Here is a 113,491-nt window from a genome sequence, read left to right on the forward strand (position 1 = left end):
ATCGAAAAATTGCGGGGGGGTTGGGGGGGTTGGCGCGTTATTGTAAAAAAGAAAGAAAGCTCAACAACTGTCCTCGTTTGTACTTTTAAAATTCAAATTAAGTGAGTAATTTAATTTATTACAACCACTTTATCATTTTAGCTATAAAAAAAAGTCCACAAACTTAGAAACAAACCTCAATAACACCATCTAAATACACTGGTACCTCGGGTTACAGACGCTTCAGGTTACAGATGCTTCAGGTTACAGACTCCGCTAACCCAGAAATAGTACCTTGGGTTAAGAACTTTGCTTCAGGATGAGAACAGAAATCGCATGGCGGCAGCAGGAGGCCTATTAGCTAAAGTGGTACCTCAGGTTAAGAACAGTTTCAGGTTAAGAACGGACCTCCAGAACAAATTAAGTTCTTAACCCGAGGTACCACTGTAAGCCAAATTATAAAAACTGCAAAGAAGCAGCAACATAATCTGTATAAGGGCCAGAAAAAGAACCAGTTAACAAGTGAAAGGAAAACGTTTTTGCTAAGTCTCATAAAATTTGCAGGAAGGAGTGGTGTTGATCCTTAGGAGAGAGTTCCAGAACTTAGGGGCTTCTAAGGCCTTGCTTCCAGTGAAAGCTTGGTCTCATTATCAGTTGGGGGGGGGGTTGCCACGGTGACAAGGACCTGCCCTCCTTTGTGACATCTCTTGCTTCTCCCTTAAAAGCCACTGACTTGCAGGCGGTCATTGTGGGTTAGCAGTGAGGCAAGTGGAGGAGAGGAGTTGGTGGTGGTTGGAGAAGAGAAGGAGAGGTGATCATTTGATTTATTACTTTTATTTGATTCATTTGATTTTATTAATTTTTGTTTTATTTATTATTTTACTTTTTATTTTAACACTTTATTTTTTGTTCTTTATTTTCATATTTTTTATTTTACATTTTTATTTTGTGCACATTTATGCACATATTTTTATATATTTATTTTGTTCATAGAGGAGTAGTTAGGGGTAAGTGTAGGGTTAGGGCAAGGGTTAGGGTTAGGCTTAGGGCTGGGTTTGGGGCCAGAGTTAGGCTTGGGTGGGCATTTTAGATAGCTAGTTTAGTGAGGAGGGTGGGAATTTTTTGTGAACAAAATGTGCAGACTGTATGTAGCATTCCTTTGCTTTCTCTTGGTCTCCTGGGGGCGGGGTGTGAGTCCTGGGGTCTGCTGCACAGCCTTAGCTTTCTGGAAATCGATCCGGCCAGTCTTCCCCAGAGAGCTCAGCTCCTCCACACTCTTTCCCTGCCTTCCCCTTTTCTCTCCCCTCTCATCATTTACATTTACTAAGACATTCCTAGCTCACTTTCCTCCCAGGAGCTCAAGGTGGCCTCCATGGTTTTCCCTGCCACCAATTGTTATCTTCACAGCAGCCCAGCAAAGTAGGCTAGGCTGGCCCAAGGTCCACCAGGGAGCTTCATGGCTGAGTGGGGATTCGAACCCTCCTCTCCCAGGTCCTCCCGGAAGGAACCGACTTTCCTCCTCTGCTCTCTTCCAGGAAATCCGTGGCCACTTCGAGCGCTTCAGGGATCGCCTCCTGAGCCTGGCCCTGGCCTTTGAGGCCCTCCTCCAGCTGATGTGAGTATGGTCTTTGGGGTGGGCATGGCGTGGGTGAGGAGCAGAACTCCAGGGGGCGCTCTGGGTGGTCAAGAGCAAGCAGGAGGGAAAAGGGAGCAAATGAGACTTGGAGGAGGCAGTGTCTACCCCTTCCCTTTCTCTCTCCAGTTTCATGAGACCCCATTTCAGCTGCGCTATGGTCAGTGCTATCCTGCGTAGGACAATGGAGGCTGTTCTTGGGGGCGCAGAAAAGGAGGAGGACAAAGAGGTATGTCCTCTGCTTTGACTTCCCTTTGCACAGCTCTTTCTTCTTCTTCTCACACCCTTGCAAGACTTAACCCAGCACTCAACCTCTCTTCTCTCTTTTCCCACAGGAACTGAAGCGGCCATTCCAGAGCCTGCTGGGGGGGGGCGGGCGGTCTCCTCATTTTGTGACATATTGTCACTCCCTCAGTGATGACACCCGGGGCGATTCGCACCCATCAAACCCCACTTCCTACGCCTCTGCTCCTTATAAAATGAAATTCAGAGCAGGACCTCATCAGACAAACTTAAGTGCTGTGGGGGGGGGTCATACAATATAAATTATATAAATATAAATTATTATGCAGAAGGCATTACCTGAGAAACTCTGCATCAAAGACTTTTAGGGCTTTAAATATCAGAATCAGCCTTTTAAATTTGGGCCCACAAATGAACTGGCAGTCAATACAGATACTTAAAACCATGAGATACTACTAAGCCTTTAAGTGCCACTCATCCCCAGCCCAAATAATATTTAAATTCTTATTGAGGATTTTAAAGAATACCAAAGCACAATGCCAAGGAAGATTAGTATCTCTGGGAAACACAGGAATTATTGCCTGCGCAATTGTGCTGGGGGACTATGGATTTCAAAGTAATAATAATAATAATAATATAAAGTAGGGTTGCAATATTTCAAAAAGTGAAAATATTTTTTTGAGTTTTTTTGAGTTTTTTATTTTTAAAAACTTTGTTGAGCTTTTTTCACCAAAAGATTGATGGTTTCTCCCTTTTTTTTTTGGGGGGGGGTGCAAAAAAAATCAACACTTCCAGTATGGGAGAATATGGCAGCCCTATTTCAAAGGCAATATCTCATTTCTTAATTTGCTTTAGATTTAATTCTAAGTTGCATAAATGAATATTCTAGCTTCTAACTATTCTCTCTTCCTTGCGTTTTAAAATTAGCATTATAATTCATAGACTTTTACACTTCCATTTTTCTTTCCCTCAACAATTACTATACTAACAATCTGAAGGCCTGAACATTCACTGCCTTACCTCCTGAGAAAAGAATACTGATTAAAAATATTTATTTGGGGAAGTCATTAGGAATGCAGTCATACAAAAATAGAAATCTATTGGGATGCTGGGTAAATAGCATAAGCAGTCAATTTTAGGAGGAAAAATTCATTCAATTTAAACTTGCTGCCAAGGCCAATAGGGCATGAGAAATGGAAATATACAGCATGTGGTAACAGTTTAAAAGCAATGATGGATAAAATTATATTACAGAGGAGATGAGCCTGCTTTTCATGCATGCCCAATAACAAAACTTGCTTAATAGAAAAAAGCAGTTTAAGGACCTGGTAGCAAAAACTGTGGTATTTTCTTTCGCAACAGAAGCAGCCCTGTATATAGAAAACATAACTTGATAAGTAATATTCAGGTCAACTCCATATTCACAGTATAACATATCATGCTCATACTTATGATATAGGATCAGAGGTTGCATTCATAAATTATAACACAGAAAGGAGGTAAATGGCAAGTTGGAAAGGCAACTTTGCTAAAACAGAAATGTGCAGCTAGACCTACATACATTTAAACTTGGGGTAGCTTAAGGGATGGCATGGTAGCAGCAACCTGAATTAGCTGGCTTTTCCTAACATAAATGCTAAAAATCACCTCCAAAGCAATTCTGAGTAACAGATATGGGAGCCACTACTACATCTTCTCGACCAGGTGCAGTTAACTTTTATTGGCCCAAGGGCCACATTCACTCTTGGCCAACCCTCCAGGGGCCACATTCCTATGCAGGGTGTGGGCACCCCACCTCACTTGCACAAGCACACACAGAGAGGAATTGTGCACACAGCCCCCCCTCCCACCCCGCTGATCCATACAGATCAGTTAAGATACGGGGTAATTGCCTTCTCTTCACTTCTCAAATGATCCATCTGATGAGTAGGAAGGAAACAATTTGCATCCTCATCAGGACTGGCCAGACAGGTTTTAAACACTCTGTCCACCCCAGTGCTGTGTCTACTTTAATATTTCCCCCACGTTTCTCCCCTGCTGCCAAAATGGATGGTGTGGGGGGCGGAGGCAGAAAAATTCGCTTGGGGAGCTACGTCAGGCCCAGAGGCTGCTCAAGCTTTCTGCTCAAGACTTTTAACATTGTGTTAACGACAAAAAACTGATTGTTATTGTAAAAAGGTAAAGGGACCCCTGACCATTAGGTCTAGTCGTGACCAACTCTGGGGTTGCAGCGCTCATCTCACTTTATTGGCCGAGGGAGCCGGTGTACAGCTTCCAGGTCATGTTGCCAGCATGACTAAGCCGCTTCTGCCGAACCAGAGCAGCGCACGGAAACGCTGTTTGCCTTCCCGCCGGAGCGGTACCTATTTATCTACTTGCACTTTGCTGTGCTTTCGAACTGCTAGGTTGGCAGCAGCAGGGACCGAGCAACGGGAGCTCACCCCGTTGCGGGGATTTGAACCGCCAACCTTCTGATCGGCAAGTCCTAGGCTATGTGGTTTAACCCCAGCGCCACCCACGTCCCTGATTGTTATTGTGGTACTAGCCACATTTTTCTTTGTTGGGAAGGAGCATCCCACAGCTGGTCCTACTCACTCCCCAATTGTGGTTCTACAGCCCATGAATAATCTTTTATTTGTTTTTCTCCTCATCCTCGCCTTAAAACCTTTGTTGCGTAGCATTCCTCCGGCATGTGAGAGCTTGTCCTCAGTTTCTTGTAGTCCATGTGGTTAAACAGATTCCACAATCTTTGCAGTTATTCTGATGTTATGTATTCAAGCCTATTTACTGCCTGGCATATATTGCATCATGTGTGTCATGCAGCCTAAATGTATCATCTTCAAGGGGAAAAAACTTTTTTATTCTTTGGGAGCATGTCATTTTAGACTAATTCTTCTTCCATCTTTCAGGGGCAAATGTTATGTGAACTAGATCATATGACAAATAATGTGCCATGATGACATTCCCAGGAATGTTAGTAACCTTTGCAGCAATTCAGTCCCATCTGACTCTTAGGAATGATGTATCTTTCTCATAATTCACCAGCAGCTGAATTACTGAGATAGCTTAATGCATCTGGGAATTTTAGCATATAATAATAATGAATCCTTATTTTAGTGGGTTTGGGTTGGATGAAAATAATATGGCCTTTTTGCTTGTAATTCAAAATATTTAGATCATATATATTTTAATAGTCACTCCATATAAACAGTGCTTAAGGAACTGGATTATGCTGCTCCTTTTAGGCCCTGTTATATAAAACGATAGAGGGATGCGGGTGGCGCTGTGGGTTAAACCACAGAGCCTAGGGCTTGGTGATCAGAAGGTCAGCGGTTCAAATCCCCGCGATGGGGTGAGCTCCCGTTGCTCGGTCCCTGCTCCTGCCAACCTAGCAGTTCGAAAATACGTCAAAGTGCAAGTAGATAAATAGGTACCGCTCCAGCGGGAAGGTAAACGGCGTTTCCGTGCGCTGCTCTGGTTTGCCAGAAGCAGCTTAGTCATGTTGGCCACATGACCCAGAAGCTGTATGCCGGCTCCCTCAGCCAGTAAAGCGAGATGAGCGTCGCAACCCCAGAGTCGGCCACAACTGGACCTAATGGTCAGGGTCCCTTTACCTTTTTATATAAACTGATAGCAGGTTCACACGGCTCAGACTTTGAATCTTGCCTGGCCACCACCAGAGTCTGACACAAAGGACTCCTGATTGTCTCATAAAAAGTTGTTAAGTTTCTATAGTTAACTATATGTAAATATATTTCTATTTTGGGCTACACTGGGTAGAGAAGTTATAAGCATCATTTACTGCATGACTGATGTACATGCATTTAATAAACCAGACATCACATTAAAAGAAATAAAATACTGCAGTCCTCTTGGCACACAGACAGAAAATAAAGCTCAGGTGTTCTTATTTATATTCATGGATGGAGACAGAGTGACTAATTGGCAAGGCCTTTCTTGTGTCACAGGATTTCCTGATTCCTCAGCTCCATGCACATTCTTCCATATCAAGCATCCTCCCAATTATACATGGTCACACCTTTGATAATTACAGTATTCAAATCAGCAATATTACAGCTGCAATATTGCGCTCAGAAAAACGAACATAGGAAATCAATTGGAGATTTGCAAGGCATGACTGGACTAGGGCCAGAATTTCTGCAGGGCATTGCTCATACAAAGGAAGTTGCCCAATGCCAAGGCTCCTTGGCAATTAAGCTGAACTGCTTATGATCTCTTTGTCCTATTTCTCTATTCCAATCATCCATTGCTTCCCAATAGGTAGCAGGAGACATCTATTTACTCAAGTTCCTGCCACAGCAAGCTATATCTTACATGTAGTCCCACATGAGGCTCCCAGCAGTCTCCTCTCCCAATTTCTGAACATATCCATGCCTGCTTTGCTTCAGCAATGTTGTGGCATCAGGTGCCAAAGATCCCAGCTTCAATTCCCGACTTCTTGAGGTAGGGCTGGAAAAGACCTCTGCCTGAGCTAAATGGACCAGTACCGTACTCTGAATTGGTATAAGGCAGCTTCCTAAATACGTCAGAACATTTACTTCTTGCCTGAGAATTATGAAGTGAATGTAGCTGAAAATATAGTTGATAACAACTCATATTAAAACCATGTCTCTTACAGATAACTCATATTAAAGCCATGTTTCTCTTACAAATAACATGGAGATGACAGTTTTCAGAAAGTTTGTGACCTTTTCTGGTACTATGCTTCTTAACATATGGGAATATAGGATGCAATCTTATACTTAGTCAGACCATTGGTCCATCAAGCTCAGTATTGTGATTCCAGGACCCGTCCCCTGCTTGGGAATAATAATGACACGTGGACACAGGATATAAGGTTAACGGGCTAGAAAAGGCCACAACTTTATTGATTACAGCATGTGAGAAGGTATTGGCTTAGGCATTGGACAACAGCAAATCTGACTCCATCCACTTGGAGAGGGGTGAGTCTGTTGAAGGGTTAACCACCAGTAGGGGGAGCCTGTTGATGCAAATACAACTATAAGCTCTCCCCTGATGTCACCGGGGGTCGTACCATGGCCCCCCGCCACACAGGGCATCGGACAGGATCCACGACCGCCGGATTCCTTTAACGGAATACACATAAGTGAAGGGTTAGGCGATGGCCACACCTTGCCCTTCCATACACCAACAACACATTCCAATGCCTAAACGCCAAATACCAAGAAAGTTGTGATGATCGCTACTAGGTAGGCGAAAGAAACCAAGAGGCCGGTGCCAATTTGCCAATTGGAAAAAACTCCTGCCAGGCCCCCTGGGCAACCAGGGCGACCAACCATGGGTCCATAGTAAGGTCCGGCGAGAAGCTACGCTCTAAAGGGAGTTGTGGGTGGGAGACTCGTGGAAATCGGTGGTGCAATGGCGGGGAGAGCTGGCGCGGCCGCATTTGAGCGGCTAGACCACGCCCCCACGGTGTCACCCAATTGGGTGCCGAACCGGGAGGCGTGGCGCAGCAGCGATGATGAAAGGGCAGGGGGCTGAGCCCCCTGCATGACGCGGGAATCGGCTCCCGCTCACAACCCCTCCCTTCCGGAAGGAGAGGCTTTGTCTACAGTGGCTGGCAGCAGCTTTCCAGGAAACAGTCCTAGCTCTACCTGGATATGCCAAAGATTGAATCTAGGACCTTCTGCATGCAAAGCAGATGCTCTACCACTGAACTATGGCTCTTTCCTTAACCCAGGGGATGAAGGGAATTGTAGTTCAGCAACACCTGGAGGGTCAGAGGTTCCCCACGCCTTCTGTTACCCATAAACCCATGTGATCACACCCATTTACTCAGAAGTAGGATCCAATGAATTCAATTAAGTTGGCCTAGGAATGCAGCCAAAGTGTTTTGTAGTCCTTCAAAAATTCTTTTTGTGCAGCCTGTTTTGTCCTGTCACTTTAATAATATACTAGCTATGTTTTACCACCAAGTCCACAGGGGAGCTTTCCATCCATGCGTTCCTGAAAGGTTGCTCCCAGAAAGGCTCTCATTCATTCCACTAAACTAAAACAGCAGAAGAATCGAGTGATATTAATAGAAGCGTGCTTGCTCCAGTGGACAAGTACAATGGAGAAATAATTTGAAATATGGCCATAATTATTAACATGGATAAACTTGTACACATTATTCATTCTCTGAGCCAAGAATAATAAATATAGTTCAACAAACTCACACCTATTATAAAAAAGGATCTATTTATATAAAGGGGTAAGTATTTATAGGTTTGGACTTGGAAGCAGGCCAGATTTCTGAGCTTATTTAAATTAGTACAGCTCTAATTAAGAAGTGATGCCACTTTAAATGAACTGAGCACCCTGAAACATGTTATCATTAAGCAGTTTTGAAGTTTCTGAGTGAGTGAGTTTAATGTCATTTTTATTGTAACTAAATTTGGTTTGCCATTCTGATTATTTTATTTTCTCTTTCCTTTTCTGTCAATAGGTCGAACACAATCTGTGGGAAAACACTTGGGATTTGATATGTCATCCTGGCCTTGAGCTGTTCATTAAGAAGCATTGATTAGATTAGATTAGCTCTGTAGGTACAAGCACATACACCTAGACTATGTAGTAAAATGTGAAAGCAAAACCCAGTGTGGTTATGACTTCCAGGCACGCTTGCAGTTTGGCATTATTGGCTGCTAGCTGGTAAGCTACTTCTGGAGATCCACCAGCCTGCAAAAATTGGGTGGAGCAAGCAATCTGGTTCTGTTTGCAGCAGGAACCCATAGGGCAAGATGGCAACACTTCAAGAAAGCAAGGCAGCTGGAGTCTTGGCACCATTCACAGCTTCAATAAAGGTAGAAATTGCCGGAGGCTTCATAATTCCCTCAATCCCTCAGCCCAGGTTAGTCCTCCTAGGCTCCACCTTTAGAGCATAGTTTCTTAAAGGGGCAACTCCCTGCCTTGCAGAAGAGCACTTCGTAGTCTCGCTGGCTTCTTGCCTAGTATGCTCCTTGTGTTTCTGGAAAGGTGTTGTGGAGCAGAAGGTGCTTGGCTCTTTGGGTGAATCACATATGGGGAGTGTCTGGGTCTGTCTCAGAATCCACAGGGCTCATGGCCATCAGCCTAAGGCTTGGTATCAATAACCCAGCTGTATTTTTCAGAAGATTGTACAGTGACCACAAACTCCTCTTTCTCCACCTCAGCCTTGGCTCTTTTTCAAGGGCAGGGCTGCCACACTCAGCAAACAGAAAGTCTACAGCTTTGAGTACTTTATTCTAAACGTCATGCCTATCTTGAACAGCAGGTTTTCCCAACTTTGTACATTGCCTTCTGATTTCATACTCAGTGATATGAAGGCCAGTCACCCTACTGGAATCAAAGGAATTCCTTCCGTGTTATAAATTGCATCAGTGTTTAGCTTAAATGTGAGGAAATAATCTCTCTCCCTCCAGTAAGATATAAATATTCATTCTGTGTGCATCGTATAATTGGCACTAGCTTATCACAGTGATCATCACCCACACATTTTTTTTGTAAACCAGCCTAGCTTTCTTCTGTTTTTTCAGTCTGATTTAAGGCACAGCAATTTGCGTAACTTCAGACTTGGCAATATCGCTCCCCTCATCTCCTCCTACACTCCCCCTCACACCTTGCCAACTCCCTACATTCCATCACCCTACGTTTCTCATGATTACGCCCTTTGTCTCTTTTCCCATTCTTTGCCTCATGCCTCATTTCATTTAACCGCTTTATATTCAGCACAAGCACAACAGCTTTCATAATCACTAAATATCATTTCCCCCTTCATTGAAAAAAAATCCTGCTAAATAAGCATCTGGTCCATGAATCATATGCCAGTTATAATAAGCCATCTCTCAACTGAGTTTGACAAGCAGTATAGTAATTTTGCATGCAGATAAATATCCAATACAAAAACAGTGCAGGCATCTTGAATCTCATCATTTGATGCCCTTTGCTTTTTTAGCACTTCCCCCTTGTGCGGTCCTTGAGCCTGCAGGACAGTTCAAAGGGAGTCTCACAAAACATGGTCGCCGGGCTCAATGTGGACTTAATGCCCTTACCCTTTAGATGGAAAAATGATACATCTTTACATACACCTGAAGCAATTGATGGTTGCTGCTTCATGTATGGCAGAGGGGAGAGAATTCCACAATACAAGCGCAATAGCTGGAAAGGCCTGTTTTCAGGGACATCGCCCAATGACATTCTGGAGAGTGCAGAATCATGAGACTATTCCGCAGATGATCTAAGTGAACTTACAGAGGGGAAGGTACTCCTCCAGGTAACATGGTCCCAAGTTGCTCATGGCTTTATGCGTTTACACAAGACCTTGCACATAGCCCAACAGCTGATCGGAAGCCAGTGCAGTTCCCTCAACACAGGTGCAATATGTGCATTTCCAGGTGTTCTGCTCAGCAGTCTGGCCACAGCACTCTGCTCCAACTATGGACGTAGGCCTGGCCAGGATGGCTTTCCTGTTATACCTTCTGGGCTCAATGAGGCATCTGACCTTGACCTGAGCCTACTCCAGCTGAGGCAGCCATTTCACTTCACTTCATGGGTGGGGTGGCCTTGCCTGAGGTTATTATGGGCATGCACACTGCTATCTGCTTACCTGTAAGCACACACTTAAAAAAAATATTAAATACAACTTTCTCAATCTACCAAATTTGCACAAAACAGCAGCCGTGTGTGTGTGTGTGTTTGTATTGCTCCAAGCCAGGAAAGTTGAGATCCATGGGTTTTTATTTAAATGTGCACATACACCTTTTGTTATCTACAATGCTTGCACAAAAGTGAAGTCCAAAAATAAAAATAAGCAATGCCTCACTCAAAACTTAGTAAGGATTTGCTAGTTCCTAGGAACAATCATTCTGTACACCATGCAGTGAGTAGATGGGTCTACTTTGTCTGAGCATCTGCACCCAGAATTTAAAGTACCAGACATTTAATAACAACCAAGAATTTCCTCTTAGGCCCACACAGCAGAACTGGTTTTACCAGAGCTCAGCCCCCAGAAAAATATATATCTCTGAGTGACAACAAACTGAGTGTGCCTTCCCCTTCCTGCACATCTGTATGCACCCTTAAGGTAATTGGAATGTTCCTATTAGGATGCAACTTGAAAACTACCTATTCCAAAAAAAGCGGTGTGGGTCCTTTTTATTCCAAGTACGGTAGTTTGCCTAGCCATAATCCCTGAAGGCAGAAAAGGAGCAGCTACTTCTGCATACACATATTATTAAAGGAATCCCAAACACATTTACTTGAGAGTAAACCCCACTGGAACTTGTTAATTGCTCCAAAAGCATAATAGGATTGGGCGGCAGGATTATCTTTTAATAAAGCAGCATAGATTTATTTATGTGTAATTTTAGTTTCCATATCCTAAAAACTGTTGGTAATTTGGCTTCTAGGTCAGTTCAGCAGGTTAGCGGGATCCTACCTCACAAATGAAATAAAATACATTCTTGCTAGCGGTGGTGGCTGGTGCCCATTGGTACTGGGAGAGTGGAAGACAGGGAAGTCAACAGTAGGTGGCGCCAGGGTCAACTAATTCCACCTTTGCTCCCATTCTCTTCCAGCTGAGTTCCAGAAGTCTAAGGAGGAGAAAGCTGACAGCACACTCCCCTGAGGGCTGACTGGTTCTCAAGGGAACCAATTAAAAAGTATGCTATGTTGTGTATAAAAAGAAGACTGGGCTCTGCTGCTAAGTTCTTCAACTGTCATACATATATTGTGCTTAGGTCTCTGCTCTTTTACAGATGGTTGTTAAAATATGCAGGATTCATGCAACACTCATTATTTAATTTGAGATCCACCTTACAAAAAATAATAATGACTTCATTCAAAGCTTATTTGTAATGCATTTATCATAAAATGCTTAAACTTTCTTAGGAGTCTGACACAGACATTATAGACTTGAATGTAGTTTCTTACTAGACTACTCCAACTATGTATTTTGAGAGGTATAAAGCTTATTTTAAGTTGTTCTACTATGTGGAGACTGAGAGGTGAGCGGAATTGTTTGTTGTTACTACTACTACTACTGAGTTGCCTTGCCCTTGCATGAAGTCTTGGGTTTACAATTTTGGGAGAGGGGAGACTGAGGCACTGGGGAGAGGGCAGGCTGGTGAGGCCCCCTAGACTTAGATGCCCAAGTTGCCCTGCCCTCACATGAAGTCTTGGGTTTGCAATTTTAGGGGGGGGGGACTGCCTGCTGGGGAGCGGGAGGACTGGCGAGGCCCCCTAGATTTAGAGGCCCTAGGCTTCAGCCTACTTAAAAAAAAAAAAAGGACCCCTGACCGTTCGGTCCAGTCATGGACGACTCTGGGGTTGCGGCGCTCATCTCGCTTTATTGGCCAAGGGAGCCGGCATACAGCTTCCGGGTCATGTGGCAAGCATGACTAAGCCGCTTCTGGTGAACCAGACCAGTGCATGGAAACGCCGTTTACCTTCCCCGCCAGAGCGGTACCTATTTACCTACTTGCACTTTGATGTGCTTTCGAACTGCTAGGTGGGCAGGAGCTGGGACTGAACAATGGGAGCTCACCCCGTCGTGGGGATTCAAACTGCCAACCTTCTGATCGGCAAGCTCTAGGCTCTGTGGTTTAGACCACAGTGCCACCCGCTTAGCCTACTTAGCCTATACATAAATCCGGCACTGTCCAAAACAGGCTTTCAGAATCAGCAGTGCTATCCTAGACTAAATGATTCAAGGACTGTAGTAGCCACAATCACATGGTGGCATTATGCAACCCTGTTAGAAACAAGCCACCCATTCAAATAGTGCAGTAAGACCTGCACCAGCAGTTGACAATTCTAGGAGGATGAACAGCCTTACCATCATTGCCTTCCTGAACATTTCCCTTTTTCTGTTGTCAGCTTTCTCTGGAGAGATGTGGGAGCCAGCTGTATATCATCTATCCCTCCCTTCTGAACCAGGCTCCTAAAAACCAGTACCAGAAACTTTATTGTTGGTTAACTCTTGTTTTGCTTTGTATTTTATGTTCTTAATAATAATATAACAATAATAATTTTATTATGTTATGTCCTGCCCATAAATAACGAAAGTCTTTAAGGAGTGAAATTTGCTTCTTGACTCTCTGTGTAACACAATTACCATGAGCAGAACCGGATCTTCACTGCTGCAATTATACAAGTGTCAAAAGCAGGGCAAGAGGCCACTGTGAAGCCTCATCCGCTTGGTCCATTGTACTGAGAAGTACCAGCTTTTGTTTCCAGAATGCCTCTGAACAGCTATTCACGAACATCTGCAGCCGTGTCATGAAACTGCCAGTTGATTGTGTCACTGGACCGGGGAATTGTTTTGATGCTATACTCAGCAGCAGACATCAATTGTTAACAATAATTGTATTAAAGCTTAGGGCTGCTTCCCTTTGGTATCCCAACAATAAACAAAAACTTTTGTATGCCTTATGCACCTCCAAGAACAGCCTCTAGAGGGAGATATTTGTGATACTAGAGTGTGTTCTGGAAGCCAGGGGATCATGGGTTGGTGAGGAGTTATTTTGGAGGCAGGGCATGTGATTGTAATAGAGTTGCCTTCTCTCTTGTTGATCAGTAAAAGTTGTTTTCATAAACTGGATCACTGTCGTATGTATGGAATAATGTGGCTGCCTATAACTGGAGTATGCCGTAAAGCAGGGTGGCAAGATAAAAGTCAGAGCTCAGCACTTTTAAATCAGACCCTCCAAGTGTACTTATTTTCCAGGGATGTCCCTGATTTAGAGAAGCCATCCTGGTTTCTGATTTGATCCCAGAATGTCCCACTTTTTATTAGGCTGTCCCTATTTAAATTGGAAAAATGTTAGAGGGTATGACGTTATCCAACCCCCAAGCCGTCTGAAGGCAATCCTTCAATCCTTTTTTTTAATGTTTGATGTTTTATTGTGTTTTTATATATGTTGGAAGTTGCTCAGAGTGGCTGGGGCAACCCAGTAAGATGTGTGGGATATAAATAGTAAAATTATTGTTATGGAATTGTTGTTGTTGTTTAGTCGTGTCCAGGGACGCGGACTTAGAAAAAATATTGGGGGGGCCCGGGAAAGCTCATGAATAATAAATAAGCTCATGAATATGCAAATAAAGTGGCTCCGGCCCTAAATAGGGCAAGCCACGCCCCCCCAGCCAGCCGATTGGCTGGCTGGGAGGTGTGGCCAGTCGGGATTCCCCTGTTCTCGTGGGATTTCCGGCCGGGGCTCTCCGATTAGGGCGCGCGGCTGGCTGGCTGGCGAAGGAGGAGGCGGGGGACGGCGGCGGTGCTCTGCTGGAAGGGCGCCCGCCTGAGATTATTGGGGGGGCTGAGCCCCCCAAAAATTTTTTTTGAGGGGGCTCGAGCCCCCTCAAGCCCCATGGAGTCGGCGCCTATGGTCGTGTCCGGCTCTTCATGACCCCATGGACCAGAGCATGCCAGGCATTTCTGTCTTCCACTGCCCCTCTCATGGAATAGGATGTCCCTATTTTCATCAGAGAAATGTTAGAGGGTATGTTAATATTTGTGCAGAAGAGGAATCTGAGGTGTGGCTTGCATGACAAGCTACACCTGCTGACATTTTTCTACACAGCTATTGCACTCTTTTTCACCCAGCTACAATATTTTAATATTATATTTTATTGGAAGTATGCCCAGCTCACCTCTTTAGAAGCACTTCTGGGTTAAGACTGCAATTCTTTGTATACCTCCTACAAAGTATGAGCCACAAATTTCAAGAGTAGCAAATCTGGAAACATTTATATTGAAAAGCATCTTTTTGTACTTTGTCCTGCTGTCCATGTGGAGGGAATTCCATAATTTAACTAGATCCTAAGAAAAACCCTGCTGGGTAACACCAAAGTCTCACCTAGCTCAGCATCCTCTTATCAGTGGCTAACCAGATGCCTATGGGATGCCCCCAAGCATGAATTCCCATTCATCATGAGGGAAATAAAATAAAAAGGCTTCTTCACACTAGTTCCAGGAAGTTCAGAAAACATTCAGCACTTTGCTGCTATTATGGCTAATGACAGGGCCTCATTTATGCAGCAGCTCCATGTTTTAAGGCTTTAAGGGAAAGCAGTAGGAGGCAGTGGATTATGGGAGCTGGAGGGAAGGTATGACGAGTTAGGTTTAGAACATTCAGGAAGATTATTAGCTCAGAATATGCTCTCCCACTGTTAAAACACCCATCAAAACTCAAGTATATCCTTACTGTTATTTATGATAAACTAGCTATTACACCCCAACCCATGGCCTTATTGTGTGGGAGTAGAAATACGCTGGAATTGTGTGGGAAATACGTTTGGAGGTTACTAAGCACCATTACTTTTTTTTTAGATCTTCTGAAAATATGGTACCTACCTCCACCCAAGTCCAAAGGTTACTGCTTTGACAAATAAATGCAGCCATATCCTCTTAATGCGTACCTAGAAGAAAATATTTAAGAGCTTAATGTGCTTTCTTGCAATTAAATGTGCATAGGATCACTGCTTTTGTTATTTTACTCAGTCCAAACAGTAAATTGCTACTATAATGCATACTCTGCATTTATACAGCACATTTCTGAAGTAGGTAATCCTTACAACCATCCTGCAAAGTGGTCAGTATCATTAACCCCTTTTTAATCATTACATGGTATTTGGCCTCAGTCCTGAGATGCAAGCTTAGCTACACCTTCACTGTATAATTCATCCAGGCTGCCATTTTCAGTGATCTATTGTTCATAAATGCAAATTAGAATCCATACTTCAGCTATAAGCAAACATCAGAAGAGTGGAGGGGATTTCATTTTTTATTTTTTGCTTTACCATTCCTTAACTATGTAGACTGTCAATGCAACAGGTTGGTTAAAGATATTAAGGCATTTAAAGAGATCTTTTGCATGCTCCAGTGTGTGCATGCACTAACTCCGTGTTAGTGTTTGGTATGTAGAACAGGTAATTATCAGGAGAGAAAGCGACCGTGTAGAACAAACATATGCGGCAAATGGAGATTTGTTCGCTATAAAGGCTTTGTGGCTGGCATCCTACACTCTTGATACTGAACTCATTCTTTAAGTGTGGATCCTTTTATCAGGAAGCTTGAGGAACCCAAAGATTTGCAGAAGTACAAAAACTCTTGCAGTCGGGTGGGGGGAAATCTGACAGGGAGAGATCCCCCAAAACAGACCAACGAGGAATATTGAGGAATGAGGAATACATATACTCAGCTGCCATGGCATGCTGGCTGAAGGAGGAGGAGGGAAATGGAGTGGAGTATTGTGAAAAATGATGGGACATGGGTGGCACTGTGGGTTAAACCACAGAGCCAAGGACTTGCTGATCAGTAGGTCGACATTTAACTCAGTGGGACTCGCAGCCCAAACTATTGAAGATTCAGAAGCGAGTACTATTGACTGCAACGGATGACAGTATTCAGCTAACCTTTACTCACTGGGAGACCCATTGACTTAAGTTAGGGGCCATGATTTCCAATGGAAAAGTTGGTTGAAGACCACCCCATTGAAACTTCCTACAATCGCAGCCTTAATAGCCAAAGTAAACATGACTGGATCACCAGTTTTAAAAGCCTTTTATATCAAACACAACTTTTTTTTCCTGGCAGGTGCTTATGGAGGTCTCTTGGGCGGTGGTGCCCCTGGAACTGGACTTCAAAAGGAGCATGCAGCCCCCCCCCCAAAAAAAACCCCGCAGCAGAGCTTCCTTCTTCTGAGGTGAAGCGTGGCAATATCCTTCGACTTCTAACGCGTGCTCAGAGTCCAAAATGACCGTGCGGACATCCCAATTTTGGGTTGGGATTATAACCCTAACCCCACCCGAGCAAACCACAGCGTCGCCTACTCCCCACCCCACGAAACTCTGTGGGACATTTACCGAACTAGGGCCGGGGTAGCGTAGAAAAGCCCCCCAAAAAACAATGTGTGTGGTGGGGAGGGGGCATTCTGTAGCCGAGAGGCCGCCTGCCCGTCGCGCCTCAGGCCAGGGCGCTTCCCCTCGGGCCGGGGCCGCTTTCTGCTGCCGGGATGCCGCCGCGGCTCCGGCAGGGGGCGCTGCCATGGGGGGGGGCGCCTTTCCCGGCCGCCTCTGACCCATCCCGGCCGCCTTAGCTCTCCTCAGGCTCCGGGCCCGGCCGCCGCTGGAGGCTCCTGGGCCTCCTGAGGGAGCAGCGGGCCAGCGAAGGCGTCGCGGCGGCGAGGCCTGCGGCCCGGGACCATGTTCACCAGCACCGGCTCCAGCGGGCTGTGTAAGTAGCGCTGCCCTTGGTTGGGAGACGGAGGGAAGGGGCGAGGCAGGCGGCCGCCCTCCGGAACCCGGCTCTCCCTTTCCCCTTCCCCGGCTCCTCTCTCCGGGCGCCCTCGCGGAGTCTCCTCCCTCTTCCGCTCTCCTCGGCCCTCCCCAACCCCGAAACCCTCTGGCCGCCACCCGGCGGGGGGACGTTTCCAAGAGCCGCGCAGGCCCGGCCCGACGCTTCGTTAACAGGATCGCTCCCCCCCCCCCCGTGTCGCAGTTTTTGCGCGTGTGCACGGCGCCCGCTCGGAACGCGCGTTAGCCGGATTGCGAGTCCGCCCTTAGTGGGTTATCTAGAGTCCCAGGAAGTTCGCATTGCAGAAATAATAATAATAATAATAGAAGAAGAAGAACAACTTTTTTCTAGAAAAATAGGTTCAGGTACTTACCATGAAGTTGTTATAGTGTCACAATTTTTAACCAAAGAAAGAGAGGGGCCTGTACTCACCATGAAGTTGTTACAGTAAGTGTCACAATTTTTAACCAAAAAAGTGTCACACTTTTTAACAACAACAAAAAGTACTGCATACCCTTGAGTATCCACTGGGGGGGGAAAGTGATGATGATATACCGTACTTTTATTATTTATACCCTGCCCATTGGGCTGGATTGCCCCAGCCACTCTTGGCGGCTTCCAACACATAAAACACCGTCAAACATAAAAAACTTCCCGATACAGGGCTGCCTTCACATGTCATCTCAAAGTTCTAAAAGAAAGATCTTGTCATTGAAAGATGCAACTCTTTGATTTTTGCTGCAATGGGCTTAACCCTCTGTAATGAGCATATTACTATTATTTATTTTGTTTATTAAATGGCTATACTGGCCTTCATTCGAGAAACGCAGGGAGATTTACAATATCAAAAAACACACAAAACAAAACACAAAAATACATGACATAGTAGTAAACGAAAACAGTAACTCCCCACAGTTTAAAAGGCTATAGATTCCCCAATTAAGCAAAGTTCAGAGAGACATGCTTCCAAATAAGTGTGCACAGGGTGGCAGCAACACATGTGATTGATTGATTGATTGATTGATTGACTGATTGATTGATTGCCCACCTTTCAACATAAGGTCCCAGGGCAGGTTACAGCATTAATAACAATTAATAACTTACAATAGCTATAAAAATAAATATGAAGTGGGTCCTAAAAACATACACTTCAAGTGTTAAAAGCCAGGGGTTAAAAAGTGTGTTATTCCACATTTCCTCCAAGGCAACGCTCATGGTTTCTTCCATCATACCTTCAACAGCAGTTCTGTGCAATAGGTTAGGCTGGGGAACAGCAATTGGCCTGAAGTAATTCAGTCAGTGTCATCATTCAGGGAATTTAACCTGAACCTTCCTGCACCTAAAGCTACAATCCTGAAACCTCTAGCACTTAACTTCTGAATAGACAGGGTTAGGATTGTGTTGCAATAATATAACCATCACAGTGCACTCCCTCCTCACCCTTGATTCACAATGGCCTTAGCAGGGAAATTGTTTCCCACCATGTGTTCATGTTAATAATATGTTGTAAATCTGTGTGTTTTATATATCTGACTGCATGCAAACGACAGTGCAGAGTGAAACTGTGGAATTCACTTCAACAAGACGTGATGGCCAACAATTTAGATGCCTTTAAAGTGAGATTGGATAATGCTGTCATAGCTGCTGGTCATGATAAGTGTATATAGTACTACAGCAATGTGCCCCTGGATATCATCTTCTGATGAACAACAGTGAGAAATGGCTGTTGCCCTCATGTCCTGTCTGTGGACTTCTCATAGGCATCTGGCGAGCTGCTGTCAAAAACAGCATGCTGGATTAAAAGGAGCTTTGGTCTTATCCAGGACGGCTGTTTCTAGCTGCACTCAGCTAGTTGAGTTACACACTTTTGTTCTTCTGTTGTAGTTATGGCACAACTGGAGTCTGGACTGTGTAAGAATGAGCTGTGTTGGCCAACTTAATATAGTATAGGGATGTTTTACCTGGTGAGCGGATGACTTGTAAGAATGTGGGAAGAGCATTAAACCATAATACGAACTTTCCCTTAACATTCTCCTCTGCCTCCTGTTGCATGAGTTCAAATTCCACCCCTTTACCAGTAGGATAAGCAGATAATACACGTTAAATAGCACCTGTGGTCGAGACTGCGTCAACTAGTTAGAGCAAGACCAAGTATTGTTGCAGAGCAGTTATTGTCCACTCTGAACCCTTGAGTTTAAATCGGGTGGGGAGCTATGGGCTTCATGATATTGTTGAACTCTAGCTCCCATAACTCCAGCCATCTTGGCCAATAGTCATGCAATATTATGTTTAGCCAGCTTGGCCTATAGCTGTTGAGTTGCATTGCAATATTATGTGGAGGGCCACAGTTTTCCCACCCCTTGTTTAGATAATTTGGAAAGAGTGCCATATACTCAATATTGTTGTTTTAAAAAGAAGATTCTGATTAGAAAGTAGATTTAAAATGCTTGCTATTTGTTCAAATTAGGATCCCCCCTTTAATCCTTTTCATTCGAGTGAAGCGTGGAGTGCTGAACTCTTTCAGTCTAGTATAGGTGGAGTTCTCTGTTTCTCTTCTGTACCCAACATAGAAAGAGGGCTATTGGAAGAGGCAAGCCCCCTTTTCCCCACCTAGCATAGGAATGCAGTTAGCTAAATAGTAGGTGAATAGGGCAGTGCATACAGGTGTTTTCAAGATTACAGCCTTTGTTTTAATTCCTGCATTTTGTTCAGCATGCAGAAAACTTCAGACTTTAAAATAAATATATCCAGTAACAGATAGATGGCAGGCAAGACCAATCTTTGAACTTTTTTTTAAAAAAGTGTATCATATGTGTCACAGTACTTGCAGTATCTCTGGATTTAACCAATTTTTCTGAAGGAATTGAAAAAGACAGATGCCTTAAATCAAGGTTAGCCAGATGTTGTTGGACTACAATACCTATCATCCTTGACCATTAGTAATGCTGGCTGGGGCTGATGGGACTTGTAACCAAAATATATTGAGTGACCAAAACCAGGGCCTTCGGGGGGGGGTCTACCTGATGCTTAATTAAAGTAAATTTTACAGTTATTTGGCTTAAAAAATGCTCTGAGGGTATAGGAGACACTAAATTAGGTCTCCAGTTAGTTTCATGGCCAACCATGCCTCCTGCCTGATGCTTATAATGTGATTATAATGTGATTTTTTGGGCTTTGATAGCTAATTTCTCCCTTTCCCAAAAATATTTTTGGTAGTGAAGGGAGAATGAGCTGACAATTTATGCTGTCAAAAAATCCTCATTGACCCCTAGTATTCTTAGGAAGGTCCTTTTTATGAAGACTTGAATGTTTGCCTTTCTTGAGTTGTGGACTCCTAATGCCAAATCATTGTTGCTATAAACGAGTTCAGGATTTTATAAACTTATTAGGCAATTTGAATATTTTTTAAATCCAGGTAATGTGAACAGGCACTGTTTTAGTAGCAGTATTTTTGCTGCTGATAAGTAAAGGTTTTATACTGATCTACTGAACAATTTCATAGAGCCACACAACTTTATTATACCTTTAAAACTGACATGCGTTCTTATTTTAAAACATTTTCCTGACGACATTTTGCTTGCAAAGACATCTGATGATTGAACAGACAGCTGTACTTTCCACTGTGGGTAACTGTCACGTTTAGGTGTTGGTTACAGCTGTGGCTACTCTACCTTGTGATAAAAATAAAAATAGCCAAATACTCACTTCCTGTATGCTAAAGTTTTAGATGTCTAAAAGAAACACAGATGACCAAGTACGGGTGAAAGGTTTGCATCTATATACTGTATACTGCAGGGTCTGAGTCTGTGTAATGAGATCTTGGGGCGCAAGCCTGAGCAATGTGTATGGAGGTCCTGTTCTGCCCAGATAACACGAGTTTCCTCTTGGCCTTGCTGATATGGCCCAAAAGAAAGCAGAGAAATATGTTTGGCACCAGCTTGCTTACAGGAGTTGCCAGAAGGAACTTACAAGGCGCTATCCAACCACCTTATGAAATCCACTACGGATTTGTGTAGGGTTTACTCTTTAGCCTTTTCTTCTCCCGAAGATATCCTGCAAGGTAGCGAAGGTTTAACATCAGAGTTTTCCTTCTCCTAGATGGGCTACCTTCTCAGGTTGACAAGCCCCACCTGCCCCTCGCTTCTCTCTACAGCATGTGTGTGGTAGAGCCAGTGTGGGGTAGTGGTTAAGAGTGGCAGACTCGTAATCTGGTGAACCGGGTTCGCGTCCCTGCTCCTCCACATGCAGCTGCTGGGTGACACTTCTCTGAAGTCTCTCAGCCCCACTCATCTCACAGAGTGTTTGTTGTGGGGGAGGAAGGGAAAGGAGATTGTTAGCTGCTCTGAGACCCCTTCGGGTAGTGATATAGCGGGATATCAAATCCAAACTCCTCCTCCTCTTCTTCTTCTTCTTCTTCTTCTTCTTCATGTTTAGAAGCCATCTTCTGGACCATTGGACCCAATATTGGTCTTGTCCGCTCAATGTGCCAGAGTCTGTCTTCACATGCAGGGGAAGTCCCTAACTCACTGAGGGTTTGAGACCCATCGGCAACCTTCGCCTGGTTTATCTAGTCAGCTGAAACTGTTTTCCAGGGTGTGGCTGCTGTCGCATGCTGACAACTTCTAGCAGCCACTGGTGAGAGCTGAGTGCAGGGTAGGGACCAAAGTTAAACAAACGACCCCAGAAGGAGCACAATGTGTCCCCCACCAGAGGTCCTATCCCCCCCAGCACCCCATCCACCCCAATCCACAAACAAATTAAAAACAAACATACATAAAACCACCATTAAAAACAAAGATAAACTCAATCAAATTAAAGCTTATGTTCGTAGTCCTCTCAATCAAAATAACAGATCTGGCGCACCGGCACCACAAACACATTGATCCAGGTCATAGTCACAATTTTTACATTGGATTACAACAAGCTGCTAACAAATCACAGAATGCATCTATGGACACGGAGATGACCTATGATTTGGTGGTGGTTTTGATGGAATACCTTGTAAAATAAAATTATGAGACTACATAAGGATCTGTGTCTTGGGTGTACGTTCTTGTGCCATGGTATTGTTGGAATGCACCAGAGCTGTGATTTTTATGTCATCGGTCAGTGAAGACAGATGTAGTCTGTGATGTGATAGCGGTGAGGGGGCAGGATGAGAGAAAATTGTGCAATTTTAAAAGGGTCCAGTTTACTGCCTTTTGTGTGTGTGCACATGTGTACATGCACACCTTCTCTGGCACCCCATTCCCCCCGACTCCTGTGGCCCAACATTTTCTCCCCCAGGTGCACCATTTCTTTGCTCCCATCTCCCATATCATTCCCCTTTCCCTCCTACCCTTTCAGTCACTTTCTCTTTAGTTGTTCGGAGCCTTGGAAAGCACCTAGAAATGAAAGAAGAAGTAGGAAAGAGCATTGCTCTTCCAACTTCTTCCATCAGCTGTACATATTTTTTTTGGGGGGGGGGGAGTGTGGAGGTAAGCACTCTCACTATCTGATCACAAAGGGGGCAACGAGCAAGAAGCGAGGGTGCTCAGAGGCTCTTGGGCACCAGGGGAAGTCCTCAAGGAAGCGCACTGCTGTTCCCACGGGTACCACATTGTCGACCCTGGATCTAATGCACATGTAGGTAAATGAGTGTGCATTAACACACTCGGTGGCGGCAGCCTGCTACTTCATATTGCCTGCCCCACAGCCAGCAGATCTTGGGATATGTTTCAACACATAAAGTATACAGAGTGAAGTAAGAGCCTGTTGGTAAAATCTTCAAAAAGTAGTATAAGCACACATAGCATAACATGCTAGAGCTCCATTGGGTCTCCTCTCCCTCACCCATCATCTGATTTAACAGCTGACTGCCTCGGGAACATGTGAGAAACAATGCTTATTCCATCAGCTCTGCTGAAGACAAGCCCCATCAGGCACCTCCTGTTCCTGAACCTTCTCTGTTCTAGCTGGTCGAAAGAATTAAGAAATTGGTGCCTGCATTTGCTTTCCCCCTTCTCCCGGTCCCTCTTCCCTGATGTGATTGTAAGCCTGCAGACAGGGTCTCCTCTTGTTTTGATTAGAATCACAGAATTGTAGAGTTGGGTCATCTAGTCCAACTCCCTGCAATGCTCCCCTGGATGGGCTCGAACCAACAACCATCTGCTATGCTCTATTGTATGTAATTTCATTGTATGTAAGCTGCTCTTGTAGGGACATGGGTGGCGCTGTGGGTTAAACCACAGAGCCTAGGACTTGCCGATCAGAAGGTCGGTGGTTTGAATCCCCGCGACGGGGTGAGCTCCCATTGTTTGGTCCCTGCTCCGGCCAACCTAGCAGTTCGAAAGCACGTCAAAGTGCAAGTAGATAAACAGGTACTGCTCTGCCGGGAAGGTAAACTGCGTTTCCGTGTGCTGCTCTGGTTCTCCAGAAGTGGCTTGGTCATGCTGGCCCCGTGACCTGGAAGCTGTACGCCGGCTCCCTCAGCCAATAAAGCGAGATGAGCACCACAACCCCAGAGTTGGCCACGACTGGACCTAATGGTCAGGGGTCCCTGGACCTTCACCTTTAAGCTGCTCTGGTAGTCCTTTTGGCCGAAGAGCCTGTACAAATGCTATAATATGAATAAAGAATAGCATGCTCATGAAATAAGTAAGAGCTGTTAGACAGTGGAGTGGACTTCCTTGGGAGGTGGTGGACTCTCCTTCATTGGGAGTTTTTAAGCAGAGGTTGGGTCTCTGTCATGGATGCTTTAGTTGAGATTCCTGCATTGCAGGGGTTTGGACTAAATGACCCTTGGGACCCCTTCCAACTCTACAATTCTATGATTCTGTGATTCTAAGAAATCAATAAAATAAAATTACTGCGGATGTTTCTGTTTAGTTGGTTTTTTCACGTTCGTTTTCATAAGAGAGTCACATTCCTACAGACTCAAAGTGGGGAAAATATTGAAGATGAGTATTACGGTCTTGGACCGAACTTGGATGAAATAAGGTTTCATTTGTTATGTTTCATTTGAATCATAAATCAGTTTTATGTGGTGAGAGCCAGTGTGGTGTAGTGGTTAAGAGCGGTAGTCTCGTAATCTGGGGAACCGGGTTCAAGTCTCCGCTCCTCCACATGCAACTGCTGGGTGACCTTGGGCCAGTCACACTTCTTTGAAATCTCTCAGCCCCACTCACCTCACAGAGTGTTTGTTGTGGGGGAGGAAGGGAAAGGAGAATGTTAGCCGCTTTGAGACTCCTTAAAGGGAGTGAAAGGCGGGATATCAAATCCAAACTCTTCTTCTTTTATAAGTAATGGGAATTAATATCATTTAATTTGGATTGGGAAGCATTCTTGTTCTTTAATCTGTTTTCAGAAATATTATTGTAACTGGAACATTTTATTATCTATTTTTGTTTTGTTTTAAAGATAAAGCACCTCTGTCAAAAGGCCTCTTAATAATACCGAGCACTCTCTCACTTCTGTTGGCTCTGCTCTTTCAACATTATCAGAAGTTCTTCACATACAATCTGCAAGCAGTAAAAGAGGAATTTCAGGTAAGCAATAAGTCATTTGTAAGAATGCATATGTATAACTTTAAAGGTCAGGAATTCTGCAACCTGGATGTGTGTGTGAATGTATTCTAAGCCAAATGGAATAGTAACACACAACACTTGGGAAACATAACTAATAGGAAAGCTGGTCTCTCATGTCAAATGTTTAGCAGTGGCTGCAACAGAGGACCCACACTGGGGGAAAGGCTTTTTGCTCTGCCCATTTCATTCATCCATGAGTTAAGTGCATTCTCGCATAATTGTTCTTCCTTCAGTGATGTCAATCCAGTCCTGTATGTCTCAGTTTAAAGGTCCAAAGGTCATATTAAATTAGAGATGCAGCAATAGCTTTGTTGCTGGGGGATTATGTCACTGGGGTGGAGGGAATCCCCATGTTGCCTCAAGCATGCATTCCAGAGGATGCTTTTGGCCTGCTGTAGGGATACTGGCTAGTATCAAGGCAAAGTGAGTGCAGCCTCAAAACACTGAACGCAGTCTGCCAGGCTTGCTACAAAAACTGAGTTGTGGTGATGAAGGAGGTAAAGTGCTAGAGCCCAGCTGCTGAGAACTCCAGTTGCTCTGACTTACTTGGGTGGGTGCATACATACTGATCATGTATGTATGCATATCTCTGCTTCTCATGCATATTTTTATGAAAACGCAGTTATGGGGGCTGTTGACCACAGCAGCAATGTGGGAGGTGATTAATTGCTTTCTCACCCGTGAGGGGAAAAGAGAGAGTTATTGGAGGTGGATTGTTGCTGCTGGAACACTTGAATGTCAAAATCTCAGATCCTTTTTGCTCAAAGAGAAAGAGAGAGGGAGAGGAAATGATGGCTGTTTGTTCTGTGCTGATAGCATTGCTATTATTGGGAGGTATGATCAACGACTGAGTAACCACAATAAATGTTATTGGAATACACTGCTTGCTTTTTTAAAAAAATACTCCAATCATGAGTATCTGAACCCTGATCACTATAAATCTAAAATATCTTTTGACACACACCCTAAATTTGAAATGCCATGTCTGATTTTGCACTCAGTGTATTATTGCCAGTCTAAATCAATTTGACAAAAGACCTATATTAAGACGATTGGTTTACAGCTCATGAAACTTGAATTCTTTGCATGGTTTAGGATTTTCATTGAGTAAAAGAGGATTCTTGTATTTTTAATAGTTGTGTGGCAAGCAGAAAATCATCAGGTGAGGGGTTTCCTACTATAGAAATAATTTATAGGAAAATTCACCTGTTGACTTCTGCCTCCTGGGCATTTCTTGCTTGTGTGTGAGCCTGATTTCTTTTGGGGCCCTCCATCGCACCTTTGAAAGAGGATACATATTTGCACATGGCACACAATGCATACAAATTTGATGAAAATTGTCCTTTTTAAAATGAAGGGGGTGAAGGATGCAATCTATAGCATATTCAGCCCAGAAAATCCTGTTGGGCATGCACAGTCTTCTACCGTCCACATTCTTACATAACACCAAACCATGATTTAGGATGAAAATGCTGGCTTCCAGAGAGAAATTACAGCCACTTTTTTCCTCTCTTATTGTTGGCATGACAGCTAAACCAATGTTTGTCTTAATGTGTCATCTGAGCACAAGATTATGGTTAAGCTCTCTCCTTCTTAACTACAAACTTCGATTGAGCTACATTTGGACGCTTCCAGTAAGCCAGTGCTTGGCTTTCCATGATATGCTAACCAGGCCACTGTCAGTATGCATCCTAGTATCTGAGTCTGGAGAAAGGAAAATAATGTTTGGGGGAAGAATGTAGAGAGATGAGCACCAGGCAGGTGGAGGGAAGTGTTTCTCTACCAGCATGACATTTTTGCTCTTTAAATAAGACGCTAATCCCCACCCCCTGCGGAACCACAAGACACAGCCTTGCAGCTGTACCGTGTCATGTGGACCGTAATCTGAAATGGGTATATGATGTTTAATCTTGTTGGAACAAGAAAAAAAGTTGATGAAATAATAATAATAATAATAATAATAATAATAATAATAATAATAATGATGATGATGATGATGATAATGATAATAATTTATTATTTATACCCTGCCCATCTGGCTGGGTTTCCCCAGCCACTCTGAGCGGCTTCCAACCAAATATTAAAAACAATGCAGAGTCAGACATTAAAAACTTCCCTAAACAGGGCCGCCTTCAGTTGTCTTTTAAAAGTAAATAGTTGTTTATTGCCTTGACATCTGCTGGGAGGGCTTTCCACAGGGCAGGCGCCACTACTGAGAAGGCCCCCCTGCCTGGTTCCCTGTAACCTCACTTCTTGCAGTGAGGGAACCGCCACAAGGCCCTCGGCGCTGGATCTCAGTGAACGATGGGGGTGGAGACGCTCCTTCAGGTATACTGGGCCAAGGCCATTTAGGGCTTTAAAGGTCAGCACCAACACTTTGAATTGTGCTCGGAAACGTACTGGGAGCCAATGTAGGTCTTTCAGGACCAGTGTTCTATGGATAGAAATATTTGTAGCAAACCCCTGTGGGTACAGAGTGCGGACACAGTCATTTATTTCCTTTTGTGATATGTCTTTAAAAGGGGATCCAGGATAATAACTTGTTCCAGCAATAGCAGTGTCCTTGCTAGAAGGTTTTCTTTTGCTCTCTATTAACATTTTATGGCCTTGTACGTATTATGGCTTTATAGTGCTATGGACCATTGGTTCTCAAAAGTACAGAGCAAGCTACGTTAGGTACGTGCACTGGAACTGTATCTAGTGTGACTTGAGTTGACATGCAGTTTATAAGACGAAGGTTGAAAATGTGTTCATATAAGCAACTTGTTCTTTTAAATTATCTTACCAAAAGAGCAATTGGCATTTGGGACATATTCATGCATATTCATGTGTTTTCTGCTACTTTCAGGTTTGGAGACTTGTATGTGGGAGAACAGTATGTCTTGATCTCAAAGACACATTCTGTAGCAGCTTGCTCATCTACAACTTCAGGATATTTGAAAGAAGATATGGCAGCAGAAAATTTTCTGTAAGTTCCAGTTCTGTTTCCTCTCACGTTTTTACATCTTCATGCTTTGTATCTTCCTCCCTGTCGGCAAACTTAGTGCAAAACATGTTAAGGGTGCTGGGAATTGTATCACTGTGTTTAGGTAGACCAAAGTTGGGAGCTGAAGTATTTGCTCTCCGGATTATGATCTCTTTCGCCACCTTCTTCTCTTCTGTCTAAAATCCAGAAAACTAAAAATCATCTTTAGGCCTTAGAAAAGTCTTTTAAAGACGGTGTGCATCTCAAGCCTGTGGGAAGATGTATTAAGTTTGTGATTCTGAGCATTTGTGTTCCTCTTTTTCAGTCATTTTTGCTGGGCTCCTGGATGCTGTCAGTATTGTTTGATCTTCTCCTTGTAGAAGCTGTTGAATATTCTTTTGGCCTCACCATCAATAGTTTGCCGTCGGGATTGTAAGTACCGCAGCTTGTTAAGGGGTTTGCTGAACTCTGGGTACCTTAAATATGGTTTTAAGGGATGTAGTTAGTACAGTTTTAAGTCTTATAAGGAAATGCATTTCTTTTATTCGTTACTTCTCAGCATCCTGATCCACACTCTACTAACTGATCATGCATACCGACACAAAACTGAAACGTGTTAAGATTATATGTATTAATATTTTGTGAGGGAAAGTTTATAACTAGCCAACATCGCAGATACCTGTTCTGATGTTCCTTTCTTGATCATGAGCTATATATACTAGTATGAATGTACACAGAAGGCCTGATTGGCCAATGAGCAATAAACTTTGCTACTTACAACTGAAATTGTTTTGAGGGGGAAACCTTGTATTGTAAGATAAGAAGTGTTAGCTTGGTCATCTGGGCACTGGGTGTGTGTTTGCTTTCCTCTTGCTATTAAGAGTGAAGCAATGGGAATTCTTTGTTTGCCCTCAGTGATACCCTCGCATAGCCAAATTTTGTTGGCTATATGTCACTTTGTTGCCATAACTTTTATTATACAGCACCCAATTGGCTGGGATCCTGCACTGAATAAATTGGGGTCATTGAATAAATTATTTTGAGTTGGGGAAAAAGAGAGAGAAGGAAGCCCAGGCGGCAGCAGGTGATGGATAATGGCTGCTAACATATATGAAAAAGAGGAATTGTTTTCATGAACATGGCCACTTTTGAAATGGAAATGAAATTTCATCAAAAAGTCCATTCAAAGTTTCTTGAAAAGTTGTCTTTCTTTATTTGTGTGTATGTATGTGTGTGTGACTTTAGACACATAAAATTGATAGCATGTGCCTTATTTTGTGTAAGTTTGTAAGTACAGTGGAACCTCGGGTAACAGATGCTTCAGGTTACAGACTCCGCTAACCCAGAAATAGTACCTTGGGTTAAGAACTTTGCTTCAGGATGAGAACAGAAATCGTGCTCCAGCGGCACAGCAGCAGTGGGAGGCCCCATTAGCTAAAGTGGCACCTCAAGTTAAGAACAGTTTCAGGTTAAGAACAGACCTACAGAACGAATTAAGTTCTTAACCTGAGGTACCACTGTACTTTTATTCAATTCAAAAACAGCTGGGAGTATAAACTACACATATTAAGTACAGTGGAACCTCGGTTTTCGAACATAATCCGTTCTGGAAGACTGTTCATCTTCCAAAATGTTCAATAACCGAGTATCACTGGGCTGGTTGCAAAGTCATGGGGGGGGGGGAATGAAAAATGTGCCTCAGAAGCCCTTCGACTTCTGAGGAACATTTGGAAACCGGAGCACTTCCGGGTTTTTGGCGTTCAGGAGCAAAACGTTCGAGATCAGAACCATTCGAGTTCCGAGGTTTGACTGTATACTGAAATTTTTATTTATATTTCTCAGAAGGCCACAACTTGGGGGGTTGGGAGGGCTGATAAGTGCTGCATCAGGAATATAAAACAGCAGAACCCTTGTAAATTTTTTTGCCAATGAGCTGTAAAGTGCAGTAGGTTCAAAGAGAGCACTGATATGTTTTGTGTAGTAGTAGCAGCGAAATCTGGGACGAGGGTGGCGCTGTGGTCTAAACCACAGAGCCTAGGGCTTGCCAATCAGAAGGTTGGTGGTTCGAATCCCCACGATGGGGTGAGCTCCCATTGCTCGGTCCCTGCTCCTGCCAACCTAGCAGTTCAAAAGCACGTCAAAGTGCAAGTAGATAAATAGGTACCGCTCTGGTGGGAAGGTAAACGCCGTTTCCATGTGCTGCTCTAGTTCGCCAGAAGCAGCTTAGTTATGCTGGCCACATGACCCAGAAGCTGTCTGCGGACAAACGCCGGCTCCCTCGGCCTATAGAGCGAGATGAGCACCACAATCCCAGAGTTGTCCGCGACTGGACCTAATGGTCAGGGGTCCCTTTACCTTTACTTTTAGCTGCGAAATCTTCCTTTTTGATGATAAGCTGATAATACCTATACCAGATTTGGAAGTAAAGGCTATTACATTGCACTAACAGAAAGCAATAGAAAGCCTCAAAGATTTGTTATGATACTTAAAAGTTCCTTTCAGGTTTGCCGTAAAGATTGGCATTTTAAATTCAGATACTATCATGTTACTATACTTTGTTGTTATTTTTATAATTAGCAAAAGGCCCTTCAATTTGACAGGCTGGACTGTTTTCGTTTTCGTTTGGGAGGGTTCCACCCTGTCCATATCAGAACCGCTGCAGAAACAAAATGCTTTTTGTCCAAGGTTGTTGTTGTTAAATAAATTTGTATACCGCCCTTCATCCGAAGATCTCAGCGCAGTTCACAGCATGCAAATACAAAATAAAACACAAAATACACAGTGAAAACAAAACCAAAACCATTTAAACAAACACATCTAAAAAGACATAGAATGTGAATCAGCCAAAGGCGTGGTTGGAGAGGAATGTTTTCACCAGGAACCTAAAGGTGTATAATGAAGGCACCAGGCGAGTCTCCCTGGGGAGAGCATTCCACAAATGGGGAGCCACTGCAGAAAAGACCCGTTCTCGTGTTTCCACCCTCTGGACCTATCATGAAGGAGGTACACACAGAAGGGCCCCAGATATTGATCGCAGTTCCAAGTTGATTCATATGGGGAAAGGTGAACCTTGAAGTGTTGCGGTCCTGAGCTGTTTAAGGTTCTTCTCAATGCATTGCAAGAATGAAGCCTTCAGCATTACAAACTTTGTTACAGCCATTGGCACAGTGCTGGCTTCCATGCTTGTTTGCTTGTGTGGAAGTCTTTGCATCTTGCTCTTATTTTGGCAGGCGCAAATAACAGATTAGGCAGTATCAGTTGTTATTACTTAAATGTTTATTGCTGGTGAAAACTTGATTTCGAAATACAGAATTCTACAGCGCTTTTATTTCAAAATAAGGAATTCTACAGTTTCCCCCTTTCCACGCCTCCCCCCTCTTGCATGTGTGTGGCAATCCTATAAACACTGAAATAATACAGTTTTCAACCAAGTTTCAGATTTTGTAATTCCAGAAAGGTAACATAATCTTTACACCCAAGCAGCAAAGATAATAAAATTATAAGGAAACAGGTATAAAATTGAATTTATTAAATAAGCAGGAGTCTCATTGCATGTCCACATAGGCTAACCTCTTTGTTCAGAGTGGATACCATTTGAGAGAGGAATAATAGTTATTTCTTTCTTCTTTGACATTTTCCATTTGCTCTTAAAGTTTTGCTATACTTTCTTGTGCTCTGTTGAATACTATTCAAGTCTTTATTGACAGTTTTTTATATCATCTCACTGTTGATATTACTTAATGACCTCATGCTTCCAGATCGTATACTTTTCCTTCGTACGCTTCGAAGATAATTACGATAAAGCATGACACTGATCACTCGGGCCTGAAATTGTTTAGAAACAAGATAGTACAAAATTACGTCTAGACATGTGCTGAGATTCATGAGAAAGGTGGTAAACGCTCCCCATGGGTTGTAACTTACAGGTCCATGCTGGAGCATCAGAAATGCAAAACAGATATGAAAAGGCACAAAACACACAAGCACTTGGACGATCAGTGTCACAATAATTCTGATGGACCTCTCTTTAGCCTTTGGTTTCAGCTTGGAAGTTCTTCCACGAACGAGACTGTGAATGATGACTAGGTAACAACCAAGCATGATAAATAGAGGGATCAATAAGAAAAGAATCAGTCGAGAAAAATTTAATACATTGACTTCCTTTAGGTAGATAATATCCATCATCTTAATGCAAGTGGTGAAGTTTGATGTTCTGTCTGGATCAGAATCTAAGAACAGCAGTGGAGAAGATGTCGCTAGAGTCGTTATCCAAAGGCCTATGCAGGCTATCAGAGCTTTGGTTGTGTTCTTGAGTCCCTTAGCATGTTTGGGCTGCACTACAGCCAGATATCTATCCACGCTTATAAAAGCTAGCAGCCATAGAGCGATGCTGGGGTAAAAAATTGTAAATGCACTAAGAACCTGGCAGAAGACATCTCCAAAGATCCAAGACCGTTTGCCATAGTAAAGCATCCGAAAAGGCAAGGAAAATATAAAAAGCAAGTCAAGCAATGCAACGTTCATCATGTATATAGTTATCGTTGTTCTCTTCTTGGTGGTACAGCTGAAGACCCAGAGAGCCGTGACGTTAACAAATAAGCCAATTGCGAAAATAAAGCTGTAGAAGACAAGCGATGAAATTCTGTACTCTTCAGGATGGTCACTTCCAGACATTGCAATTAGATTTTGATTGTAGTTATTCACAACTTACAACATGATACCTAAAAACAAAACAGATCAATGATAAATTAAGTCGCACAATCAGTCAGGTTAGTTTGCAATGGGGAAGATGCATTTGGAACCGGGCAGCCCCAAGCTTGCATTTCACTGGGGAGAAAGTGATTTCTCTTAAAATGCTGCATGTTAAACTTCGGCTGAACATAACCTCTGATGTGCTAGCTTAGTTTATAGACCCATGAGATCTTTATAAGTTACAAATGACCCCTTGAAGTTCTGTAAAATGCTGATGCTAATGCAAAATGGGCAGGTGGGTGGAGCGTGGCAGAGAAATCAGCCACAGCAAAGCAGTTCTTCATAGAATTGTAGGGTTGAAAGGGATCCCGAGGGTCATCGAGTCCATATCCCTGAAATGTAGAAGGTTTGAGAGAAGGAACATGGTCTGTAGTAAGTTTCTACCTCCATTCAGCAACTCTAGGTTAACTGCTTTTATTTAAAAAAATTAAAATGTCATTTTCTCCACTCTGTGATCTGTGCAAGGTTTGCACAGAAAGTAATGATTGTTAGCCTGAAGAATTAGCACATAATTTTATATCAGAAGGTAGCTCATTCTTTTTTTATATAGTTATAAAGGTGATTTAGAGAACTAAATATATATATCTTTGAAAAAAATAAACATGAACGTACTATGTTGAGCCTCTACAAGGGAGCCCAGTGGAGAACAATTATTTATCTAACCATCCTTTTGCGCATTTTATGTATACACATAATTTTCTTCGGGGTTTGGCTTTTACCTAGAGATCAGTGAGACCCAAACATGCTGAAAAAGGCAGATCATGACTTCATTCCTGGTAGTGCAACAGGAGTGGGAGAGGAGTGAAGTATCTGCATGTGCATCAGCTGTGTGTCCACATTTAAACCATAGTTTAAACTATGGTTTAAAGTGATGTGAAATCATGCGAGTGAATATTGTTTAGAAAAAAACCACAAACAAGCTTTTAGAGAAGCAACTTTATAATAGCTATATTGTAGAGCATGGGTAGGCAAACTAAGGCCTGGGGGCCAGATCCAGCCCAGTTGCCTTCTAAATCTGGCCTGCGGACGGTCCGAGAATCAGCGTGTTTTTACATGAGTAGAATGTGCCCTTTTATTTAAATGCATCTCTGGGTGATTTGTGGGGCCTGCCTGGTGTTTTTACATGAGTAGAATGTGTGCTTTTATTTAAAAGGCATCTCTGGGTTATTTCTGGGGCATAGGAATTTGTTCATTCCCCCCTTCCCCCCCAAAAAATATAGTCCGGCCCCCCACAACGTCTGAAGGACAGTGGACTGGCCCCCTGCTGATAAATTTTGCTGACGAAGGGGACTAGAGGAAGGGTGGACTAACTTCAGTTTTGTAGACTCTGCTTGAATCCTATTAGAATCTCCCAGTACATGCTGGAATCTACAAAGCAGGAATGCATTTTCATGGTTTCTGTATTGGCTCTGACATAGTGATTCCTGTGGTGAGTCTAAGCATTCTTTCTTGATTAAGAACTTAAGAATGCATTGAATTGAATCAGACCAGGGCTGGCCTAGTTTAGCATTATTATTATTATTATTATTATTATTATTATTATTATTATTATTATTTGCAGAAATTCCAGGCACCAACAGGGGATTCATCATTAGTCCATGATCCCGCACCCTCGTTACAGAGAAATGCTGAGCATTTCACAAATTATTGACTGTGTTGTTGTTGCCATAAAGAGTAGGTTGTCGTGCAAGAGCAATTGTTTGGTATTTACTAATATTGCAGAATTATCAACAGACAAAAATATTTCCTGAATATTCAGTGGATTTTCTCATACGCAATATGTTAATGCAAACTCCTTTTATTTGCTGTAAGTGGCAAACTCTGAACCACGTATTTATGCATCGTTACTCATGTCAAAGAATGACCATATCTCCCTCCTCCTCCAGTATGCTCATATCTGAAATAAGAAGATGTGGTGAAAGTAGAGGGAAGTAGACTGAAAAACTCTGCAGTCTTTTGCAGCAGATAATTTTAATAGAGGAAGTTCTGAACACGGTAAAAGAGAGTCTTTTTACTTTCTTTCAGTCTCTTGGGTGGGTTGCCAGCGCCTGTTGCTTTGCAGCTCCCCACACCCTCCCTGTTTTTGTGGCTGAATGAGAAAACCTTTGGTCTTGCTTCGTCTTCTGAGCAGCTGTGCTTTTGAGCTGCCTCTGCTGTGTGTTTTTTCATGTGCAGAAGTGGCGGGTGCCACTGGTTTTGACACTTGCACATTTCTTGCAAAGATTGCTGTCTTTGCTACTACTGCAGTAGCTGATCATTGTTAGCATTGAAATCTGTGGTTCCAGAAAGACCAGATGAAGCACAGCAGCTGTATGCAAAAGCATTACATAGGACAGAGAGATAAGATGGGTTGGGGACATAATTGCATGCGGCAACCTAGTCTCTTAAGGAGCCTTTAGCTACCACAAAGTTAGTTATGGCAATGCAGTCCTAACCACTAGATATTTTGTAGTAGCTTGCTGCAATGCAGTCTTGCAAATACGTCTGCAAGTTACCAACCTACTCAGCTTTTACTAACGTTCCTACCCTCCCCCCACCTATGAAAGTAACTTGTGCTGCCCTTTAAAAGGTGACATTTTGTTAAGCTTCCTGCCTAGTACGCTGGAGGAGATTCTTACTCATCACAGGTGAATGAGCAATTGATTATTTACAAACCTGCTATAATGGAATTTAGACCACCAGTCAGTTAGCTTAGCATCACATACATGAGGCTGTTGCAGTGACGTTGGCTTAAGCCACCACGAGTAGCTGACATGGAGACCACATAATACTGTCAAGAAGCTGCTGTATTCTTTGTTTAGTACAGTTTGGATGGGATCCTCAACTTAGATCAGAAAGCAGGGAAAATAGCTAATTGGCGTTAACACAGCATATCTAACATGATCTAGATCACAGCATATTCTAGATCCAAATTTGTTACTGAGGTCCCACTACCATTTTGAATGTTCATTCGCACCATGACTTTAGAAATCTCAATTTTTGTTTGAGAAACGAAACTTAGCTTTGGCTAAGAGCACCAGGATAATATTATTCTTTAGCAACCGGAATGACTCTCACTTGTTATGCAAAGAAGTGTGTGAGACCTCCGGAATATGCAAGTGTCTTCCTCCCAGCCTGTTTCCTACAGCGATCAAACTATTACAGAACACCTCTTGATTGGTTTTAGAGGCCTGGCTAGGTAAAGCACCATGCATGAAGCATTATGCCAGGAACTGGTAAACACATCAGTACCCATCAAGGTTAGAGACCATCACCCAATTTATGCTAACATAATACTGCACCCCACAGACTACCTACTCATGACTGCTTTAGATACCCTTCCCATTCTTCAGTCTAGGAAAATCCCTCTTTCATATGACCAAACCCTTAAGACGGGATCCAGATGGAAAAACTGTGCTTGGTTCTTCAGGGATATAGTCAGGTTCTGCTCCTCCCCCCCTCCATCTTTATAATTTGTACGTGATTTTAGTCAGGGTTCCAAGAGCCTCGTGTTCCTCCCCCAAGTCTTCACCCCAAAAGCCTCATAACATGCAAGGCTCAAGGGGCCTGGAAGGGCATTGTTTTCCCCAAGTCTTGATCCACAGCCCCTTTCCCCCTTACATGACTAATATTTCATCCCTAAGACCCATCACCAAGAGACCTAGTTTACCCTAGTACACCAAAATCCTTGGTTAAAGACCCAAACACATGTTCCTCCTGTTCATCTGTAATCGGTGGCATGTGTAGACTAGGACACATGATAACCAATTTATCTTGCCATTGTCCACTGGATGATTTAGGTTTCCTAGGTCAATAGAACCTTGGGAATGAAAGCAAACTAAAGTTTGCAGCTGTGTGTTAAGGCTTTCTAGTTCCCTTTAGCCTATGAGCCTTAGTGTAGACTAAACAACAGAAGTGGTTTTGGTAATTTAGGGTTGGAGTCTTTTATGCGCTTAGCTTGAAACAAGCCCTTATTGAACACCGATGAACTTCTGAATGAAAATTTTCATGATGGTGTTGTAAATTTGTGAGAATAAAAGCAAGCTGGGAAATGATATAACATTTCGACATCTAGTTATTTATATGAATAGCAAGAAAGGGTTAAATACTGTGTTAGAAATGAAAGAAAAAACATGCCCAACTAAAAAAAACTAGTTTGCTTAGATGAAATTTGGAATATATTTGTTACCACAACATGTTACAAGTACATGCTCAGAACTGATTGCTTAGCCCAGATGTAGTTAGAAAGCAACACTGGCTTCCAACCTCAGAAACATTGCTTTCATGTTGGAGGGGACCACTTCCTTGTTTCTCAGTATAAAACTTAAATTTAACGAAGGAGTGGCTAAACTGTGGCCCTCAAGGCATTGTTGGACTACAGTTTCCATCATCCCTGACCCATTAAAATCTAGAGAGCCACAGGTTCCCCATCCATGGGAATCAAACCATTGGCGCATCATGCTCAGTAGCATCTATACCAAGTGGCAATGGCTCTCTAGGGCAGTGTTTCCCAACCTTTTTTGGGCAAAGGCACACTTGTTTGATGAAAAAAATCTCGAGGCACAAGACCATTACAGCCCCGTGACGTCAGCGCGCAGCGTCACACCGAGAGGGACGCACGAAAGTGTAAGTTTCATTTTTTTCCCCTCTCCCTTGCCAGGGAACCTCCAAGCTTTGGGGGTGGGGGGGGAGGAGGCAGCAAAGCGAGGCAGGAAGGAGAGCGCGGCTTGGCTGGGTGAGCTTTGGCAGGGGCAGGGAATGAGAGCCGCGAGGCGGGCGCTGCGGACGGAGGCGCTGCCCGCCGAGCTCGCAGGCAGCCAGGCAGGCAGACGGCGAAAGCCCCACGCTGGGCGGCCTCTCCTCGCCGCCGCCGCCCCGCCTCTTGCCGCCCAACTTGCCCGCCTCCCTCCAGGCAACATCTCGCGGCACACCAGGCAACATCTCGCGGCACACTAGTGTGCCGCGGAACAGTGGTTGGGAAACACTGCTCTAGGGATTCAGAGAGAAGTGTCTCCCAGCCCTACCTGGAGATGCCGGAAATTGAAGCTGGAACGTTGAAGGCATTTGGCAACCAGAGCATGCGCTCTGCCACTGAACTATGGCTAAACCTGTTCACTTTAGTAAGAGAAGACTTTGCCAGCCATGAACTACTGCTGCTTATCTCTCAGTACTTTACCTTTGCATGTATACCATACCTCTGGAATTTTAGATAGATCATATAGCACAGTCTGGCCAGATTCGCAATGCACAGTAAGCCAAACCATGGCTTACTGGGCCGTGTGAATGTGTGGGCTCCCAGAAAAGTGCTCCCATCTGCTTTGCTCTTCCTTGGTTCCTTTTGTTCCCATCCCACACTGAGCCAGGCTGAGGTTTGGCTTTGAGTATCACCCAACCCCAAGTTTGTGGTTCACCAACAGAATTGTAGCCAAGGTTTATTCTTGGCTGGTCGATTTGTCACCATTTTGGTGCGTGAAGTCGAGAAAATGTAAGGAAGAAGTCTGGAAAGGGCAGCTGTTGGGCAAATTTAACATTTTTAGTGATCTACTTGATCGGAGATACATGGGGTAGTTTGTGGCACACTGGTTGACTGAACGACAACAAAAAAAATGGATTTCTCATCAGGCAGATCTTGTTTACGAGGGCTACCAGGCAAGTGACTTTAAAAAAACAAACCCCAAAAGGGCTGCACGTTTAGAATTGTATTTTGGGCACAGAGGACCTCAGAATTTGGACCCATTTGCTATGTTTAGTGGTAAAAACATTTAGCTGCTGTAACTGAATAATTAGCTCCATCAAAAAACCTCTTTCCCAGTGGCTTATTTTAATTTGCTTATTTATAAATCTAACCTTAAAGATAATGTGAAAATGGTCACAACATTAATGTTTAGTAGTTTAAAGTTAGGCTGGTATAAGTACTTTTAGTAACAATTCTGTTATAATACAACATAACACAACATGGGTTTGGATCTAAATAACCTTGCAACAGGGGGTGCGAGGCTTGTATTTTTTTAAAAGTAGCTTGCCCCTATGAAATGTGGCTGGTAATGTTTGGAGTTGAGTTGACTTTCAAAGGCGGATTACATGGAAATCTGTCCAACGATAAGAAAGTAGAAACCCCACAGAGTGTGTGCAGTGCCTTAGGTGTGCCTAAAGTAGGTCTTTGGATCATAAATATGGCGTATATATATATCCTGAGTTTGCTTTGGTTTATCCTTTGGTTTGTTTAATTCTACAGGAAAAACTCAATTTTTCAGCAATTCTTTGTATTTCTCAATGCCTCTGAATTTAAATTAACTGAGGATATTGTAAGTATAGCGTATTCATTATTTCAGAAATGTGGGAACAGTCCTCCCTTTGTTATAGAGGTGGTCTTTATGTTGTCAGTCTTTCATTCTAGTTATTTGATAAAAAACTGCAGGGATTTTGAAAAATTGCATTTAGTTCAGAAAGTTAAAAATCACTTACATTACAATACTGAAGTATTAGTGTTAAAAGCTTTAAACAGTGGTGGCATTCAATTTTATTTTGCTGCTTTAGAATCTGTATATTTGTATATGTCGATATTTTAAAATGGTTGATAGCACAAACGGAGATGGACAATTAATCACATTTCCTACCTGTTTGCACTTTGCTCTTCTTTTAGAGATGCCTTCTTTGTACTCTCTGATCTGCAAAAGATTTGGAGCTCTTGTCTTTGTAATAACTTCCGTTTACTAAAATAGAAGCCCTCATTTACAGTCAGGAAATGAAATAATGCAACTAGTTCCCTGATTGGTCATATAGATTTTCTCCAATAAAAAAAATATTGTGAATAATCTATAGGTGTATAAACAAGGCGCGTTTCGTTCTTGTTACATATGTCAGCTGACCAAATATTTCCTCCTGTCTGCTAGAGTGTGGTTTTTCTGCTTTCCTACCCTTAAATTGTTCATTTTCATAGCATAAACATAAAGCATTCATATGGCTGAAGTACTGTAAAGAAATAAACATGTTCACATTTATTGTTGTAATGGCTGTATATTATAAGCATACATTTTATTTATTTTCATAGGGCAGGGAGTTTCTGATAAATCATTATGCTTTAACTCTGTGCTCCTGTGGAAATCCCCTTGCGCATGTCATTTGTAACCCTTCTTTTCAAAATCGAAAGCACGTTGTGAATCCATAGGTTAGGTTTTTAGCACTTCCCTTTCATTCCTAGTAAATCCTAATGATAACTAATTCTCCTACTGGTGATTACTATGAAAGTTGTAACTAACAGGATTGAGGACTACATTTCATCACATAATAGCAACATTAAACTCTTCATGAAGATTTGCTGTCAGTTGACCTAATACAATACAGTGGTACCTCGGGTTAAGTACTTAATTCGTTCCGGAGGTCCGTTCTTAACCTGAAACTGTTCTTAACCTGAAGCACCTCTTTAGCTAAGGAGGCCTCCTGCTGCCGCTGCGCTGCCGGAGCACAATTTCTGTTCTCATCCTGAAGCAAAGTTCTTAACCTGAAGCACTATTTCTGGGTTAGCGGAGTCTGTAACCTGAAGCGTATGTAACCCAAGGTACTACTGTACAGTGAAATGCATGGCACATATACAGTGGACGCTCAGGCTGCGAAAGTGATCTGTGTGGGATGCATGTTCGCAAACCGCAGCGGCGCATCTGCGCACGTGCGGGTTGCGATTCAGCACTTCTGTGCATGCGCAAAGAGTGAGTTAGCGCTTCTGCACATGTGTGACCGCTGAAACCCGGAAGTAATCCGTTCCGGTACTTCTGGGTTTTGGCAGTCCATAATCCAAAAAAACACAACCTGAAGCATCTGTAACCCGAGGTATGACTGTATATGAAAGAAGGAAAGAGAATGCCATGGGCTGCACAGCGTTGGTTGAGAGAAAATGAGGGAGAATTATTAATGGCATTCAGATGTCCTACCCTCAGAGACGGATGGAACCTGATGTGGTCCTGTGTATTCTGGGGAATTTTCCAGCGGAGAAAGAAGACAATCCTTTTGTAACAACAACAACAACAACAATTTATTATTTATACCCCGCCCATCTGGCTGGTCTTCCCCAGCCACTCTTTCGAAGCCCTAGTTCCGCTATAGAACAGTGGTATGAAATGGGATGTTGACACAATCACTCCCAGTTGTAAATTACTGTAAAATAAGTTGCTGTTTTGCCAGCATAGTGAAACGACATTTCCCGAAATGCCCTAGTTGTCATTAGAAATCTGCCTTGAGCGATGGCCAGGGGTGCCTGCCGCAGACAACACTGGCCTCTGTCCCTCTTTCCTTCCCTCCCTTTTCTGATGTCCTCTCACATCTCTGCTTCCCAAAGGTTTGCACAGCTGTTTGTTGCAGCAGAAGCTGCCCCGAGGACTCCCAAGGAGAGGAGAGGAGGCTGAGGGAACACTCCACAAGGGGATGGTGTTTGGAAAAAGGCGAGAGGCTGCCAGCCCTGCAGGCAAGGGGTGACATAACTGGGCCCCTGAGCCCCTCAGGGGTGCCGCAGAAAGAATGTACTTGGTTAGGGGAGCAGGGGACTCAAAAAAGTTGGAAACCATTGACTGCTAGGCTGTTGGCTTATCTAGCTTAGCATGGTCAACACTGAATGGGGGGCAGTAAGCAAGTAAGAGCAGGCAGATTTTAGAAATCCTGCAGATAAATTGGTATGTGAACTTTTTGTACTCGGCTCTTCTGTGCTTTGGGCTCACTCTTAACTTCGAATTTTCATGCAAGCGCTCATGTGTGGCATACCCTCAAATGTCCCTATTTTCCAGGGACAGTCCCGGAATTTCAAAAGCCAAACCGGCTTCTGATTTGATCCCATAATGTCCCAGTTTCTCCCCCGCCCCCAGCACTGCCAGTGCTGAGCTCAGGAAAGAGGAAAAGCCAGTGCTTGTCCTGAGCAGCTGCCACAGCGGTGGCGACTGCGACAGAGCATCCTGTTTCCTCACCATGGTCTCTCCCTTGGGTAGTGGCTGCAGGAGAGTGGGTGAGAAGGAGAGGAGAGAAAATTGTTTTAGGTAACTTTATGGCACTGTTCCAAGATAGCCTTTTTAAAAAAATGTTTACATGCATAGGTGAATAAATACATGAGTACACTGGTACCTCAGTGTTAAGGGTATCGGGTGGTTGCTCGAGAGTAATCAGGCAAGATGCCTCACTAGTCTGTTCTAAAGCTTTCTTATTGGTGCTAAAAAAAACCTTTAGAATGCAGAGCGCCTCTATTCCATGTCTTGCTCATTCACTGGCAGAATCTGAGAGTGGGCGGTGCTTAAATCTTCCCCAGCAGAGTAGTTTCTTGACCCCCAGTCTGCGCCTCCCCTCTCTGCGCAGAAGCCTACTGCGCAAGGAAGGCTTGGGTAACGGGGGACCTCTCTCCTCCCCGCTTTGCTCAGGCAAGGTGTCCTGGCACCGCCTTGCCTCCTCCAAGCCCTGCATCTCCTCCCCACTAGAGGCGTGGCTTCCTTCCTCCGCTGAGGAGGTGCTGCTTCCCACGATCTTTGGGGGCTCTCTGTAATCCATCCGCCTTTTCCCCTCTTGCCCCTGAGCCGAAGGCAGTTCCCTGACACTCAGGTTACAGACTCCGCTAACCCAGAAATAGTACCTCGGGTTAAGAACTTTGCTTCAGGATGAGAACAGAAATCGTGCGGCGGCAACGTGGCGACAGAGGGAGGCCCCATTAGCTAAAGTGGTACCTCAGGTTGAGAACAGTTTCAGCTTAAGAACAGACCTCCAGAACGAATTAAGTTCTTCACCCGAGGTACCACTGTACATGTCCACACAGGTCCACAACAGACTTCAGTTTTCTGGAACTTTCAGAGGACGAGGAAGTAATAATTGAGGGGAAAACAACACAAAGCCCAAATATATCCCCTCAAGCACTAAGCACTAGTGTAGAGGTTTGGACTTTGGCTCCAGTGTGACACAAATGCATACTTTTTTAGGCTGCTGAGATTTCAGAAAGATGACAATCGGTTCTTACAAAGCTGCGAGACCTTAGGGGCTTTTCTTAAAATTAAGAAATCAAGAAGCAGAATTATTGTTAGTGCTTGGGCAATGCTTAGTATTGGTTTGAGACTGAAAGTATTTATGGTGGATGTGGCAAGTTCCCTAATAATTCCATGTGAAATTGTTGATTCTATATAGAACGCTAGGTCATCTTTGTGAGGGACCATGAGTATAGCATTCATGTGCTGTTGTTATGTTTGGATATTAGCAACACTCCGAATGATTCATTCCATTGAATTTAGCCTGTTTCCTTAAATATCGTTCTGTATGCCCATGCTTTATCTTCGTTGTATTTATTCGTCTTGCCTTCAAAAGGCTAGAGTTATTGATGTAACTGTATTGCCCTCTACTGTTCAGTATCTATTATTGCTACAGAGCAGTCATGGAATACAGTAGTTTGACTTGCTGGTGGCATATGTGACTGTCTTAACTCTGACATAAGAGATCAGACCTTACAATATGTGATCCATCAAGCCAAATGTAGCCCACAAACTTCATTAACATATTGGTTTTTGCTGCATACTTAGGATTGTAAAAACTGCCATGGTCATGTGTGAGTATCAACCTCCTGGCATGCCAAATAAATAGCTGGTGGCTTGTGTTTCGCTTGTTCAGCCATAAGTTGTGCAGGCTTCCTACTATATCTAGGGACTAGCTTGTTTTTACATAGCCTGCATAACTTGTGACCCACCAAGCCAGATCCAGCCTATACCCCTGAATATTGTGGTATGTCAGATCCTTGAAAATTCTCTTTGTTTTTGCAGCCTTGCACAGATAGTAAATACAGGAGATTTATTTATTTGATTTATCTATCACCCTTTAGCCAAATATCCCACAATATTAAGAACATAATTTACGCAGCATAATTTTTTAAAAATACAGAGCATAATAATACACAGCATAATTTTAAAAATTATCATAATAACAGCCCCCCTCCCGACATTGAACAGGCCATAGCTTATTTAATGGCCAAAGGCCTGAGTAAAGAGGAATGTTTTCGCCTGGCGCCAGAAGACATGTAATGAAGTTGCCAGGCAAGCCTGTCTGGAGAGAGCACTCCACAGACTGGGAACCATCACAGAAAAATCTGGTTCTCGTTTTGTCACCCTCCAAACCTTTTGGGGTTGTGGACATAGAGAAGGGCCTCAAATGACAAGCACGGGGTCCAGGTCAGTTTGTATGGGAAGAGGCAGTCCTTAAAGTATTGAGGTCTTGAACCATGTAAGACTGCACAGGTCAGCACCAGCACTTTGAATTGGGCTAGGAAACTAATTGGCACATGGTGTAGTTGGGCCAGGGTCGATGTTATATGCTCAAACCGTCTTGGTCAGTTTATTGGCTCTCATCCAGTCCATTACCGAGGCAAGACACCGGTCCAGCACATCCACTGCTACGCCTGCAGATGTAAAGGAAAATAGAGCTGTGTGTCATCAGCAGACTGCTGACATCACCTCCCAAAACTTTATCAACCACTTGGTTGACTGTCTACACAGCTGTTGACCTGCATTCGACTTTATGGGTTGCAAACTGTTGTGTGACTTTGGCATAGCTGTTGAAACTGTTGATATCCATGAAACTATTCATAAAACTACTCCTAGCTGTAGGCTTACAAAAGGCTTTTCTTTTTAAAAATCACAAGTTCTTTTCTTTCCACCACCCTCGCAAATGTCTACATGGATGATGCAATATCTTGCAAAAGTACCTTGATGCCTTACTCTGATATGGTAGGGCTTCAAGAAAGTGATATTTCATCAGCTAGACAAAACTTGGGGCTTAGACATGGGAACCCAGGTTCAAATACCATTTGAACCCTGGATTTTGTGGACTGGTTCACATGTCATGGCAGCTTATGGTTTATGACTTACAGTGAATGAGCAGCATACTGGAACGGACCTTGGCTTCCGTTTGTGGTTTGTTTGGAGAGAAACAGACCTGTATGTGACAGTTTATTATCTCCCAAGGCTGCTTCACAGTATCTAGTCTTCTCTTTGCCATAATGAGTAAAACACTTTTGCTAGTGCCATCCAACATAGCATTGATACAGGCCCCGTTCCAGTGAGCAGATTTGACCACGTGAAGAGGACATGTGTGCATCATTAGTATTTCAACTTTTTGCATGTTTTAAACTATTGTTGTATTTTTTTATTGATTTGTTTTATCCTTTTGTAAACTGCTTTGTGGTGTGTTGTTGTTTTTACAATCAAGCAGTGCATACATTTTATTAAATAAATGAATAAAACCAATAAGATCACCTTGCATCCTAGGGTAATTGCCAGAGCCCCGGCATCTGAGCAAACCCACTTACATTTGTTTGTTTTTCCACTCCAAGCAGCAACATCAAGGAAGATAAGGGCAAACTTCCTCTTAACTGCAAGGCTCTTTTGAAAGGCACTTGTGTGAGTCCTGCCTATTTTTTGCAGTAAAACTATGATTATTTCCCCTTTTCTTTGTGCAGAGAATGGCTTTCTTGAATTGGTTGCAGACGTAAAACCATGACAGCTGCTCACGGAAATAAGGGAGGTTTTTTGTCTTAGAAAAGCTTTGACTTCATTCTCTTTTTAAAATTTCGTATAATACAGTGGTACCTCGCAAGACGAATGCCTCGCAAGACAAAAAACTCGCTAGACGAAAGGTTTTTCCATTTTCGATTTGCCTCGCAAGACGAAATTTCCCTCTGGGCTTGCTTCGCAAGACGAAAACGTATCGCGGCTTTGTTTCCTTTGTCTAAAAACAAAGACATGTTTTGTTTATAAAGTTAATTTATTTTCCCTTCAATTTTTGAACTGCTCTTTACAGTATGTGTGACTTTAAAGAGCAGTTAATAAACTGTTGTTGTACCAAATTTGGCTTTGTTTCGACTTTTTTTGACCATAGGAACGCATTAATTGATTTTCAATGCATTCCTATGGGATTTCGTGATTCGCAAGACGAAAAATTCGCTAGACGACAAAAATTGCGGAACGAATTAATTTCGTCTTGCGGGGCACCACTGTACTTGGTGATGTATTTTCTTGCCATTGCCTTAGGAGAAATGCTTTTCAAAATGAAAAAGTTCATACAAAATTTGGCAATTGCAACAAGTAGCTGCATGGCAGGACTGGTTCAGCACCTTGAAAAACCTCAATTTCACTTCCAATCAATATTGTCACCACACAAAAAGTGCTTAATGCGGTTAGAAGCGGCAAGGTATAATGAGGTGGCAAATCAAATGAGAAAGGTGTCTTGCCAGCAGTACCTTCGCTTCCTTTTCTTGTTTGTTACTGATGGATATCATGTTGTGAAACATTCTTGGGAGGAAGTTTTCGGGCTATTCTGAGAAAGCATTTCAAAACATAAACCGCATGTTGTGTCTCTGCCTTGGTAACTTCTATAAGCACATACAGATGTGCGTTGACCTTAATCTATTCGTTTTCTAAAAAAGTTTGCTTAGAGGAAGGTATAGAAATTTCATCAGCTTTGCAATTGAAACATTGGTTTGTTTTTATCCGAGTGGGAAATATATATACAAATAACTTTTCCAAAAGTGTGCTGTTTGGGCTGGAGTTTGTACTGCAGGTTATTCTTAAATGTATTTCAAGATAATAGGTTGACTCCAAAGAGTGAGAACTTGCATTTTTTTCTTTCTTCCTAAACACGATTCCGTGTCTCAAAATACTTAGAAAAAAGTCAAACTAAACAATAGGTTCCATTGAGGTCACAGACCTAGTTGTACAGATATTGTGAAATCGTATTTCACAATATGTGAGTTCTGCCTACTCACTTTTATAAATCCCAAATGTAGTGTTATGTATAACACAGCTAAAGCTAGAACTAATACGTGTTTACACATTGTTCTTTGGAGCTCAGAAAAAGACTGAAAAGACCTATAGAGTGCAGTACAAGGGGCCTGTATGGAATTCTGCGACTATCTCTGCCATTGTCAGTGTCAGGTACCAACTCTCCAGTACAGTAGCAGAACTGGCTCTTTTGCTGCTGACACTAATATCATGTCTGGTCATGGAAGATATGAGAACCATTTTTTTAGAAGAGAAGCGAGAGAGATGGTGTTCCTGTGCTGGTTTCTCATCTCCTGTATGAGAGAACTTGATTCATGGGATAACACACCAGTAATTACTAGGGCTATGACATTTTCAACTAGATGGCAGATTTTTTTTAAAAAAAAATGCTTTATTTTTATACAAATAAAAGCTGCATGTGGCAACGGCATACTTAGAACAGGCATTCCCTCCAGTATAAAAGTGAAGGGAAGATCCCTTCTTCTAAGAATATATCTGCAGCACCTAAAGATTTAGGTACACCCAATGAAATCAATCAGATTTTATAAAGGTAAAGGCACCCCTGACAATTAGGTCCAGTCGTGGCCGACTCTGGGGTTGCGGCGCTCATCTCGCTTAGTCAGTCATAATTAACCTCCATTGATTTCAGTGAGTGTGTTAGCTCTAGGTCTGGGTACCACCTTCTTCGTCATAGCCAGATATATTCGTCATAGCCAGTATATCTGAAGGAGCGTCTCCACCCCCATCGTTCTACCCGGACACTGAGGTCCAGCACCGAGGGCCTTCTGGCAGTTCCCTCACTGCGAGAAGCCAAGTTACAGGGAACCAGGCAGAGGGCCTTCTCGGTAGTGGCGCCTTCCCTGTGGAACACCCTCCCACCAGATGTCAAAGAGAACAACAACTACCAGGCTTTTAGAAGACATCTGAAGGCAGCCCTGTTTCGGGAAGCTTTTAATGTTTGATGTATTATAGTATTTTAATATTCTTTTGGAAGCCGCCCAGAGTGGCTGGGGAAGCCCAGCCAGATGGGCGGGGTATAAATAATAATGTATTATTTATTATTATTATTATTATTATTATTATTATTCAGATTACATACATGAATTTTTCTACAATTCAAAGGATTAACTAGTGACAACACTGATAATTATCATTGCTAATTACCAGCTTGTCTGCAGCATTTTGCTCAATAATCACATTTGAAAATACTGTCAATATCTTTTTGCCTTGTGAGACCACATTTATAAAGGGAAGAGTACCTTTGGCCAGACTTAAGTCACCAGACTTCCTTCCTCTTCATTGCCAAGGATGAAGCCACAATGGGAGATCATGAGATACTGCTCTGAAATGTCAGGACTTTGCAGATAACTTGTGACTCTTTGCGGCATTGACAGTACCCCAGCCTAAATATACGTATGTCTTTTCCAGAGGGCTAATGACAGGCTGATGGCTGAATCTTAAGCTACTGTACATTGCATTTACCATCTCTGTGCAATGGAAGGGACATTGCTGGACAGTAATAGTAATATCTGAAAGTACCTGCAATGAAATATAAAGAGTTTGTCTGCACCAACTAATTTTCATGCCCTTTGTATTTGCAGATACTTAAGTAGCTTGTCCCATTACCCACACATCTCATGATCCTTGATAGCTGGCACTTCTACTTATAGTGTCTCAGCAGGAAAGTTAGTAACTCACCAGATACTAACTGCAGAAAGTTTGGTGCCTGGTTTGTCTTGCTTAAAAGGACAGAATTCTATATTATCCTTTAGCATGAGCCACCAAGAACATTGCAAAAGGTGGAGAAGAGCTTGTATCGTGTAGTAATAAAGAGGGTGGGATACAATTGATGGTCCAAAACTCAACTCAGTACAGTGGTACCTCGGGTAAAGTACTTAATTCGTTCCGGAGGTCCGTTCATAACCTGAAACTGTTCTTAACCTGAAGCACCACTTTAGCTAATGGGGCCTCCTGCTGCTGCCGCGCCGCCGGATCACGATTTCTGTTCTCATCCTGAAGCAAAGTTCTTAACCCGAGGTACTATTTCTGGGTTAGCGGAGTCTGTAACCTGAAGCGTATGTAACCTGAAGCGTATGTAACCCAAGGTACCACTGTAATAGCTTCAGTCAAGACACTATCTCAGCATCAACAGTAATACAGAAGTAATAGAACTGTGTTATCATCCAGGTTTGTTTGTTTGTTTTTGGTTTTTTTTAATATTATATACTCTCTGCACTGTGTGTGTATGTTTGTACAAGTTTTTTATGTTGACTATTATGTATTGTTTAATGTACAGATGGGGCACCAGTGGCCCACCAGATGCTGTTAGACTCTAACTCTCTTAACCCCCAGCAAGCATGGGAAGATGGTCAGGGATGATGGGAGTTGCAGTCCAACAGCATCACAAGGGCCATAGTTTCCCCATCCCTGGTTTAATACATACTGTATTGGGTTCATGATGGCGAAACTTCGGGCACTGAGGGAAGACGTTATTTCCCACCTCCTTCTTCCCCCAGTTTCTCCATCTCGTGACCACCTTTGTTCAGCATGCAAGGAGTTGGTCCAACCAAAAGGCTATGGTATGGCTAGTGGGTGAGACAGGCAAGCAAACAAGGTGCTGGGCAGGCAGCTGCAAGGAGGCCCACCTGAAAGTGGCTCCAGGCTAACTGCTCCATCTCAGCCCACTGTGAGGAACAGTGCTTTAGGGCACCATTCCTCACTAGCTCTACATTAAAGGGTGTTGAGTTAATATGAGCCAGTTCTTTAAGCCTTTATCGTGTAAAACTCTTAGTTTTTTCGGCTTGACTTCAAATTTGCTATTACAACAATGTTTATAATAGGCATATGTGGCATTGGTACCTTTTTGTAGACCCAGCTTTTCTTGCTCTTAGACTAAAAATAAAGCGTCCAGGAAAATAGCAGGAATATAAATAAGTGAAATGAACATAGGTTGGATATTGCAAGTAGATGGTTTTAATTTGCTTTGACTATATTTGTATATGTTCCTAAAGAATAGATATTGTGTTACATTTCTTCTTCAGACAAATAACAACGTTGCTGATTGCCATGAGTCTCAAACCAATTAACATGTCAAACACGTGATTTTTAGAAGAAGAAAAATACCACCCTTAAAAGTCTAAAAATCAGGCTGTTTTTCATCTGTCACTTCATGCTACCTAGTACTAGGCTCACATGGGAATGCTCCTCTAACTCATTTCTGATGTTTTAAAATCTATCAATCCTTAAATGGAAGGAAGGACACTGCAAGAGAACTGGTAGTGGTGTTAACTCCTGTTCTTTTGCTAGCTTGAGCTCTGCCACGTTCCGCACCTGCACGGGCAGCTGTCACGCGCCACGTGTTCACTGCTTGTTTTACTACAGAGCAACTGCTTTTAGGTCCCAGTCCACAACTATTTATAACATCAGGAGGTATCAGAACTCCCACAATGAAACATACCACCTAATTTTCACTTGATATGTCTCTAAAAATACTACAGGTAGCTTGTGCCATCCAAACCTCAAGTTCCAATCACTGTTCCTGCTTCTGGGTTTCATACTTGGGAGAGTTATTGCCTTATAAAACTAGGTACTGCCTTTTACCACAATATCTCTAATTTTATAGACACATCTTTCATAACAGCCAGTTTTTAAGCTATTGCTTTACTTTTCCTACTGGAGAGTTTTTTTAGCTGAATTTATAAAATATATGTTTTTGTACATATCTACCCATTCTTCAGTCTCTTATTCCATGAATGACTTCCCTTGCATGCTTACTAATTTATCATAGTTCACCCTTAATCCAAGCAAGGTTATTAAAGGTAAAGGTAAAGGGACCCCTGACCATTAGGTCCAGTCGTGGCCGACTCCAGTTGCGGCGCTCATCTCGCTTTATTGGCTGAGGGAGCTGGCATACAGCTTCCGGGTCATGTGGCCAGCATGACTAAGCCGCTTCTGGTGAACCAGAGGAGCGCACGGAAATGCCATTTACCTTCCCGCCAGAGCGGTACCTATTTCTCTACTTGCACTTTGACGTGCTTTCGAACTGCTAGGTTGGCAGGAGCAGGGACCGAGCAAGGTTATTGGTTTCTGCCAAAACACAGCTGCCTATATGTATGCTTGGGATTTTAAAAAAGCAAGCCCATCGTGATCCAACGACCCCCAGATTCTGAGAAAGGAAAGCACGTAGGTACAAAAACACAAACAAAAAGTCCCAGGATCAGGATGCAAAAGAACTCACTAATGGAAAACAAAACAGTATGAAAAGTAAACCAGAAGAATTGCAACAAAGGGTTTTTAGGATGCAGATGTTGCTGATGGTGGATAGCAACCCCTCCCTCCTTCCTCTTGTACAACATGCTATTTTCTTCTTTGTTTTTTAGAAGCTAAGAGACAGGGTGTTTTTTTGCTTAAATCACTGACTGGCTTCCTACTGAACAGAAGTGCCATTCTTAGCCGCACCCTGCATCTGACCTCCTCCCTATCTTGGTTGCTTACCATCTGCCCAGCTGTGGTAGTTTCATACTCTACTGTTTGCCAGCATACTGCATATTCTTGGAGATGTATTATGTGAGCCACATGGTATATTGGAAAGTCACACTGGTAGATTAGGCAAATCACCCCCTTCTTGTGACAGGAGGCTTTTATATATAAACAATGATTTTATATAGTTCATTACCTATGAAAAAGCAAAGATGATTACATGCTCCCTTCCAGGTATATCCCTTGTGCCAGTCATAGGTCTTAAGGGTGAATGAACTGGAGTTAAACATTCAGTTTAATTTTATCTTGCTTCTCTGTCTAAGTCCTAAATCACAAAGTGATTCACTCTCCTGCCTGGGCTCCTGAGATTCAGAAAAAGAAATATACATAACTGCACCCCATGATAAAGCAACATGGACAAACAAAGACATGAAACCAAATTTTAAAAGCAAATACAATGCCAGTTTTTCTCTTTCTTGTGGCTACATGTGCTACATCACCACTCCAATCCATGCCACTCCTGGAAGAATAAAAATATTAGCTCCTTTAAAAAAAAGAAATAGTTCATGGTTTTTACTGTTACCAATGTTTTCTGAAATAGAAACTCTAAGCACGTTTCAAATGTTAATTTGTGTTCACCTTTTTCCATTTAGAGATGTTGAAAGGGGAGACAGCTGTGTGTCTCCTATATCACGAGAGCTTTCCTCAGGAGCTGTTTTGACAGCGCTCGATAGTGATATGCTTCCTTGACGTCTCAATATTTTCATGATTGTTCTTTTGTATCCTCTACATGCAAAGAAATAGATAAAAGGATCCAAGCAGCAGTTTAAATTCATCAGGAAAACAGTGTAATGGAGGGTCTTTTGGAAGATTTGCCGACTGCTGCATGGAATGATATCTTTAAGCACAATCTTCTTAATCATGTATACAATAATGGCAACATGATACGGAGTAAGACAGATGACAAAGACAACGATGATAAAAATAATTGTATTAAAAGCCTTCTTGTTGGTTCCGGACTTTTCAGCTAGCGGGTTTTCTCTTGCAATATGGCAGAGCTTGCAACTAATTTTAGAGTAACAGACTAGTATAATCCCAAGGGGGAATGCATACCCCAGAAGGCAGGCTCCAAGAAGTATCCAAGGGAGATTTGCAATTCGTTCAAAGTTTGGGTATTCCATGCATGTTATTCTTTCTCCTTCCTCGTATGACATTTTTTGTAAAAGCAATGGAATGGTTTGGGCAAGTACAAGACACCACACAAAGCAACAGATATACGTGGCACATTTAACTCTTCTGATCTTTGTGCGTAAAGGATGAACCACGGCGACAAACCTGTCAATGCTCAGGCATGTCATGAAGTTCACAGCGGCATAAATGTTGATGTAAAAGACAAGTGCTGAGAGTCTGCAGAGTGCTTCTCCAAATGGCCAGTGAAAGCCCAGTGCGTAGTATGTTATTCTTCCAGGCAACGCCGTAGTGAAAAGAATGTCTGATACAACAAGATTCGTTGAGTAAATAGTAGTAGAATTCATCTTCTTTCTGTTCTTAACGATTACAGCCAAAGCAAGTGCGTTTCCAAGCATTCCAATTAAGAAAATAACACTGTAGAACATGGGCAACAAGATATGTGCCGTATCGCTGTGCTCATATAGGTCGCAAGTTGAATTATTAGTCTGATTGGCTGTCGAGGCAGCGGTGGCCCAGGCTGTTGCCATAGCTGGTATATCCAGGAAGTTTAGGAGACCTAGAAAAACAGAAGAAAGGGGGTGGGGGTGTTGTGTTTAATATTGGCAATCATATTTTTCATTGCAAGTGGTCAATAGGTTAGCCTTGTGTAAAACAAAGTAGTTAAATTAGTAGTTAAATTATTTCTTCTTCTTCTTCTTTTAAAAAATATAATTCCAACTCTTTAAGTTTGGATTTCAAAACAGCAATCTATAGAAGATCAGAAGTTTGAAATGAGATAAAGCAAGTTAATAACTTGAAAGGAAGGGCCAAAAGCCATGCCTCTGGTTTCTTCGGGATTAACCTAAATGCTCACTGGCAGTATTAATAAATGGAGAAATCTGCTTTCTGAAACTGACACCATGACACTAGACTTGGAACAGTATGACAGAACGAACTTTCTGTCTCAAAGGATTGTTGGCAGACCAGGTCAACTAAATCCTTGCCATGCTGCAAAATACACTGTCAAATCTTCTGATATGGCTATTTTTTTTCACCCTGTGAAATATTGCCCATGCACTCTCCCTGGGAATGGAAATTCCAAAGACCACCCATCCCAATGGCCTGCTGTCTCTGGTAACTACCTAACTAACTTCTGTCTGTAATCCTCACATCAGTCTTAAGAACGGAAGCAGTTGTGTGCTATTAAAGGGAAAGTGATAAGCAAACAGAGGTGGGAGCTCAAAGGCCAAGGAAGCAGCCAATAATATATTTATTTATTTATTTATTCATTTACTTTTTTAAAAAAAACAAAAGCAGTCAAAGCTTTGACTGCAGCTCTCTAGCATTTTAGAAGTAGGTCCTGAAGATTTACTTTTCCAAAAACGAGTACAGTATTTTGTATGTGAACTTCTTTCATGTGAATTGAGCCTTTGCATTGTTTAAAGAGTTTCTATCCTCTCCCCAAACACCTCCAACATGCTCAGACTCACTTCTTCACACCCATGCACACCCTTTGTTTCATGGTGTGTCGAAGGGGGAAATAAGTTTGTGATATTATTTTATGATTGCACGCCCATTAAGAACCCTCCCCCCGCCCCGGTACACAAACCCACCTCTCACTTTCAGCACAGTAGCTCCTTATTTACCAAAGGAAACTTTGCACGTACTTCATAAACCTTTTCACTAGTCCAACAATTTTTCCATCCTCCATGGCTACGGTTGTATGAGGGGAAAGAAATGAAGTCTAGGTTCATTCATCTACACTCCACAGTGGTTAGAAAGCTTACAATGGTTGGTTGTGGCAGCAGAAGTGGTTGTGTGGCTTTCAGCTCCCAAACTTACATGGAGTTTCACTCTGCTCAGTCTAGTGTGTTGTATAGTTAGCAACCCTCAGCCACACCGATTGCTTCACGACTGTGTTACAAAGCTGTCTTGTGGCACAGTTAATAAAAACAGGACATTAGTTCAGTTTGTAGTAACATTATTTCTGCACCTCACTAGCTGTCTTGGATGATGAGGGTATATTCTTCGATTTGTAGTATATCTGCAGCAGCAGCAACTTAGAGCTCAGTCCATAGTGTGTTTATTGAGAATAACGTTTTGTGCAAGTACAAAAACTAACCTAGCTTGGGGGGGAGGGCGGGGGGAGACAACAGATGTAGAAAAGAGGAAGGAAGAGACTTTGCTGGCACAACTCCTAATGATTTTTTGTTTCAAGTGCAAGGGAGCTTTTAATAGGAGACATGAATAGATAGAACTGCTCCTCCCAACTTCTGTGTATTTCAGAATATTATTTATATGTGATTCCTAATTTTGGGGTTTCCAGTAGTTGCAATGTTAACAGCAGTTTGCTTCAAGTGGTTTTGAATTTGTTGTGCTTAGAGAAATAGCAGTGCCCTGAACTAACCTGGGGCTTTATGTGCTGAGAAGCTAGCATCTGTATTTGTATCCCTAGACAGAAATGCATGAAATAGGAGCTATAGATGTGATCCCCCTATCTCACAGCCAGCAGAGCATTTGCACAGCTCTTTAAGGGAAGCTGGAATCCTCATTATCTGTTTTGATGGGCTGTGGGAATTGGTGGGCTGAAACGCTCCTCCATTTCAATAATTTCTGCATGGTTATAGTTGTGTATGGAAGATGTATTGGACAGTGAGAACTCCACAAATAGGCTGGGTTATTTGAACAGGACAAAGTTAAGTATGCGCTTGATTAAACTGTGGAAAGTCCCCCTCCATCCCTCTTCTCACTCTGTGGCTGATTGGTGCAATTCTAGCCTTCTTTAAGGGTTGTTGTACACACACACAATGTCAAATCAGAGCTCACAACTGCAGAATAAAGAAGATTTTGTAACATTTTAGTATGTTTTTATGCTTAAGTATATCGGTTCTGTTACATATTCTGTTCAAACTCAGTACATTAATCAAATGTCCTTTTCCAGATTTTTGTGTCCTGGGGGAAAATTGTGATAGATAAAAAAAAAGCTTTGTAAATTTATCTAGTTCATAAAGAAGAAAGCCTATCCAAATATCAAGAGAGGATGAGTGAAGTAAATGCAGGTGTCCATACACAAAATGATACTGAATTATTACCAATGTGAGGGTAGGATGACCAGTATCTAATGGGGACATAGCAAATGGATATAGTTGTGTGCAGTTTTGAAATGTGATTGCCTGTGAAAAGTGAAAAACTCTTCGTGCCATATCTATTAATGTCTTGAATTGGCAGAGAACCCTAGAGATGTCAAAATGAGTTGCTGAATGCATTAAACATACATTCTGCAGTGATACAAACCAGCATGTATATAACCTTTCACTCTAATGAAGTGGTTAAAAGATACACAACCATAACCCTCAGCTTGTCAGATTTGGTACATTAAAATAAGATTTAACTGTCAAATATACATAAAGTGCAATGATCATTATCACAATGAAAGCAATGACAACACTTTTTGAAAGTGTATGATTTGCAGTTGTTCTTAAATAAAAAGTCTGAGGCTGCAATCGTATGCACATTTATCTTAATGAGTGCCGCTGAATACAGTGTAACTGAGTTTTGAATATAAATATAAGAGCGTACTGTTATTTTGAGGGGGGTTCAAACTTACTGTGGGATAAAATAGATATGAGAAAATGCATTGTGAATATTACTTTTCTGCCCCACTTAAAAAGCCAAAGTATATTACAAGGTCACTGTTCATTTAACATAAACAACAAAACATTGTGAAGCCTATTAATACACCACTTGGAGTGAAATCCAATGTTGTGTATGGAGTGAGATCCAATGTTGTGTATGGAGTGAGATCCAATGTTGTATGAGCGTTCACACACATAACAGAGCTTCTCTTTCCTTTCCTTCCCCCTGTAGCCCACTGTGTGTGCCAAAAATCTGCTCCAGAGGGTCGGGTGACACACAGGGGAACCACGTGTTGAGATTCCTGCATATCAGGGGGTTGGACTAGATGATGCTCAAGGTCCCTTCCAGGTCTACAATTCTGTGATTCTAAGAGAAACCAGGGATCCTGTTGTTCCACTAGCTTCCGTTGCATGAGTGAGCAGGCAGCATTGGATGTTATCTGAGGACTGAAGCCCCCTGTCAATGCTTACTTGGAAGTAAGCTCCAGTGGGCGCAGTGTCCATATAAATGTGGACAGGTTTGTATCATTTGGGGACAATGCTATGCATACCTCTTTGGGACTAAATCTAATCAGTGGGGGGTAAGAACAAAAGAGGAGCCATGCTGATCAGAACAGGTAGCTAAAAAAAAAGGTAAAGGACCTCTGGATGGTTAAGTTGGCAGGGGGTTGGACTCGATGGCCCTTGTGGTCTATTCCAACTCTATGATTCTATGATTCTAAGTTGCTGTTGCTGCTCTTGTGAGTGCTAGGAAGACCGCTCCCTCTCCAGCCAACTCCATTAGGCCTAAGGGACGGGGCCTGCACTCACCACCACAGCTTAAGAGGCCTGAGACTGGGAGTGGCCGCTGGGACCACATAACACCGGTCTTGAGAGATCTGCATTGGCTCCCAGTACGTTTCCGAGCACAATTCAAAGTGTTGGTGCTGACCTTTAAAGCCCTAAATGGCCTCGGTCCTGTATACCTGAAGGAGCGTATAGAGAAACCAGTAGGAGAACACTTCAATCTCCCAGGACATTCTATACAAGATCTCAAAGTAGCTGTTTTACTACAAAGGAATTTCAGAAATAGACTGGAAAGAGAAGCTGCTGAATTGCAACTCATTACCAAACTTAAAACAATGGAGAGACCTGGTCTGAACAGAGACATTGGATTCTTATCTCATTATACATGACTAAGCCATTTCTCACCTTCTCACCCCTTGCCTTTTCCTGTAAGACCTATTACAGTCTACAGACTCATCTCAGCTATCTGCCAATCTCCAATTCCCACCACCCTTCTGAGTGATACCCCTCCCCACCTTCTCACTATATAGAAGGATCTGGCAACTTCTGTTTCAGTGTATCTGAAGAAGTGTGCATGCACACGAAAGCTTATACCAAGAACTAACTTAGTTGGTCTTTAAGGTGCTACAGGAAGGATTTTTTTTATTTTGTCCATCCCCATCGTTCAGCCCGGACACTGAGATGCAGCGCCGAGGGCCTTCTGGAGATTCCCTCACTACAAGAAGTGAGGTTACAGGGAACCAGGCAGAGGGCCTTCTCAGTAGTGGTGCCCACCCTGTGGAACACCTTCCCTTCTGATGTGAAGGAAATAAGCAGCTATCCTATTTTTAAAAGACAACTTCAGGGAAGTTTTTAATATTTAATGCTGTACTGTTTTTAACACTTGATTGGGAGCCGCCCAGAGTGGCTGGGGAAACTCAGCCAGGTGGGCGGGGTATAAATAATAAATTATTATTATTATTATTATTATTATTATATTAAGTCCAGTCAAAGGCGACTATGGAGTTGCGGTGCTCATCTCGCTTTTCAGGCCGAGGGAGCTGGCGTTTGTCCACAAACAGCTTTCCAGGGTCGCGTAGCCAACATGACTAAACTTCTTCTGGCGCAGCAGGACACCATGACGAGTGCCAGAGCACACAGAGATGCTGTTTACCTTCCTGGCCACAGCTATTTATCTACTTGCGCTGGCATGCTTTCAAACTGCTAGGTTGGCCGAAGCTGGGACAGAGCAATGGTGGGAGGTCACGCTGTTGTGCAGATTCGAACCGCCAACCTTCTGGTCGGCAAGCCCAAGAGGCTCAGTGGTTTTTGACTGCAGCGCCATGCGCATCCCTCTGTGATCAGAACAAAGCCCATCTTGTTTGGCATCCTTTACTCATAGTGGCCAAGCAGATGTTTATAGGAAGCCCAAAAGCAGGACACGAGTCCAACAGCACTTTCTCCGTTTATGTTCACCTGCAACTGGTATTCACAGGTATACCATTTCCATTACTTGAGATAGCACTCCACCATCATGAATAGGCTAGCCTTATCTTCCACACAGTCGTCTAAGTCCCTTCTAAAGTCATTGTGTGGCGCCCATCACAACATGTCAGCAAATTCTGTTTTCTCATGTGCTGTGTGAAAACACACTTCTTTTTGTGTCTCCTGAAATTTGCAGCTTCATTGGGTGACTCTGAGTTCTAGTATTAGAAGAGAACGAGGAAAAAGTCTCTCTGCCTACTTTCTCCACACTGTGTAGTATTTTTCACACCTCTGTATGTCCCTTCTTGATTGCCTTTTTTTCTAATCTAAAAAGCACCAGATATTGTAAAACATGCATAGGGCTGGACTACTTTAGAACAATTTTCCCAGGGAAGACATTTTAATGCATCCTAAAAATAAAAAGTTTTAAAGAAAAAATCCATTTTTAAAAGGGAACTGTAAAGTCATTATCGCATTCTTTAAACATGAATAGTGATTAAACTAGTTTGTAAATAACAGCTTAATATTACTTCATATCCTATAAGTACCTATCCTTTATTCTTTAAAAACTTGTACTGAACCAGTTGTTTTTTTCTAGTACTCTTTTAATATAAGGCTTAATTCCCGGTTCTAACTCCCACCCCAATACCTATATTGGAAACATTAACAATGTTGCAATTGAAATTAAAGTTATTTGTACTCCTGCAACAGATGTTAACTACAGTCCTACTACTACATGCTTCTTATTTTTCAACTTATAGAAACATTTTAGCAAGAAAAGCAAACTCTTTACAAATTTAATTTACCTTCCCCTCGACTTCCCTCCCCTCCTTTCTGCAGTTATTTCTTTCATATCTTTTTGTTACTGCATATCTAATTCAAATATATTTATAAATTTTCCTTTATCCACCCCTTAGTTATCTCTTACTGCACGTGTTTATGTCAATTCTGCTAATGTTTTAATTTGTTTACAATATGTCCTGAAATAATCAATAAATTTCCCCCCATTTAAAAAAGTCTCTCTTCTTGATTTCTTATTCTTCTGAGAGGCTCTCCAGCCCTACATATTCCCTTAAGTTTAATTGCCAATTTGCTCTGCTACATCCTTCTATGAACATTGCTGTATCATAAATATTCTCCACAAATTGCTTCTCTCTCCTGTCTAAAGAAGTGCCTGCTTCATAGTCACATCAGAAAATTTGACTCCCACAGCTGTTTAAATGCCTTATTTTGAAAAAGAACGGAACATAGTATTCCCTCTACTCACTTTATCAGTAGTTTAAGTCCTCTGTTAAGTCCTCTGTGTGGTGCTTGCACTTGCTACACATTTCAGATGCAACTGTTTCCCCTTTGCGTGTTGTTCTTACGAGTGATTAGGTCAGACTACCCTTTTAAGGAGTTGATGGCATTTCCCCTCCCTATGGCTGAAGTATACCTAAAAAAACAGTATGGGAAGTGACAGCATCTATTCACCTCATGTTTTTCATGCTTCGTTCCCCCCACCCACCCAAGAGTGTTAACGGCATTTAAAAAAGAAACCGACAGATTGTGGCTTTCATAGACCAAACCTTACTTCATCAGTTCCCCCCAAAAAAAGAAAGTCAGAAAAGCAGAGGGGAAAGTTAAAATTGCTAGATATGATATCTACCGTAAGATGAAGGCGTTTATATTTTAGCCTGATGGGCTATGGTGTGGATGCTCAGCACTGTTGCAGATATCCTAATCTCAGCACAAGCGGTTCTTGAAACCAAGGTCCAGACTTCATATCATGATGGCAGAAAGGTATCATACTTTTCCGGGTATAAGACAAGGATATTTTTTTTACTGCGGCAAGGCCTTTTTTTGATTGGGTGTTGCAGCGGCATTTGGGCAGGCAATAGGCAGTAGCTGGCGGTGAACGGTTTCTTTGTTGCTCAACAACTCTGGACAATCTCCCCCCATTTTCTAAATTTTGAGTCCCCCAAAATACACGGGGGCTTGTTCTCCTCATTCAAATATAAAATAGGAATGAGAGTGTGGCCTTCCTTTAGCAGTAAGAGAACACCTAGGGCAAGCAAAGGCGCACACCCACAAATAAAATCTAATTAGCTAGACAAGAAAGCCAACTCAAAACAGAAGCTGCCACACTAAAAAGGGAAGAACTGTGACGTCTACTTGACATTTAGCCAATGTTTTGTTTACCTAGAAACAAGTATCAGGTTTTGGTGAAAAGTGAGGTTTTGTGGGGTAGATAGGTTTTGTATATCATGGTCTGACTAAAGAACTTAAAGCATCTCATGAGTTTCTGTGACAAAAAATGGAAAATGTTTTGAAAGGGCCGTGGTGCTGTATTCTGTATTGTCTGTTTTGTGGGGTTTTCAGGACCTCCCCGACTTAAAAAAGAAGAAGTTGTGTTACATAATGAATGGGATGATACAAGCCTAAACTAAAAAGCAGTCATTCCATAGGAAATTACCTGGGGTATCTATGTATGTCAATTCCCTGAAGCATCTCTTGATTTTAGTGTGGGGGATTTTGTACAAGTAAATTCCATACCAGTTAATGCAAATCAGTCCATGAGTTGTAAATGTAATCAAGTCTGCAGTCATATTTGTTCAGTTACTGACAGTTAACTGGTGTTAAGAGGCAAGCTATTAACATGCTGTGTGATGTGCCATTTTTAATAAGCTGTCACCTGCTTAAGTATTTTATAGTGTAGTCTTTCCAAAAAGCAATGAAATGCTCAGGTGTTTGTTTGTTTTTTAATGTAGGCATGTGATCAAAATACTGTAGTACTTAGTGTGACTTCAATGATGCATTAAACATGATTTGTGGTGCTCTTGTTTGTACGTAAGAAACATGTTTCCAAAGTTCACTGCCATTAAGCAATATGGCAGCTGCCTCAGGTTGGGGCTGCAACAACCCCCAAAGCTAGCTTGCTAACAACAGTGGTGTAACTTGGGGTCTCAAATTTTAGCCCTGTGCAATGCCAAAATTTGGTGCCCCCTCCTGGCCCCTCACCTTCCATTCTACATAATAGTTGCAGAGCCCCCTGCAGTGCCACTGACGTTCTGCACCCAGTGTGACTGAACTGGTTGCTCTCCTCAAATCCATCTCTGCTCCTGATCTACCCTCAGGTACAGCAGAAGAGGTTGTTCCACTGTGAGTCCACTCAGTTTCTGTGTCTGAAATTACTGTAATTCCAGGCTGCAAAATGTCTTAGGCCAGGCCTGAGCATCACACATGCTGACAATTGCAAATTTGGTTAAATATACAGAGGAAGCTGCTTTTAAATCCAAGTTACGTAATCCACAGTGCCATGACATTTATTTGCAGCTGGATTCTGTCAAATGCCAAATATCTGAATGCTTTTCCATACAGTTTTACCCTTTCCCCTGATATGTTCAGTTTTGACGTGCATTCAACATTTGCCTCCCCACCATTGATACATATACCATGTGATCAGGGATGATGGGGAAGTCTGCTGATCATGGGAAAGTCTCTTTTGCACTGTCTGTTGGAAAGAATTATAGTCTCAATCTGGCACGGTGGCGATCACGCCCGGACAGGGGGTGCGATCGGCATGGCTGCGCTCACGCCCAGCTGGGATTTTGTCACCCCGCCCTTTTTATTTTTATTACTACACGACACAAGCTCTTCTCCACCTTTTGCAATGTTCTTGGTGGCTCATGCTAAAGGATAATACAGAATTCTCTCCTTTTAAGCAAGACAAACCAGGCACCAAACTTTCTGCAGTTAGTATCTGGTGAGTTACTAACTTTCCTGCTGAGACACTATAAGTAGAAGTGCCATAATAGATATTCTGGAATTGCTAGAGGTGAAAATCAATACTAAAGCAGTCCTGATTTTTGTGGACGCGGAGAAAGCCTTTGACAATATTTCTTGGAGTTTTATGAAAAAGAATCTTCACGGGATGGGGGTAGGCCAAGGATTTGAGAATGGTTTGGGTGCGATATACTCTGAACAAAAAGCCAAGTTAATTGTAAATAATGTGGTAACTGAGGAACTTAAGATAGAAAAAGGAACACGACAGGGATGCCCAATTTCCCCATTGCTTTTTATTTCGGTTCTGGAGGTGTTGCTGAATATGATTAGAAATGACCAGCAGGTTAAAGGTGTACAGGTCGGAGATAAACATTATAAGTTAAGGGCATTTGCAGATGACTTAGTATTGACTCTACAAGAGCCTGACACTAGTACGAAAAGGGTGTTGGAGATAATCCAACAATTTGGCCAGGTAGCTGGATTTAAACTGAACGAACAAAAAACTAAAGTCTTAGAAAAAAATTTAACAGCCACGGAGAAGGAGAAATTTCAAGAAGAGACAGGACTGACACTGGTTAAGAAGGTGAAATACCTAGGGGTTTATTTGACATCAAAAAATTTGAATTTATATAAGGACAACTATGAAAAATGCTGGTCAGAAATTAAAAAAGATCTAGAAATATGGTCAAGTTTGAAATTGTCAATGTTAGGCCGAATTGCAGTGATTAAGATGAATGTATTGCCTAGAATGTTATTTTTGTTTCAAACCTTGCAGATTCTTGACAAGATGGAATGTTTTAAGAGGTGGCAGAAAGATATCTCGAAATTTGTCTGGCAGGGCAAAAAGCCCAGGATCAAATTTAAAATATTGACAGATGCTAAAGAAAGAGGGGGTTTTGCCCTGCCGGACTTAAAATTGTACTATGAAGCAGCAGCGTTTTGCTGGCTGAAAGAGTGGATGCTCCTCGAGAACACAGACATTTTGGATTTGGAAGGTTTCAACAATGCATTTGGTTGGCACGCATATCTATGGTATGATAAAATTAAGCTGCATAGGGCCTTTAAAAATCATATTGTTAGAAAAGCATTGTTTAATGTTTGGATAAGATATAAAGATCTGTTGGAAAATAAAACCCCCAGATGGGTGTCTCCAGTGGAGGCTAAGGCAGTGAAGAAACTCAATATGGAGGTCGGATGGCCGAAGTATTGGGAAATTTTGGAACAGGAGGGAGGTAAATTGAAATTACAAAGTTATGAGAAAATGAAACATAAAGTACAAAATTGGTTTCAATATCATCAAATAATGGAGTTTTTCAAACAGGATAGGAAAATTGGCTTTCAGGTGGAAAAATCAAAATTAGAGATTGAATTGTTAGAGCCCAATACTAAGAATTTATCAAGAATGTATAACTTGCTGCTGAAATGGAATACACAGGACGAAACAGTTAAATCAGCTATGATTAAGTGGGCACAGGACATTGGTCATAACATTATGTTTGCTGACTGGGAATGGTTGTGGAACACCGGTATTACATTCACGGCATGTAACGCCTTAAAGGAAAATATTATGAAAATGGTTTACAGGTGGTACATGACCCCAGTAAAGCTAGCAAAAATTTATCACTTGCATGATAATAAGTGTTGGAAATGTAAAGAGACTGAAGGTACCTTCTATCACCTTTGGTGGACATGCCCGAAGATCAAGGCCTTCTGGGAAATGATTTATAATGAAATGAAAAAGGTACTTAAATGTACTTTCCCTAAAAAACCAGAGGCCTTTCTCTTGGGCATTGTCGGCCAATTGGTGTCAAAGAGGGATAGAACTTTTTTTATGTATGCTACTACAGCAGCAAGAATACTCATCGCAAAGTATTGGAAGACACAAGATCTACCCACTCTGGAAGAATGGCAGATGAAGGTGATGGACTATATGACATTGGCTGAGATGACAGGCAGAATCCGTGATCAGGGAAAAGAGACGGCGGAAGAAGAATGGAGAAAATTTAAAAGCTACCTTAAGGACTATTATAAACTTGATGAATGCTAGAATGTCGAGGTTTTCAGGAAAAAAGGGGATACAGTGATATAAGATCAGATTATAGAAAAGATTAAGATGACAGAGGTTGGAAAGGAATATGTAGAAGTTGCTAAAAAAAAAATTATGGACATTGGGATGCAGAAAGGGGGGGTATGGGGGAGTCCCGGAAAAGAGGTTTATGAAAAATGTTATGAAATTATACGTGTTTGTATGTCTTTTTAGGTGTTTGTTTGTCTTTAAAAAATTCTGTAAAACCAATAAAAATTTTATAAAAAAAATATATATATAAGTAGAAGTGCCAGCTATCAAGGATCATGAGATGTGTGGGTAATGGGACAAGCTACTTAAGTATCTGCAAATACAAAGGGCATGAAAATTAGTTGGTGCAGACAAACTCTTTATATTTCATTGCAGGTACTTTCAGATATTACTATTACTGTCCAGCAATGTCCCTTCCATTGCACAGAGATGGTAAATGCAATGTACAGTGGCTTAAGATTCAGCCATCAGCCTGTCATTAGCCCTCTGGAAAAGACATACATATGTTTAGGCTGGGGTACTGTCAATGCTGCTAAGAGTCACAAGTTATCTGCAAAGTCCTGACATTTCAGAGCTCACGCCCAGCCGGGATTTTGTCACACACACCCCAGGGATGACACCCGGGGCGACCCCCCCCTTCCTACACCCATGACAGAGGTTTATAGAGATTTATAGTATGGAAAAGAGGATAGAGAGAGATTCTTCTTTGCTGAACTCAGTACTAGAACATTGTACTAGAACTCAGCTTTTCACAGTAAGATCAGGACAGACCAAAGAAAGTGCTTATTCACACAGTGCATAAATAACCTCAGGAATCTGCTGCCATTAGATGCTTCGTGGGATAATAGATCTATCAGTGGTTATTCACCATGACTTGTAAATATAGGCTCTTTGTTCAGAGGTAATGTTAATACTAATGACTGAGGGAAGGGGCAAACAACAGGGAGGAGCTGTTGCCTTCATGCTTGCTTGTAGCCTTCCCAAATGCTTGAAGCTGCCACTGTAAAACAGGGTGCTCGGTGAGATAGACCATTAATCTGATCCAGCAGAACCTTATAGTCTTATTTTGGTGCACGTGGAGACAAGGCTGAACTTTTATTATAGACAGCATCACACACTTTGGCTGGGTTTTTTCAGTCTCGTGAAACCTCTTCTGTAAGTAAACATATTACTTAACAAGAAATGGGCATTGTGATAGAGAGTTGCAAAACCTCAAAAGCCCAGAGAATAAGGAACTACATGGTTAGGATGCTTCTGGAGAATTTTTTGCCTGTGCATCTTTGTTATCAAAGACCTGTCCACACATGGCTTTATACAGATGGAATTATAGGGGGGAAATACAGCTGGCATTCGATTTCTTGTCTGCCATAGGAGAACCCTTGCACTACCAGAACCTTGGTTGCGATTAGTTGTTGCCATGTTACAGACAGAATACATACTGGGCTCTCTTATCGTTTTCAAACGTATTAGATAGGACTGCATTTTCAGTTTATACTGGTATTTTCCATATTAAAAACCTGTTTAAATGCAAGGGCGTCACACTGACTTGCATTACGCATGTCAGAATTTTAATTTTTTTAATGTCCTTAGAAATATAGCTCCCCAACAATTTTCTGATGTGAGGATCTTATGCCTCCCCAGGCCAATGCTCTGTTGATTTATAGCAAAACAGATTACCAGTAATGTACATCTGTTGGGAGCTTTAGTTCCTGAGACCTGATGCTGACTTTAGAAGACCACTGGCTACCTCCTTCAAATGAGGTAGCAGCTCTCTGAGGGCTCTTGTTGTAACTGAAGGAGGAAGCCAAGATGAGGGTTGTCTCAAGCCAGCATTGACTGGCTTTTGAGGAAATGTTGGTGTTCTGTTCAATGGTTTGTTTGTTTGTTTGTTTGTTTACATTTAGAAAGCTAGTAATACTTCTGTAAATAGTGACTTGCCTAAGACCACACAAAACGTTCATGAGCACTTCAGTTTCCTGGATCATATTATTTTATGCGTTGCACCACAGTCTTGGCCTCAAGCCCCATCAGCAAAGGAACGTACACAAGCATGGCTGCCTGTCTCAAAGGGGTTTCCCACAAAACCAGTATGGCAGTAGCACTATTCTCACAGAGCCATTGCTCCCAAGCATGGGCAGTCACTAAAGATAAAATCAGTGAGAGAGCACAGCAGAGGAGAAAATGCATATCACCAGGTTTGTGAAAAGCAGCACAAGAAGCAATGACATTTGGCTCCTTGCTCACCCAGCTGCAGTTTCCTCCTCAGTATTGCTCTCTATCCTTTGAGGGAAATGATGCTAAGAGAATGTATGAGGCAAGAGAACATTTGGTCATTGTGGGAGAAGGTGCTTAAGAGAGAACAAAATAACTAAAAGTAACTTGTGTATGTGCAACAAAGTGGGAGAGCCAGAGAAATGCTACGGGAAAAAATAACTGGGTGTGACCTTGCTGCAATAAAAAACTTCTGTGTTTTGGTCTTGCACCTCTAAGCACATGGTTTCATGTTATTATTCACAGAGACACTAAATAGGTGGTGATGTGTCGTGAAGAGGGCTGTGAATCAGAGTTTTCAAATTCCTGTTTTCTTGCTTTTCTTCTACTTGAATTTGATAAACTGCTCCCTCCCCACCGCCCGGAAATTTTATGTGTATTATGCTCTTTTGCTCTTTGTTCTTTAAGTAAAAGTAGCTACTCAAGATAAGCTACCATCGTTATACTGAAATATATTCCTACTGCTTTTATGGAGCACAGTTTTCTAAGCAAGTCTTTCTGTGAAAGCCAGTTCCTACTTTCTGTCTCTTGGTTGTTCTTCAAAATAACCAAGTATGATGAAGAAAAATGGATCATGCAGAGAAGAGGCAGGTGAAATCCCTCACCTCTGACGTGCTAGATAGGGGCTAAGATGAGAGTGGGCCTGGTTCATCATTCTTCATCCAGCAATAGCAGTTTTAATGATGGACTACAGGGTTGGGTAGATGGGAAGCAGGCAAGGGTCTTTCAGCCTTCTGGGTTGTTGTCATCATATGCTAATCTGGGGAGGGGAAAGCCTCTGGTCATTCGTAGAATTTTTGCTCTAAATAAGATAGGCACAGCATTTAACATTTTTAATAGACCGAGAGACATGTTTTGACTTCAAAATCAGTCAAGGGAGAGAGGCTGAAGCCTTTTTTGTACAAATTCTATTGACCCCCCATTTTTGCACTGTATTTTGTCTCAACAGCTTGGGCCCTGTATTTGCTCTTTTTGTACCATTTTATTGCTCCATTCCAAGAGTGCAAGTGACACAAATTCTAGGCCAGTTTTCCATCACAAACAAGACACTGGTCTATATATTGGGTTTGCAGGTACAGTATGTATTGATTTGCTTGCTTTTCATTTACTTAGCAGTGCAGCAACTTTCATTTCCTTGCAGCGTTTTCCAGAACTCCCCCGTATTATATACTCTGCTTCCAAATATTTAGTCCGAAGACACAATAGAATTGTTTGAATTGGGAACTTTTCAATTAATGCTGCAGTGCATGGAGTTGCATGATGAACCTGAAGTGCTTGCTAATTTTGCAAATCTTAGTGACAGTAATCCAGACACTTTGTGGAAAATGGAATTCAGTGAGTGTCCATAGTTTCTCCCTTTTCCATAGCTGTTAGTGGATAACAGCCCACTTTCTGCATGTCTAGTATTTCCCATTGACAAAATTTTATTGATTAGGTAGGGTGAGATGGTTCTCCTTGGAGTTTAAAAATGAGTATTTTTAAAAAGTTAAGAAAACAGGAGGCTACTGGAGCCCCTGGGCAGGAACTGGGAGTCTTAGGGACCTAGGTTGGCCAGAAGTCTCTGTCTTCTGAATAGTTAACAGAGCAGTGCATTCTGCTTAATATAATAATAACTTCAGCTCAGATGCTGATGTTTGGAATCTTAAAGTAGAAATGCATCCCTTGAGTATAGCCTCAAACCTGGCTCTGCTGACAGAGCCATTTGTTATTCCTAATAACAGAGGAAAATAAAGTACATGCTCTGCAAAGTCTGTTATTTTGATCATTTTTAATCTTAAAAGTAAGGCGATAACTGCTAGCATCTAGTCTAGATGTTTATCTCAGCTTCAGTTATTCTTGGTCTGCTTTCCTTTCTTATCATGACAAACTGGTAGGTGTGCCGTTAAAAACTTCACCATGTGCAACAGAGATTTTGCTCGATTATGTGGTTTTGCAATCTGAATGTGCTTTTCTCGTGCCGACTAAATGCCTGTCCAACATATGGCACACATTCAAGCAGTTTGTCAGAATTCAGTGGCAAGACTTGTTAAAAAATTATTCTTGATCCAGAAAGAGCTACACACTGAAAGTTCTAAAAAGGTTTAAGAGCTGCACATAACAATAGCATAATTTATAAAATAAATACAATGGCCAGCGGAAATTGCCTGTTTTTTATTCATCTGTTCCGTGTTCATTTTGGGGTTGGTTTTTTTTAATTAACATTTTGCAGAAGAGGGGGAATGAATATGCCACTGTCAGGTTATTACTCATTTCTGCTTCTCCTGCACTATGTACAGAACCGTTTCCTTTTAAATACTTCTTTCTCTGGCTTCATCATCTTCTTGTGTCTCATCTTTCTGTAACTTTGTATCTCCTTTCCAACCCTTCTCTCCGTTTAAAGTATTTTGCCCATTGTTTTTAAATAGTAGAGATGGGGAGTCTAATGAAGAAAAGTCATTAAGTCCATCTTTGCCTGTAGAAGTAAATTCTGAAGAAAAAGGGTCAGATCCAGTTGCACTTTGCTGCACAACAATCGTCAGCAGATTGGTGCATGGTTTTTCAACTGTATTCTCCCTCTCCTTTTTATATATGCAATTGGACTCAACCCCTCACCCCCCCTCCACCAACCAGCCACCATTACTGAACCAGCATATTCCAAAAGATTTAATTGGCAAATTGTTTCCACCAAGGTGTTTTCATTGGTTGTGGTCTAGCTTTGTTTCTTGTTCTATCCCCTTTGGTTTCGATCACTTTCCTACTCACACAGATTTACTGTGACATCTGCTACATTATTTATTGGTAGCAATACTCAACCAAAGCATTGTGTAATAAAAGTTGCATTTTTAAACTGTGCTTTTTTGTCTTGTAGCTTTTAACTTCTGGGTCTTACATCTGGATTGTAGCTTTAAGTGGGCTGGTAAGTGTATTTCATTACTGTTTTCTTTACAACAAGTTAACAGTTTTCAGCACTCACATGCACTTTTCTGTTTTAATATTTACAGCCTTTACCAAATTCAATTCAGCTGAGGTTCTTAACAACAATAACAACAAAAAATTGTGGCCAAAATGGTTCAGCACATAAACTTTGCCTGTTATTTCCCTTCCAGCTTGCTCCGTTGCTCAGTACATAGGCTAGCTTTCACAGAGAGATGGCTGCTACATTACATGTACTCTACACTCCATTTAATTAAAAGAAATCCCAGTGGTAACTGATAGAGCCTTTGATACAGTTTATAAATCTATACATTGTCAGTACTTATCCATTACAAAGAGGACTGTCATGATAGGAATGAAAGAAGGGAGGAATGCTTTAGGGGGGTTTCTTCTTCAGGGTTTGCCAAGAGCTGCGGCATGGAGTGATGCCTTTTTAGGCAACACAAAGGGTTAGGCGCAGTTGTTGGATATTCACAGAGGAAGCTGGGGCAACAAACTGGGTTGTTTGAATAGCTCTGTGTTTGATGCTGGCTTGTTCAACAAACCACAGTTAAAAAAATTATTATTATTATTATTATTATTATTATTATTATTATTATTATTATTATTAATTTATACCCTGCCCATTGGCTGGGTTTCCCCAGCCACTCTGGGCAGCTTCCAACCAAATATTAAAAACAATACAGCATCAGACATGAAAAAATTCCCTAAACAGGGCTGCCTTCAGTTTTCTTTTAAAGTAAAATAGTTCTTTATTGCCTTGACATCTGCTGGGAGAGCGTTCCACAGGGCAGGCGCCACTACCGAGAAGGCCCTCTTCCTGGTTCCCTGTAACCCCACTTCTCGCAGTGAGGGAACCGCCAAAAGGCCCTCGGCGCTGGACCTAACTAAGACTTAGCACAGCGCTTTCTAGACTTGGTAACCTCCAGATGTTGCTGGATTATAGCTCTTACCACCCCATCAACCATTGGCCATGCTGGCTGGTGTTGATAGGAATTACAGTCCGAAACATCGGAAGGGCACCAGACTTGGGAAGGCTGGGTTAGCGCTATGTCCAAATGTGGCAAAAATGGCTTGCGTCACTTACTACCAGTTGTGTCATGGGCAGTGCCCATTAGATGACCATGGCAAACTCTAATCAAGAGTAACTAGGTACAGTACCTTTGATGTCCACATTTGAGCATTTTGCTTTGGTTTCGGGGGGGGGGCACAATTTTCCCTGGCGTGGATGTTGGCTTGATACATGGAAATGAAGTAAATTACAATGGAAGTTCCACTGAATGCTTCCAAGTAAGCTGCATAGGATTGGGATTTGGCCATTCAGGTTCACTCAGCACAAAAAGAATAATCTGGAAAGTCCCTTAGACTGTAGTGGTAGGAAACATTTTCTATCTCGTTTATATTTTTCCGTATCACATGAGTGAGGTTTTTTTTTTGTGACCAGTAAAGATTGGATCATAAGTTCAGTGTTGTGTTGTATTTTAAATTCTGTAGCCAGTTGCTTCCTTTTTGATAAGAGAAGTCTAATAATCACAACAGAAGAAGCGATAATATGGGAGGTTTGCGGATTTTTATTTGAGTAATTATATCCTACCCTTCATTGAGGTTTCCAGGCAGCTAACATGATCAAGTACACATTTTACTTGTGCACAATTTAGAATTTGCTGGCACCACTGGATAGCTCAGTTGTTAGAGCATGGTGCTGATAATGCCAAGGTTGTAGGTTTGAACCCCATACGAAACAGCTGCATATTCCTGCGTTGCAGGTGGTTGGCTTTGATGGTCCCTTCAAACTCTACAATTCTATGGTTGCCATACAGCTGTGAGATAAATTAAAACAGGAGGATACTGAATGTTTAAAACACCACTAACAAAAACGAAAGACATAAGAGCAGCCTAAAATCCCATAGAAAAAATTAAAACCAGGCAAAATAATTTTCACATACTTGTTTTTTCCGCGGCATTTCTGATGCTCTGTTCTCTATTTATAACACTAATTTTCAAATTAAAGTTGTTCTCTGCCCCCCCGCCAGGTTTGAATCAGAACAGAACAGTAATTGCCAAAGATGGCAATGACTGAAGTTATACTTACCTACTTTTTAATTGGACAATACAGGGTTGCATGAAGATGGAGGGTGATAGATCTGTAAGCTGTATCATATAATAGCTAGGTCAGTGCACTGTATGCTCAGATTTTTAAATCTATACATAAACATTTAGTTATGTAAATTCATGATTGCGGCCATCCGAGGACCTCGGGGTGATTTCCAATATAAATACACAAAAATACATAACATAGTAACAAACAAAAACAATAGCACACCCCCCCAACACACAGTTTAAAAGGCCATAGATTATTTAATTAGAACTTGGGTTCAAATCTCCACCATTACCTCAAAGACTGCATTTTGTGTACATTTTATTCCTAAACACACAACCACAGGGGATCATTTGTGTATATTGTGCATGAGCAAAAAGTGCTGCTTGTATCTACAAAATATGCACGGGCAAGTCAGTAAACAAGGAAGGATCCAGCCAACACACGACAACCACAAACAATTGGTAAGCTACAATAGGCACTTGCATTTCACACCAGGTAGTGCGGTTCTGACCTAAGAATGGAGCCTTGAGGTGTGTGAGTCCTCCAAGCCTCTTTCTGGATTAAAGTGAACTTCTTCAACATGGACCTTTGTGTACTCATGGAGTCTTCCTTCACTTTAATCCAGAAAGAGGCTTGGAGGACTCACACATTGCTCCCCCTGGAATATCTTGATAATTTGAAGGTGAATCAGATCATTTAGTGTTGGTGCGGAGGGCAGTTTTGCTGCAAATACTCACATTTTTTTCCTGTTCCCTGTTGAAGTACATGGAAACCAGTATGGTGAAAAGTGGTCTACAAGGGACGATTCCTAGTAAAATGCAAGCTTTTAACAGAATGGATGGGCTTATACTTTAGTCATTCTCCAGCTCTGTCATCATTACCTTGGAACTAGATTTAATTTCTTCCACTCTTTACTTCCCCTTTCAAGCTATATAAAGTGTTCTTTAAAATAATATACGTAAGTTGCATGCATCAATAAATGCAAAACTGTCCAAAAATAGAATCTATATTTGGGTTTCAGCTCACATGTCTACATTGAAATCTTGCAGCAGGTATTTTTATTTTTTTATTTTATTTCTGTGGGAGTGGGGTGGGGGCAGTCGCCTCACACCTGTAGTAAAACACTTCCACTTTGCAAACTGCACTGTGTTTCAGTGTTTGTAATTATCAGATCTTTTTCCATTCAAAGTGATCAGCACTAATGGGTCACGAAGAGTCGGACACGACTAAACAGCAACAAAAGGGAGTCATCACAAAATGTACACCTGTCTCTGGATAGATTGATTCGCTGTCCAGCAGTACTTTTGTCTTCTGGGTTATGTTTTAATGTATGCACCTTGATGCACCATAATGAGTACTGAGAATACTGGATCAAGCTGCCAGAATGCCCTTGAACATCTTGCCCATAAAATGAATTTTAAAGATTAGACAGGGCCTACCTCATGCTTGGCAAAACACTGAGCATAGGGCTAGCAAAGCTGCTTTCTGCAGGGCTCAAGAAACGCAGTCACACAGCCAATCTAGCAGGGTTGAAGTCGCCATTCGTCAACTGATTCCCCACACCACTTGTGGGGCAGGTTGGTGGGTGAGTTTGAGGGAAATTGCCTCACAGGCCAAATTGGGACCTGTGCTGTCAAAGAAAGGCTAGTGTTAAGAGGTACATCTTCAACATGCGACAGAGGTGGTACAATGAGGCTGCTATGTGACCTCTTTGGAGAGGGAGTTCCACAAGTTAGCTTCAATGGAGAAAGCCTTTGTCTGGGCTGCCATTCCCTGCACTTCTGAAAGTAGAGAGAGGCCCTTTGCAGATCTTAACATCCAAAAAGCTGGTAAGGGGTGTTCCATCTACAATTTCTGCAAATTTTCAATTTGGGATATTGTAGTTGAAGCTCTGTTTATCAGACATTTTGAACTCAAAGCCTTCTTCTAACCAGCAGCCCTTTCTGGACCTCGTAGCTCAGTGCTAGTTAACTGTTAGATGTATGATATAGCAATTCTTCCACATAGTTTCAGGCACACTCTTTTATATATGGCAGAAAATGTTCCCAAAGCACAGAGTAAGTCAGGCGTAGGCAAACTCTGCCCTCCAGATGTTTTGGAACTACAACTCCCATCATCCCTAGCTAACAGGACCAGTGGCCAGGGATGATGGGAACTGTAGTCTGAAAACATCTGGAGAGCTGAGTTTGCCTATGCCTGGAGTAAGTGATAGCTGCAATGTCAAGCCTCAGTTGCTAGGGGTTGGAGAAAAAGTTAGGGTATGATCCTCTCCTTGAAACTTCATCACCCTAACCCCATCTGTATTTTATGCCAAGTCTGTCTCCCTTAGAGACAGCAATGCCTAACCTTGATTAAGGTTTCCTCTCAGAAACCTTGCACACACTTTGTCTTGTCCCAAACACATGAATCCACGGGGTGTGCACCACAGTTTGTAAATTTGGAAGTTAAGAAGTCTGGTTAACACCTAGTTTTGCCAGATGATTCCTGCTCCCAAGTCCCATTGCCGCAGGTGTCATTCCTCCATGTTCCCCATTTTCCAGTGAACTTGCATCTGTGGGGAAAACACCTCTTAGCAAGCTGAATTTAGCCTAGCCAGCTGCTAGCTTTGTTCTGCTGTATGTAAAACTGTCATCATTCCACGTTTCCATTAAAAAGAAATACAAAACCCTGAAGTTGACTTTACCAACCCTGAAGCGTCTATGATTTGCAACATTCTGCCTCTAAGGTCATACCAAATTCACCTTACTTCAGGTCACAATATTGTAAAAGTTGACGGCTGACGTTAGTGGATAGGACCTGTGAATGCTACTACATCTCTTTCATCTTGTTTACAATGGAGTGGGACTGGGAAGTAGACTTACGCACACAATGGAGGCAAATCTAAATATATCCAGGAGCCTGGCTCGTGGTTCATAGGCATGAGCGCAAGCCAGTGGTAACAGGGTTGTCATTTTGCTTTTCAGACTTAGCTTTTCAGACGTAGTGTTTAATACAGTTTCCTTTGTTTAATTTAGCATTTGTATTCATCTCTGCATTAGACTACAAATAAAGCTTATGCTTTAAGAAGCTTATTTTTAGTCTCTTATAATTTAATCGTTTAGCCCATATTAGGCCAAGACGACTTGTTTTTCTTTGTGTGGCTGGTTGATAGCTGATATTTTTGGAATAATGGGCAGGAAAACTGAGGCTTTCATTTCTGTTTTCGAAACAAAGAAATGCTTACACTGATTATTTGGACAGATGAGGGGAAACAGTCTTCCTTGACATCCTTTGACAGATGTAGCTTCCTGTATGTGGAAGACAAAAGCACATGAATTGAATTGCACTGTGCCTTTGGCATGACTTCAAGCTATACTCTAATGTACACTTTGGCAAGAGTACATAAGTAGTTAGATGCTTGACAGTCTTCCCTTCTTGTACTGATATATTTCATAAAATCTTTGCAAGAGAATGAAAAATGCCTTTTCTAAAATACTTGTCCTTGCTAATCACCAATGCTACTCTAAATGCCCACCTGTTTGACCTATCCTGTGTATTCATTTCCAGGCTGCTTTAGATTCAACATCCTCTCTTTATAAAAGTGGCTGCATTTGAGAAATGCTTCTTGGGGTCAGGTTTTTTAAGGTTTCTTCTGATAATGGTTATTTTCTCATAGTGGAAATCAGTCCCAGGCTGCCCTAAGTCACAGCTGTAGGGACATTTTTATGTAGCATAAATAGGCAGCAAAATGGCATTTCAGTTGTGGATAACAGAAGAAGTGGACTTTTTAATGTTCAGAGCTGCCTATATTGCTGTGCAGATCCAACAGGTGCAAAGTGGTCTTAGAGCTGTCCTTCATTAGATGATCCTATGTTACTTTTTACCATGTGAAAATGTAGCATGATGAACAGAAATATTTTAAAATAAAAGTTGGCATTCTTTGGGTTCTTACAAAACTTCCAAATATTTAAAGTGGAATTTAAATACTTGCCTTCAACTTCCGTGACTGGTTTTTCTTTCAGTATCTCTTGTCTGTCACATTTATTTAGTTGGAAGTCTGTTTGAAAGCATAGGACTCTTGTTTTGTTCTCATGTTTTGTCAGCAAACCACAGAACAAGAAGTGCCAGCAATCAGAGGTGAGTAAGGTAGTGATTGCTTTATCAGTTGCCTAGACGTTCAAGTTGCTGTTTCTGCAGTTAGAATGGCAGACTTCGACAGACCTGACACTCATTTCCAAAATGCATTGTGTGATTTGCATTTTCAAAGGATAGTTGGTTATCATTTGAAAATTCATGGACCTCAAATTGATATTGTACCCTACCTGAAAGCTTGCAAAAAGCTAATGCTGCATAATCCTTAAGTGAATCATTGTCTGTGCTACTCATAGAGCTGAAGGGGATCTCAGAGGTCAACCAGTCAACCTCCTGCCAATGCAGAAAATGTGCTACAACATAAAATCTGAATCCCAGGTGGTAGGGTAAATTCCAGCACTCTGTAACATTTGTTCCGTGCTCTATCCCATAAGCATAGGCTGGTGACGTAATATGCAACTTTATTGAGTTTGGAGGAATGGATCCATGGGTAAAATGTCGTCCATTGATATTTGAATGAGCTTCCCTATATGGGGTCACCCTTGGGAGGCTGAGGAAGGATGAACTTAGTTGCTGTAAGCCACAGGGTAGCCTTTTAGGAACTGTGTTTGAAGCTTGAAGGTCTTGGAATCATAGAATTGTAGAGTTGGAAGGAACCATAAGAGTCATCTAGTCCAAACCACTGCAATGCAGGAATCTTTTGCCCAGTGCGGGGCTCTAACCAACAACCTTGAGATTGTAGTGTCTCATACCCTTCTGACTGAGCTATCTTGGGAGATCTGTCGTTGCTAAAGGACCTTTGGCCTCAGTGTGCAGTCTTACTTTTGTTAGAGCAGTGTTTCCCAACCTTTTTTGGGCAAAGGCACACTTGTTTGATGAAAAAAATCTCGAGGCACACCACCATTACAGCCCCGTGACGTCAGCGCGCAGCGTCACGCCGGGAGGGACGCACGAAAGTGTAAGTTTCAAATTTTTTCCCTCCCCCTTGCCGGGGAACCTCCAAGCTTTGGGGGTGGGGGGGGAGGAGGCAGCAAAGCGAGGCAGGAAGGAGAGCGCGGCTTGGCTGGGTGAGCTTTGGCAGGGGCGGGCGCTGCGGACGGAGGCGCTGCCCGCCGAGCTCGCAGGCAGCCAGGCAGGCAGACGGTGAGAGCCCCGCGCTGGGCGGCCTCTCCTCGCCGCCGCCGCCCCGCCTCTCGCCGCCCGACTCGCCCGCCTCCCTCCAGGCAACATCTCGCGGCACACCAGGCAACATCTCGCGGCACACTAGTGTGCCGCGGAACAGTGGTTGGGAAACACTGTGTTAGAGAGTGGGTAACTTCACTGGAGAATTTTAATTTATTTTCAAATGTTTATGAAACTTTTATTTGGTGCAGACTTGGCAAGTTTTAAGTTGCAGTCCAGCTGTGTTTCCTTTCAGTGTTTATTACCAATGCCAAAAATATGTCGTATCGGATACAAAGGTTCCCTTCTTTTGATTGAGGGACCTTTGGATCCAACTCATTATATTTACAAAAACTGGAAAGCTGCCTTCAAATAAGCTGGCTGCCTGGTTGCCGATGAGCTGTGAAGGACCTTTTCAGTGGTGGCTCCTCATTTGTGGAATATCCTCCCTAGTAAGGTGCATCTGTCTCCCTCATGATTAACTTTCAAGAGAAATTTAAAAACATTCCTTTTACTAAGGCATTTTACTAAGGCAGTACACTGTAACCCTTTTTTTATAATATTTAAACGGTTTTTACCTGTTGTGTTTTTAATGTTTTATCATTACTGTGTCTGATGCTCTGGGCTTTTCTCCCACCTCAGGGGGGGGGGGAGGTGGGATGCAAATTGAGTGAATGAATGAATGAATGAATGAATACCATGTCAATGTTAATGTTGACATTGTTATGCACATGGCACTCCTTTGACAAAACCATAGAATATAGAAAAAAATGAATCTATTTGCCATTCTGCACTCCTTTTTCAAGCTACCCTTGGCAGCCTCTGTTAGTGACTACAGCTATTAACTGTCATAGAGTAAAAGTTTCCCTCTTTTTTTAAGCCACGAGAACTATCTACAACATAGTTTGGTTTTTTGTTTTGGTTTTTTTACCTGTTCTGGGCTTGAAAAATGTGACACATGCAGCTTCTGAGATAGGAAGGACATGTTGTATTGTGAACTTTAATTCATTATTTATTGCACGTTAAACTGAATGATGTCTTTTACCCCACTCCCTTTATATTTCCATTTCCTCATTATTTTGTTGCATGTGTGTATGTAATGTATTCTAAAATAAAAAGTTTAAAAAAAGAAAGTCGGATTGCATTTTTGATTGTGCTGTGTTCTGTGCAAAGATTACTAGGTAGTGGAAAGATTAGTCTTTTGTCCAACATTGAGATCTAGATTTCAGAAATGCTGCCAGATCATGCCAAAGCCTTTCTAGTTCACCATTCTGTTTCCTACAGTGGTCAAACTGGTGACTGTGGGGGAAACCCTTGATCTGGCAATTGCCTTCTAATGTTGTGCTAGAGTGACTGGTATTCAGAGACATACTGTTTCTGGTCCTGGAGCTAGACTATAGCAATCATAACTAGTAGCCATTGATATCCTTATTCTCCATTAAAAAATCTTGCTAATTTAGCAAGATTTAGGAGAACTGTGTTTTGTAGGCGTTGTGATCATTTGTTGTCAAGTTATTCCATTTCAAATGTTATCTTTGGACATTTCTGACCATAAGATCTGTGATGTAATTTTTGCTGAAGTTTCCAAAATGAGCTTTGACTATATGAAAGATTCTTAGCCTTCAGTTTGGAATATTAAAATTAAATCTGGCCATAAATGAACTGTTTATCTGCAGAAATTATCGGTAACTCCCCCACCCCTTGTTAGGGCATGCATTTACTCAGCTTATATTTCAAACTATGCCCACAAAATATCTGACGGAACCACCTTTCTGTAGGCAGATCAGGCCAGACTGAAGATACTGTGTAATACATTCTTCATTACTCTTCCTGTAATCAACTATGGATAGATTGATCTGTCCATTTCATAATAATTTAGGAGGTCAAATGCTTTGGGAATTAAATAGCCGCTGGGTGACATAGACAAGGCTCTCTTTATATGCACTAGCTGCATCAAGATAGTTATGAACTACTTCTAAAATCTTAAACAGTGTCAACTGCCATGGGACTTTTTAACCTAAATGATTTGGGGAACTTGACATTTTGAAGTTCTGAGAACTTGGCTTTTCTGAACATTTATATTTAACTTGCTCTTGAATTGTCCGGGGGTTTTGAGGAGTGGAGAGTGAGTGATATTGTACTGCAAACAATAAAAATATGACTGACAAACTGATGGTGCACCGGGTGGAGGGTTAAGCCCCCCTCCCTACCTGTGACACCCCTGAAAGATCCACCCCAGCTGCAGTGAGACTTTTAATAATCCTGCCATTGGCAGCAATGGAAGCTTTTTTAAAAGCTTAATTTAGTTGTGGGGAGGGGGCAAGGGGAAGAGACTACAAGCCAGATGTTGGGCAGGGCTGCAGGATACATCTGGCCCTTAGGCCAGAGGTTTGCCACTCCTGGTATAAAGGCATTGTGGTATTGGGAGTTTCATTTTTAGTCGCTTTGCTAATGCTAGGGTGGGATTCACATTTTTCGCAGCTGCTGTGATTTGATTTGATTGGCTCCCCACCCAGGACAACCAAGGTCGGTTTCCTTGTTCGTCACCATCAGCTCAAACTCCATTAGTGTACATACGAAGTTAGGAGATTTTGCCTCACTGTATTTCGTTGTACTCTCACTTTGAACTGTGTTTGTCATTTTGTTGCCTGCTCCCCAAGTTCGGAGAAATCATTTTGGGAATCTCGGCAGTCGCCTTTTTCTTTTCACCTTGAATCATTTGAGGTCATCAGCAAACCACACTGCTCACCCCAGCGTAACTCAACAACGTTTTATAAGCAAGTTAAACGGGCCAGTCCCAATACAAATCCTTTTTACATGTTTCCATTGTGACTACTGCTGATTTATTCCTGCTCTCTGTTTCCTGTTCAGCTACAGATTCATAAGAGGACCTGTACCCTTAGCCCAGGCATAGGGCTTTTTACTTTTATCTCCTGCCAGCAAATGGTTAAAGAACGGCAGCCTCTGATTGGCTGTGGTTCCAGGAGGAAGAGTTTAAAAGGAAAGGCTTTGGAGGGAGAGAGTGAGTTAAGTCGAGTGGGAGGTGTTGGTTGGAACTGAGATTGGGAGTTAGGTAGGGAGTCATGTTAAAATGTAAAGTGTGAGGAGGTTTTGTTCTGGAGGAGGCAGAGGCAACCTCAGCCCTCCAGATGTGTTGGGACTACAATTCCCATCATCCCTGACCGCTGGTCCTGTTAGCTAGGGATGATGGGAGTTGTAGTCCCAAAACATCTGGAGTCCACCTGCCCCTTGAGCCATATGCCGGCCTTTGATTTCACATCGGTAGCCAGTATTTCAAAACAGCACTTGTTTTCAAATCAGCTGTACTGCAGAACTTTTGTTGGGGCCAATATGGTGTTGCTTAAGTACTATCCTAAACTGGAAAGGGTTTGTGAGTCATGATGAATGTGCTGGAAACTTAGAGTAATGAAATTGTCCCTTGGCTTCCTGACGTTTGCTCACAGAAGGCCAAGGGAAGAAGGCTGAACAAAATGATGGGACAGTCTTGTTTCACATGCCTAGCAACGGGCTTTGGCTGTCATTCATTACTTCTTCCCTTTTTCATGCTCAGTGGAATGTGGATGATTCTAGCTGAATTGTTAAATCTTCCATTTAAGCAAAAGGAGTGCAAAAGGACATCTCTGTCCTATAGCATGTCAGCACAGAATGTCTGTTTGATTTATCGGAAGTGAAAACAAAGCCACAGCCACTTCCTTTTTTCTTTGTGGTTTAGTGTTGCGATGGGAGGGTGCAGACCACTAGACAGCGATGTGTATTTCAAATGAGGACATTTGACAATGCTAATCCAAAGGAAAAAGAAGAGGCTTGTTAAAATCATGTGCCAGATTTTATGCACAATGCGAAGGGTCCTCTGCTTACACCATAACAATATTGATCTCTGCTCTAGGACAGTTTAGCTACTCTTTAAAAACATAAGTAAACCCTGGAGAGAATACAAAATATGACTCCACCTCATTTAGCTTGCTGACTAATTAATTGGTTGGGCTCTTGCGTGAATATATATCCTTGCAACCTTTTTAGTTTGTGCATTAAGATTCCGGGATAATGCTGTAATAGAGTTCATTTAGAAAGCAATTGAACTGTACAAAGATCTTCATGCAGTCCATCTTATTTTTAAGTCAGAAGAAAAACAGTTTTTTTATAGAAAGAAAAACAGCTTGAATTTGCCTGTGTTTAGCTTCTCAGGTGATAACTTATAAACTAGCAGAAGAGGAAGTTCTGAGTGTCAAAGAAAGTAAAAAAACCAAGTCAAACACCACTAAACACACATAAATGCTTGATAGGGCAAATGGAAATAGGTATAATTCACCATCTCCTTTTGTGGTTTTAAGACATTTTACACCAGTATAGATAAATCAGTACTGATGTTGCACAGTATCAGCATATGTGACAGTTAAATATCTCTCTTAGTTTCCTACAGGGATAGCTAACTGGTGGATCTTAGGCAACATCAACACACACACACACACACACACACACACACACACACACACACACTGCGATTATGTTCTCTTTTCACCAAAGTAGAGTTGGGAGTGAATGTGGTGCATCTTCACCATGCCACATTAGACTCCAAGGAGGAAATGAACACTGTCTCAGACACGAGCTATGCCTCTCCCCACAATGTGTTATATGTGTAAGATCGTATCTCTTCTGAGAAAAGAAAAATGCATGCTGCTCTTGTGCTGGTTGCATCTTACACATGGACAAAATCTCTACTCTTATAGTATTTGTTCCAGGAGAAAACAGACTTTCCTGTCCTAAAGCAGGACTGTTAATGCACTTGCTTAACAAAAGATCCTGGCCCTTTTGCCAATACCAATGTTTCAATTTTCTTGAGGCAAATATCCACTCATCTGGCCAAGTGGGTAGCTTAGTTGCAGTTCCAAGCAGAAAAGAACTTATGCTGAATACCCATGACACATCGGCAATGGTGATATTGCCAAAGAGGGGCCTCTGAACTGCTTGAGGTTTCAGCAGGTAAATAAACCGTCACCCTGACTTGAAATTTCCCCATCTATATCTGCCATCTTCCATACCCTTTTCATCCCCCAAAAATATTCTTGAGGCATGTATTAGTTTCTAAAAACATCCGTCTGATTTAAGATAATAAAATAATGTAATTGTAGTAAAAATCAGGCATAAATTTATTAATTTGGACAAGCAATATTAACCTGTTGGATGCTGTAACTTCTTTCTTTGCTATGTTGTAATGATTAAACAGTTATGATTTAGATGGAGGAAAATTACCTTTTCTAGAGCAAGTGGGGGCTGTTGTTGTGTTTACATAGAGAAATGGGTGATTTGTGCCATTTGTAAACATTTTCCTTGTGAAGTTCCCAAGTAGAGTCTGCTGTGGAATAGATAACTAACTTCCCTCCTAATTTCTCATCTTGCCTGCTCACATTTAGTTGGACAGTTATTCAAAGAGTTGGTTCTTCTTTGTATTACTTGCCAGAACCATATTCTTTGTGATGTATTTGTGCTTCAGTAAAATCTGGAACCATGTGTGAGACAAGATTCGTCATCTTTGGAGTTTTACTTTCACATTAAAAGCAACCTTTTGAAATTCATATCCAGTTATGAGGTAATGATGTGTCATTAAATCTAATTGTTCAGATAAATGTTATCCAAATTTTGCTGGTCAATTGGCATTCTTAAAACTGCATATTAAGAATTGTTGATTATTTTTGCTTTCAGATTTCTGGAATGTGCTACAGCAGCAGCGTGCTAAAAGTGTACCATGTACTTTGTGTACCCAGTGGTGTGGCGAGAATATTTGCTTGGACTCTTGAACCAATTTTCTCATCTGTGGAGCCATCCAGTGAGATAAGCGTTGGAATGGGAGCAACTGTGGACATACAGAGGCAACAAAGAATGGAGCTGTTGGATAGGCAAATCTTGATGTCTCAGTTTGCCCAGATGAGGCATCAAAGACAGCAGCAGGTAAAGAAAATATCATATTGCCTGGGGGATTGAGCTTATTTGTAGAGCGTGATTTGTTTTATCTAGATTGAGGGGTGCTAAGCAGCCCCCAAAAGAGTCAAGGCTTTCTATGCATTTGAAACCATTACGAACCTTCAAGGATACTTGAGAAGTACCTCTCACAATGTCCCCTTTCCCTGCCCCAAGACTCCCCAGAAATGTGTGGTTTTTGTAGGGATGTGGCAGAGGGTGGTGGCAGTGGTAGCGTCTCCCAGACCTTGGCAGAGCATCTTTTCCTCCTAGAGGCTGGACTTGGGATTACAGGGCTATAGGTACTTAAAAGGTAAAGGGACCCCTGACCATTAGGTCCACTCGTGGCTGACTCTGGGGTTACGGCGCTCATCTCGCTTTATTGGCCGAGGGAGCCGGCGTACAGCTTCTGGGTCATGTGGCCAGCATGACTAAGCTGCTTCTGGTGAACCAGAGCAGCGCACGGAAACGCCGTTTACCTTCCCACCGGAGTGGTACCTATTTATCTACTTGCACTTTGACGTGCTTTCGAACTGCTAGGTTGGCAGGAGCAGGGACTGAGCAACAGGAGCTCACCCCGTCACGGGGATTCGAACCGCCAACCTTCTGATCGGCAAGTCCTAGGCTCTGTAGTTTAACCCACAGCGCCACCCACGTCCCTTATAGGTACTTAGATATATCTATATTTAGGGGTGAGCTGAAGGGCTGCTTTTCTAAGCTTTGGATTTGAAATTTGGCACGCCGGGTGCAAAAAGAGGTAGTGAAACTAGGGGTGATTATTTCAGGGGGCAAAGGTTTGTGGACATTTGGGGAGGGGGCTATATAGCAGAGCTCCTCTCAGTGGCTGGCCTCTAGTTGATACTGTGCACCCCACACCCGGTAGTCCCTCTGAAATGAATCCACCCTATGATGTAGCAAGGGGCATCGTTGGAGGAGAATAGCTAGGGGCCCCACCAAGCATTCTCCAAGTGGCCCTTGACCCTGCAGGAAGTGGTGGAGAGGACCCCCTAAGTGGACTTTCTCAGTTCTTTAATGATTCCCCCCCCCTTTCCCTCATTCAAAGAGGTAGAAGGATTAAGACTAGTTGAAACATATAAGAAACATATGATAAAAAGTTAATAAGTCTGAATACCTTATGCAAATATAAGTACACCCAAAAACATGACCAGCAACATACGTTCAACTTGATTGAATATGGCCTGCAGATGCCACAGTTGTAATATAAAATAGACCTCTCCGATATTCATTTCCATTTTATTGTGCACAATTCACATTGATGGTGCTTAATTTTTCTTTCCCCATTGCATGATATTAGGCCAATATGGAATGAGAACCCTCTCCTGTTATCTGTCATTTCTTGATATAAGTGGCATGACATTCAAAGAGGGGGCATGAGCAAGACCCACATCTTCTTGACTAGCCCAAACTTGGAGGGAAATTTGTGCCTTCAGTGGGTCAGTCTATATCCTAGAGAAGCTGCCAGAATGAATAGGTTTGCATAAACTTTTTTGAGGGCAGTGTCTTCTGCAACACTTGTTATCAAGGTGTTGAAACCGCCTACACACTTCCCCTTACAAATACATTTCCCGAAGCCCCTTCTTCTTTAATTTGCTCAATTTCCCAACATTCTCCTTCCCACTGACTGTCTTGAACAACAGTGTTCTTTCCAGTAGGAACCAAGATCTAAATGAAAGCAGGGATATGAAAAGTAAGATTGCCATAGCAACTGCACACAACCCCTTTAACATGAAGGAATATTTGTGAAACTCTGGCAGGGTGTTTAAATTGGTTGATTTATTTTCTCCCTCTATAAACATTGTCTGTATTCTTCCATTATTGGTTAACAATCTGTCTGCATTTCTATTGTGAGATATATAAGCTTTAAGTTAGGTTGGAAAAGCTGGTTTAAGAGTGTTTGTCTGTTTTTTAGACAAAGGTCATATGATCAATCTGTTCCCAAGCTTTGTGTTTGGTTTGAAATAAAAACAGTGATCAGACACTTTCCATCTTGGCTTTACCAGGTTGCTTTGTAAATATATAAATCCATGGCATGGCAGGATTTGGTATCATCCAATCTCAAAAGTATATCATAGAGTTTGAAAAAGCACAGAAAATGGGAACCAGAATGATAAAGAGATTGTTTTGGGAGCTTCTTTGTTTAGAAAACTGAAAAGAGGGCATAACAAGTGGTGATGAAGAGACAAAGTAGATGTTTGGAATTAAAAATTCAGGAGCTTTTCCTCTGATTTCCTGGACTTATATTTCTGCAGTTTGCCCAAGAAGAGCTACTATTATATCTGTAGGTTTCATCCAATTCTGCCTAACAGAAGAATGTTATAGCCATTTTGTTATTTCCTCATAATAGTGAATGGGGAAATGTGAAGTGTTGGATTTTTCAAACTGGGATTCAGACCCAATCAGTCCAAACCAAATTGGGCTGTTTTCTGAAGCACTGAATCAGTGCCTGAAGTGAATATTGTTGTCTGAGTATATCCCTATTTTTTTTCTTTGCTCGCTAAGGGATCCATGCTCCTATCTAATGCTAAAGCATATATTTGCCCTCATTTGTCAAATTTTCAAATAGAGGAGCAAATCCAGTTGCACAATGTCTCTTCCCCATTCCAGGCCTATGATGTGGGGACTGGCCATTATGCTACTCATGGTGAATTTGGGAAAGTGTGAGTAGCACACTTAAGAATAAAATCTGGCTGCCTTCATGATATAGGAAGGCTCTACAAAAGGTTAGTGACATGCAGACAGCTGTTCAAAGCTCCTGGTTGGAAGTCTGTTATTAGGGTTTTTCCCTGTTTTAATCTGAAGAAGAGATTTGAGGAGTTCTTTCCACAGACTGGAGACTTAAGGTTCATGAATATCTGTTGCCTTCTTCAGAGAGCCATCACCCTTTCCTTAGGAACCGATGTGTAATGGTCTGGTGCACATGACACATTAAACCATATTGAAAATAATAATACATGCTGCTCATTCATGCCCACTTTGCTCCCTCCTACCTTTCCCCAGCCAGGAGGAAACAAACTGCAGCACGGGCTTAGCATTACGTGTGAACAAGCTCTTGAGTTTTGTTTCCCTCCAAACAAAGCATGAGCAGAAACCGAGGGTGTTTCTTCACCTAGGACTTGTGGTTTCTTTGAGGGAAATGAACCGTGAGCACTTGTTCACATGTAATGCTAAGCCCATTACATGTGAACAAGTGTAGCTGCAGGAGCATCAAACCATTGTTTATTTTAAATGCGAGTTATCATGACGTGTGAACTTGCTCAACATCTTTTTGTGTCAACCTACTGTCGGTTGGAGGGACGCAGGTGGCGCTGTGGTCTTGCCTAGGGCTTGCCGATCAGAAGGTTCCGCAATGGGGTGAGCTCCCGTTGCTCGGTCCCTGCACCTACCAACCTAGCAGTTCGAAAGCACGTCAAAGTGCAAGTAGATAATAATAATAATAATAATAATAATAATAATAATAATAATAATAATAATAATAATTTTTTATTTATACCCCGCCCTCCCTAGCCAAGGCCGGGCTCAGAGCGGCTTACAAGCAATAATAAAAACAAGATGAGTGATTACAACTTAAAAACAAAAATAAAATACAACATTAAAATAATGGAACATTAAAATATTAAAATGGAGCCTCATTGCAGGAGAAGGAAAGAAAAAAGAAAAAGGGGGCGGAGGGAATCAAATTGGCTCCAATCCAAAGGCCAGGCGGAACAACTCTGTCTTACAGGCCCTGCGGAAAGAGATCAGATCCTGCAGGGCCCTGGTCTCATGAGACAGAGCGTTCCACCAAGTTGGGGCCAGTGCTGAAAAGGCCCTGGCTCTGGTTGAAGCCAATCTAACTTCCTTAGGGCCTGGGACCACTAGGGTGTTGTTATTTATGGACCTTGAGGCTCTCCGTGGGGCATACCAGGCGAGGCGGTCCCGTAGGTACGAGGGTCCTAGGCCGTGAAGGGCTTTAAAGGTCAAAAGCAGCACCTTAAATCTGACCCTGTACTCCACCGGGAGCCAGTGCAGCTTGAAAAGCACTGGATGAATATGCTCCCATGGCAGAGACCCTGTGAGGAGCCTCGCTGCAGCATTCTGTACCCGCTGGAGTTTCTGGGACAGCTTCAAGGGCAGCCCCGCGTAGAGCGAGTTACAGTAGTCAAGCCTGGAGATGACTGTTGCATGGATCACTGTGGCCAGGTCGGGGCGGGAAAGGTAAGGGACCAACTGCTTGGTGCGGCGAAGGTGGAAAAATGTCGCCTTGGCTGTTGCTGTGACTTGCGCCTCCATGGAAAGGGAGGCGTCAAGGATTACACCCAAACTCTTAACGGAAGGCAATGGCACTAATTGGGCCCCCGCAAGAGAAGGGAGTTGGTCCCTCATCCCCATGCTATCCCGACCTAGCCATAGGACCTCTGTCTTCGAAGGATTTAGTTTCAATCGGCTCCCACGAAACCATCCAGCCACAGCTTCCAAGCATCTGGTCAGTGTGTAAGGGGCCGAGTTGGTGTGGCCATCCATCAGTAGATAGAGCTGAGTGTCATCAGCATATTGATGACAGCCCAGCCCAAAGCTCCGGATAATCTGGGCAAGAGGGCGCATAAAGATGTTAAAAAGCATTGGGGAGAGAATTGCGCCCTGCGGCACGCCACACACCAAGGAGTGGCGTGACGACATTTCCCTCCCTAGTGCCACCCTCTGTCCCCGACCAGAGATAAAAGAGCACAACCAGTTACGGGCTATGCCCTGTATCCCCACGTCTGCAAGGCGATGGTCCAGAAGATCATGATCGACCATGTCAAAGGCTGCTGACAAATCTAAAAGGATCAGCAGTCCTGACCCGCCTCGATCCAGTTGTCTACGAATATCATCTGTTAGGGCAACCAGAGCCGTCTCCGTCCCAAAACCAGGACGGAAACCGGACTGAAATGGATCTAATGCCGATGTTTCCTCCAGAAACCTACCAAGCTGTTCAGCAACCGCTCTCTCAATTACCTTACCCAGGTATGGAAGATTTGAAACTGGGCGGTAATTGGATAGGTCTAAGGGATCTAATGAAGTTTTCTTTAAGAGTGGACGCACCACTGCTTCCTTCAGTTCCCCTGGGAATGTCCCCGTAAATAGGTAAATAGGTACCGCTCCGGTGGTTTCCGTGCGCTGCTCTGGTTTGCCAGAAGTGGCTTAGTCATGCTGGCCACAAGACCTGGAAGCTGTACGCCGGCTCCCTCGGCCAATAAAGCGAGATGAGCGCCACAACCCCAGAGTCGTCCGCGACTGGACCTAATGGTCAGGGGTCCCTTTACCTTTACTGTCGGTTGGAACAGTCATTTGACCAATTTTTGTTTTGTTTTGTTTTAACAATATTTTCTTCCATTATTAACTTATGTAGAAAAATAACAAGAACGAGTTAATGGCCACAAGTTTGTTCTTTTTTCTTTAGCACCGTTATCCCGTTTTTGTTCTTCTTTCCCATCGATATCATGCCCCTTTCTAGAGTCATTGCTAAGCCATCGTAGGGCAAGGGAGATGTGGGAAGTGTGTTTTTTTCTTAATGCCTGAGTTTAACAGCAGTACCACAGGCTGACAACTCTGTCACCTGAGGTGCCTTAGCTGAGCATGCCAGCGATAAAATCAGTTTCTCAAATATTCCTCCTACTCTTGTTTCCTTTATATTAACCGATCGTATGATGGTAAATGAAGGTCACAGTTTGGAGGATGTTTCACAGGCACAGGAAGGAGAGCATTTGATGTCTAAATAATAAGAACAAATGGTTTGGATTTGTATAGTATCCTGCTTAAACGGCATCTTGCACTGAGATGCGTCTTGCACAAACATGGTCCACCTTTAAGCAGTAGGTCAGCAAATACACCTTGTTGCCCAGGCTTTTGTGGGGTTGAGGTTTTAGTTGACTCTACCCGATGTACTGTATTGGTGCACTGCTGTCTTTCCGGTGATTTTAGGTTCTGTAGTTCTTATACTTTTTTAAATCTTTTACGTAATCCGCCCTATGTTCTTTGGGTAAAGGGCGTGCACTTGACATACATTATCTCAGGAAATCTTACACCAACCCTGTAAGAGGCTGAGAGATAGAGGCTTTCCAAAGAGTTCAAGGCAGAGGCAAGTTTAGAACTTCTGGGTTCAACTTGTTCCTTATTTGTTTTTAGACTCAAATAACTGTTTCCATGCACTGCTCTGGTTCGCCAGAAGCGGCTTAGTCATGCTGGCCACATGACCCGGAAGCTGTACGCCAGCTCCCTTAGCCATTAAAGCGAGATGAGCGCCGCAACCCCAGAGTCAGCCGCGACTGAACCTAATGGTCAGGGGTCCCTTTACCTTTAACCTGCAAAAATGGTAATATGGCATGACCTGCCTTCTCTTCTTTTGCAATTTGAGATTGTCTGTTCATAGACTATCTTAGCTGGGGCACACACATTTTGGAATTATTTGTCTGAAGAAACTCAATTGGCCATTTCCGCCTTCTTCCCCCCCTCCTCATTTTTACGATATTTGTAAAGCAAATTTTATTCTAGGGGGCTTTTTGCCTCTCAGAAGGTTAGACAGTTGAAGTGAAGTTAATATATGTTAGTCCTATATTATATTTTTAATTTTATTACTTATTATTATTTATTAAATTTATATACCACCCTTCATCAAGAGATGATTGATTCATTTGATTCCTACCCTGCTTTCTTGGAAAACACAAGCCCACAATGCAGAAATACATAAAATTAACCAATGCAATTAAAAACCTGGTGAGCTTAATAGAGTTCCTGAAATCAGTAATGCGCAGGATGAGGGGACAGTAATCTCCTTGGAAAGAAAGGCAACTGCTGTTCTTAACAGTTCTCTCTAAAAAAAACTATTTTAAAAAATCACCTGCTTACCAACTCATAAAAATCTTCATAGAGCTATAAAGAAGAAGGTGACAGAGGTAAGAACAGAATTAGTATATTTACAGCACAGGCCTATGCATCTTTCCTCAGAAGTAAGACTCCTTGTGTTCAGTGAGTCTTTTCCTCAGAGCAGTGTGTAGGATTGCAGCCTTTATGTAGTCTCTTTTTCTCACTGCTAAAGAAGAGGGATATTCGTCTTTCGTTAATTCTGCACAGCTGCAGAGAGCGATAGGAACTGATTTTGCTCATCTTTACTAATGACTTGTAATTTTACTCATCTCTGAAAGCTGCTGGAATTTTTGAAATGAGGCAGGCTATTAAAGCTCCAAATCAACCAGCTGTTCTTCACAGTAGAGAAAATAGAAAGGCACTAATTGAACTTAAGAGAACAGAGGTTTCTGTGCTGCTCATTTCCAAGTTATTTTCGGGCTATCTGAATGGGGTGGAGAGAGAGAGACAGACAGACACAAGAACACACACGGGGGGGGGGGGTTCAAGTCTTACTTACTTTGGGGGGAGGGAGCGTTCATTAAATTGTAATGTACGTAACACCCTCCAGTAACCTGGTGCTAATATACCACACTGTTAGCATGACTACTCCTAATTATTTTAGTGCCACTTCAGTAATATTTATCTCATATCCTCTCAAAGCTCCATGCATTAGGTCATTATTATCTCTGTTTCAAAGATGGAGAGCACTAAATGGCAATGGCTGTGTTTGCACATCCTACTAAACCATAGTTAACCGTTTACCATGTTCAGCCAATCACAGCTGAACTAGAGATTAGGGTGTATTTCACTTTAAGCACACTATTATTGGTGAGCCAAGAACAAACTTTGGGTTGTTGTTGTGGTTTGTTCCGAGTGAAACAAACTACAGTGGTACCTCGGGTTACATACACTTCAGGTTACATACGCTTCAGGTTACAGACACTTCAGGTTACAGACTCCACTAACCCAGAAATAGTACCTCCGGTTAAGAACTTTGCTTCAGGATGAGAACAGAAATCGTGTTCCAGCGGCGCGGCAGCAGCAAGAGGCCCCATTAGCTAAAGTGGTGCTTCAGGTTAAGAACAGTTTCAGGTTAAGAACAGACCTCCGGAACGAATTAAGTACTTAACCCGAGGTACCACTGTACAATCACTAGCTCGGACAGAACACCCAGCTGGGAATTGTGGGTCCCGTCCCCCCCCCCCCGTGTTAGTAAAAAGGAACAGAACAGCCCATTAATGGTAAGCAATTAACTCTGTGATGTGCAAAGTGGGCACTCTGAAACTTTACTTTGTCATATCTGCCAACCTAAGGCCCTGGTGATGCTGACATGATGGCAACCATGTTTTGTCCCCCTGTGGCATGTGCCATAGTTAGGATTATGTGAGCCTACAAATAAGGCGAAGCGAGTCTTAAGATTAGGCCATCCATTTTTAAAAAGGCTGAAAAGGAACATTAAGTTACTTTTTAATTCAGATAAGCCATTAGACAGCAGAGGGAAGAAAAATCACCACCCAAAGGAAAACAAAAACAATCAAAGTAGACAAAAATAGATTCCTTTTAAGAAGGAACCTTGCTGAGAAACACGACTGATAGGCTCAGCAGGAAGGAAACCACATTCCTATAGAAACAGGAAAGGAAGGAATCTTGTCACAAATCTGAGAGGAAGGGAGAATAAACCCAGTCTGCCTCTGAGATATACATACGCACACCATGGGGAATAATTAAAACTTAAGTTCTTCAAAATAATCAAATATTTTTCAAGGACCTTCTAACTAATGTAGACCAGAACTTGCCACTAGTGGAAGTCAGGTGACAGTTCAGTGATGCAGATGCTAAAAATAACAGGAAGAGTTAAGGTAAGAAAATGGTCGAATACGCCTGCTTGCTTGCAAATCTGGAAAAAAAATATGGACATAGCAACTTTGAATGAGGTCAGATTTGCTAAAGAAGGGAAAGGAATATTGCTGGTGCCACCTAGGTAGAAGTTGCTTCAGATTTATTTCTAGTAAATAGGCTCTTAAAAGAACCACAGTGCCCTTATTTGCACATAGTGCCCAATGAAATCGTGGTGTAGCATGAACAAGCAAATGCGTAGGCTCTCAGAGAGGAGGTTGTGACCATTTTGCTCCTCCTTGGTCATTTTGCTGCTGCAAAATCAAAGCCATGATTTTGCCTTAGCTTGCCATCTGAACCTGAGCTTGCTTGCTTATTTATGAATGAATGAATGAATGAATGAATGAATGAATTTCTAATCCACGCATTCATAAAAATATAGCAAGACAGAATACAATATACACCAATAAAAATCAACAAAGATATCTGTCAGGTGCTAGTGGTGGTTGTTCGTGAGTAACCAGGCAGGACTCCAACATGTCTTTTGCAGGTTTTATTGATGCAAACTGTACACAGTGCAAAAACATAAAGTTCATGTCCGTCTTAGTCGCTTGCAGATTCCTGGAGTGGCCCCTTCCGGTTTCTCCCCCAACATAAGAACTTAGACACCCCAAATCTCCACCTTCACTCCTTACGTTTCATCCCTCTGCGTAAGCTGGGCGACAGAAACGGCATGTCTGCCTCCTGGCCAGCCAGGCGAGCTCTACCGCCGGACGAGGCGCTGCTCCTCAGGAGCGCCGGAGGCTCTCTGTAGCCCCCTGGCTTCCTCCCCTGTTCCAATGGCAGTCCCCTGACAATATCCATAAACACATGTAAAACATCAAAAAACCTGAGTACATGAGTAGATGCATCTCTGGGTTATTTGTGGGGCCTCCTGGTGTTTTTACATGAGTAGAATGTGTGCTTTTATTTAAAAGGCATCTCTGGGTTATTTGTGGGCCATAGGAATTCGTTCTCCTCCCCCCCCCCCATAGTCCGACCCACCCACCAGGTCTGAGGGACAGTGTACTGGACCCCTGCTGAAAAAGTTTGCTGACCCCTGATCTAGTGGGACGCATAGTGGGGCCTCCAACGAAGATGACATGGTATAGACAGGTTGATATGGAAAGAGGCCGTCCTTTAATATCCTGGTCTCAAACCATGTAATGCTTCATTTTGTGTGGCAGAGATTGATTGCCTCTTCAGTCCTAACGGTCGTTTTGTCAGTTTTGTGTTTAAACAATAGCAATTTTGGGGATGTTTGTTTACAGGGTGGAATGATCAACTGGAATCGTCTCTTTCCTCCTTTACGCCATCGACGGAATGCAAACTATCAGGATAATCACCAGACAGAACATGAAGTGCTACCTCCGGCTGAAGTTTCTGAAGAACAGGTAAATATGTGTGATTTTGCTGGTGATGGGGAGAGCCAACATGGTTATGTGGCGTATTACACAATTCTGCTTAATTAAGGTCACTTCCATAGCGTTCCATGCTCCCTTCCTAGCACCATAGAGTACCCAATCAGAGAATAGAAAGTTGATCATGGGAATTTTGCATTGTCTGTTCCCACTGTGGTTCCCGTCATCCACATGGAGCAGGTTTTGCATATCAGGTGTAGGACACAGAAGTGCACACACACACACAGCTGAAAACAAAAGGTACAATGGTCTTTCTTTCCTTTCTTACAAGCATTATACTTGAAAGTGTACAGGCCAAAGATTGGAATTGCATGAGACAATTTTAGGAGGAGTGGGAGCCAAGTAGCACTTGGACCCAGCAGAGACCATGGATGGTGGGGTGGTGGATGGTGGGGTGGGGTGGGCGGGCTCACTGCTTGGTGGGTGACCATTGGTGGAAAGAAAATCAGGCCAGGAACCAAATGGCAGTTGATGAGCTGGTGTGGGGGTTCCCTGACTCACCTGTCTCTCTGATTCATTTCTATAACTGCGTAAGAAAAAATGAAAATCAGGACTGTGACAAATACTGATCATTCTCTGTTCTTTAAAAGTACTCATGCCATCAGTCTGGAAATGTTGATTCATTTAGAAATGTGTTTTCTGATTTAAACATGTCCATTCCACCATGCAAAGCAGCAGGCACATCTAGATCTTAACAGCAGCAGCACTCCCTGAATAACTGCAATTAAATGCACACGGTACATCAAAAGCCAATGGCCCTTCTTCCTTTTGTTATGAGCATTGGAGCTGGAACAGTGCGTGTTAGAATGACAACTTTGTTTACAGCGGGTTTAGTTAAGGGCCTCATTAAATGTTCTTTGGAAATACAGGTAGCACACCCATGACACATTTTTTAAAAGAGAAAAGGCATTCGGCGAGTCCTTATATAGTACCGTCCAACATGGTTTTACATTTGCTTCCACCTGAGAACTTGGATAATGACAGATTTATTGTGATAAGGAAGTAGATTCCAAGCTGTTGATAACCTTATTTTAAACAGTGTGTCAGGGAACTGCCATCAGAGGCAAGAGGAGAGGTAAGACGCTCCAATGATGCAGGGGAGGGAACTAGCAAGGAGAGAGAGAGAGCTTCCGCTGGGGAAGGAAATCCAGGGGACACCAGGGAGAAAGGGGAGGCTGAGAGTACTGCGGAGGGGAGGCTCCGAGACTCTTCCAGTGAGATCAGCGGAGAGAGCACAGGACCTCCGCTTGGCACGCCCACGCTGCGCAGAAAGCTTCCGCGCAGAGAATCTAGGAGGAGACTTGGAGTCAAGGAATTTTTATGTTGGAGGAAGTTTAGGAAACACCCACTGACGGATTCTGCCAGTTACTGAGACAGTCGCGTTGTAAGGGCTGTCAAACCAGGGAAAGCTTTAGCTATACAACCAGCTTGGAGCAGTTTGCAGTTTACGCACAAGCAACCCCAATTCCCATTACACAGTGTTTCCTCCAATTTCAAGATTTTCGTACAGTGCATTTCTGAAACCAAATTCACATGTTCCCTTTTTGAGGCAATACACTTCTCTGATAGGACCATAGCAGGGGTAGGCAACCTAAGGCCCGGGGGCCGAATCCAGCCCAAACGCCTTCTAAATCCGGCCTGCGGATGGTCCAGGAATGAGCATGTTTTTAGATGAGTAGAATGTGTCCTTTTATTTAAAATGCATCTCTGGGTTATTTGTGGGGCCTGCCTGGTGTTTTAACATGAGTACAACGTGTGCTTTTATTTAAAATGCATCTCTGGGTTATTTGTGGGGCCTGCCTGGTGTTTTAACATGAGTACAACGTGTGCTTTTATTAAAAATGCATCTCTGGGTTAATTGTGGGGCATAGGAATTCATTTATTTTTATTTTTTTCTTCAAAATATAGTCCGGCCCACCACATGGTCTGAGGGACGGTGGACCAGCCCCCTGCTGAAAAAGTTTGCTGACCCCTGAACTGTAGCTTCAGTTTAAACCAGGGTGGGTGGGGACAACCACTCCATGTGAAAATCTCATTGTCTCAGAACGTAGCATTTAAGACCTGAAAACTAAGGCTGGGTTCTCACACTTTTCTGGTGGTGTGGTAACCACCTCTGTGCCTCCCTTCCCTTGTTACTAACAGTGAAAAGCCCCAGATCACATTAGATAAGACCCCTCCTTTTCCCAGCATCAGCCTCCAGAAACTGGTTTAACACAGGCATGGACACTGGACAAGGAGCTACAGAGTGGTTTCTTCCCATGAGGCAGCCAAAGTCCTATCTTATACTATTTACCTATTCTTAACCATTTTTTAAAGCATGCAATTATCTTGGCTGCTTAGCCGAAATTCCAAATAAAGACCTCTTTTTGTCTCTCTCCTTTTCTGCAAGGTCGCACGGCTCATGGAAATGGGATTTTCCCGACTGGATGCTCTGGAAGCTTTGAGGGCTTCAAATAATGACCTTAACGTAGCCACCAACTTTCTGCTCCAGCACTGAGTAGTGCCTGCACAAAGGACTTGACTTTTCACGTTTGGTGTGCTGCCCAGAAGAAGACTTCAGCCATTGACTGGATAGACTTCTGAATGTCTAAATCCAGAAGAATAAGCTGACTCTTCACATGTGACATATCAGAGCAGAAATGATGGATGGCACTGGAATTACCTGACTCTTGAATGGTGATTTGTACTGGCCAGATTGCACTTGAAGAGTACTTTCAATCGTACAAATAGGTTGTATTCAATATTTATTTTGACAAATTCTGTGGTTTCTCCTCCCCCCCCCCAAAAAAAAACCCCACACCCAACAACAACACAAAATCAGCAGAAAATATTTCACCATTCCTAATAACTAGGAACAGGAGGAAACAAAAAAAAGTGTGTACTATGGCTCTTTTTGCAAAAAAATACAGGTTTTCCAATCTTTCATCACTTTCCTTTTTCTAATCTTTAACGTTTTTGAACATTTCTTTCATCTCCTTCATCACAGCTCTAAGAAATGTGAAGAATTACTTAGCCATGTGATTTCATTAAAGGGAGAAAGGACTGTGATGTTCTTGTTCAGAGGAGTCTGTTAATATTTCTGGAAAATGTTAATCTCCACTCTACCTTTCTCAACCTTTAAGTCATCCATGTAGCTAAACAGGGATACTAAAAAAATTAAGAGCAATATTGGCAAGTCACAGTAGATTGGCCATATACATCTAATAAAAAATGATTATAATTCACTCAAAATATGGGAATGGAGAAATAAAAATGAACTAGTTTGGTAACATTGCACTCACCACATTTTTTCCCCATAATATCTCAGGTTTCTAAGAAAACATGGATCAGGCATAGAACACTTGATAGAAATAATGTATCATTGGTATTCTGCTGGTGGGTTTTAACTGAAAATAGGTTGCACAGCAGACACAACTATTGTTGCCTCTTGTCACTTTTTAAAAGGGAAAGTAGAAGGGAGGGCATGTACTGGGTTAAAGATGAGTCCCTGTCTTAAAGGTTGAAGGCTACGCATGTTGGTATGTACTTTGCTCTATATCTTAACCAAGAAAGAAGTACCAGGGCTAAAGCCCACCTGTAGCTTATGCAGTTTAGGTGGAATCTTTGCATCCTAATGCCAGACAGATGTGAGCTACTTGGGATTACTCAGGAACTCTGTCCATGCTGCAAGGCATTGTTTTGTTTTCTGTGACTGAGTATTGGCATTCAGAGTATGTTCTGTATGAGTCGGAGCGAATCTTGGCTCAAATCAGTCCACACCTAGGCTACATATATGCACACTGTCTATGGGCTGGATCCAGATCAGATCGCCTTTATTGACCCGAAGGCTACATTCACCCTTAGCCAACCCTTGGCAGAAGTAGTTGTGACCACCCCGCGTTCCTGTGTGTCTGCGTGCTCACATATAAATAGGTACACATCGCCCATCTCCTCGGCTGACCTGCACAAATCAACTGCAGAGAGTCTTTGCTCTCTCCATGCTCGACAAACGATTGATCTGATTGCGAGGAAAGGGGCAAATTGAATCAAGGTGCTGGACTGGTTATAAATCTTTCTGCCCACTCAAGTGCTATGTCAACTTTTTTCCTTTTCTTTTCGAGTCTTGGGGGAGGGGGTGGGCAAAAAAATTGCTTGGGTGGCCTCATGCATTCACTGTGCCTGGGATTGATCACTCATGGCTTCAATCTCCAAGTGCTTTTTAAGTTGTTGACTTTAAGGTTCCATGCCACTTTGAAGACTAGCTTATGCCATAATAAATTTATTCGAATGCCATGGTGACTAATGCTGCTTCCCTTCTCAAATCTTTTTGAAATCATAATTTAAAAAATGCCTATAATAGCCACATCATATCAGGGTTGGATGCAGAACTTTGAGCCATAATTTATTAATATTTCTGTATCCCAGTCACAGTCACAGTTAAACAAAAATATGAATATTACAATTGTTAGCATAGAATGAAAACTGTGAAAACAGCAGCAAAGAATGCCCGTGCACCCTTCCTTTCAAATAAGCCTGCATGGTGTTTCTCTTGTTTTTCAAATACTGCGGTTTGTCGACTGTACATCGTTATCTTGGTGATCTTTCAGGTTTCAATGACTGCTGCTTGCAGTCTCCTGTGTAGTTATGGCATATCTAATTTCAGGATCACACTTTTTAGGGTGTGTGTTTTGCTGAAAAAGATTTATAGCAAAAGTAACATTTGTAAAAGCAAGTGAGAAAAAAAATCAAGTGTTCAGAAAACACCATCAACAATCTTACTTGTAATTTATTGTACAGCAATTGGTTTTAACGGACCACTATACGGATTTCTTGATTAAAATGTTTTTATTATTTTATTTGAAGATTTTTCAGTTACCAAAGAAGAATAAGCAATAAGAACAAAAAGCAATGTTTCATTTCTTTAACCCTTTGTTTCCAGTTTAACCCACATTTGCTTACGTTCTCTTTCTGAATGAGCAGAAATCAAATCAAATCTGATCTATAATATCGCTCACTCTTGCTGTGGGAGTGAGGAAAAGATTGTACACATATTTTCTAGAGCTGGTTTTCTTTCTGGGAAGAAGAAAAATAGAGACTGCAATAAAACAAATATGTTTCATATTTTTCATTTAACTTACCACACACATTCAAATTCCATAACTGTGAAATGCTTATGCTTAATGAAAAACAACAAGGGAAAAGAGTTTAAAAGCATGGTGATCACATACATCTACAATCATATATAGTTGAAGTAACTGTACACTGTTCACAGGAGGTTTTGTTTTGCCAAATCAGGAATAGTGAATTGTACCTTTATAGAGTAGCCATCTTCTGAGCCAGCCACAGATTTCTATGTAAGAATGTCATACTGAACAGCAGGTACTTACTTGTTTCCACTTATCAGGAATACCATATTGATGTATTGCTAGGCTGGACCAGAAGTCCATTGAAAGGGGAAAATTACAGCCCTCCCAAATCACTCTCTCGGCAAATAGGACTACTCACCTGAGCAAGTGACAGAGCCATTTGGGAAGTCCCAGTTACCTGGAGGGAGGCTGAAGGACAGTGCTAGTCAAATAGGGATAATGCAGACTGTGAGGCCACTGATGTCTGCTTGCTTTTGGCCTGGAATCAGGATACAATTGGGCAAGTTTGAATCCTATGAACCACCTGGGAAACTCTGGTGTTAAAAGGTGGTAGATGAATGCAGTAAATGAATGAAAATATTGGGCCACAGGACATTACAAGTAGGATTTCATGTGTTTTTCAATTTGTCATTAATGGGTCCAGTAAACATTTAGCAATATTCTTTCTTTGAGTTTCAAACTGGGTCTGATGAAGAAGTTTTAATTTGCCTTTTTCCCACAAGGCAGAAATCCCTAGGATTACCTTTTCCATTGCTAATTTATGGGGCCAAGAGCAAAAGTGGGAATTGCCAAAGCGGCAGAAGAGGCATCTAGACCCGCAATGGCACACGTCCAAATTGCAAAGCTACTGTTGCTGTCTGAATTATGCTTAGCTTCTGCATAGAACTCTTCCTCACCCATCATCTGAGCTGCTGAGCATTTTCAGAGATACTTGTGTTTGGTTTACTTAGAAGCATATGCCCAAATCACCTGTTCATACATACGTATCTAATATGTAAACATTATTTCCAGTACAAACCAAGGAATAAAATGGGTAAGTTGGCTTACTAACTAGGCATGTCTCATGGAGCAACCTATTTATTTTCCCAGGCCACATCTTCATAGGGATTAGTAGTGAAGCACAGAACGTTGAGCATGTATGAGAAGATCTAATGCCTTAAGTCGTATTACTGATGGGTGCCAATCAGCTGCCGGCTGCCATAAGCTTATAACCCATTATCTATATATTGGAGCAATCTGGCTGTAAATGGAAAAAGAATCCCATCTTCTCACCAGTTAAGTTTATTTAATTTTTAAATTCAAATTAAATAAACTACAGTGGTGCCCCGCAAGACGAATGCCTCGCAAGACGGAAAACCCGCTAGACGAAAGGGTTTTCCGTTTTGGAGGTGCTTCGCAAAACAAATTTCCTATGGGCTTGCTTCGCATGACGAAAATGTCTTGCGAGTTCCTGCGGGGTTTTTTTCCTCCCCTCCCCCTTTTTCCCAAGCTGCTAAGCCGCTTATCAGCTGATCCTAAGCCGCTAAGCCGCTTAACAGCTGATCCGCTAAGCCGCTTAACTGCTGATCCGCTAAGCCGCTTATCAGCTGATCCGCTAAGCCGCTTATCAGCTGATCCGCTAAGCCCGCTAATAGCGCTAAGCCGCTAAGCCGCTAATGGGCTTGCTTCGCAAGACGGAAAAAACCGCAAGACGAAGAGACTCGCAGAACGGATTCTTTTCGTCTTGCGAGGCACCACTGTACCAATGATGAGAAAACAAGATTACACAAAGAGACGATGTATACTGCAGTACCAACAGGAGATTCCACAAAATGAAGGGTACATTTTAGAGACTCGCAGTTGAAAATGTGAACAGACACCATGGAAGAATATTGTTTGAGTTAACTATGGATGATTGTCAAAGTTCTCCTTGTGGTGATTCGTCTGTGAGCTTATTCTTACATGCACTTGGCTACGTTGGTCTGTCATCAGCATACAACATTTCATAAAGGAACTCGCATTGCAATAATAGCATAGAATCCTGTTTTATTTTTCAGAATGTAACGCTCACTCCAAGATTGCCACTAAGAGGTATGTGACAGTGAAAGAAATACAGTGGTACCTCAGGTTACGTACGCTTCAGGTTACAGACTCCGCTAACCCAGAAATAGTGCTTCAGGTTAAGAACTTTGCTTCAGGATGAGAACAGAAATTGTGCTCTGGCGGCGCAGCGGCAGCGGGAGGCCCCATTGGCTAAAGTGGTGCTTCAGGTTAAGAACAGTTTCAGGTTAAGAACGGACCTCCGGAACGAATTAAGTACTTAACCCGAGGTACCACTGTAAGAAGTAGGAAGGCAGGCTGGTTCTAAGGCGATACAGAATATATGACTGAAGGATGAGGAGGTGTGGGAAATACTGTGTTTGAGGACTAGATCTGACTGAAAGTGTCAAAGTAAATGGTATTGGAGTTTTTTTCTTACTTAAATAGTCATTTATTGCTTTTTTTTAAAAAATACAAGAATGACAGGGTAACAGGAAAGAGTAGGGTACTATAAAAGTTGTGAGTTTTCCCTAGTGTTACAGTGTACTAACAAAGTAAGACTTTCCCCACCAAAAAGTAGAGAAAAAATCTGGCATGAAATCCTACCAACCCAAAGTGCAATAAGACTGAAGCATTTGCTAATACATACTTCCTGTGTATGTGTGTTCACGTATGTATGTATACAGTATGTATTCCTTTGCCAATCCCCTTCCCCCAACCCCTCCTCCCTTGACACTTGACAAACCTGTCTTTACACTTCAAACCATCCCCCGCTGCCGCCCTTGTTATTTCCTCCCAGCTCGTCCAAACCTCCCCTCCCACAGCTTGGTCTAATAATTATTGTTTTTATTTATTAAATTAATATACCACCCAGGACGTGGGTGGCGCTGCGGGTTAAACCACAGAGCCTAGGACTTGCTGATCAGAAGGTCGGCAGATCGAATCCCCGCGACAGGGTGAGCTCCCGTTGCTCGGTCCCTGCTCCTGCCAACCTAGCAGTTCGAAAGCACGTCAAAGTGCAAGTAGATAAATAGGTACCACTCCGTCGGGAAGGTAAACGGCATTTCCGTGCGCTGCTCTGGTTCGCTAGAAGCGGCTTAGTCATGCTGGCCACAGGACCTGGAAGCTGTACGCCAGCTCCCTTGGCCAGTAAAGCGAGATGAGTGCCGCAACCCCAGAGTCGGCCACGACTGGACCTAATGGTCAGGGGTCCCTTTACCTTTACTACCACCCTTCATCCAAGCAGCACAGGCATAGAAATACAAAAATACGTATCATCATAAAACCATCACCCACGCACACAGTTTAAAAGGCCATAGATTGTTTAAGATCTGGGAAAAGAGGGGTGGTGCCTAAAGGTACGTGACAAAGGGGCGAGGCAAGCCGCCCTAGGGAGAGCATTCCACAAGTGAGGAGCCACCACAGAAAACGCCCTATTCTCGTGTTGCCACCCTCCAGACCTCTCATGGAGGAGGCACATGAAAAATGGGCTCAGATGATGCATGCAGGGTCCAGGGTGATTCATATGGGGAGGGGCGGTTCTTGAGGTATTGCCGTCCATTTAAGGCTTCATAGGTCAAGGTTTTGAGTTTGTTTAAACTTCAAACCTCAATTTCTTATTACTACTGCTTGGTTCTCTTAAATAGGGTTATGTTTAAAACTTTTTTGAGTTTCTGCCCTGTTTTTTGAGTTTGTTTGAAACTTTAAAACCTCAGTTTCTTATCACTACTGCTGGATTCTCTTAAAAAGGGCTACGTTTAAAACTTGTCATTGAGGTTTCCATACCTTTTTTGTAAACTCCAGGAAGCATTTTCAGCCCTGCTCTTGAGCTTGTTTGATATGACTTAAAATCTTAGAATTCCTTTATTTCCTTCTGAGGAAACTGATTAGTTCAGTGAAACGAGTTTTGTAGCCGGCATCTCGTAAAGTCTTTGTTTAATTTTAGTTTATTTTTTATTTTTGTTATTCTATAGTCGATTACTTCTCAGGGATTTTCAGGGATTTTCATGGTGAGCAACCTGGCTGCTGAATTCTGCACCAGCTGCAGTTTCCAAACTGTCATCAGAGGTAGCTCCACGTCTAACACATTGCAGTAATCTAATCTAGAGGTTAACAGAGCATAGATGACAGAAATTAGGCTATTCCTGTCTAGAGAGGGGCAAAGCTGAGCCACCACACAAAACTGATGGAACACCACCGAGGCCACCTGAGTCTCCAGCAACAGCAATGAACCCCCCCCCCCCCAAGCTGTGTACCTGCTCCTTCAGAGGGTGTGTAACCCCATCAAGAGCAGGCCATTTCCTATCTGTTCAGTCTAGGGAACCGCCCACCAACAGTGTCTCAGTCTCATCTCGGTTGAGCTTCAGTTTGATTGCTCTCATCCAGTCCTTTACTGAGGCAAGACAATTGTCCTCCACTGCCTCCACCTGTAGATGTAAAGGGAAAGTAGGGCTGTGTGTCTTTAGCATATTGCTGACAACGTACTCCAAAACTTTGGATGACCCCACTTGGAGGTTTCATGTAGGTGTCAAACAGCATGAGGGATAAAATCAGACCCTGAGGAACCCCACATTGAAGGCTGTACAGGGCCCAAGAGCACCCCCCAAGCATCGCCTCTAAAAACGACCGTCCCAAGTAGGACCGAAACCACCACAAAGCAATGCCACCCATCCCTTACTCAGACAGTCGCTCCAGAAGGATACCATGGTATCAAAGGCCACTGAGAGGTCAAGGAGAATTAACAAGGACACATTTCCCCGTCTCTCTCCTAGACAGAGGTCATCATACAGCGTGACCAAAACAGTTTCTTTGCCGAAACCCCAACTGAAATAGACGTTTCTGAGCACAATTCAAAGTGTTGGTGCTGACCTTTAAAGCCCTAAACGGCCTCGGTCCTGTATACCTGAAGGAGCGTCTCCACCCCCATTGTTCAGCCCGGACAGCACCGAGGGCCTTCTGGTGGTTCCCTCATTGCGAGAAGTGAGGTTACAGGGAACCAGACAAAGGGCCTTCTTGGTAGTGGCGCCCACCCTGTGGAACACCCTCCCTTCCAATGTGAAGGAAATAAGCAGCTATCTTCTCTTTAAAAGACATCTGAAGGCAGCCCTGTTTAGGGAAGTTTTTAATATTTAATGCTGTATTGTTTTTAACACTTGATTGGAAGCCGCCCAGAGTGGCTGGGGAAACTCAGTCAGATGGGCGGGGTATAAATTTATTATTATTATTATTATTACTATTATTATTATTACTATTATTATTATTATTATTACTATTATTATTATTATTATTATTTAGAAAATCAGTTTCCTACAAGAGAGCCTAGATCTCGTCCACAACTACCCACTCAATAATCTTGTCCAAGAAAGGGAGATAGTTACTTACATTTTCCAAATCCAGGGAGGGTTTTACCACTGCCTCCTTTAAGCAGGCACTGACCACTCCTCCTCGCAAGGAGGCATTAATCACCTCCCTGGCCCAGCCAACTGTCCCCTCCCTACTAATTTTTATCAGCCAAGGGGGGTAAGAGTCCAGAGCACAAGTAGTCACCCTGACCAATCCAAGAACCTTCATCATCGAGCCTTACCAACTGAAACTCATCCAACACAACAGGACTAGGAAATTCTGTGGGCAGCCCTTGAGATTCAGCTGCTGTAACAGCAGAGTCAATATGATGCAAGTGATTCTATCCACCATTCAGCATATAACAAGTCCTTAAATATGCGAAAGCATAATAAAGGGCAAACCATACACTAATTTAGAATATTCACTGTGTTGCCAGTACAAAGCCAGAGACCAACACATCAAATTTCCTTCAATGCCACTAGAGGTCAGCATTTCACAAATTCCTACAGCAGCACAAGAGAAGCTTGATACCTTTTCGTTTACCTTGAGGACAACTATGGATAACTTAAGGACCTGTGGAGAGAATGGCATTTGATTCTCTACATGCATTAAAGTAGTTGTAACTTCATAGATCCTAGGTGTTGTTTTCTTTCAGTGCATGCCTACAATTTTTTACAGAGGCCCCCAAAGAGTGGCTGGGAGTGGAATAGTCAAACGTGAGTACCTACTGAAAAGTCAAGATTGATAGATTGATTTGCATTTTTTTATCCCAAAGAGTTCAGGGTAGTGTGTTGTTTCATATAGGCACACAGCATTTTTCTTCTTCACAACTCTGGCGTTTGAGATCAGCACCTTTGAGCTAGTGACTGCCTCAAGGTTACCCAGGGAGCTCCACAGTCTGGACATAAACAGAAGAAATCACATGAAGCTTGTTGCAGGCTTGTGCACAAACTACGCCTTGGATACAGAAAGCCCTTATATCAGCTCAAGCCCAGTGCAGTGTGACTCAGCCCTGCCTTAGAAGAAAAAAAGAGAGGAACTAAATATAGCTTCTAATCCTTAGATAACTCGTCTCGTGGCTTCTCTTCCCCTTGGTTGGTGGAGTATGGCTCCAGTCTTTCAGTGAGCAGTCTTCTGAATTTAATGGCTAAATCATAGAATTGTAGAGTTGGAAGGGACTGTGAGGATGATCTAGTCATAATCTATCAACACAAGAATCCTGCCCATAGCTGTCCCTAGGTGGGCTCGAACCAACAGCCTTCTAGTTATTAACAGCCAGATGCACTGACTCATTGCGCCATATGTCTACAGACACAATTGCAGGGATAATTTGTATAAGAAAAAGAGGTAAAGGTAAAGGGACCGCTGACCATTAGGTCCAGTTGTGGCCGACTCGGGTTGCGGCGCTCATCTCGCGTTATTGGCCGAGGGAGCCGGTGTACAGCTTCTGGGTCATGTGGCCAGCATGACTAAGCCGCTTCTGGCAAACCAGAGCAGCGCACAGAAACACCGTTTACCTTCCCGCCAGAGTGGTACCTATTTATCTACTTGTACTTTGACATGTTTTCGAACTGCTAGGTTGGCAGGAGCAGGGACTGAACAAGGGGAGCTCACCCTGTCGCGGGGATTTGAACCACCAACCTTCTGATCGGCAAGTCCTAGGCTCTGTGGTTTAACCCACAGCGCCACCTGTGTCCCAGAAAGAAAGAAAGAAAGAAAGAAAGAAAGAAAGAAAGAAAGAAAGAAAGAAAGAAAGAAAGAAAGAAAGAGGTGCTGGGGCTTTAATCTGCCTAGGAAACCTTGCCCTCTACTCCCAGATATTCAGAGGCTGCTGGTGAGAATGGTGCTGTGTATTTTACAGATACTGTATTGTGGCGAAGTGGTGGAGGAATTTGCTATACAGAATTTGGCTTGCAGGCAGAGGACAAGCCCAAGGAAGGAGGGGAGAGCCTCAGTGAAATCAACCTATTCCAGGGCCCCCTCTCCCACGTTACCTTGGCACAGGGCTGCATGTTAAAGCTCTGTGTCCAAGCGGGTTTTTCGTTTCCCCCCCCTAATGCTTTCCGTGGGAAACCCCACATTTTACCACTGAACTGGAGTAAATAGCAACGGACTGCAAGTTACCCTGGGGAGACTGAGGAACTGCATCATACGGCAAGCAGGAGACCAGTGTGAAGCTGGAGCTGCTCCCGGGCTTGTTTTTATTTTCCTTCTGCATTGCATCCCCCACTTTGTATTAAATGGTGAGCTTGTGGGCAGGGGGCTGCCTTGTCTTTTAATGTCTGTACAGCACTTAGAAACTGTTAGCTGCTTCCTAAGTGGGTTAAACCACAGAGCTTAGGGCTTGCCGATCGGAAGGTTGGTGGTTCGAATCCCTGCAACGGGGTGAGCTCCCGTTGTTTGGTCCCTGCTCCTGCCAACCTAGCAGTTCGAAAGCACGTCAAAGTGCAAGTAGATAAATAGGTACCGCTCTGGCGGGAAGGTAAACAGTGTTTCCGTGTGCTGCTCTGGTTCGCCAGAAGCGGTTAGTCATGCTGGCCACATGACCCGGAAGCTGTACGCTGGCTCCCTCGGCCAATAAAGCGAGATGAGTGCGGTAACCCCAGAGTCGGCCATGACTGGACCTAATAGTCAGGGGTCCCTTTACCTTTACCTTTAAGTGTTAAAAAGCCACATGCCTACCGAGACAGTATCTAGTGCAGCTCACAGAAAGCAACAGATGCAGCTTTCCCCAGTGAGGAAAAGTTTCATCCCATTGATTATTGCCTATTAACATTTTTGTCAAAACGTTAGCCTCTGTGGATGCATTTTTTTTTAAAAAAGCATCTCTTATCTCTTTCCCTTTCCCTCCCTCTCTTCCCAAGACACACAGACATTACTTTGCTCTCTCTCTCTCTTAAAACATTCTCCCCCAAAGACCCAACGTTCCCTGGCCTCATGTGCTCTCATAGCATCGTTTTCCTCAAAGGCTATAGAGAGCAATTCTTAAACGGGCTAAATATCCTCGTCTCTTGTGCTGCTATTCACAAAGCTGGCGTCATTCATCCTCTCTGTTGTGCTGTCTCACTGCTGCGGCTGACCATGCTCACGAGAAACTGCTCTGTGGGAATAGCCCTCCTCCTGCTACACTGCTTTTGTGGAAAACCCCTCTGAGGCAAGCAGGCTTGTGTACTTTCCCTTGCTGATGAGGCTGGAGGCTGAGACTGCGGTGCAACCGATAAGAGAATATGAACTAGGAAAACCCAAAAGTCATCTTATGCATGAATTTACTGTGTGACCTTTAGGCAAAAAGTTTATCTACAGTAACAGTGCTCTTTTTCTAGAAAAAGAGGTGCTGGAACTCACCATGAGTGCCTCCCTTATTCTCTAATAATGACAATGGCGTCCACCAGAGATGGCCGGAACTGAGTTCCAGCTGAAAAAAGCACTATATTATTATTATTATTATTATTATTATTATTATTATTATTATTATTATTATTATTATTATTATTATTGCTTGTTTGCTCACCATCCCAACCCTGGGTGGAAATTTGTGTGGGTGGGTGTTAACTGTTCCCTGTATTGTTTTCCTCATATGCATTGTTATCCTGTCATTCCCACAGCTGCTATTAACTCAAAATGGTAAACATACATATACGCAGTATGTATGGCATTTTAAAAAGGCACCTCTGCTATTTCTGCAAAATAGGCACATTATTTTACTAGGGGCTAGTACCAGAAAAGGGGGGATTGTCTCTAGCAGAGAGATGGAGTATATGTGATCTGTTGGGCATAAATTCAATACAAAGTCAATACCTGTGGTGCATAGACTAAGGTCGGTTGCTCAATAGTATGAGTCTATACATGTTCGCTTGGAAGAAAGTCCCTACAAACTGAGCAAAACGTACTCCCAGGCAACTCTGTAAAGGATTGTATTATAAACTGCACTGAAATAAACAGGATATAAGAGGTTTTAACTGCATGCAGGGCTGTAGCCCATATAGGCACTGAGCCTTTTAAATGGGTATGCATCCCCATGGACTGTTTGTTTTGTGTTTCAGTCTGAAGTTCTCAGAAGTTCTCAGAACAAATGCACTTTTTATGTGCTGATTTCCTTAAAATAAAGCTCTTAGTGTACATCACAGACTGATACCATGGGCAAGTCATGTCAGGGCAGAATTATTGCTTCTCTTACATAGCAGGTTTTAAATGTTTTAAGAGTGCAGCTTTACTTAGGCGATAAACTTTTATAATGAGTCTGGAGCGCACCTTACAAAAAAAAGTAGTGGCTTTATTTTTAATCTCTCTGCCTGTTTATTAGAAATGTGTTTTGGTTTATCAGAGCAGTGCAGGAGGGAGAGCAAGGAACCATTCCACCTTAAGAATCATAAAACGGTCTCATGTGCAGTCAGAGTCTATAAATGTTAAGTATACTTAATTTACAAACTGAAAACATAATGCACATCAGAGCTTTCCTGATCAGTGCTCATGGCAGGAGGCTCCGTCATACTTTCATAAATCCATTTCTTACTTTGTCTCTAATGGCAGGCATTTATGATTTCCCCTGCGTGGTGCTTATCCAGGTTTTCTTAAATAAGGGAGCAGGGGAAATGGCTCTATATTTTAATTTTCTCTCTTCAAAATGGAGAGTGGGTGTGTGCAGAAGTCACACTTTTAAGAGGATCACTTTCTAACAGCAAATAATTTATAAAACTGTATTGGAATGAAATGGGATACCAGTCCAGAACAATTAATTAATTACAAGAGGACAAAATCTCAGGGCAGCTGTTCAGTGAACCACAGAAATGGCCATCAAAATAAGAAGGGTGATTCATTCTTTCTCCCATCACAGTAATTTACAATGAAGGTAGATGACTTGCTCTTTTATCCATACTGCCAGGTGTGCAGTGTTGAATGGCCAGTTACATCTACTGGAAAGGGAAAGATACGGTTATTAAAAACCAGATTCATTATTAGGGTCAGCCTTAGGGCTTGCTGAGCTGAAGAAGGCACCAAGCTGATGTCTGATAGCTCAGTGTTTGTTCTGGCACACTGCCGTGAACCTGGGCAGACAGAAAGACAGAAAAAAAGCAGAAAGCAGTAAATCAATTGAATCTTTTTTCAAAGTTCTACAGGTCGGATACTAATTTACAAATATGAACCTCTGTCAATTAATCTGAAAGTTTTATTAAAATAAGTGTTCTGAGTTTGATAAGTATCCCACAGCTCTCTAATCCTTACATCAAGGCAAGCTGGGGGATTTGTTGTTGTTTAGTTGTGTCCGACTCTTCGTGACCCCATGGACCAGAGGACGCCAGGCACTCCTGTCTTCCACTGCCTCCCGCAGTTTGGTCAAACTCATGCTGGTAGCTTCGAGAACACTGTCCAACCATCTCATCCTCTGTCGTCCCCTTCTCCTTGTGCCCTCCATCTTTCCCAACATCAGAGTCTTTTCCAGGGAGTCTTCTCTTCTCATGAGGTGGCCAAAGTATTGGAGCCTCAGCTTCATGATCTGTCCTTCCAGTGAGCACTCAGGGCTGATTTCCTTAAGAATGGAGAGGTTTGATCTTCTTGCAGTCCATGGGACTCTCAAGAGTCTCCCCCAGCACCATAATTCAAAAGCATCAATTCTTTGGCGATCAGCCTTCTTTATGGTCCAGCTCTCACTTCCATACATCACTACTGGGAAAACCATAGCTTTAACTATACGGACCTTTGTCGGCAAGGTGATGTCTCTGTTTTTTAAGAGGCTGGGGGATAGGCTTCTTATTAATATTCCTATTCATTTATTATTGCATTTATTTCCTACAAGGAACTCAAGGTGGCATTCATAGTTCTCCTCTTCCCCATGTTATCCTCACAACAATCCTCTGAGCAGGGCTGGCGCAGGACGTTTTGTCGCTTGAGGCAAAATAGAAAATGCGTCATTGTTCCTTATGCCGCCACCACCACCTGACTTGACTGGAAGTGGCCTGGAGATGCCCCAGAGAAAAGGGGAGGAAAAAGGCCAGAGAGGAGCAGGTGGAGGTGTGTGTCTGTGGTGGAGGTGGAGGGGGGATAGGGGACAAGGGCAGGAGGCAGCAGGTGGCAAATTCCTTGGGGGCTCAGATCTGCTGCTCCTCCCAGGAGCCCCAGCCTGCTGCCTCACCAAGTTTCATGGGGGACTTGAAACCTTGTCTCCCAACTCTTCCACCTTCTGTCTTACACCTTGCAGATCAAGTTCTACCACTGACTGGAATGCACCGTCAGACGCAGAATTTAAAAGGCTTGTGCTTTTCTGGACATGTCGAAACAACGGCAGGGTGAGGGAGTTGCGTGTTAATCTGAACGGATAGTCTTTAAATTTCCACAGATAATTTTTTATACTTGGTTGCAATCAATGCACAGAACTTAAGACTATATTTCTAATTGCAGGAGAAGGGATAAAATATTTTCTGGTGTTTTACTTTTTATATATGCTTTTTCTGCTCAATGGGACTAACTCCCAGGTAAGTGTGCGTAGCACAGCATGCGAGTAATTTTTGGCCCTCAACTACAACTCCTATTATCCACTGCCATTTGCCATGCTTGCTGGAGCTGATGGGAATTGTAGTTGTTTTTGTTTTTATTAGGTGTTTTATGATTTCATATCTTGATTTTATTCTGTGAACCGCCCTGAGACCCCCGTGTATAGGGCGGAATATAAATTCAATTAACAACAACAACATCAAGGGGGCTAAATGTTTCCCACCCTTCGCATATAGGATAGCAGACTATATTACCTCTAGAAGTAGGCACTGTTGACAAATAAAATACTGCTGGGGAGAAAGATACAACGGCAATGCTTAAAAGGGACCCCTGACCATTAGGTCCAGTCGTGACCGACTCTGGGGTTGCGGCACTCATCTCGCTTTATTGGCTGAGGGAGCCAGCGTACAGCTTCCGGGTCATGTGGCCGGCATGACTAAGCCGCTTCTGGCAAACCAGAGCAGTGCATGGAAACGGCGTTTACCTTCCCACCAGAGTGGTACCTATTTATCTACTTGCACTTTGACGTGCTTTCGAACTGCTAGGTTGGCAGGAGCAGGGACCGAGCAATGGGAGCTCACCCCGTTGCGGGGATTCGAACCGCAGATCTTCTGATTGCCAAGTCCTAGGCTCTGTGGTTTAACCCACAGCGCCACCCGCGTCCCTAAACGGCAATGCTTAAGGGCCTACTATTTTTGCACAAGGGAGGAAGATGAAGACCCATCTCATCCAAGGATCGCTAGCCACTGCTGCTAGCTGGAGCGCCATTCAGAAAACAACTCCCAAGGAAAGGAAATAGAGTCCGGTTCCCAGATCAATTATTCACCACCAGCAGTACTATCCTGTAGCCTACTTACAATCCCACCAGTATGTGAGACAAGTACTTGCAGAAGACGCAGTAGCAACTTCTGCAAGCCAGGGATATCTCACAGAAGTTGCTACCATGTATTCTGTAAATTTCACCGATATTACACAGCTCAGATGAGGCCTCCATGTCAGCGGGAGCCATCCTCAGGCACCTGCCAGGGCCCAGAACACCAGCCTCTTAACCTTGTTTGATGTAACAAGAGTAATTATTTTAAAAACCACTTAAGGATCCAAGTAAATCATTTTTTTATAATCTCAGAAGGCTATGGTGAGACAAAAGAAAATTAAAAATCAACCACTGTTTTAGATATGGAAAATCTTTAGGGCATATTTGGTACACAGTTATTGTACTGAATGGAGACAAGTACAATAATTTAAAATGAAGATACTTTCCAGCCTTCTGGGATAACATTTATTTCATTCTTAACATCTAGATTCAGGATGCAGTTAGGAAATTGTTATGAGAATTGTGCTTATTCCATCGTCGATAATATTTTGGACAAAATGGCCACACATTTTCAAAGCCAGGGAGAAGGGGGTGGTGATGACTGGAACAATTTATCAGAAAATATATTAGAAAAATCAATAGGAAGGCCATCTGTTCCTGGTACCTTTCCACCTCTCAATTACCTAATTGCTCCCGATACAATACTTTTGAGAGCTCAATCAAGGCATCCAGCCAGCTGCTTAAGTGGTTGGGAAACTGAGGACAAATTAATCTGTTCTAGCTCATTTTAAAAGCATTTGCTGCAGCCCATTTTATTGCACTCCTTCTTAGCATCTATTGCAAAAAGCACCTCTCTAAATGCCTTGGAAACTCATGTTCTTGCTGTCTAGTGCACAAACAACACATTATCTCAAGTAAGGTGTGTTTCCAAACATGAGATTGGGGAGCATTTGTAGGAAAAACAGATAACATGTAGATACTTATCCATCCTTTCCCTGTGCAACCTCTTCCTCCACCCATCCAGTCTGGACTTATTTCTAGGCTAAGAGGTGATTGTGTGCATGGGACTATTAAAAAGAAAGAAAGAAAGTCATAGGTTTACAGGGGAGAATTGCAGATAGGCTAGTTAGAATGCCAAAGTATATGTAAGCCCGGCCCTACCATTGGGCAGCAGATGCTGGAGGATAGGGAGAGGCTGCAAGGTTTTGCATGCGCTGTGTGAAATACTATAAAACCTTGTGAACCCTGTTAAGAGAGATAGTAGCAGGATGTGTGCATCCCATGAACAATGCTGAATCATACAATGGTACCTCGGGTTAAGTACTTAATTCGTTCCGGAGGTCCGTTTCTAACCTGAAACTGTTCTTAACCTGAAGCACCACTTTAGCTAATGGGGCCTCCTGCTGCTGCCGCGCTGCCGGAGCATGATTTCTGTTCTCATCCTGAAGCAAAGTTCTTAACCTGAAGCACTATTTCTGGGTTAGTGGAGTCTGTAACCTGAAGCGTATGTAACACAAGGTACCACTGTACTATCTTCAGCTCTTACAAAAAAACCCCCTATTTTTAGATTGAGAGAGGCTGATCAAACAAGGAGACCGAGAAGTGGAAGCATGCTAGGAGAAGAGCTCATAGTCAAGGAGGAAAAGGGCAAAAGAAGCCCTGAGGAGGAGGAGAGATTTATCAGTATTCTAATGTTTGTGTTCATAATAAGTAATTTAAAATGGGTTAAAAACAGCATGAAAACTTAAGAGACAACTATGTTACACACCACCCTAATCTTCAAGATGTGCAAGATTCTCAGGGGTTCCTGACACAAACCTAGGGTTTGTGTTTCCTTTGGAAATGAGGCACAGCAGAGACTGTGGTGTCTTTACTGTGTGTGTGTGTGTGTGTGTGTGTGTGTGTGTGTGTGTCTACAACCTGAGCCTGCGATGCTCATAGCATTAACACTCCAAGGGGGCCCCTTTTCTCCCATTGCTGCAGCCTGGGATTCAAACAGACATCAGTCATGGCTCTGACACTCCACAGCTTGCTGAATTTTTACTGGCTTTTTTCTCTCCAGCTCACATCATTCCCAAATTGCAATCCTAAACTTTCTACCATGCGTTGGCTCTTCTATCTCAGAGCTCAGACATGGGCTTCCCTCATTTGCTGGCCGGAACAGAGTCTTTGCTTTGCTGATATCCCACCTCCCTGTCTTTGTTCTCTGTTAATGGCCCATCTCTCAGGCGATCTCCTGAACATGGGAAATTGGTTTCACCTGTGTTTAAACACTTTGCTAAATCCAGTGCTTGCACCTAAGAATTAGAAGTTGAGTCCAGGCACCCCAAAAACTCATAACACCAGCAACAGTACAGTAGATAGTGGGTTTTTCCCACTGCAAAGGAATCTATTTAATCACTTTTATTTTTCCCCATATACATCTGGGTTGAGAGCTTGATTTATTTATTTATTTATTTATTTATTTATTTATTTATTTAATTAGGTAGGGAGATTTGACTCTTACATAATTTGTCAATACTTAGAGGAATAGATTAGTTCTTCTGTTCTTGCTTTTTGAGCCTCATCCTATGTATCAGCTTAGTTTACCCACATAAAACCAGAAGGACTTGTTTTGTTGAAGAATACCATTGCTTTCTTAGGGATGGGCTTGATTATTTTACTAGATGTTGGGATGGGCTTGGCTATATGGTAGTTAAACATGATCCAAGCAAAGGTGTGTTTAATTTTTGTTGCTTTTTTCAGTTTCTCCATAACTTGTCATAATTGTGCGTTTCCTTCTTTTGTTTTTGAGCAGAAGTAGGAAACGATATTCTGCAGTGATGCCCACGGTGGATATGGATACCAATATCTAATGTCCAGAAACTGCCTCCCTTTTCTACAAGTAAAAATATTATAGTTTACTGTAAAGCTACTGGTCTTCTGCTATTTTATGTGAAGTACTTGTATGCAGTGGCGTAGCGTGGGGGGTGCAGGGGGGCCCGGCCGCACCGGGCGCAACATCTGGGGGTTAGGGTTGGGGGCGCAAATCCATGGGTTAGGGGGCGCAAATCCACGGGTTAGGGGGCGCAAATCCACGGGTTAGGGGGCGCAAATCCACGGGTTAGGGGGTGCAAATTACTTGCCTTGCCCCGGGTGCTGACAACCCACGCTACGCCACTGCTTGTATGCTGTGCAAAGCAAAAGCATCAAAACCATGCTGAATATGTATTTCAACACCTGGCTTATTGTGTTTTTATAACTTCCGGCTGTAAAAATATATGAAATGTATTGACACATAAAAATTGTTTGGCCCATATGTACTTCGTAATTTCAGTTTATTGTCTTAAAAAAAATCCCTTCCTCCTGCATTTCCTGGATGGTATTGTAACAGGCAGACCTGGCTTCATATGTTGGCTACATTCTGCTAGAAACTGAGTGCCTGTTTGTTAGATTTTTGCAAATTATGCTAGACAA

General features: G+C 42.6%; 4 protein-coding genes and 1 long non-coding RNA gene across 6 annotated transcripts; 2 read left to right on the forward strand and 3 right to left on the reverse strand.

Moving 5' to 3' along the window:
* Positions 1-2,571: 2,571 nt before the first annotated feature.
* On the reverse strand, positions 2,572-17,088 carry LOC308589430 (uncharacterized protein). The gene is made up of 4 exons (XM_081198698.1): positions 16,721-17,088; positions 15,210-15,274; positions 6,191-6,421; positions 2,572-3,225 (listed from the first exon to the last, which is right to left on the reverse strand). The coding sequence occupies exons 1-4, from the start codon at positions 16,937-16,939 to the stop codon at positions 3,099-3,101; spliced, it is 642 nt and encodes a 213-aa protein (XP_081054824.1). The 5' UTR covers positions 16,940-17,088; the 3' UTR covers positions 2,572-3,098.
* Positions 6,428-8,471, forward strand: LOC308589497. The gene is made up of 2 exons (XR_014009324.1): positions 6,428-6,647; positions 7,439-8,471. It is a non-coding gene; the product is annotated as an uncharacterized lncRNA (long non-coding RNA).
* Positions 16,983-96,517, forward strand: UBAC2 (UBA domain containing 2). Its single transcript, XM_081198598.1, has 9 exons — positions 16,983-17,090; positions 24,549-24,676; positions 27,564-27,683; positions 28,006-28,112; positions 66,792-66,915; positions 68,691-68,738; positions 81,810-82,055; positions 92,096-92,218; positions 94,635-96,517. The coding sequence occupies exons 1-9, from the start codon at positions 17,060-17,062 to the stop codon at positions 94,740-94,742; spliced, it is 1,035 nt and encodes a 344-aa protein (XP_081054724.1). The 5' UTR covers positions 16,983-17,059; the 3' UTR covers positions 94,743-96,517.
* Positions 30,935-39,305, reverse strand: GPR18 (G protein-coupled receptor 18). The gene is made up of 2 exons (XM_081198079.1): positions 39,029-39,305; positions 30,935-32,401 (listed from the first exon to the last, which is right to left on the reverse strand). Exon 2 carries the CDS (start codon positions 32,352-32,354, stop codon positions 31,392-31,394), a length of 963 nt encoding a protein of 320 aa, XP_081054205.1. The 5' UTR covers positions 32,355-32,401; positions 39,029-39,305; the 3' UTR covers positions 30,935-31,391.
* On the reverse strand, positions 49,146-60,479 carry GPR183 (G protein-coupled receptor 183). 2 transcript variants are annotated; one of them, XM_081198581.1, is made up of 3 exons: positions 59,378-60,479; positions 58,997-59,164; positions 49,146-52,421 (listed from the first exon to the last, which is right to left on the reverse strand). In XM_081198581.1, exon 3 carries the CDS (start codon positions 52,390-52,392, stop codon positions 51,310-51,312), a length of 1,083 nt encoding a protein of 360 aa, XP_081054707.1. In that variant the 5' UTR covers positions 52,393-52,421; positions 58,997-59,164; positions 59,378-60,479; the 3' UTR covers positions 49,146-51,309. The 2 variants fall into 2 exon arrangements, with proteins under 2 accessions (XP_081054707.1, XP_081054708.1); XM_081198582.1 differs by lacking the exon at positions 58,997-59,164.
* Positions 96,518-113,491: the final 16,974 nt, after the last annotated feature.

This window comes from Podarcis bocagei, assembly GCF_964188305.1.
Source record: "Podarcis bocagei genome assembly, chromosome: 6".
In the NCBI taxonomy this organism is placed as follows: domain Eukaryota; kingdom Metazoa; phylum Chordata; class Lepidosauria; order Squamata; family Lacertidae; genus Podarcis; species Podarcis bocagei.

Excerpts from the sequence above, each read along its gene's own strand:
- LOC308589430 (XM_081198698.1), bottom strand. The coding sequence starts at position 16,939 with ATGGGTCAGAGGCGGCCGGGAAAGGCGCCCCCCCCCATGGCAGCGCCC. Across the intron at positions 15,275-16,720 it reads GCTACCCCGGCCCTAGTTCG|GTACGCATTAAGAGGATATG; the intron begins GTAAATGTCCCA and ends ATTTTCTTCTAG. Across the intron at positions 6,422-15,209 it reads ACCTTTGGACTTGGGTGGAG|GCAAGAAGTAAATGTTCTGA; the intron begins GTAGGTACCATA and ends CATAATTCTCAG.
- UBAC2 (XM_081198598.1), top strand. The coding sequence starts at position 17,060 with ATGTTCACCAGCACCGGCTCCAGCGGGCTGT. Across the intron at positions 24,677-27,563 it reads CAGTAAAAGAGGAATTTCAG|GTTTGGAGACTTGTATGTGG; the intron begins GTAAGCAATAAG and ends TGCTACTTTCAG. Across the intron at positions 66,916-68,690 it reads TCTATATATTGGGTTTGCAG|CTTTTAACTTCTGGGTCTTA; the intron begins GTACAGTATGTA and ends TTTGTCTTGTAG.
- GPR18 (XM_081198079.1), bottom strand. The coding sequence starts at position 32,354 with ATGTCTGGAAGTGACCATCCTGAAGAGTACAGAATTTCATCGCTTGTC.
- GPR183 (XM_081198582.1), bottom strand. The coding sequence starts at position 52,392 with ATGGCAACAGCCTGGGCCACCGCTGCCTCGACAGCCAATCAGACTAAT.